Here is a 144179-nt window from a genome sequence, read left to right on the forward strand (position 1 = left end):
TTTATTAATCGTTTTCAAATAAACGCTAGATTATCGATAGTATGTGTCCTTATGCACGATACAAAAGCGGGCTGAAAAATCGCTTATCCATGCCTTGCTCAGCGCAAACGGCACGCACACACAGACACATCGCGATCGCTATGAAAAAAACATCTGATTAACCCAAGATTGGTAACATAGAGTCCTTACCTCACATCAGATGTTCTGCAAAAAGATTAATCCAATTCCTGATCGCCATTCCAAATATCGAGCGCGTCCATTGATCCAACGTTATAGTCCAAAACACATAATCCACGCTGCTCCCAGTCCCCCCAGTCAACGTGGTATAACGATACTGCATGCCCCAGAAGCAAAACCCGGACCGGACTTTTTTTTTTGATGCACAGTCCCAGCCAATCCAATCCAATGATGTGCAATACCATGACTTAAAATCCTCTTACCTTGACGATTAAAAGCCTCCCCAATTTAGAAAACAGTAATCCAATGGCTGGTATTGTTATACCGGACGCTCTGAGCTAACCGGAGCTAACACAGAACAGGATGGTAAAGCATATATAATGACTTCCTTTCTGGGGTTTTCAAAATAAAAGTGTGACGTTTATAGCAGTGGAAAACGTTTATTTTGTACATTATCTAACGTTAACACGAACCTAAACTAACGTTACAACTAACCTAAAATTAGTTTAGGTTCGTGTTAACGTTCGATAATGTACAAAATAAACGTTTTCCGCTGCTATAAACGTTGCACTTTTATTTTGAAAACCCCAGAAAGGAAGTCATTATATATGCTTTACCATCCTGTTCTGTGTTAGCTCCGGTTAGCTCAGAGCGTCCAGTAGTTAGTAGTATATTATCAATACCAGCCATTGGATTACTGTTTTCTAAATTGGGGAGGCTTTTAATCGTCAAGGTAAGAGGATTTTAAGTCATGGTATCCATAAACTTCAATCGGTTCGGATCCTTTGAATGAATGAGAATGTCAACAATCACGACGACACGTTGAAATCACTGACTGCGCTCAGAGAGGAGTGGTTAGGCAAAAAAAATGTCAGAGTATATTTGCTTATAAAACGTAATTGTCTAATTCAATTATTTTTTATTTCTCCACGTGGTGAATACACAGGTCACAACATGTTTACATGAACGTTTTGGAGTTGTATTTTGAGTGTATTTCGTGACTGTATACAGTGTAAGGGAACGTCAGGCTCCGGATCTCCCCCACTTCCAGTGATGAAGCTCCGGATCTCCCCCACTTCCAGTGATGAAGCTAAGCTACGCTAACGGAGCGACTGTTCCCAAAGCTAAATGCACGCACGGAGACAAAAAAGGTATGTATCTTCTTGTCTAACTCCAGGGAAGATGTTAAATAAGCAAATTTTTTTTAAATGTTGGAGTTTTCCTTTAACAGGAGAAAAGTCTTCTGAAAGGAAGGCCACATTTTCACACTTCAGAGAGAGTGAGCTGGGCGTAGGGCTGGGCGATATTGGCTCTAAATGATATCGCAATATTTTTTGGCCATATCACGATACACAATATATATCGTGATATTTTGACATTTCCTCTAAAGCACTTAAAAATGCTTGATTTAACCCTTTGATGCTTACAGTCACGCCAATATGATGATTATAATAAGTCCCTGCAACATATGTTTGCATTATTAAACCATGAAGATGCTTTAAAAAATAATTAAATGAAAATGTACTAAGACACACTAATAACAAAAATGTATTTACATCTAAGACAATTTATATAAAAACTCTTGGGTGCCTAAGACTTTTGCACAGTACTGTGTTTTCTATCCACTTTAGCCAAACACACACACACACACACACACACACACATATATGTACACATATATATACACACTACTGTGAGAAAATAATAATCACACACAAAGGGATAATGGCTTATAGCAGACTTAATGATTTTAGAATATTTCAGATAATGAAATTAAATGTTTATATCATCAACTATCCAGTTAGTATTTATACTGTAACGTTTGGCTACTTTAAATCATTGAATGTAGAGAGAGAGCGAGAGAGAGAGAGAGAGCGAGAGAGGGCGAGAACGCGCAAGAGAGCCAGCCCCCCCCCCCCTCAGTTATTTTTTTAGGTTCGCGTTTTGAGCATCTAAGCTGCCGTAGGTGATGATGTCACACTCGAATGTCAACAGGAAGAGTTTAACACACAGAGATGGAAACTGGATAATATATATATAAAGAAACGAATAACCAATAAATATGAAGTTATGTTTAAACTTCTGTTGTCAAGCGTCGTCAATATAACCCACCCCCTTTCCTCACGAATGGAACTAGTGTCGTGGAGTCTGCTTTGAGCGGTTTCCAGGGCTAGCAGCTAACGCTAGTTAGCTTAGCCTAGTCATGTGGGATAACTTAGTTAGCAGCTAACGTTAGCCCATTGCTTGTGTCAATTAAATTGCATGTCATTAAAGGTCCGCGCTGATCTGTCTAATGAAATTACAATTGCATGTAATTTAAGGTCCACGTCATATGTCTATAATGAAATGAGAGGACAGCTCTGCGCTAAAGCAAGTCTCATCTCAGTTTCAGATATGAATTGAAGTTAGTTTGGCTCGTCTTCTGCCAGCTTGGCGCTGTGTGAGTGTGTGTGTGTGTGTGTGTAATAACAACAAGTATACTGGTGAGAGCACTAACTATAATCATAGTTATATAGTGATGAGAGCACTAACTATAATCATAGTGAGGTACTGGTGAGAGCACTAACTTACACAGTCCTCATATCCCTCCTAGTTATACAGTCCTCATATCCCTCCTAGTTACACACAGTCCTCATATCCCTCCTAGTTACACTGTCCTCATATCCCTGCTAGTTACACACAGTCCTCATATCCCTCCTAGTTACACACAGTCCTCATATCCCTCCTAGTTACACAGTCTTCATATCCCTCCTAGTTACAGTCCTCATATCCCTCCTAGTTACACAGTCCTCATATCCCTCCTAGTTACACATACACAGTCCTCATATCCCTCCTAGTTAGTCCTCATATCCCTCCTAGTTACATACAGTCCTCATATCTCTCCTAGTTACATACAGTCCTCATATCCCTCCTAGTTACACAGTCCTCATATCCCTTCTAGTTACACAGTCCTCATATCCATAGGTGGCGGGTGAGCTTCACATTAGGGAAGGCTATTATTAGAATGGACCTGCACAGAGCTTTTTTTTTTTGGTTGCACGCAAATGATGCTGTCCAGGTTCTGATTTCATATACACACACACACTACTAGTGTAACGGAGTTAGAAATGATATTTGTTTGCATGTGAATTTTATCTAAATTGAGAAACATCATACCATATTGTTTTGGGAGCCACCTGGTGACGTGTTGAGGTCATTGTATATCGCGCTGCATGTCCCTGTGGGGACACCGTATCTATCCAGCAGTGTTGTACCGGTCTACTTGAGGTAGGTTCCTCATTGAAGTGTAGCTCTGCTAATTCACTAATTTCTCTGGTTAGAATTTGTCTAAACATTAAACTGCAGTAACCTAGTGCATAATGCTCACTGTATTACATAACGTAATGATAGCTGTGTTGGTTTGACCGCTGGTATTGGTTCTGTATGTGTGTTGCGTTTGCAAATGTTGTAACTGGAGGAACGTGTTATGGCGCGAATACTTTCTTTGTACAATAATCTTGAGAAGGAAGTCTAATGTACCGTTTTATGTTACACATGCAGGTCTACCAGATGTACAGTGACCAAGAAAACACTACAGCTGTTTCTATTTCATGTCTTTTTATAGGTATGTGGCTTCATACGTAATGCAAACATGTTATATTCGACGTCATTATATGTTGGGGATATACTGATGCACTTCCTGCTATGTCCAGCAGGTCGTGCAAGTTTACCAATTTGGTTAATAGACTTAATGGTATTATACTGTGTGTTGGGTAGTGGGTTTGTTATTTTAATTGTTATGAGAATGTAAAATACATGTACTTTTATAAATACTGTGTCATTGAGACATTATAAAAGAGCAGTGTTGTACCGGTCTACTTGAGGTCTACCAGATGTACAGTGACCAAGAAAACACTACAGCTGTTTCTATTTCATGTCTTTTTATAGGCAATAAACAGTCGAAAGCAGTTCCGTCTCTTCATTCTCTGACCAGATGACAACCGTTACACTGGTGCCGTGACCTTCTGGATCTTCAAGATCAGCTCGACGCCGATCGCCGTGGATGCTGTGTGGCTGTCCAGTGTACAAGATCAGTGTGTGGTCAGATCTGTAACTAGTATATTGGTCAGAGCGAAGTGTTTTCACTCCCATACATAGAGTGACGATTAGTTTTGTTTTGTTTTGTTAAAAAGAAAGAAAAAATATATATATAATTATTATTTTGATTATAATTTTCTTTTTCTTTATTTTTCTTTATTTTCTTTCTTTTCATTTGATATTCCGTAGTTTAACACAACGCGAGTACTTGCAATGTCTGAGGGGGGAGTTGATGACGATAGGGTGGATACTTTTGCCAGCCCAGTCCTATCGATGGGAAGAGGTTTGGCGTTGAGTGGCTATGCTGAAGGCAGCGATGTCACCAGGAAGTTTGATGGGGGGGTGCGGCATTCCCGGTCCATGGCTGACAGCGGTAGGGGTACAGGGTTGAGTCAGAGCCCAGGTTGTGCCCCTGTTGGGCAGGTCATGGGGGAGGGTCCTCACACTTCTACACCTAGTAGTGATGCTGATGCTATGAACAACCTCACAGACATGGTAGGGCAGTTAGGTGCCCAGATTGGCGAGTCTATAGTCGCAAAGTTGATGTCATCTGGTGTAATAAACATGAGTGGCGATCTCCAGAATACTTCACGTCAGGATACGCACAGGGAAGCTACCAGGCAGGAAGCCCCACATGTGACAGTTCAGGTTAGGCCAGACAGAGAACCCCAGACATTCAGAGGTGACGGTTCTGATAAGTGTTCAGTTCAGGAGTGGATTGACATGACTAAGTCTCATCTCAGGAAACAGGCGATACCTATGCTTGAGCAGGCTGAGGAAATTCTGAGTCGGTTAAGGGGTAAAGCTAGAGATGTTGTGAGGATCGGCCTACGTAGTGATCCATCACTTGATGCCAATAGAGACCCTGGGCTGATTTACAATATCCTCCTTCAGTACTTCAGTGATGCATCCTCATGTCTCCCTCTTTCAGACTTCTATGCCACCCTGCCCAAACCCAGAGAAAACCCAGTCGATTACTGGATTAGATTGAACAAGGCAGCAGACCTAGCTATTGAGGGTCTGGACAGACAGGGCAAGCAAGCAGGGAACATGAGTGATGAGGTGGCGCTCATGTTTGTGAAACATTGTCCTGACCCAGAGTTATCCTACACTCTGAAATGTAAGCCAATCCATGAATGGACCTCACGAGATGTGCAGATGAGGATTGATGATTACCAAAGGGAGTTGAGGGCTAGCAGCAGAGTTAGTGGGGCTGTGCAGTTAAAGAGTCACACCACCACTGTCCTCCATGAGCAGTCTAGCTCATCACCAGCCAGTTTGTCAGTACCTGAGCAGTGCCACACCCAGAGTCCTATCTCTCTCTCTCTTCAAGCCCAACACCAGGAGTGTCATACTCCTTACCCCTCTCCTGTTTCTGTCCCAGTTCAAGGAGAGTTCTGCCATGTCCCACGCCCCACCTCTACGGCAGTTGTCGGTCAGAATCTCCAGCAGTCGGAGGAGAGGCTTCTTAGCCGTATGGTGGACATGTTTCAGGGGATGATGGAGAAAATGCAGCAGCGCAATGTCGCTACGCCAATGCGTGGTGGGAGGTTCCCGCGTACCCCTGGAGGGGGACGTCCCAGGGAGCAAGCTTGTCGGGTCTGTGATGACTCTAGTCATAGCACCATTTCACACTGCATGAATGAGAGGCTGTGTTTCGCCTGTCTGGCCCCTGGGCATACAAAGAGGGACTGTCAGGCCAATAAGTCCTCCCAACCTCAGTTTGGGGGAAACTAACTGACCTGTATGTGAAGGGAGGCAGTACAGGTCCCGTCGTGAACTCCCAAACTAGTTATATATCTGATGCTGAGACGGTTTATACGTCTGTGAAGGATTCAAGTGATGACTCAGAAGTTGTTGTGTATCAGAACATACACAGGATTAGCAGCAGTGACAGTCTTTTTTATACACCTGTGGGTGTGGGTGGTACAACAACGCTGGGTGGCATGCTGGACAGCGGGTCCATGGCTTGTAGCATCAGCGAGGCAGCAGAGATGAAGCTGAGGGAGGCTGGAGTGATAACTGAGCACAACCAGATCAATGTGAACGTGGTCCTTGTTGGATGTGGTGGACGTCGTGTCACGCCAAAGTCTGCCTTCGATGTGGAGATGGAAGTGTATGGCTGTAAGATGTCGGTCCCCACGCTCGTTGTTCAGGGACAGCATGATGAGTTGATACTGGGGACTAATGTTATTAAGCATGTCCTTCGTCAGTCTAAGCTGTGCGATTCCTACTGGAAAGCTGTATCCGACCCCTGCACTGCCAAAGATCAAGAATCTGAACAGTTCCTATCTATGCTCTCTGGTCTGAGTCCGTGGAGAGGTCAGGACGTGCCGGACAAAGTTGGCACTGTGAGGTGCAATTCAGCTGTTTGCCTTGAACCTGGCCGTGAATATCTCGTATGGGGAAAACTACCTAAAGACACTGTTGTATCTCCGGGCAGCACCGTAATGACAGAGCCCACATCTGCTCGTTCGGCCCCGAGGGGAGTTTTGGTAGCAAGGATTGTTACTCCATTGTGGGGAGACAGATGGGTCCCACTGAAGCTCATCAATACTTCTGACAGGCCCGTGTTGGTGAGGCGTAATGCAAAGCTGGCCGACGTCTTCTCCTGCATGGCGCTTGAGGACATGGATGTCGCTGACCCTCCAAAGGTCCCCCTGGTCAGTTGCACTCAAGTGGAGATGCCCGCCTCTGCCGAGGTACGTTCCACTGATGACAAACTTGAGTCAGTTGGGTTGAGCAGTCTCGACGTCCAGTCTTGTGATGTATCAGAGAGCTGGAAACAGGAGATGGCTGACCTGATTGTGCGGTATGAGGACATCTTCTCACGCCACCATCTTGACTGTGGAGAAGCGAAGGACTTCGTACACCGCATTCACCTCTCTGACCACAGACCATTCCGGCTCCCATTCAGGCGGGTTCCCCCCGGCCAGTATCAGATATTACGCCGGGTACTGAGTGAGATGGAGGAGAAGGAGATCATCCGAAAGTCCACCAGTGAATACGCGTCTCCTCTGGTACTTGTGTGGAAAAAGAATGGCGATCTCCGTGTGTGTACGGATTTCCGTTGGCTGAACAAGAGGACCCTAAAGGACGCTCATCCTCTCCCTCACCAGGCGGATTGCCTGGCTGCGCTTGGTGGCAACTGTTTCTTCAGTACAATGAACTTGACCTCCGGGTTCTATAACATGCCATTACATGAGGACGACAGAAAGTACTCAGCCTTCACCACGCCCATGGGCTTGTATGAGTACAACCGCCTTCCGCAGGGCCTCTGCAATAGCCCCGGGAGCTTTATGCGCATGATGACCAGTATCTTCGGGGACCAGAACTACTTGAGTTTACTGTGCTACTTGGATGACTTGTTGGTGTTTGCTCCAGATGAGGAGACTGCCTTGGGGCGCCTTAAAATGGTGTTCGACAGACTGCGTGGTCATAACCTGAAGTTGGCCCCAAAGAAATGCTTCTTCCTTAGAAGGTCTGTGAAATTTCTCGGTCACATAATAGACGAGAAGGGCGTGTCAACAGACCGCAGCAAGGTTGAGAGCATTGCAAAAATGACGAGTGCTGACCTCATGGAGCCCAATGGGGTGAACCCATCACAGAAGCGGATAAGATCGTTTTTGGGGATGATCAACTATTACCAGCACTTCATTCCCAGATACTCCGCTGTCGCCAAGCCTCTCTTCTCTCTGTTAAAGGGCGAGAGAAGAAAAGGGAAGGAGGGGAAGTACAGACTGTCGAACAAGAAGTTGAGAGCCTCTGACTGGACCTCAGACCAGGAACAGGCTTTTGAGAAGCTGAAGACATCCCTTGTTAACACGGTGGTCCTGGCTCACCCTGACTTCAGCCGCCCCTTCATGCTGTCGACGGATGCATCCCTGGATGGTATTGGTGCTGTCCTGTCACAAGTCCAGGAAGGCGAAACCAGAGCCAGGCCTATTGCGTTCGCCAGCAAGTCCTTGTCTCAGTCTCAAAAGAACTATCCAGCTCATCGTTTGGAGTTTCTGGCCTTGAAGTGGTCAGTCTGTGACAAGTTTAGTCACTGGCTGAAGGGCCACAAGTTTACAATTTGGACTGACAACAACCCGCTGACTCACATAATGACAAAGCCGAAGCTGGACTGTTGTGAACAGCGCTGGGTAGCTAAATTGGCAAGCTACGACTTTGACATCAAGTATGTGCCAGGCCGGCTGAACGTTGTGGCTGATGCCCTGAGCCGTGTGCCGTTTGTTAAGGACAGTGTTGGTCATAGGTTGCTGGAAGAGCCCTACCTGAGTCTCCTGTCCCAAGTCAGGGATATGTCGAGTGGCTCTGTTCAAGATGCCTTTCGGGTTTCCAGTGGTCACAGGGAACACCCCCCGATGAGTGTCGATGCTCAGGCCTCATGCAGTCCCATTCACATGCATACTCAATCCATTGAGATGGAAGATGTGTCTGCTGTTGTACAATCACATGTGGAATGGGAGGCTGGTTCAAGGGCTCGTGCTGTGGCAGTGCTGCAGTATTTGCCTCAGTTGGTTCCGCCTGGACAAGACTCTTTGCCTGCCCACACAGAGAGGGACCTCCGTGATAGGCAGTTGGAAGACAGAACCGTTTCCCGTGTCTTGTATTACGTGGAGAGATGTCGGAGACCTTCCAGGAGAGAAAGAGTGAAAGAGTCTGTCACAGTCATGAGATACTTGAAGCACTGGGAGAAGCTCGCTGTGAGCAATGGTGTGCTGTACAGAGTTTCAAGAGACCAGATCACCAAGGCAAGGCGGTCTCAGTATGTCGTGCCTGATTCACTCAAGGTTGAGGTTCTGAAGGGTGTTCATGATGATGCAGGACATCAGGGCCAGTTCAGGAGTCTCAGTTTAACCAGACAAAGGTTCTTCTGGCTAAACCTTGACAGGGATGTGAGAGACCATGTGCGCCACTGTCAGCGATGCATCGTCAGCAAGACAGTCGAACCTGAGGGGAGAGCTCCCTTAGAGAGTATAACATCAACCAGACCGCTGCAGCTTGTCTGTATCGACTTTTGGTCGGCTGAAGATTCCAGAAACAAGTCAGTCGATGTCTTGGTGGTGACCGATCACTTTACGAGGATGGCTCAGGCGTTTTCCTGTAGAAACCAGTCAGCCAAGCAGGTGGCGAGAGTCCTCTGGGACAGATATTTCTGTGTCTTCGGGTTCCCAGAGCGGATCCACAGCGACCAAGGGGCCAACTTTGAGAGTCAGCTAATCAGTGAGCTTCTCAGAGTTTCAGGTGTCAGGAAGTCGCACACAACACCCTACCATCCAATGGGAAATGGTAGTGTGGAACGATTCAACAGGACCCTGGGTGGGATGATCCGTGCATTGACACCTGAAGCAAAGGCTGACTGGCCACGGCGTTTGCAGACGTTGACATTCATGTACAACTGTACGGTCCATGAGACGACGGGATACGCCCCCTTTTATCTCATGTTTGGCCGCATTCCCCGTCTACCTGTAGATGTCCTCTTCCGAACCGTCTTGAATGACTCATGTGTGACGAGTTATGACAAGTATGTAGAATCTCTCACTAAAGATCTGAGGGAGGCCATGGCCATTGCCCAGGAACATGCCACGAAGGAGCAGAACAGGCATGCTCGGCTCTACAACAGGAAAGTGAAGGGGTCTGACATTGAGGTCGGCGACAGGGTGCTCTTGGCGAACAGGAGGGAAAGGGGGAAGAGGAAAGTCGCTGATCGATGGGAATCAACCATCTACACTGTGGTGGGCATGAATGCTGAGACACATACGTACAGGATCTGTGACACAGTTGCTGGACGTGAGAAGGTGGTCCATAGGAACCTGCTGATGCTTGTCAATTTTATCCCTGTGGATGACATGAGTGAAGTGTCCGACCTTGCCTCATCCATGCCTGAGACCCAATCGTCCATTCCAAGTGTCGACGGTGTGGGGGAGAACACAGAGAACATCTCTGAGGAAGGGAGTGGGGATCTCTTGACTGGCCCAGCATCTGTGGACTCTGAAGGAAGGACCCGAGACTGGATTACGCAATTGTCCGTTCCTAGTCTTTCGCAGGCCGACATTACAGACATAAGCAGTGCAGCCTCTGTGTCTCGAGACATCTCAGAGGGACCTGAGGGCCAGATGGAGGTTCGGTCTGTGAGCTGTGACTATGGACCAGTGAACGTCACTGTTGATGCTGACAGTTCTGTACACAGAGTGCAGGCGGATCCTTCACTTGACACTGTGACACGGACTGATAGGGCGAGAAATGTGCAGTGCAATGACATACAGAGTCCACCCGTGCACACTGATCAGGCTCGGTCTAGATTTGGCCGCCTTATCAAACCAGTTAGCAGGTTAATACAGACCATGTCAAGGCAGGATGTTGTTCGCGACACAGGGTCCTTGTTCTAGGTTTTGACAGTCCAGGGTAATTTATCTTACATAATTTTTTTTTTATGTTGGGATGATTTATTTTCATGGGCTTATACTACACAGTGTATGAGGGTCTTGTGGGGTGTACAAGGCACCCTACCGCCAGTAGCTGGATTGAGAGCGTTGTTCTCATACCACTTCATCCTTATGGGATACTTTGAGTTGGTTTTGTTATTTTGAAGACCCAGTGTGTGTGTGATTGTGTTGTACTGTGCCTTTAGTAGGTAGTACGTGGTTGGTGCTCAATGTCGCCAAAATTCAGTGGGGGTGGGTGTAACGGAGTTAGAAATGATATTTGTTTGCATGTGAATTTTATCTAAATTGAGAAACATCATACCATATTGTTTTGGGAGCCACCTGGTGACGTGTTGAGGTCATTGTATATCGCGCTGCATGTCCCTGTGGGGACACCGTATCTATCCAGCAGTGTTGTACCGGTCTACTTGAGGTAGGTTCCTCATTGAAGTGTAGCTCTGCTAATTCACTAATTTCTCTGGTTAGAATTTGTCTAAACATTAAACTGCAGTAACCTAGTGCATAATGCTCACTGTATTACATAACGTAATGATAGCTGTGTTGGTTTGACCGCTGGTATTGGTTCTGTATGTGTGTTGCGTTTGCAAATGTTGTAACTGGAGGAACGTGTTATGGCGCGAATACTTTCTTTGTACAATAATCTTGAGAAGGAAGTCTAATGTACCGTTTTATGTTACACATGCAGGTCTACCAGATGTACAGTGACCAAGAAAACACTACAGCTGTTTCTATTTCATGTCTTTTTATAGGTATGTGGCTTCATACGTAATGCAAACATGTTATATTCGACGTCATTATATGTTGGGGATATACTGATGCACTTCCTGCTATGTCCAGCAGGTCGTGCAAGTTTACCAATTTGGTTAATAGACTTAATGGTATTATACTGTGTGTTGGGTAGTGGGTTTGTTATTTTAATTGTTATGAGAATGTAAAATACATGTACTTTTATAAATACTGTGTCATTGAGACATTATAAAAGAGCAGTGTTGTACCGGTCTACTTGAGGTCTACCAGATGTACAGTGACCAAGAAAACACTACAGCTGTTTCTATTTCATGTCTTTTTATAGGCAATAAACAGTCGAAAGCAGTTCCGTCTCTTCATTCTCTGACCAGATGACAACCGTTACGCTACTACGGCGAGCCCCACTCATTTCATATAGTGCAAATTAAGTGTTCAAATGAAGGCATCCAATAATATATTAACCATTGTCTTACCTTAATGCAGATAAATGCGACGTTTCGTCTTGGTGAGAAAGACCGTTCACAACTTGAATCACAAGTTGCAATGAAAGGAACGTTTTTCGTAATTTAGATCTCATCATGCTTTGAAAACAATGTACATACAGTAGCTCTAAAAAGTTTCCACGATTTGATGAACTCATCATGTCCTCATGTCTTGTTTGCCAAGATAAAACAACATACAGCCTCAGGTGATCGGTAGTTATGCCCAGGGCCAGCCCGGTGCAGCTTCTAAATTACTTTGTTTATGCCTTGGAAAAATACCGTATATCCATTTTGCTTTTTGAAATTTGACTCAAATAGTGCGCTGGTGTTCGCTACAAAGCGATCGGCGGGCGGAGATTCGGAACGCAGATGTTTGCTTTACTCGGCCTGCGGGATCAGGATGATCATGTGAATGATGTGATTGGCTACATTATTTAACCTGAGCCTCTGTGTGATTGGTTACTGCCTGTACCTGGAATGTTAAACGCTGCCACCGATTGACACCTTCGTCGTTGACACCTCGGCCAGCCGGCTGCAGCACAAGACACACACAATAGCAGCCTGCGCACATATTATATACATTTCAAGATTCCCAGCATAACGATTTGGGTAAGGCATAGCCTCGCCTAGCCTTATATACCCGCCGCCTATGCTCATATCCCTCCTAGTTACATACAGTCCTCATATCCCTCCTAGTTACACAGTCCTCATATCCCTCCTAGTTACACAGTCCTCATATCCCTCCTAGTTACACACAGTCCTCATATCCCTCCTAGTTACACACAGTCCTCATATCCCTCCTAGTTACACACAGTCCTCATATCCCTCCTAGTTACACACAGTCCTCATATCCCTCCTAGTTACACACAGTCCTCATATACCTCCTAGTTACACAGCACTGTATCTCTCTCAACCAAAGCTCTACTAGTAGTCAACTTCACCAGCTGATATAGATGATGTCTGCTCTACAGTAACTAACTCAAGAATCAAGAGGTTTATTCGTCACATACATACCGGGGCATACAGTGAAATGCGGGACACATACACACAGTTGCGAGAGTGAGAGTGAGAGCAGCACATCACCAGTTATCAAGTGTATACTTCATAGACAGTCACGTTAGCTACCGGTTGTGCGGCTAGCTAACGTTAGCTCTCGATGAGAGACTTATTTTGCACTTACCTATAAACGCATGACACAGCCCCTCCACGAAATCCACTTGAGAACAGCTGTGTAACAAAGTCCAATAGGCCCTCGTTCATTAGATCCAAAGCATCAATTAGAATCTATAATAAATTTTTTATTTTTAAAATACAAATCTTTTTTTTTTATGTTTTTTGTTGTTGTTGTGTGTATTGTTTTTTTTTTACCTATAGTCCATTCATGCTGAGTGAATCAGTTCCCCCAGCCACATTTGTGTATTCAACATTTTTGGGGGAATTAACTGATAGAAAATGTATCGAATCGAATCGTGGTCAAATGAAGAGATTTCATGATGCATTGAATCGTTGCCTGAAGAATCGTAATCGAATGAGGTCGCATCGTTACACCCCAATTGTCGAGACTTGTACAAAAAGGTTACTAAAGAAGTTAAATTATATCAAGTCTGCTAATTGTCTCCATCTGCTGGATGCTGTTTATCATGGCGCACTGAGATTTATTACTGGCTGTAAACTCCTTACACATCACTGTTTGCTGTATTCCTTAGTTAATTGGTCATCTCTCTCCATGCGCAGAACCTTGGCATACTTTCATTTACAAATCCATCCTAGGTCTGCTTCCCACTTATTTATCTGTCTATCTACTTCGCAAACAGACCCGTTATAGCTTACTCATTCAGAATATCATCACTTATTCCATCCCCTCAGTCCGTACTGAGCGTGGTAAGAAGGCGTTCTCCTACTCTGCCCCCTCCACCTGGAATACGCTAAAGCAGAGTCTGAAGCTGGCCAGCTTAGTCCCCCTAGCGAGTTTTAAATTGATGTTGGGTGTCTCGGAGAGAGCTTCTATTCTCTGCTCTTGTTTTTAAGGCAGAATTGTTTTCTCCGCCCCCTCTTTGGCACTTTATGTTTTGTGTTGTTGTAATTTATTGTGTGTTGACTGGTGAGTGTACTGTTGCTGTTTACATGTGTAACTGTCGTATGGGCTGCTGTCTGAACAGGTCGCACTTGTAAATGAGACATCGGTCTCAATGTGATTTTACCCGTTTAAATAAAGGCAAAGAAAAAGAAAGTGGGCTAGGATGAAGATTAAGCCTAGTAAATCGAGAAGCATTTCATTGACCAGAGGGATGGTAGTAGAGCGAAGGTTTTATGTAGATGAGGAGTAAATTCCATCTATAGGGGACAAGCCAGTGAAATGTTTGGGTAGGTGGTATAATGAGGAGTTGAATGATAGTGAACAGATAGAGCAGCTTAGCAAAGATGTTGATAGGAAGGATAGAGAAGTCAGGGCTTCCAGGCAAGGTGAAGTTATGGTGTTTACACTTTGGTTTATTCCCTAAATTGATGTGGCCATTGTCAATATATGAAGAGCCAATATCAAAAGATAGAAGGGCTTGAGAGATTAGTTAATTCGTACATTAGGAAATGGCTAGGAGTTCCTCGTGTATTAGTTGTGTGGCCGAACGCACAATTAGAGGGGGGCTTCCCACCCTCCAGAACATTTACAACAAGCGGTGCAAGGGGAAGGCTAAGAGAATTATTAAGGACTTGAGCCACCCGAACAACTGCCTCTTTGAACTGCTGCAGTCAGGCAAGCGATACCGGAGTCTTATGGCGAGCACAGAAAGACTCAGAAGGAGCTTCTATCCCCAGGCCATCAGGCTGCTAAACGAACAATAATCGCTAAACGAACAATAATCACTATGCAACAACCATCAAATGCACACAGCACACACACCCACACGCACACACTCACTCAAACAAACAACACACTGCAGCACCCACTCTCCACACTTTAGATCACACAAACACACTTACACTTTATATTTATTGATAAAGGATTTGCACTACAACTCGTACACCTACTGTGAATTGTACCTAAACTGCACCTCGTCCATTTATGCCTTGCACTATATAGTATTGTATATTAGTACACTGCACAGTATTGTATATTGTATGGTAACTACGTCTACGAACATTGTACATATGTCTAAACTGAACACTGTGACCTCTTTTTTTACTTCTAATTTTTACTATGTTTTTATTTCATACTTATCTTGTCATGCACAGTCTCTGGAGCGCAACAGTAAGAAGCATTTTGTACAAAAGTATTCTGTACTTCTGTATGACAACTATTAAAGAAACTTGAAACTTGAAACTTGGCATTGTATGGGAAAGGCATTCTCCAGCTACCAGTAAAAGAGGGTGGAAAGATTGTAGTCAGTTAGGTCCAGACGGCAGAAAGAAATAGAGAAATGAGTGAAGGAGAGGAGACAGCTAAAAAAGCAGTGGAGAAAGGCGTCAGTAGATGAGAAAAGAGGAATTATTGTTTTGCAAGAAAAGCTAAGAAATCGGTTAGCAGTACTCAGTCAGGAGGGCAGAACAACTTATACAACCATATTATGTCAGGCTGTAAGACTAGTCTTTCTCAAGGTGTACATGGCGACATAACCAGGTTTTGAAGAGCTTAGCGGCAGGAATTGAAAGTAGAAGAGTACAACTGAATTCAGAATGTAATCGGATGGAGGGTGCAGCCATTCAATTTGTCCGGGAGGAAGAGAAATGTAGAGGACGTAGGTTTTTAGGCAGGCATGAGTCAGGCCACCTAAATGGAGCTACTGATTGGGAGATGCAGGTAGATTTGAGAGGACGATTTGTTGTTCCAGGAGAGATAGTTAGCAGTAACTTGAGGCCTGACCTAGTATTATGGTCTCGTAGTCAGTTTATTTTATAGAATTGACCGTGCCTTGGGAGGATTCAGTGGAGGAGGCGTACAAAAGGAAAACACTTAGATATGCAGACCTGGCAGCCAACGTAAACAAAGGGTAAGAGTATTCCTTTTCTTCTCTATTGTTGCCTTTTCATGTGTGATATTGGTATGATATGGACATTTTATTTTTGACATAGGATAACATAGGGAGGTTCGGCTTGTGGATATCAGAGCATGGGGGGGGGGGGGGGGGTTGGGACACTGGAACTAACTGTTGAGTCTCCCTGAGGTGTCGTGGGCCTAACTTGACGAAACACCAGTGAGGGGAGGTGCCCACTTGGCGAGAGCCAGGGAGGTTCTGGCTCTCACTGCCTATCTATTCACACAGTACATTGTGGTGGCCATTGGGGGCCATGTGGTATGGTATGTAGCATTGGCATTGTCAATACCTGGAGCTCTCATTCTAACCATTTCCTCCTGCACCCACACCCCTTACCCTAAACCGGGTTTATATCCTACTCCCTAATCAACATTATCTGGCCATCCTCAGTAAATACTATCAAACTCCTCTGATCTCATCCGCACACACACACACATTTCATCTAATGAAGTTAAATGTTTTTTTATCATCAACTATCCAGCAGTGTTAATTTCGTCAGCTATTTTTTATTTTCGTTTTAGTCTTAGTCATATCTCAAATGCTCTTCTTCGTTTATCATATTTAGTCACCTTTATCTATATTTCGTTTAGTCAACTACAGGTCTGAGCATTTTTGTTTTTTGTTTAGTTTCGATTTAGACTTTTTTGTTTAGTCTCGCCACTCAGTTACAGCCTTGGTGTAACTGAGGGGTACAATTCCCTGACTGTATTAATCAAGTATTAGTATCATTAACTACTACCGTCTTATGTACATTACTGGCCAATACCGTACACAGGTATATGATGAGAACTTTTCCACAATAACACGGTTTCCACTCAAATACTTGTTTAGAATATTTATTACATCAAAAGGTATTATTACATTTATCATTTGAATGCACTTGTAAGGCAAAGAATGTGCGTAGGCAAGTCAATACTGAATATTAGGAATTCTCTATTGTACTCTGGGAAGGGGTGTACTACCGGTTGTAAGCCAGCAGGGGGAGGCAATGCTCTATGAAAGTCAATGGTTCCACAGAGGCGATATCACCCCTGTGTCAGCGGGGAAAGGCAGCCTGGTCCCAGGGTGCGCGCCGCGCTGATGAAGCCGTGGAGTCTCTGCTCCGACAGAGACGGGCTCGAGTGATGTCCTTACGGGCATATGTAGATCCCACAGCAGTGGGTGTAGACGGTTGTCTGCTCCAGCAGCTTGGTGAAGAATGAAGAATAGTAATCCTGCCAGAAGGTGGCTCTGCTGGCGCCGATGTAGATATCCTCCGTGGTGCGCAGTGGTCCACGGTTGAACGTGACGTTACTATCCTATTAACACGCGGCAATAAGTGCTCTATGTAGACGCACAATTACTCACTCCACGTGGTCTTTGACTCGTAATGAAGGCTTTTACTAGTAAGTAGCGAACGATACGTTAAACAAACGTAGTAGGATAAACACGACTCTATTTGAGGCAATACGAGCCCTGCTGTACCGCACGTTGCGTAGTGGGTAAGGCTTTACTTGGTAACTGAACCAGACTGAACTGAAGGCGAACTGAAAAGGAAGTTCTGTATTCGCTGGTCATATTTATACGTACGGTGGACAAATAGTGCCGCTCTGCTTTCGGTAGCCGTATTCATGGGCAGAAGCGGGCATGTTAAGACAAGTCATGTCGGTAGCTTTCAAGTCAGCTCTAGGGGGTAAGTCACTGGCGCCTAGGGGATCGCTTCCAATAGGAGAACGAATATTATGGTCTGTCCTGTACCAGGTAAAAGGGATATTCTGTGTATATGTACAAAGAATATACAAGGGATATCAAACGATATACAAATATTATACATGGGATCTCAGGCAATAAATATATATATTCGGTTTAATCTGACCCTTTGTAACAGCCGCCCCCTAATTAGTCCCACCTAATTAGCTAAGCAGAGACAGATTAACCGCACTGTCCACTACTCAATGTCCGTTGTGAGGGGTCGGTCAGTTCACAAAGTCATGGGTCATGGTCGTCATTAAGCGAGTCGGGGAGCCTTGGCGACTCTATCAGCCTCGCCACGGGTCGGTTGTAGGTCCTCCCTTGGCCGAGCACTTCTGCCACTCTGACCTTTCCGTCGGCACCAGTGGTCACTTTGCTTACGCGGCCGGCCACGCAGCTCGGGGTAGTGACTGGTCTATGGTCATGACGACTGGACGGGATGAAGGGGGGCTTAGGAGGGAGCGGGCCTGAGACTGCTTTGATCTGTGCTTGGCTGTGCTTTATCCTCCTCCGTCTGTTTCTCTTGTTTGCTCTGTACCCCATCTGAGGAGGGGCCGGTCCCGGCCGCCCCGTCAAGGAGTCGCTTGGGGTGCTGGGTTCGATGTCAGCTACGTCTGGAGCGCAGCTGAGGGGGGTGGGGTTCCGAACTCCCTCTGGTACCCACGGTTCTCTCACGGGCCTCTCGCTTAATGTCAATAGCCTCTGCTGTACGGGGGAGAGGCCGGTGTCGCTCGCCTCTGTGTGTAGGCAGCGTGTAGACGTGGGTTGACTGTCAAGTCTGTAGAGGGGGCCCTGGAGCGTCCATCCCAGTCGGGTCTGAACCGCGACTGGGCATCCTTTAGGTCCGACGTGGGCCGCCTCAATTGGGAGAATGAGGTCCGCGTGGTCGGAGCCGATGAGCAGGGTCGGTGTGGCGCCGTCGATAAGCGGTATAGGTAGTTGACGTAGGTGCACATACTTAGCCATCAGCTGTGGGATGGGGTAGGTGTACTGAGACAGGCCTATGTCGTGGCTGGTGAAGACGTTAGTTATACTATACTGCTTCTCGGGCTGGTCCACCGCTGCTATCTGGAAGGAGACCCTTTCACCCGTTATGGTCTTCTGGTCCCTTCTGATAGTGCGTATGGTCATTGTATCTTTGACACCCCGCAGGCCCAACTGGGCTGCTGCGGAAGCGAGGAGGAGAGTCTTTTCAGACCCATCGTCCAGGACGGCGTAAGTGTCCAGGACCTTGTCCTCGTAGCTCAGGAGCACTCTGACCACTTTGAGGAGCACACGGGGGGTCCCGCTATGCTGGTCAATGTGGAGCACTCCTGTGGGTGGTGACGTAGAATCTATATGGTGCGAGTCGCACCGTGGCTCCCAGTGTCTGCCGTAGCAGTCGGGACACCAGGGAGCGGTCTGGTGGAACTTTGGTGCTGGTGCCACCGCCTCGGCATGGTACATTACCGCGACGGGCCCACTCTGTTGTCCTGGCTGACGCCTGTTGATGTCATGCAGGACCTCCAGGTGGGTGCCACCGCACCTGCTGCACTTCTTTTTCAGGCGGCACTCAGCTGCTAGGTGGCTGCGCGCGCAGCGGAAGCAGCGGCGGTGGTCCTTGGTCCATTGACTCACATCATCCGTGGTCAGCTTCTTGAAATCTTCGCACTGATACAGCCGATGTTCTCCCTCACAGTACTGGCACTCAATCTTCCACTGGTCCTCTTTCGTCGAGGGGGTGTTGTGGTTCTTGTGTGGTACTGATTCGGCTTGGTGCATAACGGTCACCAACCGGCGGTTATCCGTTTGTCCCCGAGGTCCGAGTCTTGGGCTTGGTCCACTCCATACGAACGTGTCGAGTCGTAGGCTACTGACCTCCCTGGCGAGGAACTCAGATAGGTCTAGGAGGGATGCCTCTGGACCGTTGGGATCGCGGTAGTCTCTCTGCCGCCTGAAGCGCTCTTGTCGGGCGGGAGGGAGCTTCTCTAATATCCTCTCTACGTTGGAGTTAGCGTACAGTTCGTAGATACCCTTTTCCTTTTGGGACCCCAGCATCCCTACCAGGGACTGTACCTTGATAGACAGGTCATCTAGCGCTCTGTTGTCTCTGGCTGGGGGGAGACGGTCAATGTCTCTTATCTCCTGTATCACGTAGTCCCATACGCATCCATACCGTTGGTCGAGTGCTGCTAGAGCCGCTGTGTATGGGGTAGTAGAGTTGGCATAGGCCAGCGCTATATTGTGCGCTCGGGGCACCTTGAGGTGCTTCAATAGGGTAGCATACTTGTGGCGTTCATCAGCTACATCAACCATCATTGTCTCTAAGCACATCCGTAGCTCCGTGTACTGTGCTCGGTTCTCATGGGTGAAGTCTGGAAACGTCGGTGCGCCAAGGTACGATGTCATGGATGACTGGCACATCGGTGAGCGTTGGGGAAGAGGCCTCCTAGGCGGGTCTCCCCGTGCGTGTCGTCTTGGGCTGGTACTTGGTGGGTACCGAAGGTCGGGTACCCAGGTGCTGTCCCTCGGGGCTGGCGGTGCGTCAAACTCACCCGTGAGTTGAGTCGGGGGTTTGTAGCGCAGGGCCTCGGGGCGGACTTCTGGGCTGTACTGGACCTCCTGGTCCAGAGTACGTTGCTGCTGGTCGGGGCTGTACTGGGCCTCCTGGGCCAGAGTACGTTGCTGCTGGTCGGCTTGACATTCCTCCTCTTCCTCCTCCTCTTCCTCTGCTAGGACCTGGAGTCTTCTGTTCAGTCTCTCGGCGTGGTCCGATTCTTCCCGGTTGCTGGGTCTCGTATGGACCGGCCGGGAAGGGGGTTCGGAGACGTGGACAGGATCCTCCTGTTGGCGGGGTCCCGGGTCGCTTCGTCGGGTAGGGGAATGTGTCCTAGACCCGTGTCTTGACGATCTCTGAGAGCTCCGTGTGGAGTGAGGGGGTGTCGCCATGGCAACCAGTTTGTCCATCAGCTCCGCCTGCAGCCGGTCGCGCTCTGCCTCGCGCTGGGCATGGGCTGCGTCGCGCGCTGCTTCGCGCTGGGCATTTGGCGACGTCGCGCTGCGCATTGGCGCTGGCCTGGGCAGCGTTGCGCTGTGCGTTGGCGGCGTCGCGCTGGGCATTTGCGACGTCGCGCTGTGCATTGGCGGCGGCGTGCTGTGCATTGGCGGCGGCGTGCTGTGCATCGGCGCGGCTTCTCTCAATGTTCTCTTCTGTCTGGAGGCGTCTGGTCTCCAGTCTTATGCGGTCGTCTTCACTCCTTTGTTGCGCCTGGAAGCGCTCTCGCTCGACTGCAAAATGTTCGCGCTCGCGCGTCTGTTGCGCTTGAAGTCGATCGCGTTCGGTGGAGGCTGCCAGGGTGGCGATGAGTGCTTGCGCCAGCATCTTGTCCGCCGCGCTGGGGGAAGACACCGTTCGGGGCGATCGGCTCCCGGCAGTACTTGTTGGAGACCCGTTCTCCTGTTGCGTACCGAGGAGACCCATCTCCTGGGTGCGCGTCTCTTCTTGTGGTGGGTCGGGTTCCATCCCGGGAGGGCTTTCTTTATCCTGGAGCTCTCCGGGGACTACCTTGTCGGCGTTGTCGGGGGATAAAGTCGTGTCAGTTCCCTCCTGGTCCCCACCGTGAGCTTGGTCAGTTACATTAGAACCCACCAGGGCCTCTGTTGGCGGGGTAGCCTGGTTGGTAGGGTCGGACATAATTTTACTATCCGCTTTAGTTATTTTATCCGTATCTAATTTCCCTTTAAAGCTAGGTATTGGACTGACAGCGTATGCCTCTAGATAGGGAGGTGGCTGCCGTCTGCGCTGCGGGCGATCTAGCTTAGGAGAACCGTTTGTGGAGTGTTCGTCATCGGCCATGTCAATATTAATATTATATTAATATTACGCTAATTATTATCCGGCTCGAAGGACCAATTGTAACTGAGGGGTACAATTCCCTGACTGTATTAATCAAGTATTAGTATCATTAACTACTACCGTCTTATGTACATTACTGGCCAATACCGTACACAGGTATATGATGAGAACTTCTCCACAATAACACGGTTTCCACTCAAATACTCGTTTAGAATATTTATTACATCAAAAGGTATTATTACATTTATCATTTGAATGCACTTGTAAGGCAAAGAATGTGCGTAGGCAAGTCAATACTGAATATTAGGAATTCTCTATTGTACTCTGGGAAGGGGTGTACTACCGGTTGTAAGCCAGCAGGGGGAGGCAATGCTCTATGAAAGTCAATGGTTCCACAGAGGCGATATCACCCCTGTGTCAGCGGGGAAAGGCAGCCTGGTCCCAGGGTGCGCGCCGCGCTGATGAAGCCGTGGAGTCTCTGCTCCGACAGAGACGGGCTCGAGTGATGTCCTTACGGGCATATGTAGATCCCACAGCAGTGGGTGTAGACGGTTGTCTGCTCCAGCAGCTTGGTGAAGAATGAAGAATAGTAATCCTGCCAGAAGGTGGCTCTGCTGGCGCCGATGTAGATATCCTCCGTGGTGCGCGGTGGTCCACGGTTGAACGTGACGTTACTATCCTATTAACACGCGGCAATAAGTGCTCTATGTAGACGCACAATTACTCACTCCACGTGGTCTTTGACTCGTAATGAAGGCTTTTACTAGTAAGTAGCGAACGATACGTTAAACAAACGTAGTAGGATAAACACGACTCTATTTGAGGCAATACGAGCCCTGCTGTACCGCACGTTGCGTAGTGGGTAAGGCTTTACTTGGTAACTGAACCAGACTGAACTGAAGGCGAACTGAAAAGGAAGTTCTGTATTCGCTGGTCATATTTATACGTACAGTGGACAAATAGTGCCGCTCTGCTTTCGGTAGCCGTATTCATGGGCAGAAGCGGGCATGTTAAGACAAGTCATGTCGGTAGCTTTCAAGTCAGCTCTAGGGGGTAAGTCACTGGCGCCTAGGGGATCGCTTCCAATAGGAGAACGAATATTATGGTCTGTCCTGTACCAGGTAAAAGGGATATTCCGTGTATATGTACAAAGAATATACAAGGGATATCAAACGATATACAAATATTATACATGGGATCTCAGGCAATAAATATATATATTCGGTTTAATCTGACCCTTTGTAACACTTGGCGTGAGCTTTTTCGAAACAAAAAAAGCTAACGTTAGTGCTAGCTGGTTAGACTCATGTACTCTATTTAATGTGTTCTATTGTCGTGGATCAACATAATGTAGCGATCCGTCATGCAGTAATGTAGGGAAGAAAGAGTTTCCTTTTCTGTATGGTGCTTTATTTCCAGCTCAATATGGGGTTTTACAGGTTGATACTTCCCTTCTCATACACAACACAGCTACCTGCTAATACGCTAGCTTCACAACAACAACATCCAGTCCGTCCTCCCATATCTCCCGGGTGGAAACAACACCGCCAGCATAACAGTGGTGCCCCTAAGACCATACAACTAGAGCGACGGACAAAACCCCAGAACATTACAATAATTCACCCACAGAACAATGTGTTGGGGATAAGGGTTCCGCACAGACACTTGTGACCACGCATGGCAGTATCTGCCACTACTCGGCCGGCTGTATTTTGCGTGGGATCAAAAGAAAGGTTTTCTTTAATTTTTTTACAATTTGAATGTTTAAGAACATGTTTACTATAAAAGCGAACAGTTATAATATCTATAATAGTAACAATTCTTTGTTTAAAAAAGGCTGTTTCAGTGTGATTTTGTCCATTGCATGGGGGAGTAATTAAATTTGCATGTGAATCAAGACAAGCGCTTTTGTTGGCATTGGGGGAGTGAGAGGGCGACGCCCATACACACACACACACACACACACAGCCTCTGTTGATACACTTTCCATAGATTAATGAACGTGTCTCGAGTCGTCACGATGGATGCACTCAACAAGTTATCTGGATCAGGAAGAGCAATTGATGAATCAGATCTAATGAACGAGTACATATTAGACTTTGTTAATCGAGTCGACCCAGTCTCTGCACCGGTGAGCTCCTCAGATGACGAAGATTCTGATGAAGACTTGGATTTTGGTCCGATACTGACGTGCGCAGCTGAGCCTGAAGTGGATTTCGAGGAGGACGATTCTGTTCACAGCGGGACCGTCACACCGGGCTATTCAATGGAATTAACTATCAGATCAGTCGAAGATAATATGGCTGTTTTAACGGTGGACAGTGACATCAATGAAGAATTGGAAAAAATGCTATCAAGGGCAAAAAGAGAATTCCAAACGGCAGGCATTGTCGTGTACAACGAAACTGTCGGAAGAATTTATATACAAAAACAGGCTGGACATGGCCTCATTGACACCTAAAGAGAGGGACATGTGTCTGCTATCGGTTATAAAAACATGCATCAATGATTCCGAAGTCACGCAAAGCACCAAGAGAGTAAACGCCATTCGCAAAGCTTCACGGACAACATACATATTTCATGACACTGTGGTCTGTCGTGGAACGTTCTGCTTTCTTTATGGGTACGTTGACGTACTTATTTTATGTTTGTGTGTGGTAGTGTGGGTGTATGACTGATCCCTGGCCAGTCTGAGTGTGTATCATCATAGAGAATAACCTGTAGTCTCTCATGCCATTATAGCTCCAGTACAGTAGGCTACAGTGTAACAATAACATTATCATTAGCTCTAGGAGGGATATGAGGACTGTGTGTATGTGTAACTAGGAGGGATAATATGAGGACTGTGTGTATGTGTAACTAGGAGGGATAATATGAGGACTGTGTATGTGTAACTAGGAGGGATAATATGAGGACTGTGTATGTGTAACTAGGAGGGATAATATGAGGACTGTGTATGTGTAACTAGGAGGGATATGAGGACTGTGTGTATTGTTTATTTACCTTCCTGTGATTTAGAAAGTATTCTATATTCATATTTCAAATTGAATAACCAGTATGACTGATCCCTGGCCAGTCTGAGTGTGTATCATCATAGAGAATAACCTGTAGGCTGAACCCAACAGTCTCTCATGCCATTGTAGCTCCAGTACAGTAGGCTACAGTGTAACAATAACATTATCATTAGCTCTAGGAGGGATATGACATATGAGGACTGTGTGTATGTGTAACTAGGAGGGATATGAGGACTGTGTGTGTGTAACTAGGAGGGATATGAGGACTGTCTATGTGTAACTAGGAGGGAGGACTGTGTATGTGTAACTAGGAGGGATATGAGGACTGTGTATGTGTAACTAAGATGGATATGAGGACTGTGTGTATGTGTAACTAGGAGGGATATGTGTAACTAGGAGGGATATGAGGACTGTGTGTATGTGTAACTAGGAGGGATATGAGGACTGTGTGTATGTGTAACTAGGAGGGATATGAGGACTGCGTGTATGTGTAACTAGGAGGGAGGACTGTGTGTATGTGTAACTAGGAGGGATATGACATATGAGGACTGTGTGTATGTGTAACTAGGAGGGATATGAGGACTGTGTGTAACTAGGAGGGATATGAGGACTGTGTGTAACTAGGAGGGATGTGAGGACTGTGTGTAACTAGGAGGGATATGAGGACTGTGTGTAACATGGAACATTGCATATTCTCGACGAGGAGGCAAAATGCGGATGACCCACAATGCCCTCTTGGGAGCTATCAAGCGGGATACATCATAAATTCATACAGGACATGGCTTGCGATATGCTTTTTCCCGTTGGAGATAAACGACGTTGAAGACGTATATCTTCTAATTGTTATGCTGCTCGGCTTGGGCTCCGTCAGCTGTTGGATCTGGTACTGTCTGAATCTAATTCGGAAGAAGTTGAATCCTATGGCCAGGGACATGGCCGGGATCAAAGACAACCAAATGGAACTGTATAAAAGGATCGCTGACCTTAACACCCTGCGGGGTGATGAACAATTGAGCTCCAAGACCATGTTGGAACGGGGCGAAATCTATCATGTAGATGAACAATCGTGCTTGAAGACAATTCTTGAGAGACTTGTTACTAACCACGCAGAGGAACTGTTGCGGTCTCAGGCCATTCTGGACATCACAACGGAAATTAGAGATGTGAAAATAAAGATGCCACCATACCGTGCTAATAGGGGGTATGATGATGGTGATGATGATTAAACTAAATTAACCCAATTTTGACCATATGGCAGCAATTTGCCTTAAGCTGCATGTATCATCCCCCCCCCCCCCCCCCCCCCCTATCCCATTCTGCTGTGAAACCAACCAAGGTCGAGGTCGGTGCGGGGGAGCGATTCCAGGGAAGCGGCCAGACAGAAGGAACGAGCTGTGCTGTCTGGGGGTGATAAGATTGATGAGGCCCCCGCCCCCACCCCTCCCTCCACCACCATTCTCTACCCATTCCTCCCTCCTGCGAGTATGCCTGGCGCCCACGCCTTATCTAGGATGGCTGCCTCCTACGCGCGTTGGAGGGGGGGGGGGGGGGGCGGGGGCCTCATCAATCTTATCACCCCCAGACAGCACAGCTCGTTCCTCCATCCCTCCCTCCCGCCACCTGGCGCGACGATGCCTTGTTTTACTACTTAGTGTTGTTGCTGCCAACTATCGCATACGGCGTCTCAGGCCTTCTGTAGATGACATGTGTCAACAAATGTACATGTCTGTTGAATTTATACTGTGCCATTGTTACTGTAAAAATGTTATGATTGTGATGTGTTATTATTAATGAGACGTTGAGCTGTATGTGTGTGTCATTGGAATTTCCCCAAGGGGATTAATAAAGTAATATCTTATCTTATCTTACTGTATAATGTCATGTAGGGTAGGTTATCTAGCTGCACTGTTGAGCTATATAATGCTGTCTGTATAATGACAATAAAGACTATAAATATTCTATTTTATTTCATTTTAATTAGTGGTGGGACTCGATTACAAATTTTAATCGAATTAATTAGAGACTTTATAGTTAATTAATCGAAATTAATCACATTTTAATTGCATATCAATATTTGATGCGAAAAGCAAAATCTTTCAATTCAAATACATTTTGGTATACGAGTGAATCAATGAATATACATTATGATTATACATACATTTAAGCAGCAAAATCCTGTATTAGCTACTACACAGACCAACAGATCAATGCAATTTTAACAAAGTGCAGCAATTTTAGGAATAATATATATATAGCGCAAAGGACCTTTTGGAAACTGAGGCACTTTCGAGGTAAAAGTAAAACGCAGTACTTTCAAGTACATTCCAGAACAGTTGACAATTCGAAAAAAATAAACTCTTGATTGATCTCAATTTCTCTTATTTAAATTAGGCCTGTCACGATAACACATTTTGCTGGGCGATTAATTGTCCCAGAAATTATTGCGATAAGCGATATTATTGCGGTTTTGAGAGATCTTTTTTTTTTGAGAAATGTATTTCCCAAAAGTTTTCAGTTAACCTTTTTATTTTTTTTTACTAATATAATAATAGCATAATAATGCAAGGAAACCGTTTCAAAGTGCAATAAACCTTTATTTAACATTGGAAGACATTTTAAATATCCTAAATAAAAAAAATTCTCAGTTTGATTGTTTATTATAAAACACTGAAACTGGAAACAAGCCCTCTGTCTGGCTTTTTGTGTCATCCTTTTAACATGTACATGTATTATTAATGTACCTTGCGGTACCATGTACAAAATGTTAATAAAGTATGAGGAAAAAACTGTGGAAACGTAATAAATAAAAAGGCAGTGAAACAATAATCAAATAAACACCAAAATATCTCTATTGGACTTCAGCACAGGATAAACTAGGGATGGGCAAAAATAATCCAGATCGATTGATCACATGATGTACTCGAGTACTCGTGGAGGAAAACGCTGTACAAAATAAACGTCTTTTCCTGTGTTTTAGACTTTTATTTTGAAGCCCACCGCTCCGTCTTTTCCGGTGTTTTAGACTTTTATTTTGAAGCCCACCGACCGGAGCGGAAGTATTGTTGTTATTATCCTAGCAGAACGTATGAGCGGACAATTTGTCTCGTCCGGTTCTGTGTTTTTGAGCTAATGATAAAACAAATGTTGAGATTGTTGGTGAACAACTAACTTTAGGTTAGTTTTAACGTTAGCTACTAACGTTAGATGCAGCTACTACAGGCAATCAACGATGAGGAGGAAGCGTCAAAGCCGTATAGAATAGCCCTGTGGTGTGTAGGCACTACAGCGCAACTACCTCTTATAATAAATTAATTCATGTTTAACTTGTCCCCGTGTCCAGTCCTTTGACTAGCCCCACCCGTTCATTGTAAACAATGATGCATGTAATTGTATTAACGTTATTGTGTGTTGTAGCTGCTATGCTATACATTGTATGGTTCCGCCTCATTAAAACAAACGCGCAAATAGCAATTAATCGCGCCCGTCAAAATCATTGCATTCATTTTAATTACCGCGCCGATAAATCGATTTATTGCTTATCGCGGCAGGCCCAATTTAAATGTTTTCTTTTTAACAAACCAGACTAAGAGAAAAAGTAATTTGCGATTTATTATACTTTATACTTATAGCACATGCATGAGTCTGGTCTCCTTTTTTTATCCACTTTTTCTCCTCCTGTTTTTCTGTGTTTTTCTCTCATCCCAATTTAGTCATGCCAATTCCCGCCTCCCCTTCCTGGTCGTTGCTCGCATGTGCCCCCCACTGGTCGGTCTAGGGAGGGTTGAAGAATCTATCGCATTTCCCCTCCGATACATGCAGAGTCAGCCAGCCACTTCTTTTAACCTGCCAGCGCGGACTCTCATTGGTGAGGTGTAACGTGTGGGAGGCTCACACTACCCTCACCATCTCCCTTCCTCGCTGTGCAGGCGCCCTGACCGACCTGTAGGAGTCGATGTTTACAACGACCAGAATACCACCCACCGGCTTCCCTCCCGCTGACTCTGCCAATTGAGCCAGTATGACAGCCAGCCAAGCTTTTCGCATAAAATATTGATATGTGATTCATTTCGATTAATTAACTATAAAGTCTCGAATTAATTCGATTAAACATTTTTATCGAGTCCCACCACTAATTAAAATTAAATAGAATAGAATATTTAGAGTCTTTATTGTCATTATACAGACAGCATTATATAGCTCAACAGTGCAGCTGATGTCTCCATAGCTATAATATAGAATATAGATATAGCTCTACAAACAAGGTGACGCACTCCTATCTTTAAAGCGTGGCATAGCTACAACAGGACCCGGCTAATGGCTGGCGCTGAGTGAGTTAATACACATTAATATTTGTGGTTGTCTACAGTCTGGTTAAGATGTGGGGACTGACCCTGCTGTTGATCATGGAGGCTTCTCACACAGCTTATAGTGAATATGGAGTCTTTGGTATCAGCCTCCTCCAGGCCTTGAAGCTGCTCTCCCTCCTGACTGCTCCAGGTTTCCTCCTGTTCCTCTTTAATCTGTGAGGGCTCTGGGTCCTCCTGGTCCAGACCGGGGCCCCCCTCCTGCTGCTCAGAGCCCCCACAGATTAAAGAGGAACAGGAGGAAACCCTCCTCCTTACAGACTGACAGCTGTGGGGGCTCTGGCTCCTCTTGGTCCAGACTGAGGCTCCTCTCCTGCTGCTCAGGGGGAACCTCCTTACAGACAGAGAGCTGTGGGGGGTCTGGAGGGATGAACAGAGAATTGAAGAACAGGAAAACGGTCAACCAGAATTATCTTTGCTAGTCCGACGCCACACGCGGAAGTGCGGAATTTCTCTCAACTCATACTATGCACCAACTAGCATGACATCAGTGATTCCCTTTATAAGCGTACATGGTAGAAACATGGGGTTTTGATTAGTGTTTTACTACAGTTCTGCTTTCTTTATGGGTAAGCTGACATACTTATTTTATGTTTGTGTGTGGTAGTGTGGGTGTATGACTGATCCCTGGCCAGAGTGTGTATCATCATAGAGAATAACCTGTAGTCGCTCATGCCATTATAGCTCCAGTAGAGTAGGCTACAGTGTAACAATAACATTATCATTAGCTCTAGGGGGGATATGAGGACTGTGTGTATGTGTAACTAGGAGAGAGGACTGTGTATGTGTAACTAGGAGGGATATGAGGACTGTGTCACATCAGGGAACAAAATAAGTGGCCGCCCATCGCCATTGGCTTGTCGATTTAATGTTTGGCCGCTAGATATTAACGTCTGCCCGCCACCTGACGGCTAACAAAATCCACTGCATGGGTCGGCTGTGCTCCCGCGTCAATGATGCGGGAGTGGTGAGTTGAAACTGAGTGTGTGTGTGTGTGTGTGTCACGTGCAGTGTTGGGACTAACGCGTTACAAAGTAACGCGTTACAGTAACGAAGTTACTTTTTGCCGTTCTAGTACTCTAACGCATTACTTTTTAAATTCAGTAACGTTGTTACCGTTACTAAATGGTTTGTTAGTTCGTTACTGCGTTCTTTTTATGTAGATTCATAGCGAGCGTCCTCCTAACTCCGTTTGATTTCGCCTGAGTTTGTTTTGTTTACAATAGAGAGTGTCTATTTCTTTCCGTAGCCGCATTTCTGGTTTTCGCATTTCTGATTGGCCACTGACTGATGTTCTCTGACGTTCTCTGACCAGAGAGCGTCAGTCAGTGGCCACTGGCCAATCAGAAATGCGCAAACCAGAAATGCGGCTACGGAAAGAAATAGACCCTCTCTATTGTAAACAAAACAAACGCTCGCTATGAATCTACATAAAAAGAACGCAGTAACAAACTAACAAACCATTTAGCAACTACTTGGAGAGATAATTAATATACAACATGGAAACGAGATAAAGAACATGTTTGAGGCGCTGCTGGAGTCAACTGGACTAACGTAACGTTACTACATCTCGACCACCGCAGACTTTGGTGAGTGCAATGTGTTCACTGAAACTCAAGTTGATCAGCGGATTTTGACTGTACGAAATCTGCCAGGGAATCTCATAATACTAATCAAACAATATAAATATAGTCCTTTCATGCACAATTGATATCCTAACTATTCTAACGTTGCAATGCTTTGATTGATATCTTAAACAACGTTGCAACTTGCAAGATGGTGAATGAATGAATGAATGAATGAAAACTTTATTTAACAGATTGCAGAATGGGTACAATACAGTACGGCTCAATACATACAATTGTTAAGGGGATGCAGACCTGAGAAAGACGTTTGTCTTGTTTCCATCAGGGTCCCCCATTTTCAATTCATATATACATTTATGACATACACAACATACATGACATTTATGGCATAGGGACATATAGGTATTTAGTACTGATACATTTGTGACATAAACGGTATTCAAATATACAGTACTGTTACCCCTAGCTTTGGGTAGGGCGTTCCACATTGTTGTGGCATAATTGCGAAACGTGTTTAGTCCCTTGTTTGAGCCGAATCTGGGTTTTACATGATTTGTTGAGCTTCCTCTGGTGTAGTGGTTGTGGTATTCACTGACCTTTTAGGAAGTATTTTGACATGTACATGGGTACCCCGGTCGTATAGTGTATCTTGTAGACCAGGCCCATTGCAAGTTGCTGTACTCTGTCGTCTACTCTAAGCCATCCTAGGTTGTCAAAGTGGGCAGGGGTGAGGTGGGTTCTGGGGTTCAGGTCAAGTAGTAGTCTGACCAGTTTGTTTTGTGATGTTTGTAATTTTGTTTTAAGCGCCTTTGAGGTGCTTTGGTACCATGAGGTGCACGCATAGTCATAGTACCCTTGAATTATAATGGTTATAATGAAACGCTCCGGCGACATCAAGGCTGTTCCTTCAACCGGCGCACTTCTTATTATATCGACTCGGGACAACATTTGTTTGTGTCAGATTTGTGTTTGTATCTAGACCACATTGCTTAGCAGAGTTCGGTGATGTGAATGGAAACTGTCAAGTTGATCAACCGATTTTGAGTATCTGGGGCATGGGACTCTCTTTTTTTTTTCTTTTTTTTTTAAATAACAAAATAGTTACTTTTCACAGTAACTCATTACTTTTGGGTGTAAGTAACTAGTACAGTAACGAAGTTACTTTGAAATGAAGTAACTAGTAAAGTAACTGAGTTACAATTTTTCAGTAACTAGCACAACACTGGTCACGTGTCCGTTCTAATGTTTACAAACAATGAACCTTTAAATGTAAATGAGATGCGCTCTGCTCACGAGGTCAAGTTTGTAACATGAGACGTACATGAGGTCTGTCTTCACCCGTTCTTTAGCCTGCAAGAAAACCCTGCAATCGCGTTTTTGATTGTGCTCTCATATTTTATTATTTTGCATTTTATTTGACCAAATATGTGGAGGCATATTCCCGGAGTAGCTCCCCCGGGTCCCCCCTCAAAATTAAGAAAAACAGGTGACAACATTAACGTTGACGAGTCCGTTGCTAGCACCAGCACCACCGATAACACTGCACCTGCTACTAGCGTCGGTGTAGCTAGGAAATTTAGCCAGAGATGGTACATATCTGATTCCGGGAAACCACGAGAATGGCTTAAATTTGAGGGGGGGGGGTAATGTTTTGTATACCATGTCGTGCCAAAGCAACGGATAAAAGAAAACGAAATTAATTTGTCATCGGGACGTCGGTGATGAAACTGGAAGCCATCAAAAGCCACGAGACGTCACGCTGTCACAGGGACTGCTCTGTTATTTACAAAGCACAGTCTACTCCGCTCCTGGCTGCTCCGACTGTACGACTGTTGACCAAGCTGTCAGAGTCGACTCTGGCTAAAATGCGGATACTATTCCGTAACGCCCACGCTATAGCGAAAAAATCAAGACCATACAGGGACTTCACTTGGATGTGCGAGTAAGTTTATTGTGTTTTTTTTATAACGTTAGTCCAGCATGTTCATATAGGTGTGTCGGCTTTCACTTTCAGCTAATTATGGTTGTAAAGCCTAACCAGTGGAATTGTTTACATAACAATGCATGATCACCAAGACAAAAACATTTCTCAATTAAATGATCAGAGAATTAATTTAGAATGGTAATTCAAACTTGATATGAAAATGTTACAATTAACTATAATTTGAATATTCAATAAAGGCCAATGTACATTTGTATCTTAATATTGTTTTTTATTCTTTGCAGTTTGGATGAGAAGAAAGGGGTGGCTGTGGGACAGACCTACAGGAATGAAATTGAGTGTAGGGCGTTTGTTGGCTTTATTGCCAAAGTTGAGAGGCAGAGGACCAAGGAGCTTTTTGAGGGCTCCAAGTTCCTGTCTATCCTCACTGACGGCTCAACCGACAGTGCAGTGATGGAGGAGGAGCTTGTGTACGTCCAGCTGTGCAAATCAGGAAATGTGAGCATCAGGTTTGTGGGGATAGATGCGGTTGAAAAGGCTGATGCAGCACACATCACAGCCGCCGTCACTGGGCTCATGAACACTGTTTCCCCTGGCTGGGAGGCCAAGCTGGTAGCCTGTGCCACTGACGGAGCAGCCGTGATGACCGGGGCCAGGAACGGAGTGGTCAGCAGGTTGCGGGGGGACAGGGCATATGTGGTCGGCGTTCACTGCATGGCCCACCGACTGGAGCTGGCGTTCCATGATTGCATCAAGACCAACACCAGGGTGCTCCAGTAGCACACCATGTTACCGCGCTGCGTCGCGGGACTCCGTGCTGCGTCACGGATCTGGTTGACTCCGAGTTCGATTCCCGGACTCGCCGTCATTTGCCGAATGTCTCCCCCTGCTCTCTCTCCCGTTTCACCCTACAACTGTCGGTCATGCTTGACCAGAAAAGCGATAAACGCTAAAAAATAAAGTTTAAAAAAAAAGACCAACACCATGTTCCAGAGGGTGGAGGACCTGCTTGCTGGCCTGTACAGCTTTTACCACCAAAGTCCTCTGAACAGGGCCAACTTGCTGGGCAGCTATGAGGCCCTCAATATTTTTTGTTTTGTTTTGTGTATATATTTCAGATTCAATCGCCTGATGCCCAGGGTGTCCGTGGGGTCCAGCAGGCAAAAGCAAAGAAATTCTTCAGCTCTGCCAGGGACAGCTCTCTGATGAAATTCTGTGGGTTCCTGCACGACACGGTTGGCCACTTGAGCAGCCTCTCTGCATCGCTCCAGAAGGCTACAATAACTGTTGCAGAGGCACACAGCTCCCTTGTAGCCACCAAGACTGTGCTTGAGAAGTACAGAACCAGGTAGTCATTATTTTGCTCTCTGTAATTCATAGGCTAAATCTACTGTAGATGGCTAAAACTAAAAGTATTCAGTCATTGGTATACATTATACATAATAAAATAATTATAAAGGTTGAGGAGACTTATTTTTATTTAACATTTTAAAATAATAAAATGTCTACTTTTTATGATTAGAGAAGGACCCATGACGAAGGCCACCGGTGGCCTGACCTATGAGGGAGTGGAGTTAGCCAGAAGTGACAGAGCAGTCAAGTCCTCTCAGGACAGCATGCTGGCTAACCTCATCAGTAGCCTGGATGACAGGTTTAAGGACTTCAGTGCTGGAGTTCTGCATGCCACAAAACTGTCCAGTTTTAAGAATTGGGCAGAGCCAGCAAATGCAGCAGGTTTGTTCAGGATGTCAGTCAGAATCAGAATAAGGTCATATGTTTAGGCCTACATTACACAGAATGAATTAGTAAATACATAAGCTTAAAGCTTCAAATAGAAAGATTTAGGGCCGGCTGGCTAGTTGCAGTTTGATTGATTGCAAATTTTATTAACAGATTGCAGAATGGGTACAAAATAAATACAATACAGTACGGTACGGCTCAATACACACAATTGTTAAGGGGTCAAGTCAAGTCAAGTCAAGAGTTTTAATTGTCACGGCATACAAGTATACAATGAAATGCGGGTGGTCTTGCCCACAACGATGTGCAATACAGTGGTACAACATATAATAGAATCCAATCAAAAAAAAACATTGTGCAATTAACAGGTAACAGGTAAATGTAAGGGGATGCATCATGCAGACCAGAGAAAGACTTTCGTCTTGTTTACATCAGGGTCCCCCATTTTCAATTCACGATAAAGCAGTGGGTGTTCAAATGAGATAATAATATGCCATCATATTACACTAGCAATAGTTAATATGCACTATACCAAGCTTGGAAACAGTCTACAGAGCTATGAAGTTTGATATTAGTTGGGTTGGCTTGGCTAACCGAGGGTCTTTAATGAGATAAAAATACACTCTGACTCATGAAATTTATTCCATGTCATCTTCCAGATTTTGGTGACGGAGAGGTTGAGGCCCTTTGTCATCATTTCAAAGAAGTCCTGAACTCTGCCGGTGTCTGTGAGGTTAAAATACCTGACCAGTGGACCATCCTAAAAACAAAACTATACCAAGAGGGAAATGAGTAATTATGGGGCCAAATTTCCGTTCGCAATGCTTAATTGATAGTTTAGTGTATGCTATGTCCTTCAGTCTATGTGGGGCTACTATATTTTCTTCTAATTTTCTCCAGGATACTAATGCTTGGGGATCAAACCATGTTGTCAATGGTCTTAAAGTGTATGCCTTAAAATAGTGGAAAAAATCGGGAAATGCCATACCACCGTCTGCTTTATTTCTCTGTGCGGTGGATCTTTTTATACGTGGTGGTTTGTTATTCCAAATAAATTTGTATGTGGAGGAGTGTAATTTTTTCCAGTAACCCTAACGGTAACGGTAGCATTGAGCTGAAGAAGTTGATTCTAGGTAGTACGTCCATCTTAACTATTGATATCCGTGCCTGTACTGAGTTTTTATGTTTTGCCCACCTATCAAGGTTGTCTTTGATTTTGTTTTGGAATTTTGTGTAATTGTGCTTCACCGTTTGTCTTATGGTGGGGAATATTTCCACTCCCAAACATCTAAAGTGTTTTACCATAGGTATCTCTTCTGGGAGGGTTATATCTGTTTTTTTGCAGGGGCGTTAAGTGGAAGGAAAGCCGACTTCGGCCAATTTATCTTAAATCCCGATAAATCTCCAAAGTTCTCAATCAACTTGAGCAGATGAGGCAATGTGGTGTTGGGGTTTTGCATGAACAGTATTACGTCGTCCGCATATAAACAAATTTTATGTTGTGTGCCCTTGATTACGATTGGTTCTATGGATTGGGATTGTCTTATATATTGTGCTAAAGGCTCTAATGATAGATCGAATAGTCCGGGACTAAGAGGGCAACCCTGTTGTTAGATCCTGATCAAACTGGCCAGTATCACGTCTTCATCTGTTTTGGCTCTCCATCCAATTCCTCTGCGTTGTGTCATTTTAATGGTCCTGACGTCTCTCCGACACTGGCTGATAAGATCCTTATCTCCCCCGTTAGTGCAATCCATAAACCATACTAATTCTCCACCTCCGTAAGAATTCGACACTTCGACACCGTGAAATACCTTATGAGGAAAAGCGTTGTTTTATTGCTATAAACAGAACCTCATAATCAGATGTTATCAAATTGTATCGTCCTTGAAGAGTCTATTCTAATGATCTTTCGGTGTGTTCGTCTATCGTCCTTTTGTTATTCAGTCCAATAGTGTTCAGGCCTGGTCTTTAGCCTAACCCTCCTCGCGTTAGCCGAAGCTAATGATGATGTGGCATTCTTCCCCCCCCCTCTCCTCTCTGTGATGAGAGGAGAGAGTGTCTTCTGTGTGATCTCAGTCCTACTCGCTCTTGGTCAGATTCTAGTCTGCCCTACACCCGGAAACACCGTTCGACTTATAGATGTTCGTCGTCGCAACGACGGCCCCGCCTTCTGGTTGTCATGCGACGTGTTGTCATGACAACTGCGTTAATAACCTTTACACACATTTCACGTTTCATTAAGATGAACCTCTCTCCCTCCTGCTCTGGGAGACACTCGCTCTTATCTCAGATGTTCTTACAAGGAATGTCAACAAACATTCGGCTGGCTGCTAAACATTCTGCTGGCTACTGCCTCTGAACCGCTTCTTCTATCACCGTCTTCCATGCACATTTCGATCACCGTTTTAGCTGTGATCATCTCCCCCCAATCTATACATCACATACATTGAAAAAGCACCCCAAATCCTTCACTGTCTAGCTGAGCGTGATACCGGAAAGATTCCGGAGGTGATTATACCTGTTGTAATCATGGCCGATGGGTCTTTGTATACTACTTTAATCATGTCAATGAAACCTTTACCTAACCCCATCCTCTCTAATACTGCCCATAGATACGACCATTCCAGCCTGTCAAAAGCTTTCATTGCATCCAGGGACAGCATCGCCTTAGGTATGGTGTCGTCCTTGTCGGCATCTAGTACGTGCAGTAATCGTCTTATGTTATCAGTGATCAAGCGGCCTCTTATGAAGCCAGTTTGGTCCGGATGAACTAAAGACGTCATATGCTTTTGTAATCTGATGGCTAATACCTTAGAGCAGTGTTTCTCAAAGTGGGGGGGGCGCAGAGGCATGACAGGGGGGGCCTTGAAATTTATTTAAAAAAAAACGTTTTTTTTTTTTTTTTTTTTATTATTACAGAAAATTATCACTAAAGTGCTATCTGTTGCAGCTGCACTGTTCTCCATGAAAATACCATTTCTCAAAATCTGAAAATCATTATTTAATAAAACACAGAAAAGGATCACCAAGTTACTCTGGATAAAAAAAACCTTTACAGACAACATTGAGACAAAGCTTCCTGACACATCTCCATCCAAACTCTTGGAAGAACTCTTTGAAATCTCATCTGATACCACCTGGAGAGCTAGTTTCAGAGTGTGGTGCTGAGTACCAAGTATCTCATGATGCAGCAGTTAAGGTGTTGATACCATTCAGCACCACATATCTGTGTGAAGCTGGCTTTTCATCCATGACAGCTCTGAAAACAAAATATAGGGCCAATTTGAAAGGTCACGATATTGGTGTTATTTCAATACATTTAAACATGGCCTGGGGCGCCCCAGTGGCGAACCACATAGCGCGCTCAGCCGCGACACGGGCGACCCGGGTTCGATTCCCGAATCCGTCGTTATTTCCCGAATGTCTTCCCCCCACTCTGTCTCCCATTTATCCTCTGTCTCTCCCTACTGGACTGCCCAGTAGTAATAAAGCGATAAAAAACGCCAAAAAAATAAATCTTTAAACATTTTTTTTTAAAACATGGCCCATTTCATGACTATTTTGTTGGGGCGAGGGGGGGGGGCCCAAATATTTTGGTCCGCCAAAGGGGGGCCTGACAGAAAAAGTTTGAGAAGCACTACTGAGTACAGTTTGATATCGGTTCCGAGGAGGCTTAAGGGTCTGTAACTACCGCACTCGGTGGGGTCTTTGTCTTTTTTAAGGAGGCCTGTTATGAGTGCAATATTGTCGTTCTTATGGAAGTTCCCCTCCTTGACTGAGTATAAAATCATATTTAGTAATAGGGGTCCAATTATGTCCCAACAAGAGAGGTACATTTCTGGTGGGATACCGTCTCTTCCAGGAGCCTTACCACTTTGCATTTAGGATATGGCCTTCTTGAGTTCCTCTAGTGTGATCGGTGTTTCTAACTGTTTAGCGTCATCCTCTGAAAGTTTAGGGAGATTAATTTGATTAAGATATGTGTCCATTTTGTTTTGATCGAAGGTCGTTTCTGATTTATATAAGTTGGAGTAGAATTCTTTGAATGTCGCGTTTATTTTTTTAGGGTCTGTAACAAGTACTTGTTGTGCTCTAATGGTAGTTATATCTGCAAATTTTGCATTAATTCTTAATCGCATGGCTAATAGGTGACTTGGTTTAGAACCTTGAGAGTACTGCTGTTGTCTTGTGCTACGTATTTGTATTTCCGATTGTTGTCTGTATATGGCATTGATCTCTTTTTTTAGTACATTAACTTGATTTTCCAGTCGAATTGAGTTGTTGTATTGTAAAGAATTAAATAATGTTGAGTAAAGCGGTTCCAGTTCAGCCAGTTTTGAGCATCGATTCTTGCACATTTTGGAGGAAAAGCTATCAGTGAAATCCTTGATCGTTCCCTTTACCGACATCTATATTATTCTGGGGTCCTGCACCGAGTTTGCATTCTCCCGTAGGAATACTGTAAGAGCTTCTTTGAGTTGTGTAATGAATTCCTTGTTATTAAGCAGCATCGAGTTAAATCGCCATCTTGGGGCTCGGGAAGATAGTATACCAAATGTTCCTTTTAGGAGTAAATAACAGTGATCTGATAATGCATTGGGTATCATTTCCACTTCATAGTTATCAAATAGTCTCGGGGATGCAAAGACATAATCTATTCTGGATAATGTGTTATGTCTCGCAGATCGACAAGAGTACTTTTGGGTTGTGGGGTTAAGTGATCGCCATAAGTCATTTACACCTGTAATCTTCGACCAATCCTTTAATGCATTAGATGAATTATTTTGTTCGCTGGAAAAGGTGAGGTTAGATTTGTCCATCCTTGGATTCCAAATGGCATTAAAATCTGCACCTATTATAAATGAGTAATCGGGAAGGTCTAACATTGCTTTGGTTAGTGTAGTGAAGAAACCCACTTCGTACAAATTTGGGGCGTATACCGCTACCAACGCTATTTTCCTGTTCTTGTGTACAATCTTAGCTATAGTTATCCGACCATCTACATCAGACCATACTCCCTTTAATTCAATATTCAACTTCCGTCTAACGACTATGGCAACACCCCGAGTTCTCGTTCCAAAGGAAGAGTGACTAATGTTATGATATGTGTTGTCCGCTAACGTATCTATGTCTTTCTCTAGAATGTGCATTTCGCTTAGCAGAGCCACGTCAACCTGTTCTTTTTTCATCAGTGTGAGCACGCTTTTGCGTTTGTGTTGATTATTTATTCCCCCAGTGTTCCAGATCATTATATTCAAACTAGCCATAATCTATACATGTTGTTGTGTCGTTGTTGGTAATGCTTCTGGCGTGCGAGGCTACAATAGATATACATCCAACTATTGAGGTCCCGTTGAGAGCCGAGCTTAAAAACATACATATATACAAATAAAAATCCCCTTTCCCCCCCTCCCACAGAGAGTCGTACAGGACTGTGTTCCATAGACACATCCTACGCGTATGACTCCCTCCCTTAAGCCACCGGATTACCAAAATTGAGCTTTGTAATCCTACTCTTCCTATGCTAATTGCCATAGGATCTAAAACTTTCATTCTAATTCAATAGAATGTCGCTTTTGGTCTTGCGCCTTCCCATTAATGTACTAACAATAGTGTGAAAAATGAAAAATATACCTTCATTGATATATTCATTTGAACCTTCTACTAACTTATGTAGGAAACATTAGAAAAAGGAAAAGGGTGGAGATAAATACTAACACCTTAAAATGAAAAAAAATAACAATGAAAGATTAAAAAAAAGGAGTGAGAACTAAAATAAAGCTCATCAGAGAAAAACAAATAAAATAAAATTGAGTAAAGAGAAAAAAGAAAAACAGAGACTTTTAGAGCTACATTGTGCAAATCTCTAAATCAGTGGAGTAATTATTTAAAATATTAGAATAACCTTGTCGTGCTTATACATTTAGATGTGGCTGATGTTTTTTTTTTTTTTTTTTTTAATTCTTTCTGTAGTTCGAAATTAGTGCGATAAAGTCCCAGCCCTAATTTTAATATGATATGAGAACTGTGTGTATGTGTAACTAGGAGGGTTATGAGGACTGTGTGTATGTGTAACTAGGAGGGTTGTGAGGACTGTGTGTATGTGTAACTAGGAGGGTTATGAGGACTGTGTGTATGTGTAACTAGGAGGGTTATGAGGACTGTGTGTATGTGTTGTAACAAGCTTGAAATAATAAACAAACCTGTTCAGCAATAAAGAATGAGAGTACTGGAACAGTGTTAAATATATATCTTTTTTTATCTACTTTTTCTCCCCATTTTTCTATTTTTCTCCCTTCCCCAATTTCGTATGTGTCCAATTCTACCCTCCCCTGTCTCGAACGCTGTTAGGCCATGCCTCCCACAAGCCGGCTGCAATTCTCGAAGTCAACTTCCTGCCTGTTGTTGCTACGCAACTGCAGCGTGGGGGGAAACTGCCCAGCCTGGTACATTGTGTACGGTTCATTTAGTGCAGAAACGGATGGTTAAAGCGGCAAATTAAAGACAATCAAGCGGAATTTTCTTCAGTCCTTCACAATGCCAAAGAGCTGCTGTGTTACGCGTTGTACTAATGACAAAAACAGAAATCCAAATCGCAAGTTTTATACCAGCACGGAGGAAAAAATGGCTGTGGCTAACTTTCGGCTAACTCGCTCTGCTGTTGTGGTCATGGTAGCTACATGCTAAGCTAACGTTAATCACATCATATCGAACCGATAGGAGCTTATCTTATCTAATCTTACATGGATGTTTGATCGGGTAGTGGCACACGTGGTACCACCATGTAAGATTAGATAAGAAACTCCTATCGGTTCGATATGATTAACGTTAGCTTAGCATGTAGCTACCACGACCACAACACCAGAGCTAGTTAGCCGAACGTTAGCCGCCAGCCACTTTTCCTCCGTGATGGTATAAAACTTGAAATTTGGATTTCTGTGTTTGTTTTGTTATTAGTACAAAACGTAACATAGCAGCTTCAATTTGGGTATTCGAGAGATGGCCATGTCTGTATGTGTTTTGTATCCATTATGTCAAGTCAATCAGGGGGAGCTTCTTTGAATCATATCTCGCCTTAGAATCACCAGAAAGGCTTTCGAAATAGTGAAATGCCATGTTGGCCTCAATATTTTCAAAACAAATCGTATGAAAATGTTATGAAATGAACAAGAATGTGATAAAACATGTAATAAAAACGGATCTCAAGACATGCATTTGATACTAGAAATCCGTATGGCCCCCCTATACCAAGATGGCGGCGGTCTCGTGACATCAGAGTGTCTTCGAGAATGTGGACGAAGCATCACGTGTCCCCTCCGGTACTCGAGGAGGCAGCCGACGAATCTTTTCACCTGCACAGCGCGATCTCTCAGCGGCGAGGGTCTGCGTGGGAGGGACACGCCGCCCTCGTATATATCGTATATATTATCTGTGTATTTGGAAGACACAGCTGATCATGAAATTCTGTATTATAGGTTCCGATACCGATTCCGTATCTGCTGGAGAGGGTGCAGGCACACCGACTTTTTTAGGTAAGGACTAATAATATATAACATACTGCATTCATGTGTGTGTTTACTGTATGTGTAGATATTTGTGTAAATTGTGCGGATGTGACAATAAAACTGACTGAATTCGATATCCCAGATTCTGGAGCAGAGAGTGATGATGCCCCGCTGGTCCGAGCATGCAGCAGGAGCATGTCACCTACTCCTACAGGTGAGTGTCTACATAATAATACATAATGCTATATATATATAATGTAAATAAAAGGACAATACATCTAATATAATGTATTGTAATGTGTTACCTTCCTGTGATTCCAGAACCAGAGGGGAGTCAGGGGACAGATGTTCCAGAACCGGGTGCAGGGAGAACACACCCATCTAAGAGGCGTAAGTTGGCCTCACTCTGCACACCACGTCCAGCTCTGACCTCTGACCCCCACACCACGTCCAGCTCTGACCTCTGATCCCCACAACACGTCCAGCTCTGACCTCTGAACCCCACACACACTCACTCATTCACTCACACACAGTTTGTAACTACGTGTTATATGAATGTTTGTCTACAGTAGGGGTGTTATGATAATTGCATATTTGTATAATTGACAGGTCGTGGGGTGCGACGAGGAGCGAGGAGCAGGTCGGTGGCGCGCCGGTTGAGCCAGGATACCTGGTCTTGTGAGGGCTGGGTGCCTCATAGACTGCCCTTCACAGCCCAACCAGGACAGCTCCAGGACGCCGCGGCACTGGAGTCTGCCCGGCCTGCAGACTTCCTAAATTTGTTCCTAACTGATGACTTCCTCAACATGATCGTTGCCCAGACCAACCTGTACGCGGATCAGTCCATTGCCCTGCTGGATCCCACACTAACTAGTAGCAGGGCACTGGCTTGGAAGCCCCTCTCACTGAAGGAGCTCAAGGAGTTCCTTGGCCTCTTATTTTTAACCGGTGTAATTCCGAAGCCTGTCTTGGCTATGTTTTGGTCCACAGACAAAATTATCTGCACACCGTTTTTCTCTACCACCATGCCAAGGAACCGTTTTGAAATAATATGGCGCTTCCTCCACTTCTCCGACAATACAGCCATAGATGTGAGAGACAAACTGTGCAAGGTACACCCTGTAGTGGGTCATGTGATGTCGCGGTGTAAGGAGCTTTACCAGCCCAGCCTCGACATCACCATCGATGAGGGGATGCTGGCATGGCGAGGACGCCTGGCATTCAGGGTCTACAACCCAAACAAGCCAACAAGATATGGCATAAAGTCATATTTCCTGTGCGAATCACGCACAGGATATTGCTTCGCCTTTCAGCCGTATTGTGGGGAGGGGGGGCACCTGGGGGACACAGTCGTCGGTCTGCTTGGACGTTTGGCCGGATTAGGCTATACGCTGTACATGGATAATTTGTATAACTCTGTGACCCTGTGCGACAGGCTCCGACAGTTGAGGACCGACGTCTGTTGTAACTGACCGCCAAGGGTAAAGATGCCTATCATCTTTACTGTCAGTAAGCTTTGATTTGCGTTGGTCTAGATGATCAATTTCTCTGTATTGGCTCAGAATACTGAGCCCTCTATTTATCTATTTAAGAAAATAATATTTCGGAGCCACTTGTGCATTTTCATTTAGTGTCCACATGGGGGCAGAGCTCGTCTTCCTTTAGTATTGTAAGATTCTGATCAAACTGGCCAGTATCACGTCTTCGTCTGTTTGGCCCTCCATCCAATTCCTCTGCGTTGTGTACTTTTAATGGTCCTGACGTCTCCGATACTGGTAGATAAGATCCTTATCTCCCCCCGTTAGTATGCAATCCATAAACCATAATAATTCCACCTCCGTAAGAATTCGACACTTCGACACCGTGAAATACCTTGTGAGGAAAAGCGTTGTTTTATTGCTATAAACAGAACCTCATGTTATCAGATGTTATCAAATTGTATGTGATGTATAGATTGGGGAGAGATGACAGCTAAAATGGTAGATCGAAATGTGCATGGAAGCAGGAGACGGTGATATTGACGGTGGTGGAACCAGTGGTTTCACAGGCACAGGCCGCGTCAGTGAGGGTTTTGTTATGCATTCCTTGGAAGAACATCTGAGATAAGACGGAGTGTCTCCCAGAGAGGGAGAGCGGTTCACAGTGAATGAAAGTTTATTAGTGTTAAAGGTTATGCAGTTGTCATGACAACACGTCGCATGACAACCAGAAGGCGGGGCCGTCGTTGCGACGACGAACATCTATGAGTCGAACGGTGTTTCCGGGTGGAAGCCAGACCAGAATCTGACCAAGAGCGAGTAGGACTGAGATCACACAGAGGAGAGACTCTTCCTCCTCCACCACGGAGGGGGGGGGGAAGGGAGAATGCCACATCATCATTACAGTAGGTTCGGCTAACACGAGGAGGGTTCGGCTGACGAACAGGCCTGAACACTATTGGACTGAACAGCAAAAGGACGATAATCTGAACACACCGAAAGATCATTAGAATAGACTCTTCAAGGACAATAACATCTGTTAACATCTGAGCTGAGGTTTCTGTTTAGAGAAATAAAACCACGCTTTTCCTTGTAAGGTATTTCACGTTGTCGAAGTGTCGAATTCTTACGGAGGTGGGGAAGTATTATGGTTTATGGATTGCACTAACGGGGGGGAGATAAGGATCTTATCTACCAGTATCGGAGACGTCAGGACCATTAAAAGTACACAACGCAGAGGAATTGGATGGAGGGCCAAACAGACGAAGACGTGATACTGGCCAGTTTGATCAGAATCTTACAGTTGATGCCGTTGGGACCCGGATTTGCAAGAGATTAAAACAACGGGAACAGTTGGTTGTTGATGACAGCCGGATTTGCAAGAGATAAGAACAACGGATAAAGACTTTTTCAATAATGGGGCGACAGTGGACAACAGTCATCAATGTGTGGGAGAATCATGATCGAAGCAAGGCCGGCCAGCCCTGGGAGAGAGCGGCGAGTCGAGCGGTCATGAGGCGAACCAGCGCTGTAGGGGAAACAGCGCTCCGATCAAAAATGTGAGTTCACTGTGCACACGGTTGTTTTGATCTTTTAAGCCAAATAAAAACGAACAGATAGTGAATCCGTAAACGTAAACATTTCTAGTTTGACACAGAGAGAGAATGCCAGCTGTAATAATATGAGCAGAGAGCCATGGTGAAAATCGAGGGTGTTATCTACAGAGAATGAAAAGCAAACGAGGCAGGCTGCACAGTTTTGGTTTAAGGAGGGTAAATGCGAGATGAGGAAAGGGGGGGGGGGGGGGCGCTTGAATCAGATCGAAAAATTGTTATGGCGGGACTGTTTTCATAACAGAAGGAAAGTCGAAAGGAGATTGTACCAGTGTGTATTATGTCCGATCAGGCAAGAGTATTAGTCTGAGAAAGCGTCCCCTGATAATGGATAGGAAAGAGAGGAAAAACAGCGTTTTTTTAGGCCTTGGAAGGAAGGGCAGCGTTCGTTTGTTGAGAGAGTAGCCATTTGCACCGAGTCAAAATGGCCGCAGAGCCACGAGGGGTTTAGAATCAGGAAGTGACACGTCAACTAAACCACCATAGAGGAGGAGTAGGTCGCCACCTAGTGGAGGGGGGGGGTAGTGCTGGGGAGTTTTCATTACCCATAGGGGAATATTTAGATATAGGCCTGTACTACCATCTAGTGGCGGAGTGGGGGAGTGATTCAATAGTCAATCTAATGGGACAAAGAGTGGATTATTATTATAATAATAATATTAGATATAGAGTTTAATTATACAATGGATTAAATAAGAATTGCACAGAAAGATGGTGCAGTTATTAGAATGGGTTAATTATGGAATTAAAGAGGGAGGTTGAATTCCAGTGGGGCCTTCTCACACCTAATAAATAGGCAGAGTCTTGAGGGGACACGTCACCAGAAAGAACTGGCGCGCGCTGGGGGTCACCCGTGGGACAAACGTAGAGCGCCGAGTGGGTATCGTTTAGCTGCTGGTGTCACGCCGGAAGACAACAAAACAGGGAACAGCCCTGTAGGATTAGATATGGGTGTTGAGAAGGTGGGGGACTAATAGAGAACGAGCTGCAGGCCCAAAGCCATGGTAGACTAATAGCAAAACATGGGAAGTCGAATGGACAGACGACTGCCGGTGTTGTGTTTCTGCTTTCAAGGGGGGAATGACACCGACAGCGATGGAGATGACCAGGAGACAGACTGGAGGAGGAGGAAGCCGCAGGGGCCAGGCACCGACGCCTGGTACACAGATCATCCACGACGAGAGAGAGGAGACGGCGGCGGTGGAGGAGCAGATGTGGAGAGGACAGCCAGAGACACTGAGCAGTAGCAGACCAGGGGAGACATTTTTGCCTAGGGGACCGCGCCCTGGGAGGGGGACCAGCTCAGGAAAGGAGCCGTCACTGAAAGGGGCCCTTGCCCTAGAAGACGGGACCGGCCCGAGATGGGAGGTGTACTGTAAGAGAGGGAAGGGAGCGCTCTGATTTGGACGTGGGGTACCGAATAGGGGGGCCGAAGGGTTCAGGTGTGTCGTTTGGAAAGTTGCAATCTGTGTTTTTCTCTGTCTCTCTCTCTCTCTCTCCTCCATGACCGTTGTCTATCCTTTCTGGTTTGGGTGTGATGCGGGTAATGGAAAACAATAAGGCAAAAACAGCAGACGGCCGGGCCCTAATTGTTATGAGTCTATTTTTGTGTATAATTAATTAAAAAACCAAATAATGATTTATGATTCTGAAGGGGTGATAAGAATCAAGGGGGGATTGAGAGAAAATGGTGGTTTTTCAATGTATGTGATGTATAGATTGGGGAGAGATGACAGCTAAAATGGTAGATCGAAATGTGCATGGAAGCAGGAGACGGTGATATTGACGGTGGTGGAACCAGTGGTTTCACAGGCACAGGCCGCGTCAGTGAGGGTTTTGTTATGCATTCCTTGGAAGAACATCTGAGATAAGACGGAGTGTCTCCCAGAGAGGGAGAGCGGTTCACAGTGAATGAAAGTTTATTAGTGTTAAAGGTTATGCAGTTGTCATGACAACACGTCGCATGACAACCAGAAGGCGGGGCCGTCGTTGCGACGACGAACATCTATGAGTCGAACGGTGTTTCCGGGTGGAAGCCAGACCAGAATCTGACCAAGAGCGAGTAGGACTGAGATCACACAGAGGAGAGACTCTTCCTCCTCCACCACGGGGGGGGGGAAGGGAGAATGCCACATCATCATTACAGTAGCTTCGGCTAACACGAGGAGGGTTCGGCTGACGAACAGGCCTGAACACTATTGGACTGAACAGCAAAAGGACGATAATCTGAACACACCGAAAGATCATTAGAATAGACTCTTCAAGGACAATAACATCTGTTAACATCTGAGCTGAGGTTTCTGTTTAGAGAAATAAAACCACGCTTTTCCTTGTAAGGTATTTCACGTTGTCGAAGTGTCGAATTCTTACGGAGGTGGGGAAGTATTATGGTTTATGGATTGCACTAACGGGGGGGAGATAAGGATCTTATCTACCAGTATCGGAGACGTCAGGACCATTAAAAGTACACAACGCAGAGGAATTGGATGGAGGGCCAAACAGACGAAGACGTGATACTGGCCAGTTTGATCAGAATCTTACAGTATAAAAGTCACAGCTTCCTGTGTGACCAAGGCGGAAGTAACTCAGAGATAACGACGGAGCAGGCAGCGAATTATGTATGATAGAAGGACCTTACTCCAGTTAAATTAACTACCCTTGGTAAAGCGGAATAAGGTATGTCGAACACTCAAATGTATTATTATTATTACTGTTGTTGAATATATGTTGTTGTATATTTATGTGTGTAACCGCCAAACATTTATAAACATATAAAGTGGTGCACTCACGAAGTAGCTTCTAATCAAAGGCACCTGCTGCCGGACAAGTAACGTTATTATATATCATTGTTTTTCCCTGAGTGCCTTTGTTATGGAAGACGAGTTCACCTTTAAATATCTTTGAATGCAATTGTTTGTTTGAACACGTTGGTATAATAATGAACAACATGTGAACAATATTGAACTGTGAAATATGTAACTAATTGTATGTTTGTGTTTGACTGTCCTATGCAGTTTTCACGGTGCAAACGGGGTGCAAACGGAGCAAATGAGGCAACCGTCACTACCTGTACAAACGACAAACTACCAAAGAAAAGCTACAGTACTGCTAAGCTGAAATGCAAAAGAGAAAACAAATAAAAGCATCTGTACGAAACATAACCGCATCTTTATTTCAACACCAAGCCGGGGGGCAGTTACAGTGAAAACTTACCGACCAGTGGTGAGCGAAAACTTACCCGACTCTGAAGAGGATCAACAGTGAGTAAAACCCATACTCTGAAGATGATAAACAGTGAGTAAAACCCGTACTCTGAAGATGATCAACAGTGAGTAAAACCCATACTCTGAAGATGATAAACAGTGAGTAAAACCCATACTCTGAAGATGATAAACAGTGAGTAAACCCATACTCTGAAGATGATAAACAGTGAGTAAAACCCATACTCTGAAGAGGATAAATGTATTATGAAACCTCATTCTGAAGTGGATAAATGTGAAGTAGACCTTACTCTGAAGAGGATAGATGTTTTGAAGAGGATGGATGTATTATGAAGACTTTATTCTGAAGTGGATAAATGTACAATGAAGACCACCATCCGAAGAAAATACATGTATGTTGAAGATCTTACTCCAAAGAAAATACATGTATGTTGAAGATCTTACTCCGAAGAAAATACATGTATGTTGAAGATCTTACTCCGAAGAAAATACATGTATGTTGAAGATCTTACTCCAAAGAAAATACATGTATGTTGAAGATCTTACTCCGAAGAAAATACATGTATGTTGAAGATCTTACTCCGAAGAAAATACATGTATGTTGAAGATCTTACTCCAAAGAAAATACATGTATGTTGAAGATCTTACTCCGAAGAAAATACATGTATGTTGAAGATCTTACTCCGAAGAAAATACATGTATGTTGAAGATCTTACTCCGAAGAAAATACATGTATGTTGAAGATCTTACTCCGAAGAAAATACATGTATGTTGAAGATCTTACTCCGAAGAAAATACATGTATGTTGAAGATCTTACTCCGAAGAAAATACATGTATGTTGAAGACCTTACTCCGAAAAGAATACATGTATGTTGAAGATCTTACTCCGAAGAGAATACATGTATGTTGAAGATCTTACTCCGAAGAGAATACATGTATGTTGAGGACCCTACACTAAAGAAAATACATGTATGAAGAGAAGGAAGAATGAACCTACTGAGTTAACCCTATGCTGTCTGGTATCCATCCCAGCAAAACCACGGACGTGTGGCAACTCCTGTATATCTAATTAACCCTATGCTGTCTGGTATCCATCCCAGCAAAACCACGGACGTGTGGCAACTCCTGTATATCTAATTAACCCTATGCTGTCTGGTATCCATCCCAGCAAAACCACGGACGTGTGGCAACTCCTGTATATCTAATTAACCCTATGCTGTCTGGTATCCATCCCAGCAATACCACGGACGTGTGGCAACTTCTGTATATCTAATTACCCTTATGCTGTCTGGTATCCATCCCAGCAATACCACGGACGTGTGGCAACTCCTGTATATTTAATGAATATTATGCTGTCTGATATCCATCCCAGCAAGTGGAACTCTTAAATACCATCTATTTATTTGATATTTTGAGTGTGTGTGATCAAGCACAATGTCGGCCCAAGAAGACGATGCTGGCAACCTCTTGGAGATGGAACGGAACAGGACAGGTGCTCGCAGAGGAACTCTAACAGAGAAAGGAAAGGAGAATCGTGAGGTGGAAAATATGAAAAATGAGAAGGTATTTAACAAGGTTTACCACACCTGGAGGAAGATGGCAAAGGAAATTAGAGGAAAACTGAGAGCCTTCTGTCCGACAGAAGAACTTGGAAAATTAAAACAAGACATTCAAACAAGTTGTGACCTAGTATATAGTGTGTATGAGTCAATTCTATGCAATCATGCCACAACTCCAGAGATAGCAGATAAAATGGACGCCTGTATCCAGCTGACGACAGACACACAGGAACTTGTTTGTAAACGATTGGAAACAAAGGAAGAAGATTGTAATGAACGACATGAAAAGGAGAGAGTGAGGATAGCACTGAATAAAGCGTCAAGCAGAAGGATGGAAGCTGAACTTGCAGCTAAAGAGGAAGAGGTGAAGGCCATCTGGGGAATACAGGCTCTGCAAACAAATCTCCTCAAACTAGAGGAGGAAGAGGCAGCCATGCTAACGGAAATGGAGCAGATGAAGGTGGAGAGTCGACGTAGGCTGGAGACGGAAAGGATGAAGCTACAGCAGCTACAAGCAGAAAATGAAGTTAAGGTAGCAGCAGCCCGAGTGAGGGCATACGGTTCTGGAAGTGATCAAGATAACAAAGAAGAAGAAGAAAACACTGATCATGAAATAAAAACTGCTCACCAAAAACCTGAAGATAGTGCTCTGCTACATCCAACATTCCAACGTCAAGTATCTCCTGGAGCAACTGTGAACCAAGAGGCCTTCAGTCTAGCCCAAGCAAGCGCACTAAGCAGGAACCACCTACCTAACCCTCATCTGGACAGACAAGGGAGTCAGAGCTTCGTACATAGAGTCGCAGTAAAAGAAATACCAGCCCCGTCTACAACAGATGTCCTGAAAGCCCTTGAGTCGGACTTCTCTGAAAGGAACTACGAGGACAAGTACGTGTCTCAAGAAGATGTTCGCTTCATACAATTTCTCAGTAACCACATCAGACAGAAAGAAGATGGACACTACGAGATGCCTTTACCTTTCAAGGGTAGCGGCCCACCATCTCTACCAAACAAGAAACGAGCCACTGTCCGCCTTCAGAAGAAACTAAAGACAAATAAAGAATATCATGAACGCTATAAGATTTTCATGAAGGAAATCATTGAGAAAGGTGATGCAGAACTGGACCATACAACAGCAAAGGGAGAGACTGCCTGGTACCTTCCTCATCACAGCACCTACCATCCCAAAAGGCCCAACAAGCTAAGGGTCGTGTTCGTCAACTGCTCAGCAAAACTATTCGCCACGCCTGAATCCCGAAAGTACCTTAAGTTCCTATGGTGGGAGGAAGGAGATTTGGGAAAAGAACCACCAGAAAACAAGATGACAGTTCACCTATTCGGAGCTGCTTCGTCTCCTGGATGTGCCAACTTAGGCCTAAGGTACATGGCACACCAACACAGAGAAGACTACCCATCAGCCTCAGCCTTCATTGAGAAGAACTTTTACGTTGATGATGGGTTAGCCAGCGTTTCATCAGTCGAAGAGGCCAAGAAACTGATCATCGAGGCACAAAAATTGTGCAAACGAGGAGGCCTACGCCTCCACAAATTCAACTCTAACCACAAAGACGTCCTCGACTGTGTGAAACCCTCAGAAAGAGCAACAATCACTGACCCTCTCGAACTTAAGCTGGAAGCGACCCCAACTGAGCATGCACTTGGCCTTCAGTGGTCTATAGACAACGACACCTTCAGCTTCAATGTCAACATGAAAGACCAGCCTTCAACCCGTCGAGGAATCCTCTCCATCGTCGCCTCTCTTTATGACCCACTCGGGTTTGTTGCCCCATTCACCCTAAGCGGAAAACGCATACTCCAAGAACTATGCCGCAGAGGCATAAGATGGGACGATCCACTGCCAGATGACTTAAAGCCACGGTGGGAGGAATGGAAGATCGGGCTATATAACTTAAAGGAATTCACAATCCCTAGATGCTATCACCCACATGACTTCGGCAACATCATCAAGACGGACCTGCATCACTTTGCCGATGCCAGCAGCATGGGGTATGGCGCTTGTTCCTACCTCAGGTACAAAAATGACAAAAATACAGTACACTCCAGTCTTGTGATGGCCAAAGCAAGAGTAGCACCCACAAAGGTCTCAAGAATCCCACGACTAGAGCTCTCAGCGGCAGTGGTCGCAACCAAATTAAGTGTGTTGCTGAAAAGAGAACTGCAGATGAAGATCGATGAAGAATTCTTCTGGACAGATTCACAAGTAGTTCTGGGCTACATCAATAATGAGGCAAGAAGGTTCCATGTGTTCGTCGCGAACAGAGTCCAACTGATAAGAGAAAACACTGACCCAAGTAAATGGCACTATATCGAAACAGCAGAGAACCCGGCAGATCATGCCTCCAGAGGCCTTCAGGCATCTCACATTCCTTCAACAAACTGGATGTCAGGTCCTACATTTCTCTGGGAGCAAGAAGTACATCCCAAACTGAATCCCTTCGCAGACCTACTCGTAGGCGATCCTGAGGTTGAATGAATGAATGAATGAATGAATGAATGAATGAAAACTTTATTTAACAGATTGCAGAATGGGTACAATACAGTACGGCTCAATACATACAATTGTTAAGGGGATGCAGACCTGAGAAAGACGTTTGTCTTGTTTCCATCAGGGTCCCCCATTTTCAATTCATATAGACATATATGACATACATGACATACAGATAGTCAGTACTGCTACATCTATACATTTATGACATACCAGATTTGCAAATACAGTACTTTTTGTGATACAGAAGGAGTCAAGAAAAGGGAGTATATACATTTGACGTAGAAACTGTACATTGGAGGAGGTTGGGTGGGGGGGGTTGGGTACATTGGGATATTGACAACCATACTGGGTAATTTACATTGGAGGTGGTTGGGGGGGGGGGGGGGGGCGGGGGGCACACTGTATAAACAAGTAACACTGTACATTGAGGGGGGGGGGAGGAGACACTGTACAAACAAACACAATTGTACATTGAACTATTGACAAAACCATACTAGGTAAATGACTGTACATTGGAGGGGGTTGGGTTAGGATATTTACAGGGGCCAGTGTTGAATTGCAGTCTCCCGTAGGTGTCCCTTGAGAGAGGTTTTGAAAGTGGGTAGTGATCCACATTCCTTTACAGCTTTGGGTAGGGCGTTCCACATTGATGTGGCATAATTGCGAAACGTGTTTAGTCCCTTATTTGAGCCGAATCTGGGTTTAACATGATTTGTGGAGCTCCCTCTGGTGTTGTGATCGTGGTATTCACTGACCTTTGGGAAGTATTTTGACATGTACATGGGTACCTTGGTCGTGTAGTGTATCTTGTAGACCAGGCCCATTGCAAGTTGTTGTACTATGTCGTCTACTCTAAGCCATCCTAGGTTGTCAAAGTGGGCAGGGGTGAGGTGGGTTCTAGGAGTAAGGTCAAGCAGTAGTCTGACCAGTTTGTTTTGAGATGTTTGTAATTTTGTTTTTAGCGCCTTTGAGGTGCTTTGGTACCATGAGGTGCAAGCATAGTCGTAGTACCCCCGAATGAGTGCTCCTGCCAGAGTCTTCAGGGTGTTCTTGTTTACCAGAGAGGAGATCCGGTACAAGAATCAAGTTCGTTGGTTGACTTTTTTTATTACATTGGATGCCATTTTGTCACAGGAGAGATTAGCCTCTAGGATGGAACCCAGGTAGGTAATTTCATCTTTCCTTGTGACAATATTGTCACCCACTGTAACTGAGAAGCCGTCGGTCTTGCTGAGTTTGTTATTTGAACCGAAGAGAATGGACTCTGTTTTGCCCATGTGTAATGATAGTTTGTTATCAGCGAGCCATATGCAGATTCTGCCTAGTTCCGAGCTGAGGGTTTTTTCAACCTGTAACTTGTTCTTGTCAGAGACCAGCAGGGCTGAGTCGTCCGCAAACAGGAACAAGTTGCAGTCACAAGCTGACGACATGTCATTTGCATAAATTAGGAACAGTAGCGGTCCTAGTATGCTTCCTTGTGGAACACCACAGCTCACTGTGAGGGGGGGGGATAGAGTACCATTTACCTCCACCATCTGTTCCCTCCCCTCAAGGTAGGATTGCATCCAGCTCACTGATAGACTATCAAAACCAATTGCTTTTAGCTTGTCAATCAGAATGGAGTGATTGACCGTGTCAAAGGCCTTTTGTAGGTCCAGGCTGTCCAAGCTTTCACAACCAAAGTTAACAGTTGTACAGACATTCTAAGTCGCCTAAATCAGATCTCTTCATGGTCAAAGATCCTGAAAGTAGTCGCAAGAATCAAGAGGCTGGGATCGGGAAAAGTACACAACACCGAACTGGTGACAGTCGAAGAACGAGAAAGAGCTGCCAAAATAGTGATCAAGCTTGTCCAGCAGCAAGCCTTCTCTCAGGAAATTAAGAGATGCCAGGAAGGAGATGCTCTTCCAAGTTCAAGTGCTCTTCATTCCCTTGATCCAATTCTGCATCGAGAACTTCTCTGTGTGGGTGGAAGATTGAGACGCTCATCCCTCAGTCAAGAAATGAAACATCCCATAATTTTGCCAAAAGACAGCCCTATCACCAAGCTAATTACGGCTCATCACCACGCTCAAGTTTGTCACCAAGGCCGAAGTCAAACCCAAATGGAACTGAGAGCAAATGGATTCTGGGTCATTGGTGGGAGCAAATTAGTAGCCAAGCTGATTCACAACTGTGTACAATGCAGGAAACTCCGACGACCTACTGAAGAGCAGCAAATGGCTGAACTCCCTAAAGAGCGTGTGGAAGACTCACCGCCTTTCTCATACAGTGGCATGGACTGCTTCGGCCCCTTCCTGATTAAAAAGGCTCGAAAGGAGTACAAAAGGTATGGCCTGATACTAACTTGCCTAGCTTCACGAGCTGTCCACATCGAGATGCTTGAAGACTTATCAACAGACTCATTCATTAACGCCTTGAGATGCTTCATCAGCCTCAGAGGAGCTGTTCGGCAACTTCATTGCGACCACGGTACTAACTTCGTGGGAGCTAGAAACCAGTTTAAAGAAGCACTCAAACAATGTGACGCCAGTTTACTGGAGATCTTTCTAGCAGAGAAACAGTGTGAATTTGTCTTCAACGCTCCATCCGCCAGCCATGCAGGTGGTGTCTGGGAACGTCAAATCAGGACAGTAAGAAATGTGCTGAACGCCACTATCGCTCTGTGTCCAGGCAGACTTGATGACGCCTCCCTTAGAACACTCTTCTATGAAGCTACAGCTATTGTAAACAGCCGACCACTGACAGTAGATGGTATCAACGATCCTATGGCGCTAGAACCCTTAACACCAAACCATCTCGTCATGATGAAGTCTAAAATCGCTCTTCCACCCCCTGGGAGATTTGTTAAAGAGGACATGTATGCAACCAAGAGATGGCGCAGAGTCCAGTACCTAATCGAACAATTCTGGAGCCGCTGGAAGAAGGAATACCTCCTGAACATTTCTACACGCCAGAAGTGGCACGTACCACGGCGTAACCTCAAGGTGAACGACATAGTCATCCTCAAGGACAGTAACCTGCCAAGAAGCCAGTGGCAACTATGTCGGTCGTCGAAGCCACTCAAGAGAGCGACGGTCTAGTACGTCGAGTAAAAATACAGACTGGGGAGCGAAAAGATCACTCTGCCAGACCTTCAGTCCTCGAGCGACCGATCCAGAAATTGGTACTCCTCCTCGAGAGTAATTAGTATAGAAACGCTTGAATTGTATTATTTTGATGCTATGTGAAATCTAAAAGGAAATCCTGTATGACTAAATTAATTGTTTTGTGCTTATCCGTCATAGCAGGATTTGGTGGGAGTGTAACTGACCGCCAAGGGTAAAGATGCCTATCATCTTTACTGTCAGTAAGCTTTGATTTGCGTTGGTCTAGATGATCAATTTCTCTGTATTGGCTCAGAATACTGAGCCCTCTATTTATCTATTTAAGAAAATAATATTTCGGAGCCACTTGTGCATTTTCATTTAGTGTCCACATGGGGGCAGAGCTCGTCTTCCTTTAGTATAAAAGTCACAGCTTCCTGTGTGACCAAGGCGGAAGTAACTCAGAGATAACGACGGAGCAGGCAGCGAATTATGTATGATAGAAGGACCTTACTCCAGTTAAATTAACTACCCTTGGTAAAGCGGAATAAGGTATGTCGAACACTCAAATGTATTATTATTATTACTGTTGTTGAAGATATGTTGTTGTATATTTATGTGTGTAACCGCCAAACATTTATAAACATATAAAGTGGTGCACTCACGAAGTAGCTTCTAATCAAAGGCACCTGCTGCCGGACAAGTAACGTTATTATATATCATTGTTTTTCCCTGAGTGCCTTTGTTATGGAAGACGAGTTCACCTTTAAATATCTTTGAATGCAATTGTTTGTTTGAACACGTTGGTATAATAATGAACAACATGTGAACAATATTGAACTGTGAAATATGTAACTAATTGTATGTTTGTGTTTGACTGTCCTATGCACTTTTCACGGTGCAAACGGGGTGCAAACGGAGCAAATGAGGCAACCGTCACTACCTGTACAAACGACAAACTACCAAAGAAAAGCTACAGTACTGCTAAGCTGAAATGCAAAAGAGAAAACAAATAAAAGCATCTGTACGAAACATAACCGCATCTTTATTTCAACACCAAGCCGGGGGGCAGTTACATCTGTGGTACCCTCAGGAAGCACCGGGGGGAGCCAGACATCATAAAAAACCTGACCATTGCTGACATCAGTGTGGGTCAGACCATTGCCGTGACCAACCAGCAGGTCATGATCGTGGCATGGCGGGACAAGAGGATCGTGAAGATGATCACCAGCTTCCATGAGGACACAATGGAAGTGGCACACGTTTGGCAGAAAGGTCAGGCAGTGAGGGTGGAGATGCTAAAGCCGATATCTATTATAGATTATAATAAATGCATGAATGGAGTTGATAAAATGTACTATCCCTGTACACGCAAGACTGGAAAGTGGACCAAAAAGTTTGTGATGTATCTGATCCAAATATGTTCCAAATATGTTTGTTCAACTCGTTTGTCTTGTACAGAGCCAGGCACCCCAGAGGGCATTATAAGAACCTCCTCCAGTACACCATGGCTGTGGGACGGACCTATACAGGGGCTAAGGAGTTAATTCCTGTGGTGGCAGGGGGTGAGGAGGAGGGAGGTGGGGGTGAGAAGGAGGGGGGTGAGGAGGAGGCAGGGGCTGAGCAGGTGGGGCGTGGCAGGCAGCACGACCCTAGGGCCCCAACGGGGGACCCGCAGAGCAGATTAGTGGGTGGCTTTGGGGCACATGGTATGATGGCCTACGCAGCCACCGCGAAGAAAAAGTCGGGTCTGCAGTAGGCGTGGCCTCAGGAGTGAGACAAGATACTATTGCACATCGTGCAATGTCCCCCTGCATCGTGAGAAATGCTTCGCTCTGTACCACACAAAGAAGGATTATTCTAAATAGTGTCTTTATTAGTTGTCATACAGAAGTACAGAATACTTCTAAATAATCCGTCATACAGAAGTACAGAATACTTCTAAATAATCCATCATTGTGTGATACAGAGAGAAACATGTGGATGCGTACTTGACCATACCATGTGTACCACTCCAGTAGATAGTATAGCTAGCTGAGTGAGTATAGTATAGTATAGTTGTAACTGAGGGGTTACAAACCCTGACTGTATTAAAGATTGTGATAGATTAAACCACTGCTAATTATGTACTTATTATTACTTGCCAGACAGTACAACTAATTATGGCAGACACTCAGAATAATACGGCACGGTGACAAAGAAATATCATTTAGAATATTTATTATTATGCAGCAAATTGTACAGAGATGGGAATTAAGGTCGCGCTTGTATGGCAAAGAATATGAATAAGTCAGTCAGTAGCAAAAGTCAGTTGGAATGAATAATTCCTACGATGGGGTACTAGACTAAATGCCGCCTGGCGTAGGATGGCAATATAGGGGGAAACGCTGGTACCGCTGGAGACAGGGGGGTTATCCTCCCAGAGATGTAAGCTCTGGAGGAAAGAAGAATGTTCGGATACTCAGTCTGTTCAATTGAAGAAGAAGGGGGTTCTCGTACGGAATCCAGTCCTTGTAATCCAAAGGCTCAGCAACAAAGCAATAACTGTAATCCAATTGCCCGATAGCAATGACGATAGCCAGCTAGCTTCGGTCCACGAAGCTAGCCCGAGGTAAATCTTCAAGGTGGTTAAATCCAAACGACAGTGGGTATTAACGAGGCTCTTCTCCAGGTAGTACGTTCCACAATCACTATAATCCAACCAATACTGGTTCTGCAATCGCCGCCGTAGGTTCCAATATGCACATGTCCAGTAGGTTCCACGACTAGGCCCTCCTCGTGTACTGGCACCAATGTATTTAGTCCACGCACACTGGCTAAGGTTCCCCTAGTTACTCAACGAACGAACTGCTGGGTAATGCTACACACGAACGAACTGCTGTTGGCACGATTCACACTGAATAACGACTCTTTACTTCACATTAAGCTAAGTCGAACTTGACGTTACTGCATTAACTCTGACACTTTTTCTATTCACTTCGCACGTGGTTCACAACACTCTGTTTAGACGAACTGCTTGCACTTCACTGTTTTACCGAACGCCGAACTGCTGCTGTTCGCACCTGCCACGATATATATACTTAAGTGGCTTTCTAGTGCCAATCCTCAGCTCTCGTCTCGAATCAATGCGCCGGCTCCAGGCATGTTCCAACATGCCCAGACTCGCCCTTGAACCTGTCTGAGGACGAGACTGCCTGGCGCTGCCGTCAGGGGCATTATCCAATAAGGAAAGTGAATATTACTAGGATTCAAACGCAGGCTTAAAGGGATATAACTTATATAAATAATATACAAGGTATATAAAACAATAAACGTAGATTCTCAGCTTTAATCTGGCCCTTCACAACAGCCGCCTCCTAATTAGTCCGCACCTAATTAGTTAAGGGAGACAGATTAATAGTCCAGTCAACTGCTCAATACTTGTTGTGAGGAGTAGGTCAATCTACAAAGTCAGTGGGTCATGGTCGTCATCAGGGGAGTCAGGGAGCTCCGGCAACTCTATCAGCTTCGCCACGGGTCGGGTGTAAGTCCGCCCTTGGACTATGACTTCTGCCGCTCTGACCTTCCCATCGGCACCAGTAATCACTCTGCTCATGCGGCCGGCCGGCCACGTAGCTCGGGGTAGTGACTGGTCTATGATCATAACGACTGTGTCCACCTTCAGGTTGTCCCTGTCCTTTACCCACTTCTGATGGGCTGGAAGGGATGGTAGGTAGCTTAGGAGGAAGCGGGCCCAAGACTGGTCGATCTGTGCTTGGTTGTGTCTCCACATCCTCCGTCCGTTCCTCTTGTCGTGTCTGTACACCGTCTGAGGAGGGGCCGGTTCCGGCCGCCCCATCAAGAGGTAGTTTGGGGTGCTGGGTTCGAGGTCAGCTACATCGCTTGGAGCGCAGCTGAGGGGGGTGGAGTTCGGAACTCCCTCTTCTTGAGCCCACGATTCTCTCACAGGCATAGCATCTAATGTCCATAGCCTCTCAACGGGCTGTACGAGAGAGTGGCCTGTGTCGCTCACCTTTGTGTACAGGCAGCGTGTAGACATGGGTTGGCTGGCAAGTCCATAGAGGGGGCCCTGGAGCGTCCACGCCAGTCGGGTCTGAACCGCGACTGGGCATCCTTTGGGTCCGATGTGGGCCGCCTCGATTGGGACAATGAGGTCCGCGTGGTCGGAGCCTATGAGCAGGGTCGGTGTGGCGCCGTCGATGAGCGGTATAGGTAGTCTGCGTAGGTGCACGTACTTCGCCATCAGCTGTGGGATGGGGTAGTCGTAGCTCGACAGACCTATGTCATGGCTTGTAAATGCCTTAGTGATGCTGTACCGCTTCTCGGGCTGCTCGACCGCTGCTATTGTGAATGAGACGTTTTCGCCCTTTATGGTCTTTAGGTCTCGCTGAATAGTGCGGATTGTCATTGTTTCTTTGGTACCCCGCAGGCCCAACTGGGCTGCGGCGGAAGCGAGGAGGAGAGTCTTTTCTGACCCATCGTCGAGGACGGCGTAAGTGTCCAGGACCTTGTCCTCGTAGCTCAGGAGCACTCTGACCACTTTGATGAGCACTCGGGGGCTCCCACTATACTTGGGGTCGATGTGGAGCACTCCTGTTGGTGGGTTGCCTTGTAGGGCTAGTTTTCTCCTGTGGACCCTGCGCAGTGTATCGCAGTACGCGGAGTCATGCGCGTAACAATCCTGGCGCTGCTCTGATGGCTGCCTCTCTGATCGCTCCGACGAGACTGTGCTTTATTTTGTTAATTTTTATAGTATTAGGAGTTTTATTTGCACCAACTGTTGGTGCATTATATGTGTATGACCGTCAGTCAATCATTGACATTGGATTAAGAAAAACTTACCGATTGGATTACTCCCTGAATCAGCTTTCCGAACCGCAGCAATGGCCTTTGGAGATTCTCAAAACAATGGGACCAGATCCTGATCCCAGGAACAAAGGAATCACCAGGCGGCGAGGGAAGAGAGCTGGGATCCGTAACAGGCTGAGATCCAGACGACACCGTACACCACTTCCCAGTATATTGCTAGCCAATGTACAATCAATAGACAATAAACTGGATGACATCCGAGCAAGGATTCAATATCAAAGAGACGTTAGGGACTGCAATGTCCTTTGCTTCACCGAAACATGGCTAACACCGGAGGTTCCAGATCACGCGATTCAACCAGCGGATCAGTTCTTTATCCATAGGAAGGATCGGACACAATCAGAGTCCGGTAAACAACGTGGTGGAGGTATTGCCTTCATGTTTAACAAAAATTGGAGTGATCCAACGAATGTGAAGGAATTATCCAATCACTGCTCCCCAGAACTGGAATATATAACCATCAAGTGTCGTCCTTTCTTCCTCCCGAGGGAGTTAACGGCGATCATCCTGGTCGGAGTGTATATTCCACCGCAAGCCAACAACAACGCCGCGCTCTCCAGACTACACGACGAGGTAAACAATATACAAGCGACGAACGTTAACGCCGCCATTTTAGTACTGGGAGATTTCAATAGCGCCAATCTGAGAAAGGTATTGCCTGATTTCTACCAGCATGTGACTTGCAACACCAGAGGCGGTAACATCCTAGATCACTGTTACACGCAATTTAAAGGTGGCTACAAGGCTCATTCTGATAGTGGCTTTGGCAAGTCAGATCACGCATCCATTTTCCTTACACCAAAGTACAGACAAAGAATTAAAAGTACTCCCGTAGTCTCGCGAGAGGTGCAGAAATGGGATGTGACGTCAGAGGATACACTAGTGTCAGTGTTTCACAACACAGACTGGATTGTATTCCGCGACACAGATAACATTAATGCCTACACGGAGACAGTGCTGGACTATGTCTGTACTAGGGTGAAAGAAACAATCCCCACTACCAAAATGAAAGTTTACCCAAATCAAAAACCCTGGGTAGACAAATCCGTCCGTGAAGCTCTGAGAGAGCGCACCAAAGCATACAATGACGGCCTAGTGGCAGGCAACATGAACGACCACAAGGTGGCGCAACACAACGTAAGGAGGACAGTGTCAGAGGCCAAACGGCGCTACAGGGATAAAATTGAACTCCAGTTTGAACAAGCTGACTCTAGAGCTATGTGGCAGGGGCTCAAAACGATGACAGACTACAAAGGCGCCTCCCTCAAACTGAACAGTGACATCTCCTTAGCAAACGACCTCAATACCTTCTATGCGAGGTTTGATGCTGGTAATAACAACACCAGCTCACAAGCCTCGGCAATGGGGGGGGGGGGGTCGGCTGCTGATGGAGGCGCAGTGTTCAGGGTAACAGAGCATGAGGTGAGGCGGACCTTTAAAAAAGTGAATATCAGGAAGGCAGCAGGTCCGGACGGCATCCCCGGCCGCGTCCTAAAAGTCTGTGCCGACCAACTGGCCCCAGTATTCACTGACATATTTAACCTGTCCTTAGAACAGGCTGTCATCCCCACCTGCCTGAAGAAGTCCACTATTATCCCTGTACCCAAAAAATCCAAGCCTGCTTGCCTCAACGACTACCGCCCTGTAGCTCTCACCTCCATAGCCATGAAGTGCTTTGAGAAGCTAGTAAAGGGCTACATCTGCTCCTCCCTCCCCATCAACATGGACCCCCTGCAATTTGCATACCGCCCCAACAGGTCCACGGAGGACGCCATATCCCATGTGCTGCACACAGCAGCATCACACCTGGACAAGAGGCAGGGGAACTATGTGAGAATGCTATTCATCGACTACAGCTCGGCATTCAATACCATAGTCCCCTCCATACTCATAGCCAAGCTCAGGGACCTGGGCTTGGGCTATGACCTCTGCCAGTGGGTCTTGGACTTCCTGACTGGCAGACCCCAGGTGGTGAGAGCAGGCAACTGCACCTCCTCATCCATCACCCTCAACATAGGGGCCCCCCAGGGCTGTGTTCTGAGTCCCCTCCTCTACTCCCTGTACACACACGACTGTGTGGCTCAGCGGAGTAGCAATACAATCGTCAAATTTGCTGACGACACAGTGGTGGTGGGCCTGATCTCTGCCAACGACGAGAGGGCCTACCTGGAAGAGGTCAAGGTCCTGGCGGGATGGTGCCAGGAAAACAGCCTCTCCCTGAACGTCAGCAAAACAAAGGAGATGATTGTGGACTTCAGGAGGTCGGGGGTCAAGGACTACAGCCCCCTCAGCATCGACGGGGCACCGGTTGAGAGAGTCAACAGCTTCAAGTACCTCGGAGCCCACATATCCGAGGACTTGAAATGGACCATACACATTAACAGTGTGGTGAAGAAGGCACGACAACGCCTCTACTTCCTCAGGCGCCTAAGGAAGTTCCAAGTCAGCCAGAAGATCCTTAAGAACTTCTACTCATGTACAATAGAGAGCATCTTGACCGGCAACATCACCTCCTGGTTTGGGAATAGCACTGCAAAAGACCAAAGCAGACTACAAAGAGTGACACGTTCAGCCGAACGCACAATTGGAGGGGGGCTCCCCACCCTCCAGAACATTTACTACAAGCGTTGCAAGGGGAAGGCTAAGAGAATTATTAAGGACTCGAGCCACCCGAACAACTGCCTCTTTGAACTGCTGCCGTCAGGCAAGCGATACAGGAGTCTCAAGGCGAGCACAGAAAGACTCAGAAGTAGCTTCTATCCCCAGGCCATCAGGCTGCTAAACGAACAATGAATGAACACTACACAACAACAACCACCAAACACACATAGCACACACATCCACACGCACACACTCACTTTAAACAAACACACTGTAGCACCCACTACACACACTTTATAGCACACACCCACTTTAAACAAACACACTGTAGCACCCACTCCCCACACTTTATATTTATGGATGAAGGATTGCACTACAACTCGTACACCTTACTGTAAATTGTACCTAAAATTGTACCTCATCCCATTTCTGCTTTGCACTAGATAGTACTGTACATTAGTACACTGCATAGTTGTGTATTGTATATTATATGGTAACTCAGAACATTGTACATATGTCTATACCGAACAACTGTGACCTCATTTTCTTCTTCTAAATTCATGCTATATTATGTTATTATGTTATTTGATACTATCTTGTCTAGCACAGTCTCTGGAGCGTAACAGTAAGAAGCATTTTGTATGAAAGTATTCTGTACTTCTGTATGACAACTATTAAAGAACTTGAACTAGCCTTAAGCCGCTGATCCATTTCAGCGGGGGTCAGTGTCTTGTGGTCGTCGCACTTTGACAGCCAGTGTCCGCCGTGGCAGTAAAAACAGGCGATCTCAAATTCCTCTTCGGCGGGGGGGTTGAGGCTGGCCGGTGGTGACACCGCCTCGGCCTGGTACATCACCGTGATGGGCCGACTTTGGTTTCCTGGTGGGCGCTTGTTGCTCTCATGCAGGACTTCTAGGTGGGCGCCGTCACACTTGCCGCATCTTTTCTTCAGGCGGCACTCGGCTGCCACGTGGCCGCGCGTGCAGCGGAAGCAGCGGCGTTTGTCCTTAAGCCATTGACCTATTTCGGCTGTGGTTAGGTCTTTGAAGGCGTCGCACTGTGACAGCTGGTGTTCACTGTCACAGTACTGACAGACAGCCTTCCACTTCTCCTTGGCGTGGGGGTTGTGGCTCGTCTGCCGTGACACAGCCTCGGCTTGGTGCATCACGGTCACGGACCGGCGGTTGTTGTTGAACCTTCTCGGTCCATCTTTAGGGTCAGAACCACCCCACACGAACGTGTCTAATCGTAGACTGCTGACCTCCCTGGCGAGGAAATCAGCCAGGTCTAGGAGGGATGGTTCTGGGCCGTGGGGGTCACGGTGGTCTCTCTGCCGCCGAAAACGCTCTTGACGGGCTGGAGGGAGCTTCTCCAGTATCCGCTCCACGTTAGAATTTGCATATAGTTCATATCTCCCCTTCTCCTTTTGTGACCCCAGCATCCCCACAAGGGATTGTACCTTGATAGAGAGGTCATCTAGTGCTCTATTGTCTTTGGCTGGGGGGAGGCAGTCGATATCTCGTATTTCTTGGATTACGTAATCCCATATGCGTCCATAGCGCGCGTCGAGGGCCACCAGAGCATCCGAGTAGGGGGTTCTTGAGTTCGAATATGCCAGCGCTATGTTATGCGCTCTGGGCACTTTAAGGTGCTTGAGGAGGATGGCATATTTATAAGACTCGTCGTGTACATCGGACATGATAGTCTCTAAACACATGCGTAGTTCCGTATACTGTGCTCTGTCCTCACGCGTAAAGTCTGGGAACGTGGGTGTTCCAAGGTAAGATGCCATGGATGGCTGGGACACAGATGAGCGTAGGGGGAGAGGCCTCCTGGGCGAGTCTCCCCGTACGGGTGGTCGTGGGTTAGTGCTCGGTGGGTACCAGAGGCCGGGCCCCCAGGTACTGCTCCTCGGTACTGACTGTGTATTAAACTCACCCATGGGTTGGGTCGGGGGTTCGTAACGCAGTGGCTCGGGGCTGAGGTCGGGGCTGTACTGGGCCTCCTGGTCCGAGATGGGTTCGTGCGTGGGGGCTTGATGTCCTCCCTCGTCCTCCGCTAGGTCTTGAAGTCTCTTAGTTAGTTTCTCGGCGACGTAGGCGGGATCTTCCCGTTGGCTGGGTCCCGTATAGACTGGTCGGGGAGGGGGCTCGGCGACGTAAGCAGGTTCTTCCTGCTGGCTGGGTCCCGTGTAGATTTGTCGGGGAGGGGAAGGTGCCCTCGACCCGTGTCGTGATGATCTCCGGGAGCTCCGGGTGGAGGAGTGGGGAGTCGCCCTCTGGAGCAATTGCTCCATCATCTGCACCTGCCACCGGTCTCTTTCCGTCTCGCGCTGTGCATTGGCGACGTCGCGCTGTGCATCGCGTTGCGCGTTGGTGCGGTCTCGCTGAATGTTTTCTTCAACCTGGAGGCGCCTCTCTTCCAGTCTGATGGTCATCGCTGCGTCAGCCTGGAGGCGACTCTCTTCTAGTCGGATGCGTTCTTGCTCGCTTTGTTGTTGCGCCTGGAGACGTTCTCTTTCCACTGCAGAATGTTCGCGCTCACTCTGTTGTTGCGCTTGGAGACGTTCTCTTTCGGTTGAAGCTGTCAGCGTGGCGATCAGGACTTGCGCTAGTCTCTGGTCAGCCTCGCTGGGGGATGACGCTGATGAGGGTGATCTGGCGTTGACAGGACTTGGTGGTGACCTGTTCTCTTTACGCGCTCCGAGGTCCATCTCTTGAGCGCTGCTTCTTACTCTCTCCCGCGCCCCGAGGTCCATCTCTAAGACGCGGTACTCTTCTCTTGGGTGCGCGCCGAGGTCTATCTCGGGTGCGCGCTCTTGGGTCTCTTGAGTTCCGAGGTCCATCTCGGTGGCGCTGTCTTTATCCTTTGGCGCTCCGGGGTCTATCCCGGTGGCGCTGTCTTTGGGTATAGTCACGTCATGTCCCGCTTGTTCCCCCCGTGAGCTAAGTCAGTTTTGTTTGAACCCACTGGGGTCTCTACTGGTGGGGCCGACAAGTCGATAGGATTGGGCATGCTTAAACTATTAGTTTTATCCGTGCTTAGCGTCTTTTTAGATAAGCTAGGAGGTCAAACGAAAGCGTAGTCCTCCATGTGTGGAGGGGGCTGACGTTTGCGCCTAGGGCGCTCTAGTTTGGGAGAGCCGTTTGGAGAGTGTCCGCCGCTGGCCATATCACTATTAATATGATATTAAGATTACTGATACCCTCCGGCTCGAAGGACCAATTGTAACTGAGGGGTTACAAACCCTGACTGTATTAAAGATTGTGATAGATTAAACCACTGCTAATTATGTACTTATTATTACTTGCCAGACAGTACAACTAATTATGGCAGACACTCAGAATAATACGGCACAGTGACAAAGAAATATCATTTAGAATATTTATTATTATGCAGCAAATTGTACAGAGATGGGAATTAAGATTGCGCTTGTATGGGCGAAGAATATGAATAAGTCAGTCAGTAGCAAAAGTCAGTTGGAATGAATAATTCCTACGATGGGGTACTAGACTAAACGCCGCCTGGCGTAGGATGGCAATATAGGGGGAAACGCTGGTACCGCTGGAGACAGGGGGGTTATCCTCCCAGAGATGTAAGCTCTGGAGGAAAGAAGAATGTTCGGATACTCAGTCTGTTCAATTGAAGAAGAAGGGGGTTCTCGTACGGAATCCAGTCCTTGTAATCCAAAGGCTCAGCAACAAAGCAATAACTGTAATCCAATTGCCCGATAGCAATGACGATAGCCAGCTAGCTTCGGTCCACGAAGCTAGCCCGAGGTAAATCTTCAAGGTGGTTAAATCCAAACGACAGTGGGTATTAACGAGGCTCTTCTCCAGGTAGTACGTTCCACAATCACTATAATCCAACCAATACTGGTTCTGCAATCGCCGCCGTAGGTTCCAATATGCACATGTCCAGTAGGTTCCATGACTAGGCCCTCCTCGTGTACTGGCACCAATGTATTTAGTCCACGCACACTGGCTAAGGTTCCCCTAGTTACTCAACGAACGAACTGCTGGGTAATGCTACACACGAACGAACTGCTGTTGGCACGATTCACACTGAATAACGACTCTTTACTTCACATTAAGCTAAGTCGAACTTGACGTTACTGCATTAACTCTGACAATTTTACTATTCACTTCGCACGTGGTTCACAACACTCTGTTTAGACGAACTGCTTGCACTTCACTGTTTTACCGAACGCCGAACTGCTGCTGTTCGCACCTGCCACGATATATATACTTAAGTGGCTTTCTAGTGCCAATCCTCAGCTCTCGTCTCGAATCAATGCGCCGGCTCCAGGCATGTTCCAACATGCCCAGACTCGCCCTTGAACCTGTCTGAGGACGAGACTGCCTGGCGCTGCCGTCAGGGGCATTATCCAATAAGGAAAGTGAATATTACTAGGATTCAAACGAAGGCTTAAAGGGATATAACTTATATATATAAATAATATACAAGGTATATAAAACAATAAACGTAGATTCTCAGATTTAATCTGGCCCTTCACAACAATAGTATAGTATAGTATAGTATAGCATAGCATAGCATAGCATAGTATAGCATAGTGGGTAGTTGTACTGTTTTCTGTATAAGACAAATGCATTGCACAGATATATTTGGGCCACTGTTGTAAATATTGCATAGGCATGTTTGGACCACTTGCAGATGAGACGTTATGTTAGTGATCTAACTTTGTCAACTCCATTCATCATTTGCCCTGTGGAGGCTGGTGATCATATTGTGTATATAGTTTATTGCAGTTAAGATGGTCATGTCACCTATGATCTGTAAATACTAAATAACTGATCGGTACAATATCTACTAACCTGATCAATACAAGATATTCCTACCTGATCGATATAATAGTCTTACTGCATTTCAAGTTTGTTTATTTGTAATAGTAAAATACAGACTAATAATGCAATGTTTTCCATGTGATTCAAAAAATTACCAGTCTAAATTGCTTTATAACACGTTCGGTAACTTCGCGCACCCCCCCCCCCCCCCCTCTCATGTTGATAACGGAACAAGATGGTCATGTCACCTATGATCTGTAAATACTAAATAACTGATCGGTACAATATCTACTAACCTGATCAATACAAGATATTCCTACCTGATCGATATAATAGTCTTACTGCATTTCAAGTTTGTTTATTTGTAATAGTAAAATACAGACTCATAATGCAATGTTTTCCCTGTGATTCAAAAAAGTACCAGTCTAAATTGCTTTATAACACGTTCAGTAACTTTGCGCGGACACGCAGCCTCAACAACATATTAACTGAAATAGCGTTCGCTTAGCAAGTATTATCCATGAGACATTCAGTTATATATTCGTACTTGGCTTATCGCGTCCCGCTCTTAAGCCTATCGAGATACCTCATCTCCTGTACCTATTGTACCTCCATCAACGAATAAAAAACAATACACCCCACCTGCCGGGTCCCGCCCCTATGGAGGCGCAGCCTACAAGAGAGCGGGCCTGGTCACCAAACACTCTTCCTCTAATTTCGTTCCCATCATATCGGATGCAGTGCACCTTATGTTAACTAGTTGTTATGAAAAGATTAGAGAAATTGCGTAATGTTGAAAGCTTACCGGAGGCATGTTTCAGCGACACGACGGGCCTATGTTGATGTTCCTCATCTGTCGGCAGCCAGATCAAGGGGCAGCGTACAAGGTTGGCTATCGAGCCGGGTTGTACAAAGGTAGGCCCTGTGTCATCAGGCACGGGTGTTGGTATTAGTAATGCTGGGTTGTTTTGTTACACAACTGTGTTGTGTGTCGGCGCTGGGGGTGGGATGGTTTGGTGAACGTTCACTGCAGTGAACGGGTTCCAAACGGTCCTGAAAGCGTGCTGTTAAACAACTAATGCTAATGCTACATGCTAATACTAATGCTACATGCTAACACTACTGCTACGCTGTTCTAATGTCTCCGCCGTGAGATGTTGTCACTTCTCCCTCCTCTTGCCCGGTTCATCAATGAAGGTCAGTCGGTAGCTGTTGTGGGGGTTTTGCTGAGTCCTATTTACCTTTTTACGGGTAAATGGGTTGACAACAGGGTAGGCCGTGGCTAGGTAGCCTAGCCAGGTACGTTACCTCTGTGTTCCGGCGGGGTCTGTTGAACGGTGTCCCCATCTGGGAGCCGATGCTTGAGCTCGGCGGTGTAGCAGTAGAGCTATACTACTGCAGGATGGGACTTAACGGCGGCCAGTGTTATGGCTCAGCTGGCTAGTTCCTATCCACATTGACGTCGGGTTGTGGGGCTATGGGTCCAGCCGACATTGTAAATGTTGCGTGTTTGTACGCAGGCGGTTGTTGATCTAGGTCCCACATCGCCTCACGCTAGGCTATAGTAGTGTAGTGGGCTACTGTTTTGTTCTGTCACTCTGCTATGAGAAGGTCTGTCTATGCTACAGCTTTCTCTCCTCTCAACCATTTCATGCTGACGGTCAATCGGTGTCTATTGGGGGAGTATGCGGGGGGGGGCTTTGTTTACCTTTTTTGGTAAATGGGCTAAGCTAGGGCTGGTGTGCTGTTGTGAATATTTTGAATGAATGCGGGACTAGTTCGCTCTGGTCCACCTCCCCTTAACGTTGTGTATTATGGGCTTGCTCATTCTACAGTATTTTGTGGTTTAGTTCTTTTATTCATTTAACCCCTTCATGGTGCACACCACAGTGGAGGTTGCTGTTTGCAACCACCAATGGTGCTCCGTGTTAACATCAGTCCTTTGCTTTTGACATGTTGAAACAGTGCCCCGCCCGGCCGACGCCATGGGTGGGTCGGCCTGGCGAGTGGCTGGTGGTCTGCTAAAGCCTGTACCGCCACGGTATGGAATTGGCTGCGATTAGAACTGTGTTTTGGTCTTCTGCTGGAGCGTGGGCGGTATTGTCCTAGGCCCCACACCGCCTCACACCGCGCAGCCAGAAGAAGAGAGAGCATGGCCTCGTCAGCGGCGATGACGAGGCCCTCGACAGGCGGCCATGATTTTCCCCCACCAGAGGTATCCTGGGCGTTGAGTCGACAGGTGTCCACAAGGCCGACAGCCTTGGCGGCCGAGGGATGGGCCATGTTGGATGGGCTCGGCTTGAACAACAAGCCGCCACCGTCCTGCCGCGAGCAGCCCGCTCTCCGATCACTCCCTCCCCCAACACCAGCGGAAAAAGGGGGCTCTGATTGTTTCCTTTGGCTGCGGGCCGCGTGCCTTCGTTGAAGCGCGGGCGGCCCCACTTTTCGCTTCTCATGGGGACAGGGGCTGACACCCAGTTGATGGCTGAGCCTGGGTCTGTCCGTGAGAATGTTGTGCTGTCAAGCGGCTCCCACACCATGAGCTGTGTTGGTTGAGCCTGGTGTTACGTCTGTCAACTATAAGTGTTGTCAGCAGGGGGGCTCGAAACCTTTTGAGGCACACAGTGCGGGCTTCCCCGACCTCGCCTTCGCCAGGCCAGGTATCATGTTGGTGCCTCCCACTCCTGAAAGATTGGCAGTGGTCTCGCAGGCACGCGTGATTTGGGTGGTAGTAATATCACTGCAGGGCTACGGTGTGTAGGAACCCATGGGGTGTTCAGTGGGGGGGGGCTTTTTTCACCTAGAAAGTCCCCTGTATCAAACCGGCCCTTTCTGTCGGGGTCCCCCCTTGGGTGCGATTGCCTCGTGGGTAGTGTCAGGGTCAGATGTCCCGACACGGAACGCTCTGCTCGCGCGGGTCCAGGGTTGGCTACGCACAGCGGGTGGGACCGGGCCAACTATCTACAGTTCCTGGCGGACCTGCGCCACATGGCGGCGGGTGCGTTGGGAGTGTCATCACATATGTCTACGGCAGTACCATATGTCGAGGTGGATGGAAAGAACGCTGAGGCGGGGACTTGTGTTTACACAACCCCACCCGTTTTCGGGTTTGGTAAAGACCCTATTGTCAGGGTCTCCAGCAGTGACAGCTCTGGTCAACGAGATCCAATCTCTGTGGACGAAGCAAGCCATCATCGTCAGGGGTTACGGAGTGTATTCTGCCCTGACGACGTTCTGGTCCTTCGCGGTCAAGGTGGATCGTCAGGTCTTGTACCAGGCAGGTCCCTACCAGCCTGGGGTTTGCTGTAGACAGGAAGTCTACAGAGGCGACGACGCCTCCCTTGCGGACCAGCTCAACACCTTCTACGCGCGGTTTGGTGCAAACAGTGGCACTGCTAGCCCAACGGCTAGTGACGTCACTGGTGCGCCGGCTGTTGTGGAGGGGGGGGGGGGTGGCATCCGCGGGGGGGCGGGGACGCTCTCTCATTGACGGTACACAGTGTGAGAAGAGCATTTATGCAGGTGAACACCAGGAAGGCTGCTGGCCCAGATGGTATAACAGGACGCATACTTAAGTCCTGTGCCAACCAGCTTGCCCCGGTGTTCACCGCCATATTTAATCAATCCCTGGCGGAGTCAGTGGTCCCTGCCTGCTTCAAGATGTCTACCATCATCCCTGTACCGAAGAAACCCTCCCCAACATGTCCAAATGACTACAGACCGGTGGCACTCACCTCTGTGGTCATGAAATGTTTTGAGAGGCTGGTCAAGGACCACATTTGTGCCTCCCTCCCCAGTGATATGGACCCTATGCAATTTGCATACAGGACAAACAGGTCCACTGACGACGCGGTCTCCCAGGTACTGCACAGCACCCTCTCCCACCTTGACCGTCAGAAGGGGGGCTATGTGAGACTGTTGTTCATTGACTACAGCTCAGCGTTCAACACCATAGTCCCCACCAGACTGGTGGACAAGCTGATCGAGCTGGGTCTGAGCTCCGCCCTGAGCGCCTGGGTACTGGACTTTCTGAGTGAAAGACCCCAGGCGGTCAGGGTGGGGGGTCAGACCTCCAACACCATCACCCTGAGCATCGGGTCCCCCCAGGGCTGTGTTCTAAGCCCCCTGCTGTACTCACTCTACACACACAACTGTGTGGCCAAGTTCAGCTCCAACTCCATAGTGAAGTTCGCAGACGACACGGTGGTGGTGGGGCTGATCTCGGACAACGACGAGAAGGCCTACCGGGAGGAGGTTGAGGTACTGGAACGCTGGTGCCAGGACAACAGCCTGCTCCTGAACATTGGTAAAACCAAGGAGCTGATCGTGGATTATAGGAGAGGACAGCAGGAGACACACACACCACTGATGATTAACGGGGCTACCGTGGACAGGGGTGAGCAGCTTTAAGTACCTGGGGGTCCACATCTCAGAGGATCTGACATGGTCAACACACATAGACACAGTAGTAAAGAAGGCAAAACAGCGCCTCTACCACCTGAGACAGTTAAGGAAGTTCAGAGTATCGGGGAAGATACTCCAGTCCTTCTACTCAGGAGCTGTAGAGAGCATCTTGACCGGAAACATCACTGCCTGGTATGGAAACAGCACGGCACAAGACAAGAAGGCCCTACAGAGAGTGGTGCGCTCAGCCGAGCGTACCACGGGTATTGCACTACCTCCCCTGCAGGTTCTATACAACAAGAGGTGCAAATCCAGAGCCTGCAGGATAATGAAAGACCCTCACCACCCCAATAACAGCCTGTTCCAGCTGCTGAGGTCAGGCAGACGCCTGCGAACCCCAGCTACTAGGACAGAGCGGCTTAGGCTCAGCTTCTTCCCCCAGGCCATCAGAGCCCTGAACAATGAACATTGAGTGCCACAGAACACTGAACTATCCACACACAAGCACACATGAACACACACACGACACGCACGCTGTGCACGCTCACACACTAGCAGCCACTTAACACTTTAACATGAGCGGGCACACACTCATGCCGCACACTTATGGCCAAAAGGAAAGGCCACTTTAAATTAGAATAACAGGAACAGTGTATTGCACTACCAAAGCTACCTAGCATGTCCTATATGCTCTGTAAATAACTATGTACAGATACCGAGATGTCACACCATGTTACCTGTTACCTGTTTATTGCACAATGTTGTTTTTTTATTGGATTATATTATATGTTGTACCACTGTATTGCACATCGTTGCGGGCAAGACCACCCGCATTTCATTGTATACTTGTATGCCGTGACAATTAAAACTCTTGACTTGACTTGACTCTTCCCAGTCAACGGTTGGAGGGCTATGGACATCCCTCTCAGAGCGTGTTGTCAACACGCTCGGGAGGTTCCGTCCTAGGACGGTTACGACTGTCTCACGTCACGTTTTTCACCGATGCCTCCCTCGCTGGTGACGCGTCGGGCCAACGCAGTAGGGGGCAGCTGGCAAACCATGCTGCCCGGTCTGCGCTACGTTCAATGTGTTGGTATTGAAAGCGGTCCTTCTGGTCCTCACACGGTGTTGATCAGGACGGACAATACGACGTCAGTATCGTATATCGACAGACAGGGAGGAGTATGCTCCCCCTGTCTGCACCAGGCGGCGGGCGGCTGGCTATGGGCGTCCTCCATCTGCGCGGCCTGAGGGCTCCCCACATCCCCGGCAGGGTGACTGTGGGTACAGGTGTACTGTCGCAGGGCGGTCCTCATCCTGACGGGTGGGGATTACGTCCGGACATAGCCAGGCAGGTCTGGGACCAATGCCGTGCCGCCTGGGATTCTTCCCCATACATCTGTTAGGTCAGTTGTTGGGACGGGTACGTTGAGGGGCGCAGGTTCTTGATCCTGATGGTGATACCATCCGGAATGCGCATGCTCCCTCCACTGTCGCGCTTTACACAGGCAAATGACGTATGTTCCAAGTGTGGTGTAAGGCGGGGGGCCGGGACCCAGTCTCCTGCCCCCTGGATGCTGTCCTTAGTTACCTCCAGTCTCTCCTTGATAGACTGTCGGCTTCGACGGTGAGGGTATATGCAGCAGCTATATCCTCCTATCATGAGGGATTTGAGGGGATGTCTTGTTCAGCCACCCTCTTGTGAAGCGTTTCCTGCTTGGCGCTCGACGCGTTAAGCCGGTGCAACGCTCCTTGGCTCCGACTTGGGATCTTCAATTGGTCCTCGTCGGTTGTCCTTGGCCCCGTTTGAGCCGCTCGAGCAGGCGCCGTTGGAACAGCTGTCTTTCAAGACCGCGTTCCTGCTGGCTGTCACTTCCGCTAAACTCGTGAGTGAGCTCTGTGCTCTTTCGGTACGTCCAGAGTGCCTGTCTTTTCGGGCCGATTGCGGTGCCACTCTGCGACCTAATCCTGCTTTCATGCCTAAGAATATCCGGAGTTCCTTCCGCTCCCGGGATATTGTGGTTCAGGCGTTTCGTCCTCCTCCTCACGCTAGTGAGTTAGATGCGGGCCTTCACCTGTCATGTCCGGTCCGTGCTTTGGGAATTTACCTCAGCCGTACTCAGGACCTCAGGGTCACCGTTCAGCTTTTGTCTGTCACGGTGGTTCTCGTGCCGGTAAGGCACTGTCGAAACAGCGCCTGTCCCATTGGTTGTGCGAGGGCATTGCCCTCTGCTACACGTTGGCTGGGCAGGATCCCCCTGGGGGCGTCAGGGCGCACTCCACTCGTGGGGTGGTGCCTCTGCCGCTCTCCTGGGTGGGGCCTCGGTGGAGGCCATCTGTGCTGCAGCTTCATGGTCCTCCCCGGGCCCCTGTGTAAGGTTTTACCTCATGGACATGACCGGGGGTTCTGTCTCCCAGGCGGTTCTGGGGTCTGTGGCCTTTCCTGCTTCCCGTCCTTTGGTAGGGTAGCAGGAGTGTGTGGGTAGGGGCCACAGTGTGTTAGGTCACACGTGGTTCCGCCTGTGCTGTGTGTTCAAGGGGTTCTAGTTCCCTCTTGCTCGCACTCAGGTGGAGTTGACTGCGCCCCCCCTTCATTAGGAAGGATGGGGTGACGGGACTCCCCAAACCCCTTGATGTGGGCTTACGGGTCCTCAGGGGGTACATCTGTCAGGCCTCGCGTCCGCTCTAACCCATATCTCGATAGGCTTAAGAGCGGGACGCGATAAGTCAAGTACGAATATATAACGATAGGTTATGTATATAATCTAGTTATATGAGTACTGGCTGAGCGTCCCGCTCTTAAGCGGCCCTGAGTTCCCTTTGAGGGATCTTTTACTGGGAACGGGATTTTTGGCGAGGAAGAGTGTTTGGTGACCAGGCCCGCTGTCTTGTAGGCTGCGCCTCCATAGGGGCGGGACCCGGCAGGTGGGGTGTATTGTTTTTTATTCGTTGATGGAGGTACAATAGGTACAGGAGATGAGGTATCTCGATAGGTTTAAGAGCGGGACGCTCAGCCAGTACTCATATAACTAGGTTATATACATAACCTATCGTTTTCCATAAGAACAAAGCGGGGCTTGCAACTCACTTGTAGTTCCAAGGTGATTTTAATTTAAAAAAAAGGCAGTAGATGCAACGTTTCGACCTTACCGGTCTTCCTCAAGCATGCATACAACACAAAATGACATATTTCTATACAGGAAGTGAAAAATCAGCCCCACCTGGTGATCAGAACGGTCCCAAGACTTGCATGATTAATACATATTATACATGATTAAGTAACAATTTTATCTTTTCATTAGACATTGTTTTTAGGAGATTTTCTATGAAAAATATCTATACTACACACAGTATTAAAACATAATTTACAGATAGGAACCAGGCAAGGTACAAATCCTAGCCACTGAAAACAAAAACAACAATGAAAAAACAAAAACAAAGTCTATTGACTGTCTCCCTCTATAGGTTAAATTTATAAATAAGGTCTAATGTCAAAGTCTTCATTGAGTCCTGTTGGTGCCATAGTTTTAAGATAATGGATCCACCATACTTCTCTCCTCATGCACTCTCTCTATTCCAAGGTATCTTAGTGATGAGACATTGTGGTGTGCCTTTTTAAAATGTAAAGCTACTGGGCTTTTTTCATCCTCATTCCGTATCTTACTCCTGTGTTCAGCAATACGTGTTTTTAAAGCATGTGTTGTCTTACCGACATATGCCTTACCACATGGGCACTTAAGCATATAGATTACATGTTATTTTGCCTCTTATTTTTATCTCTTTCCCAGTTGTTGGGTGATAGAAAACAGTGCATTTTTCTGTAAAGTGACATTGAGCACACGAACCACAACGTCTGTTGCCATCTGGCAGGTCATCTATAAATTTATTTTTGTTTTTTAGGAGGCAGATCTGATTTAACCACAATGTCTGATGTTATGTGCTCTCCTGTAGACTAATCTAGGGGGGATCTGAAAAGATTTATCCAATGTTGGATCAGAACTGAGAAGATGCCAATGTTTTTTAATAGTTTGTTTAAAAAGGTTGCCTAGAGGCGAGTATTGTGTAACACACTGTATAGGTTGTACAGAGGTAGTTTTGTTTCTTGTAGATTGTAAGCAGTCTTCTTGGGTTTTATGACCTACTTTCAAAGCTGCTTTTTCTACAATGTCCTGTGTGTATCCTCTGGTTTTAAACATCGTTTTTAAAGTATCTGTCTGTTCCTGAAAACATTGATCTGTACTACAGATTCTGCAAGTCTTGGGACCGCCCCTGATCACCAGGTGGGGCTGATTTTTCACTTCCTGTATAAAAATATGTCATTTTGTGTTGTATGCATGCTTGAGGAAGACCGGTAAGGTCGAAACGTTGCATCTACTGCCTTTTTTGTTTATTAAAATCACCTTGGAACTACAAGTGAGTTGCGAGCCCCGCTTTGTTCTTATGTATTACTGTTTTTACAGTTTGGCTCAGCAAAAAAAGGATGTGCGTTGTTTATTTTTTCTGAACATTCTGTTTTCCAACATGAAAGCTAAAACTTACCCATGATCCGAGTAGCTGTCATCACGGTTCCAGGGTGCTTGCTCGTGCATCACTGCTTTCTTCTTCTTTGTCGTTAGTACACAGAATGCAGTCATGGCAGACAAGGGAAATGATACTGCCCCAGCACTTCCTGTAGTGCATTTGTGCAGTTTTGAATGAACGTTACCGGCTCTCTGTTTACTTTTTATACGACGCATCGACACAAAAATTCCGCATTGACGAATTTTTATGATCGACGTCGTCGATTATGTCGACTAATCGTTGCAGCCCTAGCGTCGGCCCACCGGGAAAATGTCCAGATTACCAGTCCAGCCCACGGGGCAGGCTTGTCACTGCTGTTCTGTCACAAGCGCACGCATGCTTCCCAAAGGCGCGTTCGCCCACCGGGAAAGCGTTCATGCTTTGAACAAGTAACATTAGTTTAAAGCAAAGCCACCTGTAGTCCCCTGTGCAGAAGCGACCAAGTAGTGCTGTAGCGATACAGGGGGGAGTACCTTTGCCAAACATCAGACATTACCGGACATTTTCAACTCCCGACTGTACATTTATATTGTGATATTTCTATAAAAAATTCAAATAAAAATATTTTTTATAATTAATTATTATTATAGTCATTACAAATAGTTACCGAGGTCCAGACCTCGGTGACCTCATAGCTGGCTACAGCCATGGATATGAAGACTGTGTGTATGTGTAACTAGAAGGGATATGAGGACTGTGTGTGACTAGGAGGGATATGAGGACTGTGTGTAACTAGGAGGGATATGAGGACTGTGTGATTATAGTTAGTGCTCTCACCACTATGTAAGTATGATTATAGTGAGTGCTCTCACCAGTATATCACTATGATTATAGTTAGGGATGCACCGATCCGATATTGGTATCGGCCGCCAATATCAGTAAAATAACTGGATCGGGTATCGGTAAAAAAAAGAAATATCAGATTTTTATTTTATTTTTTTTAAATAATAAATAAAATAAGAAATAACCATTCAGTACATTTATATATATATATGTGTTAATTTGTTACATTTAGTTTCACTAAGTTAGGAAAGTAATGTTTTAAGTCAAGCCTGATGTTGCCTTGCATGATCCCAGTCTCTTCCAGGCATAATTTATTAATTGAATGAATGAAGTTTATTTTCCGTCTTTGTTTACAACAAATCAAAAACACACTTGTGACACTTTACAATTCTTAAAAACAAAATATATTTTAATATAAAAAAAAAGTGGATAATTATTTATTTTTTTGTACTTTTTTGTAAAAGAAAATTGGACAATGGGTATCGTTATTGGCCGATACCCAAACCCAGGTATCGGTATCGGGACTGAAAAAGTTGGATCGGTGCATCCCTAATTATAGTGATCTACTGTATAATGTCATGTAGGGTAGGTTATCAGCTGCACTGTTGAGCTATATAATGCTGTCTGTATAATGACAATAAAGACTCTAAATATTCGATTCTATTTCATTTTAATTAGTGGTGGGATTCAATTTATCGAATTAATTCAATACTTTATAGTTAATGAATCAAAATTAATCACATTTTAATCGCATATCAATATTTGATGCAACATTTTTCAATTCAAATAAATGTTGGTATACGAGTGAATCAATGAATATACATTATACATACATTTAAGCAGCAAAATCCTGTATTAGCTACTACACAGACCAACAGATCAATGCAATTTTTAACAAAGTGCAGCAATTTTATAGGAATAATATATATATATATATAGCGCAAAGGACCTTTTGTAAACTCAAGCACTTTCGAGGTAAAAGTAAAACGCAGTACTTTCAAGTACATTCCAGAACAGTTGACCATTCGAAGAAAAAAAACTCTTGATTGATCTCAATTTCTCTTAGTTGATTTTCTTCTTTTTAACAAACCAGACTAAGAAAAAAAGTAATTTGCGATTTATTATACTTTATACTTATAGCACATGCATGAGTCTGGTCTCCTTTGAAAGGTAACATTCTTACACAATAAAGAAAAATCATCATGCGATTAAATGAATCCATTTTTTTTTTACTTTGAATTATTTCTGTAGTTCGAAATTAGTGCGATAAAGTCCCAGCCCTAATTTTAATATGATATGAGGACTGTGTGTATGTGTAACTAGGAGGGTTATGAGGACTGTGTATGTGTAACTAGGAAGGTTATGAGGACTGTGTGTATGTGTAACTAGAGGGATATGAGGACTGTGTATGTGTGTGTAACTAGGAGGGATATGAGGACTGTGTGTAACTAGGAGGGATATGAGGACTGTGTGTAACTAGGAGGGATATGAGGACTGTGTGTAACTAGGAGGGATATGAAGACTGTGTGTAACTAGGAGGGATATGAAGACTGTGTGTAACTAGGAGGGATATGAGGACTGTGTGTATGTGTAACTAGGAGGGATATGAGGACTGTATGTGTAACTAGGAGGGATATGAAGACTGTGTGTAACTATGGGATATGAGGACTGTGTGTAACTAGGAGGGATATGAGGACTGGGTGTAACTAGGAGGGATATGTGGACTGTGTGATTATAGTTAGTGCTCTCACCACTATGTAACTATGATTATCTGCTGTATAATGTCATGTAGACTTTTCACAGTCATGACAGCATTACTGTGACAGCACTTAATTGTGTTAATGGTATTCAGGTGAGGGGCGTTGCTGGGGGGGGGGTATTGTTGACGCCCAGCCCAAACTGGCTGAAGTGTGAAAATCTTTGAGAGGCAATTTCTCTCCTTAACACATTCAGCGCCAGACCCGAGATATCCCGGGTTAACTCGCCATGCGTTGGGCGCCAGACTCGAGACCTCTCGGGTTTTGGTCGTTTATTCGATATTTGTATTCATTATTCATCCACGGATCTCTGTTACCATAGGGAATGAGTCTGAGGTCGCCAAAGTGCAATACCGGCCACATCCCGCTAGACGGCGGTATTGAGCACCCTTTGTAACCTTGTATCTTGGCCTGTCTAATGGCCAAACATCTCCGGTTTCATGTTTCCTTGTCGGGCGAGGGCAGCCGTTCTCCCGGTTGAAGCGCGTCAAATATCCCCGATCCATATGTTGTGGTGGATTATGCCGTGGACCAAATGGACATTGGATGTACCAGATGGCGATCAAACAATTTGAATATTATTTTTGGAATACTCCCGATCACAGGTAAGAACGATCTGATGTAAATTTTTGTTAGATCCTGCAATGCTTTTATACCGATCGGGCTGATAAGCGTTTTTAGTGTTCAATACGAATGCCGTTACTAATCAAATAATCAGAAATGACCCCCCCCCCCCCCCCCCCTTTCATGCATTCATGATGGAACATAATACCTATTATATAGATTTTATTTCGGAATAATAGCATGTACAGGTAAGAAACGGCACCGTCTATTAGGGCTGGGCGATATGACGATATTATATAAATATTGGGTACAGTTCATTAACGATACACTTTTTAAACGTATCGTGGATATCGTGATGTTTTGCCCTCGCGTTAGAGGCCGCCGCGGCTGAGATGAGACTTACAAGCGCAGTGCTAAATGCTTTCCTCTCCCTCTCGCAGAAAAAAAAGTCAGTCACACACACACTTGCCCAAATTACGTCATCTACACGCACATACACGCACGCAAGCGCATTCACCTAGCCAGAGAGGCGGTGGCTCGGTGCTAGGGATGCCCCCTGAAACCCAGGAGTATTGATAAACTCCGACGTTAACGGTACTGCTATTGGTAAGTTAGTCTATGAGCGGATTAGCTACGGAGCTAACAGACTAGTGTACCATCCATCTGCGACGCAACAGTGGACACGGAGTAATGTTAACGTTATGTCGAGTTCATACTACACTACACGTATGAACTCAACATAACGTTAACGTTACTCCGTTTCCATGAAGTGTTTTAGGGCTGACCCCTATTAATCGATTAGTCGACTAATCGGTCGAAAGGAGCCGTAGTCGACTGGCCAACCTCTTAGTCGAATTAAATTTTTTATTTATTTTTTTTATCATTTTTTCCAAAAGAAAAGAGGCCTAGAAGCGTGGCTAACGCTAATGGCACGCATACCAGAGGCTAACTGCCTACGAAAACAGGCACAGAGGCACTGAAAGAGGATTTCACCCATCTAATGAACACACTAGACTAGACAAATATCAAGATGTATCCATCAGTGGACCAATTGCATGCTTTTGCAGAGGACAAGAAGCCTTCAGTCGACTCCTTCAGACATTAAGCACCCCCACAGCCCAAATGGAATGATACAAAATAAAAATAAAAGTTTAAAAATATTATACTTTTTTTTTTTTGTCGACCAAAAACTAACTAACGGCAAATTTGGGCCAATCCTAGTCGACCATCCAAATCCTTAGTCGGGGACAGCCCTAAAGTGTTTAATTAGCAGCAATCTGTTGTTGAAAATTTAACGTTAACCGGAAAACCGGAAATGGAATGCGAGGACAGGAAGCCGTCATTAAATCGTTGTAGTCATATTGTAGTCTTTTAGTCTTATTAACTAAAAGATTTTAACAAAATAAAAAGCAGCAGGACTATTGGATAACTGAGTCATGTTTGCTATGTATTTCTTTCTTTAGGGGAGTAGGACATTTGTTTCACAGTTTTTAGCATGATGTTTTATAGATGGCTAGGTTAAACACAGGTTTTTGTTTTTAAGAGGGGGGGTTTGATTTGATTGGATTGAAGTTTATTTAAAGTATGCAACACAACAAACAAACATCAAGTACAGATATAGCCTTAAGCCGTTCAAATAATAAATGTATACATAAATAAATAGTTACAATATATAATCTAAATCTAATATATGATCTAAAAAAATTTAAAGCTAAAATGCTAAATATATAATCTAAGAATCCAATAATCTAAATCTAATATATAATATAAAAATGCTAAAGGCATGAGTCTTTTGTCTTTAATGTTAGCTTGCAAACTCAAATACTGTCTTGGTAAACCTCATAATGAATTGTTTGGGGAAAAAAGGAAAAACATTGTGATGTGTATCGCCGAAAGGTCAGAAAATATCATGATAACATATTTAGGCCATATCGCCCAGCCCTACCGTCTATAGTGGAATTGATGTATAGGGCTATAACTCAGCATTTCATGAATTACCCTAGACCGCTCTAAAACGTAAGGTTATGTATATAACCAAGTTCTATGAGTTATGGTGACGCTCAGCACCAGTTGCATAATATCTCGCTTCAGTGCATATGCACTGAATAAATTTCAAAATGTACCTTTACATACCAACATCCGTCTGACCACACCCCCATCTGCTGCCTACATAAGCAGGGGTGTGGCCACACACTCATCTCCTTCCCAACAAATTTCACCACAATGAAAAATCAAGGGCCGCAGCAGCGTCCTGGTGCTGAGCGTCACCATAACTCATAGAACTTGGTTATATACATAACCTTACGTTCTATTTCATTAGGGCTTACGCTCAGCACCAGTTGCATAACAGGAGCTGAGCGGGAGCCATAGCTCGACAAATGTAACCCGCTGAGGCCCCCCACAACCATCAGACCGGGGAGGACCGAGCCCCCCGACCATCCCTAATGGAGGATACCCCCCCTATTGGAGGCTTACAGGAGGGAGACGGATCCGACTGTGCGAAGAGGAAATCAAGCAACCCAACGCACAGGGTGAGCAGACCGTGGCTTGACCCCACGACTACACACACGCACAACCCGCATGCCACCCGGGAACGAACGGAAGGAACAAACCTCGTTACTGCCCCCAAAATCACGGGGTCAAGAGCAACCCAACCCTGTGGCAAGGCTGTAGCAGCGGAGCGCGAAGGAAGACCCAGACCCACCGAAGGGACTGGATCCCCTGGAAAAAGGGGGCCCGGAGAGGTCAATGGCGCCAGGCAGGGCCGCCTCAGGGGGTGTGCGAGCAGTGCGGTCGCACAGGGCCTCGCGGGAAGGGGGGCCTCGCAAAATAAAAAATAAAAAAAAATAAAAAATAAATATTTTTTATTTATTATTATTATTATTATTATTTTTATTTATTTTTGCGAGGCCCCCCTTCCCGCGAGGCCCTTTTTCATCACATACCTAAAATCTAGTTTTGCTTATATGCTTATATATTTCACATTAGACACGTTTGTAGAATGTGTCTGACTTGTTCCTGGGTCTGCACCTGGGTCACTATTGGAGCTCTGGTGCTCTGCAGCAGACATACTATTGGTTTCAACGAAGGGAGTGGTTACTTACATCATGTGTAGTACGCCGCCGGAAACAAGAAGAAGAAGAAGAGTCAGCTGCGTTTGACTATTTCGCGCGTGCAGCTTTTGACTATTATGCTTAGTTATGCCAGCCAAGGTCGGTCATTATCAGTCGGTCAGTCACCAAGGAACGTTGACGAAAGGCCTCTCGCTGGCGGGACAAATGGCCGGAGCCTTGTCATGATGCAGTCGGGATATAGCCATGATGATGTCGGCTAGTAGCTAGCTTAGCTAAAGGCTAACTAGCGTTAGCTAACCTAGAGATGCAGCCAAGATGAAGAGGATGGTCGTTTGGCAGATGAACTTCGTCAACTCCACGCGGTTGTCTCCATCCTCTTGGACGTTTGGTGAGTTTTTAACCTATTCTATTAACTCTATTATATTCCCGCCGTGGACATCTCTCTCTCTCTCTCTCTCTCTCTCTCTCTCTCTCTCTCTCTCTCTCTCTCTCTCTCTCTCTGGAGCTAAACTGGCCGACTAGCTGTTGTAGTACTTGTATGTAGCCGCATAGCTTGCTTCTGCGTTAGCTAATGGTTAGCGATAGCCTGGTTGACATTAGCCGTGAGAATAGCAGGGGGTTCTGGCACTCTGACTACGACATCATCTTTGACAGAAGATGTAGTCGGGCCTGCACCATGACAAGGCTCTGGCCATAGCTTATTTTTGTCCCGACAGCGAGAGGCCTTTCGTCAACGTGGAGACCTGTGTTGCGGCCTTTTGCCCTGCGTTCCTTGGTGCAGGTAAGATTAATGAAAATGTCATGACATTACCCCACTCTTCCTTCCTTCCCCTCCCGAATGTTTTGTTAATAACGATGTTTTTTTCCAGGCAAAATATATGTTACTTCACAACATTTGGAGATACGACATGTGCTGTGTGTGAATTCATTGTCTTGGTCGTTTGTGTAGCTTGGGTAGCGTTGGGCCGTTGGCCAAAGCTGTGTGTGGCCTGGTGTCAGTAGCCTACCTGGCTAGCCTTTAGCTGTCGGCCATTGGCTCCTTGCTGCTTTGATTTCTCTGGTATAGACCCTCTTCTCTTTGGATTTAAGTGTTGATCTTTGTCCTTTTGGATCTATGTATATTCATGTTGCCTTTGTGAAGTTATCTTTTCCTTCTGTTTTGTTCTTTCATTAAAAGTTGAATATCCTTTAGGGGGTCATCTTTGCTTATCTCTCTCATACATGCTCTCTCTCTAACACACATGCTCTCTCTCTCTCTCTCTCTCTTTCTAACACACACAGTCTGCCTATGGCGGCCTTTCTCGATGGCTAGGCTGTGCTCGCTGAGTCTGTACCTAGTCAAGGATCTTCAGTCACAGTGCTCAGGTATTCTGCCACTGTGTACTCTCTGTTTAGGGCCAAATAGCATTTCAATTTCTTTCCAATGTGTCTCTCTCTCTGTACACTGTATATTGACTGTAGAACGGGAGCTCTCTCTCGCTCTCTCTCTTGCTATATGTTGACTGTATCATGCCCAGCCTCGGGCAGCGCTATTATTTACGAATATGTTGACTGTATAAAAAAAAAAAAAAAAAATACAGGGCTCGCGTTTAAATCTCGCACAGGGCCTCGCATTTCTCCCAGGCGGCCCTGGCGCCAGGCATCAAGACCCCACCAGGCGGTCACTTAGTGACACCGCCCCCCACATCGCCAGCATATTCGGATAAGGCCCCTCCAAGAGCGGGCCCTTTCCCCCCAATAGCACACCGCCTGGCACACTGACTCTGAAACACAGGCAGTCAGCATGGCCGTAAGCACTCAAAAAGGTTAACCAACGGAAGCAGGCAGCGCACCGGGGAAACCAGGCAGCAGGCTGTAACCTGAGCCTGGAGCACTGCGGACGAGACAGGCGCCAAAGAAGTCAGCTGAAAACAGCCCCCCCGGCGGAAGGGGCGTATGCTGGCGTTGTTGATCACCATGACAAAGCCTCCATTAAAAAAAAACCCACCCAGAGGGGTCGAGGCAGAGAAGGCTGACATGATTGGTAGACGTCATGAACGTGCAGGGGCACACTCAACCGGGTAACCCGGGAGTTGACTCTGCTCCAACATACCAGGGAATCAACTACCCTCTCGGTACAGACGGTGGTTGTTCCTATAACCCCTCAAGAAAAAACTCAAACACACCTGCAGGTATACACTGGCTATACTGCAGTACAAGTGTTTCAGTTTTCAAAAAAGGGTTATCCCAGGCCTACGGTATCAACAAAACTTTACTTCGGACCGGGCCCGGCGGCTCTGGAAGCACACAGGGTTACCAGAGGAGGTCCAGAAGACCACCCCATCAGCCCCCTCTTCGCCATGCGTGAGAGAGGAGCGAAGAAAGGAGAACCAGCCCCTTATGATAGTGCCAGGTACAAAAGAGTACCCAACAAAGGGTCTCCAAAACGCCTAACCCTGTGACACCCGGGCCGACCCGGCATTTTTCCCACCGAAAAAAGCACAAGTCCCTCAGGGTACCAGAACAGCAGATCTGCATCCCCGGCGGACAACAGGGTTTAACTGACCTGGACCAGCGCGACCAGACCAGTCCCGTGTCCTAACCACGCTGACATGCCCACTCCAGAAGAGGGGGTAGGTATGCGTGTCGATCTAAAACATGAAAAGAGGGCGCCACCCAGACGGTCCCATTTGGACCATGCTCAGTGGCCCACCCCAAGGGCGTGAGACCCCTCTACCTATGTTCTGATCTATTCCGTTAACATCCCCCAGATATGAATGAGAATTCATCGAGACAACCTAGTAAACTGGCGCTCGGAAGAGACAAAACTCCATCCCAGTTGCCCTATAAAAACGCTGTTTTAATAACAAGCAACCAAGGCGCACTTAGCCCCTGCGTGATTCTTAACAGAAACACACCGAGCCAGCACTATGTATTCGTCGAGACCCAAACACATCAATGGATAGTCTAGCAAGACACCAAACGTTGTTCCTCCAAGTCGCCTGGGAGAACGACACGGAGCCGTCGTGCTTCATGTTCCTTCCTCTTTTTATTTAAAAAAGAAAGAAACACAGACTGACATGAATCCCATGTGACGCAGCTGAGGGTAAAAATTGTTTAAATTTTTACATCCCACCACCCTCGCCATAGGGAGGAGACGGAAATCCCCAGAGAGACTTCCCACGCGAGCTGTATAGATTGAAAAGAATATATTGCAAAATTGAGCTATGTAATACTTGGGTTAGGGCTCTCCGAGGAGGAGGCACTGAACCAATACACACTCAATAATCGAATTGAATCGAATACACACACAATAGAGCAGAACTCCCTTTTGAAATTCTACTCACCTTGACAATCTGAGGAGGAGGCTCTGAACTCTGAGGAGGCTCCCTCACAGGGAAGGAGAGTCCGAACTCACAGAAGGCCCGAGGAGGAGCTTTGTGAGGAGGAGCTCTGACAACTCCCTGAAACAGATCCATAACATGGACCTGAACAACTCACGGAAGTCTTACCAACAGAGACGCGCTCAGTGACGTACTCTATGGCGGGGGAATTTCCGCGGTGCACACGCCCAATCTTCCAGGGCGTGGGACCAGGAAACCCCCCCCCCCCCCCCCTCTTACCCTGTAACGTGCCGAACAGCAACGTAACAGGAACCTTGAAGGACAGGAGGTTTTAACCCCTGACCAATCAGAAAAGGGGAGGAAAGGATTACCAGTTCACCCCTTTAAAATTACGACCCCACACCCATGATACGATGTAATGACAAATAAAGCATGACACAGTCATAGTCTGCTACATGAAGTATCTAATAGCTTCACATAGCTCATGTGCTAACCTGCTATCTGATTTTTACTAAGGAAAAAACACAGAATAGAGAGGGCCCCCTTAAAGAGCCCCGGTACCAGACTTACACATGTGCTTCTGTGGCCAAACCTAACCCAGTTGTAGATCACAAGACACACACAACCCTTCATCACAATAAAAAATGGCAAAAGTACACTCTTGCTACAGAGGAATGCCGTTTTTCATAACGAGAGAATACAGAATCCTCGATTATGTATTGGCCACAGGCCTTGCTAAGCACACATGATAAGTGACCAAACAATCTTTTCTTTAGGAAAATATAGTTTCTCAAGCGGAAAGCACAACCCCAGCAATTAAGCTGAGGGTTACATCGTATCCCCACAAACACAGTGACACAATATATTGTAAACAACATGTCTGAGAGGAGGGTGGGGAAGCCCCAGGGAAACCGGGGGGATCACCCCTCCTTCCTTACCCTTGATACGACCAAGTTGAACAGGTAACCCTGTTAATATGTGAACACACTGTTCATTGTCATTACAGGCTGAGAAAAGAATTCATTCCTCAATCACATGTCACTAAGCATAGCTTTATAGGTTAATTAACCCCCTTAGTTGTGAGTTCACGTTATATGAACACACATGTTCTCATCTCAACTAACCAGATAATTTTTACACATGTAAACAACAACCCGATTTCTATGGAGAGAGAAGCTATACCAGTGACAAGACAATTCACACACAACACGCGTCATATCCTCAATGTATTGCAGCAACACACGATTTGGAAAACATCGTTATTACAAAACATTTAGAAGGGAAGGAAAGAAGAAGTGTTTAAAGTCCGGTCAGGACCTTCCTACCCTGAGCGCAGGCCAAGAGAACTGCAATCTGGCTAACGGGACACCGAAGATGAACACAGCATCTCCTATGTCGGCGACGAGGGTAGCGTCGCTGCGCCACCCAGCCGCTACGTTTCTCCATGTTGACGCAGTCCTCGCTGGCAGGGCTCCCGGTGTAGGTTAGACTAACATCCTCTGTCAAAGATGACGTCGTAGTCAGAGTGTTTAAGGCATGTTATAGTCATAGAAAACGTTCAACAGTGTAGCATTAAGCTAATAGCCGTCCGACTGATAGCAACAAGCTAACGTTTACTAGCCTGGTAAACACAGCGAGCTAACGCCGCAGCTAACAGCTGACTGGCTAACACAGTAGGCCACAACTAGCACGCCAGCTAAGCAGCTATCCGACTGATAGCAACAAGCTAACGTTTACTAGCCTGGTAACACAGCGGGCTAGCGCCGCAGCTAACAGCTGAATGGCTAACACAGTAGGCCACAACTAGCACGCCAGCTAAGCAGCTATCACCTGAACTGTACACAACGACATAACAAGCCACACTTCAGACAGGCCGCTGTCCAAGTCCCTCCCATAAGAGGGAAAAGAAAAAGAATGTCAAAACACAGTTTACAACGGTGATCCAGACATACAGCGGGGCCAGCACAGTTCCCATTTCGGGCTGCAGCCGACTTTGAGCATGGAACTCCCGATAAAGAAGATCCTATGCCCACATTTCCTCGTTTAGGGTGTACTTTCATTTTTATATGAAATATGGGGCCTGCACGGGACAGAGAAGCATCCGCTCGAGAATCCTGGGATCACCAGGTCCTGGTCGCGGCCCACTAGATTGACCATCATGAGCGTCAGACCAAGATCCTCCGACCGCCGTTTAAGCCGAGCAGAGGACCCCAATCTGGAGTCGGCCTTTCGTAAAATTGTCAGTTAACCCCCACAGCATCAACAACAACCAGAGCTCGCAAGCAAAACAGTACTTACCCCACCCTGGAATACAACCGCTTCCCACAACAGTTGGTGTTTCCCACAGTCCAGCTGTATGGCCGGAGGGCCAAACCCATCCAGCCGTAGCAAGGAGGACTGTAGATGGGGAGCATGTCAGCGGCGTGAGCCCCTAATACGAAAAGCCGGTGGAGGTCACACAGAATGATCATCATCTTCCAGACACTCCAGCGACGAAGACAATATCGCCGTATTTTCTCAAAATAGTGAGAGAGAAAATAAAGATATAATGTCAACGTACCTCCTTGTTTTTCTGTTTTCCTTTCCTCAGACTAATATTTTTCTCCACGTCAAGTGGTGTATACAGGCACTTCCTTGTGGATGAAATTTGAGAAGGAGATGAGTGTGTGGCCCCACCCCTGCTTATGTAGGCAGCAGATGGGGGTGTGGTCAGACGGATGTTGGTATGTAAAGGTACATTTTGAAATGTATTCAGTGCATATCCACTGAAGCGAGATATTATGCAACTGGTGCTGAGCGTAAGCCCTAACGAAATAGAACCATACTTATATTCACCACGGTATAACACAGGAACGTATGGATGGGAAAATATATTCTTTTTTACATATTGATAGATAGGTGATGTCAAATGGGCCATTGTATTGTATCCATAGCTATAATATAGAATATAGTTATAGCTCTACAAACAAGGTGACGCAGTCCTATCGTTTAAAGCGCGGCCTAGCTACAGCGGGCCCCGACTAATAGCTGGCGCCGAATGAGTTAAGTGTTCTAGAAAACAGACTGCTTTACAAGATTTAAATGATCAAAATCATCTTCAAAACATTCTCAGATTTCAACATATAACGCATCATTTGAAAGCTTACATTCTGTACTTTCGCAATCAGGAATAATCTGGAAAATGAAAATGTAGACATGTGGCACGAATCGCTGTGCATAGACACAATTTGTTGTTTGTTACATTCCCTTTGAGCAAACGAGTTCTTGTTAGCTAGCAAGTAGCAAGTAAACAGTGTTAAGTTGATGTTGAATAAACGTTTAGCAAGATTTTATTTTGCAAACTACATTTTGTATCGTCGTTTTTAGTCAACATTGCATGAAAAATGTCATCACGTTAATGTCACATGATCTCCATTAACGTGACGTCTCATCTCGTTTTCGTCAGGGGAAAAAGCTTTGTTGACGACGATATTTAGTCATCATTTTCGTTAACTAAATGAACACTGCTATCCAGTTAGTTTTTATAGTGTAACGTTTGGCTACTTAAAATCATTAAACGTAGAGAGAGAGAGAGAGAGAGAGAGAGAGAGAGAGAGAGAGAGAGAGAGAGAGAGAGAGAGAGAGGCAGCTCCTCCCTTTCCTCACTAGAACTCTGCTAAACTAAACTGACTGCTTGCTCAGCTGTGCTTGTGAGCGTTTTCCAGGGTTAGTTTAGCTAAGCTTAGCTAGCAGCTAACGTTATTTAAGGTTTTTACCATGATGTGGGCATACAGGAATAGCAAGGATGCAAAGCATGTTAGACGCATTTTCACTGCACATACTGTAGAAACAGCGTGACTCGTGAGAGGAGTTGTCACAGGGCTGTTGCATGCAGGGCTGAATAGCTAGATGTCATAGCTTGTAAATTGAAGGTCTGCACTGGTCTGTGTCCATGACAATTGTGTGTCATTGGAATTCTGTTTATTTTCGAACTGGGTGGGTCTTAATCTATCAGCTCTCAAGGTACCGAAATGTGGCATCAATTGATCTAACGTGAAATGGTACCCTTGTACTGTAAGTACCGAGTTCGGTACCCAACCCTAATCCTACACCCCCCCTCACACACACACATACATATGTAACGGTTGTGACAACTCACTTCAAACTTCGATGCCCCGAGGGAGTTTCGAACACGGGTCTCCCACGCCGCGTGCAACAGCACAGACCGCTATACCAAGAAGTTAACTCACTGCTGTGTCTTTTGAGGATGAGAGTGAGTTTAACCCATAGCACCGCTACTCACCCCAGCCCTTTGTGACTGCGCTTCATGCTACCATCCGTTACACATATATATATTAAGGCTGTCAAAGTTAACGCGGTATTAACGCGTTATCGCCCGATTCTAAACGATCCGTTGACGCCACAATTTTTTTTAACTCACGATTAACACTTTAATCGCCGGAGACGCCGAAACTCGTCTTTCCCCGCCATGCTCATTCTGCCGAAGATGCCGTAACACGTCTTTGATATCAATATTTCAAAAATCTGTGATCGAAATCATATTTCTCCCCCGGGGACCTGAGATATACTGCTGAGCTCCACTCAACTCTCTAACGGTTCAAGAGCGCCATCTGGTGGCCGATCGGGGGATCGCCCAGGGGAGAAACAGGATGTAGAAGCTGGTGCTCATTTCAATTCGGTCCGATCACTCGCTATAGGTCCCGGGACTCGAGCTCGACACAATACATAGCGATCCGTTGCCAATAACTTGACAAACAACATGATTTGGACGTATATACTATTATACAACCTGGAAATGGATCGGGTATTTCTCCATCCCATAATAGAAAAAATTCTGTTCCACGCTCATCTGCCAACGCCGCGAGGAAGCTACGGTGAGTTTCAGCGTTATTTTCTAATGTCCTCTATACTAACTGCTCTAATGATCATATCACCCACACTAGATGAATGATATAACGTTGCCCACGGAATTATAAACGACCCCCCGCCCATCCGGTCAACATCAGATCATACGGAGTAGCTTCTAGAACTACGTGCAGTTGAAATTTTTTATCTGGCACCGATCGCTATCAAACTGTATTTGATCATCAATATAATGCATTTAGGGCTATAAATCAAGTTCTGGAGAAAGCTGCAGAAAACGATAAAAACATACTTATACTTTAGACCGTATTTTAGTATGAATATGTGAATGAAAAAGTATAACGTTGCTACACCCTGAACAATAGATATAGGACATTGAATGGGCCATAATAATGTCAATTTAGCAATACAATTTAAAAAGTTATAGCCCTGCAAAGAAGGGGAACTTCTCCATAGACAAATAGAGCTGGCTAGGGATGGTAAATTATGAATTTAACCATGGCGATCAAAGTGTTAACTTTTAAGAAATTTTATTTTTATTTGTTTGGGACTTTTTTTTAACTAGACTTCACTCAGGTGTATTATTGATGCTCTCATTGATACTATGTTTGTTTCTGAAGTGTGTGTGTGTGTGAGATATATATAGAGAGAGAGGGGGGTGAGAGAGATGAGGAAGGGGCAAGAGAGAAAGAGAGCTAGGAGAGTGTGTGAGAGAGAGGGGGGGGGGTATGTGATTACTCCTTGTGTAGGTGAATGTAACAAGTTCCTAACGTTTTCTTTCCCCTATTATTTCATGCACACTTTATTCATTGTTTTAAATTATTATTTTCTTTTAAGTTATTTTGTGCATCACTGTTTTGAATTTGATGCAAATTTGCAATGCATGAGGGTCATCCTTTTGTGTGAAATGGCTGCATAAAGCAAGCATTTGTTGACTCTCATGTTGATAAGAGTATTAAAACTTGGAACTTAAAAAAGATCCGTTTAAGGTAGATAAAAAAAAAATTGTAATCGCGAGTTAACTATGGACAATCATGCGATTAATCGCGATTAAATATTTTATCGATTGACAGCACTAATATATATATATATATATATATATATATATATATATATATATATATATATATATATATGTAGCATATATGTTTGGTAAGGGGATTGGGTTTCTTCATTTAGTGCTAATCCTTATCTTTAGGGCACAAGTATCTTGTGTTTTATTACAAATTCAGATCTAATTACTAGCTCCTACTCAAACCCAGGAATAAACAAATACTAGCCAAACATGTTCATTTTGATACCTGTTTGATATCTGAAATTTGCCTAGCATTTAACTCTTTAATTGCCAGACCCGAGATATCTCGGATTAACTCGCTATGCATTGGACGCCAGAACCCGAGATATCTCGGGTTTTGGTAGTTTTTTCTTTTATTCGCTATTTTCATTCATTATTCATCCATTAACCTTGGTGTTGCCATATGAAAGGATTTTGAGATCGCCAAAGTGCAATACCGGCCGTATCCTGCCAGATGGCAGTGTCGCCCACCCTTTGAAACCTTATATCTAACTCTGTGTTACACTCAAATGTCACCGGGCGCTATATATAGACAGAGCAGAGTAAGTCGCTTCATCCGAGCCCTTCCAAACGCATCTGGCACACTCGATCCATAAGTTGTGCCGAATTATGTCTGGGACCAGATGGACACCAATACTCGAAATCGCGATCAGACAATTGGAATATTCTTTTTGGAATACCACCGACCACAGGTAAGGACTATCTGACATCAATTTCAGCTTGATCCAACAATGTTTTGATACCGATCAAGCTGATCAGGGTTTTTAGTGTTCAATACAAATGCCGTTACTGGCAATCAAAGCATCAGAAACTACTAGTTTCTAGTCTCCATAGCTATAATATAGAATATAGATATAGCTCTACAAACAAGGTGACGCACTCCTATCTTTAAAGCGTGGCATAGCTACAACAGGACCCGGCTAATGGCTGGCGCTGTATGAGTTAATAAACATTAATATTTGTGGTTGTCTACAGTCTGGTTAAGATGTGGGGACTGACCCTGCTGTTGATCATGGAGGCTTCTCACACAGCTTATAGTGAATATGGAGTCTTTGGTGTCAGCCTCCTCCAGGCCTTGAAGCTGCTCTCCCTCCTGACTGCTCCAGGTTTCCTCCTGTTCCTCTTTAATCTGTAGGGGCTCTGGGTCCTCCTGGTCCAGACCGGGGCCCCCCTCCTGCTGCTCAGGGGGAACCTCCTTACAGACTGACAGCTGTGGGGGGTCTGGAGGGAAGGACAGATAATTGAAGAACAGGAAAACTGTCAACCAGAATTATCTTTGCTAGTCCGACGCCACACGCGGAAGTGTGGTATTTCTCTCAACTCATACTATGCACCAACTAGCATACATCAGTGACTATCACAACCATTATTAATGGTAAAGCTATCACAAATGCTCCACATAGATTCCCTTTATAACTTTATAATCGTACATGGTAGAAACATGGGGTTTTTATTAGTGTTTTACTACAGTTCTAATGTATCCAGTAAACCCTCCAATTGTTTGCGCGGCATTCTACTCTACATAAACGCCCAAAACATTTCACTCGATCTGTGCGGTTTTGTAGTAGGAGTGGTAGTTGTTTTTGAGAGTTGTTATTGAGAGTTGCTATTGAGAGTTGTTTTTTGATCATCATGGAGCCAGCTAAGAAGAGAAGCCGTTCTCAAATGTGGGAACACTTTGATCTGATCAGTCCTAGTAAGGTATGTGTGCATTGTACTCCTTAATAATGTGTAATTCTGAGAGTGTACAAATAAGAGTAGCATTCGATTTCTATATGATTAGATATGTGTTGTGTAGCCTATTTATTATGCTTTGTAGGGACCATCAAATAATTAGTTTGGATGCAATTTGATTTGTCTACAGGTCAAGTGCTTGCTGTGTCATCACCAATTGGCCTATAATAACAATACGTCCTCAATGTTGAGGCACTTCAGAGCCAATCATGAGAAGGAGAACCAGCAGGACTCGGATCAAGGTAGGTTTTATTTATTGTACAAACATTATTACACACTCATTAACTAATTTCATTCATTAAACACACTATACAAATGCAATATGATATAATAGTATCGTTCATCATGCCTTTAAATTTTGTTTTCATTTGTTTGTCTGTCTTAGTGGACCGGTAGCAAGAGCTGGATGAGGCCCTTGTCAACATGGTGGTGAAAGACTCCCAGCCTTTTTCCATCGTGGATGATCAGGGCTTCAAAGAGTTTGTGGGAAAGCTTGATCCCACATACATTCTGCCCTCTAGACAGGTAGCTTACACTGTATCACAGGACCTTAGCATGTCTTTTACCATGATTTTGTAAACTTGTAAAGTAGCAAGACTGACAGGTGAATGTGCAGCACTGATGAAGCACACAGACCCATCAGCTCAACCACAACACACTGCACCAAATGTAGAAAATCCACCCTCCACATGTCATATTATAACTAGATTATTATTGATGTACTGTACAGGACTAAATAAGTAAAAATGTGATACTGAAACCTTTAAGTACTAAATAAATACTGTTGTGTTTCTCTTTCAATGACTTTCAGCCTTTAACCTGAGGAAAACTATGGACCAAGAGATGCTGCGACTGCGAGAAGGTCACGAAATGCCACAGCAGATGCCACTGTAGAGGTCCAGAGATACAACACTGATCCTCCCCTGGAAAGATCTGAAGATCCACTTTTGTACTGGAGCAACCACAAGCATGTGTACCCTCATTTGTTCAGACTGGCAAAACGCTATCTTTGTATTCCAGCCTCATATGTTCCATGTGAACAGGTTTTCTCAAAAGCTGGAGAAGTGGTCAGCAAGAAAAGAAACCGTCTCAGTCCAAAAACTGTTGAAAAAATTCTATTCCTCAATAAAAATCTTTGAGTCCCATAATCACACCCTGCCCTAGTTACACAAGCACAGCCATCATCATTATCCTGCACATCCCGTTTCCAAAGCACACCCTCTCCGTCCCAACTACATACATTTACACTATCAATCAGAAGGAAATAATTCAAAGTAAAAACCTGTGTGTGTGAACCTGTGTAGGGAAGAGAAAGGTGTTGCATGCCAGCCTCTTTATACTCTGGGGGTGAGGGGGACTGATTTGTCCAGATCAATTAAGTGTGAGCACGTAAAAATATATATATACATATATATATTACAAAACAAACAATTCTAAACATTGCTTTACATCCACACAAAACAGGGTTGTTTTGCAGTCTCCTATTTCGCCAGCAGAGGGCACTGAAACGAACATTAGAATGAATGAATCCATGTTCAATACATTTGGTGAAGTGGTTCAATACTGGTTCAGTGCTTAATTTGGCCATCACTACCTCCAATGTACAGTTACCCACCCCCCAACCACCTCCAATATACAGTTTATTCTCCCCCCCCCCACCCCACATACCCAACCACCTCCAATGTAGTTCCCCCCCCCCCAACCACCTCCAATGTACAGTCCCCCCCCCAACCACCTCCAATGTAGTTACCCACCCCCCCACCCCACATACCCAACCTCCTCCAATGTACAGTTTCTTCCCCCTCAAATGTATTTATTTTTGTATCATAAACAGTACTGTATATTTGTAGATCTGGTAGGTCATAAATGTCTAGATGTAACAGTACTGTCTATCTGTATGGCATGTATGTCATATGTTATGATGAATTGAAAATGGGGGACCCTGATGTAAACAAGATGAAAGTCTTTCTCTGGTCTGCATCCCCTTAACAATTGTGTGTATTGAGCTGTACTGTATTGTACCCATTCTGCAATCTGTTAATACAATTTTCAATCAATCAATCAAACTTATTTTATTGATATTTGGCGAAAGGATACATATGTGAGTAAAAACACCCGCTGCTAGTTTCTGATATTTAACGGTGCTGTGCGTTACCTGCTTCGTTCAGCCATAACCTGTCAAATCATCTGCAAAACAGATTGAAAACACAAACCTGCTCTTTGTAACTTTATATCTTGGCTTTCAGAAGGATGTCCAGCAGCTTGTTTTGACGCTCGATCTGCCATTTTGACCGGGAATCCTTCTCCTAATAAACGTTAATCATATTTTCAATTATATCCTCAACAGCTGTTTTAGTCGATCTTTAACAAGAGCCTCTATCTGTTCTATTTGAGACATTTCTAAATGTGAAATTAAAACTGAATTCCTTCCTGATGCTCTACCTCGCCTCTTCTTCTTCTTCGTGTGAATTTCCGGCAGACTAGACACCTTTCGGCGTATTGCTGCCTAACTGTTCAATCTTCTCACAAGTTCACTTCTCCTTCTACTCTACCGCCATCTACTGGAATCCTTCATCCCCCACATTGTCCAATGGCGTGCAGCTAACGCTGCTTCCTCCTGACTGAATCCCCCTCTGCGAGACATGCTTCGCCTCCCGTGGCCTGACCCTGGACTACTCGATCACTCACACCCCCCTTCTCTAACTCTACTTGATCAGCCACCCTCTTTAACTCCCTTATAACATCCTCCACTGTCAACCCCTTCATACCCAAGTGTCCCACTGCTGCTTGAACTATCAACCTGGTCCTATCTGTCCTACCGCTAACCGTCGCTGTTGTAATCACTACTCCTGCCACAAAGGCCACTATATCCAACTTCTCCCCCCACACCCTATCTTTCTCCTCCTGAACTTCCTCCACTGACAGATGCCCTTTCCTAAAACCCTGTTCCCTATCTTGCCTTCCCTGATCCTCCTGCACTATCCTTACTGCCAACTGCCCTTCTCTAAACCCCTGTCCTACCTTCCTAGCTGCCTCTGCATATGAAATCCTACCTTCCCTTCTCACCTGCTGGACCACTACCTCTAGTTTCATCGCCTCACAACCCCAATACGCTACACTATGCTTCCCACCACAACTACAACACCTCGGCTCCACCCCCTGGTCACAATCCCCATACTCATGCTCCCCACTACATCTAGCACAGCTCTGCCCCTTCCTACACAACCTAGCTATATGTCCAAACTCCTGGCACCTGTAACACCTCAACGGTTTCGGCACAAACTCCCTAACCCTATATGCCATATACCCTAAAAATACCTCTTTCGGACTAACCTCACCCTCAAACTGAATAACTATCGTCCCTGTCTCCTCCTTCTCTGCACCCAGGGCCGGACTGGGGAAATAATTCATACCGGGAGATATAGCGCGAAATATAGCCCCAATCAGGCCACTTTTTAAGCGGGGGTCTGGGGGTCCCCCACCAGGATTTTTTTTGTTACAAAGACTTAATTTTCTGCATTCTGGTGAATTTTAGTGCATGTGAATCACAAACTAATGAGCCAACAATTGCTTAGTACAATGTACTGTTATGAACCTCAAATAAAACTGTTGTTGCACTTGCAATGCTACTCTCTCCACATTCAAAAAGAAAAAAGCAAGAGCACAACATATTTTTCTATTTACTATTATAATACAGTTAACCACTCTCTCCACCTATTCAAACAGAGCAAGAGCACAATACCATATTCACTTTACTGATGCACTACCCATCAACAGTTAAAATAGCCCTTTACACAAACATTAAATAACAGACCTTTCATTACAATACTATAATAACAGTAGCCACTGCCAGAATAGTGACACATGTATCGCGTGTGGTGAGCACACGCATGCATGCACAACGAAAACAGAAGATTGCGTTGTCTCAATTATTTTAACTATAAAATGAGCTCAAAGTATGAGCTCACTGACTGAAATTTCCAACAAAAAGCATCAATTGTCAAATAATATTGATCACATTAACTAGACTAGATGTTTTTGAGGAAATTAGAAGGGGAACAACAACTTAACCCTTGTGTCTGATCAGATTCTTATTTTTTTGATAACTTTGCAGTGATTATGTTTGTAGCCAATATATGTGGCAAAGGTGTGTAATCTTTGAATTATCTTGGAATTATTTTGACTTTCTCTTTCATAAATTGTTTATTCAACTTCAGCCCCAATCATAACCACCACATATTGTTTTTTGTAATGTCAGATTTAACAACTTTCAGAAAAGTGGGAGTATTTCATTTTTAATCTGAAGTTGAATAAAATATTTATGGAAAAGAAAGTGTGGAATTATTTCAACATATAATCTTTTTATGGCGTTTTTCAATTTAGTCCCCTAATATGGTAAGAGTATAACACTTTAGTTTTCAGATACAAGGGTTAAATTATTATTTGTTTCTTGGCAGATTTAACATTGGGCTTTTGACAGGGTAGATGATGCATTGCATGGTAATGTTAGCTAGCTAACATCCACATGTTTATTTTTATCACTGACTAACCTGCTGGTTCCTTGACCTTGGTGCAAGAAAACATTTGATAAATGTTGCAGGATTTAGCAGCATCTCCTTTATTTTTCTTTGTTTTATCCCTCTCTCGGCTCCACCCTTTATCTTTCTTCCACTGTCCATCGTGACATCAACGTTAATTGACTTTCGCTCTACTGTATCTCTCCTGAGTCCCTCACTACCTGGCTCATTACCTGGCTGCTATTCTGCATCTGAGCCATTCCATTCGCCGCCTCCGCTGTCAATCAGTTGTATCGCCTGGTCCCGCCTCCACCAATCAAAAGCGGCAGCACGGCTCCATTGTGTGTGTGTGAGATCCACGTGAGGGAGAGAGAGTCAGATAGTTCTCCAACTCTGTCGCAGACAGTGAAATCCTGGTTGTTCCCCACCCACTAAGGTTATCTAACTATCGCACCGCGCCGCCGCCGCCACAACTAGAAACAATGGCCTGGCAAAAAAATAAAAAAAATTATTATAATAAAAAAATATATATATATATTTTTTTTTTAATATAATTTTTGTATCTGTGCAGGCTAGGCCACCGGGAAAACTCCCGGTGTTCCCGATGGCCAGTCCGGGCCTGTCTGCACCTCTCTTCATCCTTTCTACACTCGAAACTTTCCCATTACGTTCGTTACTCCTCAAATCTCTTCACTAACCTTAATTGGAATTCCACTAATCACCCCCTTGCAACCACCATCCCTTTTCTCCCCTACTATCACTACTCTACAGATATTCACTTTGCCAATGCTCTTCATTTCCCTTGCCCTCTCTACCTGCACTACACTTACACACCCTATAAACAAGTTCCCATCCCCCAACACCTTTCCGTACCTTACCTCTCCTAACTGCTCTTTAATGAGCTTTGACAGCTGTCTCGGCTCTATATCCCTAACTCCGTCTTCTCCCTCAAATCGCACCACTACATTCAACCCTACAAAACCCTTTCCTCTACCCTCATCCTCTGACCCACTCAAGCTATCCCCCCTCTCTTTCTTCCTCTTACTCCCCTTCCCCTCACTTTCCCTACTCTTCTTCCCCACCTCTTTCCACCCTTCTCCCCCACTCTCTTCCCCACTACACTCCATACTGTCCCCACCCGGCCCCTTCCCTTTGTCATGGCCATTCTTATCCCTATCGCCATCTTCCTCGCCCATCTCATGTAGCCGGTGTGATCTTGTCTGCGTTGTGTTTTTAGTCGATTCGACCCCCGTTAAGGGATCGCCCTGAGTGGGAGTTGAACCCCGGGCGCCCGCATCGCGGGCGGCATCACAGCTTCCGGGTCTGGATGCCTCTGGGGAGTGAGTTTATTTGCAGTACTGCTTACCATCCACAGCCACGTCACTACTTGTACCCGTGACTGTGGATATACTGCGGTACCTCCGTTACACTCACGACTCACCCCCCTAAACTCACTCCACCCAGGGCATCCGGGTCTAACGGCACCACGTGTAGCCGGTGTGATCTTGTCTGCGTTGTGTTTTTAGTCGATTCGACCCCTGTTAAGGGATCGCCCTGAGTGGGAGTTGAACCCCGGGCGCCCGCGTTGCGGGCGGCATCACAGACCACTAAGCAAGAAGTGAATTCACTTCTTGCTTCCGGGTCTGGATGCCTCTGGGGAGTGAGTTTACTTGCAGTACCGCTTACCATCCACAGCCACGTCACCACTTGTACCCGTGACTGTGGATATACTGCGGTACCTCCGTTACAATCACACCATTTACTTCCATCACGATCCTCCCAATACCCTGGACAGCCCCTCACAGGCCGGGGCCACCAATTGCGAGTTTTCCCCTGTTCCTGCTCTCTCAAAACTACACTTTCCGCCTTACCCCACCGACCACTACTCCCACACCTGTCTTCGCTGCACAGTTCCGACGGACGCAGACGCCGCCACTCGGCGCACAACTCCAAATCCATCCTCCCACATGAACAATCCAAACTTCCGTCTTCGTACTCGTCTCCCCACAACAGCTGCCCCCCAGAAATCCACGGCATGGCCTGCTCCGTCTCTAAGCCCTCTACCTCGCCTCGGTCTGTCTCACTTCCTTTATTTTGTCACGTGAGCAATACACGGTGCGTCATTGGCGGGTTTACTCCTCCTATCCACCACAGGCAAGGAAACTATAAAATAAGGAAGGGTGTAGAAACGGCCAGTCTGCCTGGTGGCGTCTATTCTTTCCCCAATACATTTCCAGTTCTGCGTTCGCGTTCTGCGATCTGATTGGCCACGGACGTTTCTGGTGCGATCTGATTGGCCACTGACGTTTCTGGTCATGTGACATGTGCGCCCAATCGTGTGACGAGCTGTGTCAGCCTGAAAACTACCTAACGCCTAGTTTATCACTGGTTAAGCTTAGGCGACTCTTTCGAAGTTGGTTAAGGTTAGAGTTTGGAATCAGGGCTGGTGTACTATCGCCCTGTTCTAAGACAAACTCTAACCTTAACCAACTTCGAAAGAGTGCCTAAGCTTAACCAGCGAAAGAACTTGCCGTCACACGATTGGCGCGACCAGAAACGTCAGTGGCCAATCAGAGCGCAGAAGGCGAACGTCCATCAAACAAGAGGTGGACGCGGGCAAATACTGCGGCATGGTCATGCTGGACCTACAAAAGGCCTTCGACACTGTCAATCACACCATTCTGATTGACAAGCTAAAAGCAAATGGTTTTGATAGTCTATCAGTGAGCTGGATGCAATCCTACCTGGAGGGGAGAGAACAGATGGTGGAAGTAAACGGTACCCAATCCCCCCCCCTCCCAGTGAGCTGTGGTGTTCCACAAGGAAGCATACTAGGACCGCTACTGTTCCTAATTTATGCAAATGACATGTCATCAGCTTGTGACTGCAACTTGTTCCTGTTTGCGGACGACTCAGCCCTGCTGGTCTCTGACAAGAACAAGTTACAGGTTGAAAAAACCCTCAGCTCAGAACTAGGCAAAATCTGCATATGGCTCGCTGATAACAAACTATCATTACACATGGGCAAAACAGAGTCCATTCTCTTTGGTTCAAATAACAAACTCAGCAAGACCGACGGCTTCTCAGTTACAGTGGGTGACAATATTGTCACAAGGAAAGAAGAAATTACCTACCTGGGTTCCATCCTAGAGGCAAATCTTTCCTGTGACAAAATGGCATCCAATGTAATAAAAAAAGTCAACCAACGAACTCGATTCTTGTACCGGATCTCCTCACTGGTAAACAAGAATACCCTGAAGACTCTGGCAGGAGCACTCATTCAAGTGTACTACGACTATGCTTGCACCTCATGGTACCAAAGCACCTCAAAGACGCTAAAAACAACAACAACAAAAACATCTCAAAACAAACTGGTCAGACTAATGCTTGACCTTACTCCTAGAACCCACCTCACCCCTGCCCACTTTGACAACCTAGGATGGCTTAGAGTAGACGACAGAGTACAGCAACTTGCAATGGGCCTGGTCTACAAGATACACTACATGACCAAGGTACCCATGTACATGTCAAAATACTTCCCAAAGGTCAGTGAATACCACGATCACAACACCAGAGGGAGCTCCACAAATCATGTTAAACCCAGATTCGGCTCAAACAAGGGACTAAACACGTTTCGCAATTATGCCACATCAATGTGGAACGCCCTACCTAAAGCTGTAAAGGAATGTGAATCACTACCCACTTTCAAAACCACTCTCAAAGAACACCTACGGAAGACTGCAATTCGAAACTGGCCCCTGTAAATGTCCTAACACAACCCCCTCCAATGTACAGTAAATGACCAAGTATGGTTTTGTCAATATTCCAATGTACAGTTTTGCTTGTACAGTTGTACAGTGTGTCCCCCACCCCCCCACCTACCCAACCCCCCCCCCCCCCCCACCAACCACCTCCAATGTACAGTCCCCCCCCCCCCCACCTACCCAACCTCCTCCAATGTACAGTTTCTACGTCAAATCTTTGAACTGCTGCAGTCAGGCAAGCGATACCGGAGTCTCAAGGTGAGCACAGAAAGACTCAGAAGAAGCTTCTATCCCCAGGCCATCAGGCTGCTCAACGAACAATAAACACTATACAACAACCATCAAATGCACACAGCACACACATCCACACTCACTTTAAACAAACAACACACTGCAGCACCCACTCTCCACACTAAACACACTTTATATTTATTGATAAAGGATTTGCACTACAACTCGTACACCTTACTGTAAATTGTACCTAAATTGTACCCCATCCCATTTCTGCTTTGCACTATAAAGTATTGTATATTAGTACACTGACACTGCATAGTATATTGTATATTATATGGTAACTCAGTTACTCCTATTCTGCATCGAACATTGTACATATGTCTATACTGAACACTGTGACCTCTTTTTTTACTTCTAATTTACATGCTATACTATTTTATTTCATACTTATCTTGTCTAGCACAGTCTCTGGAGCGTAACAGTAAGAAGCATTTTGTATAAAAGTATTCTGTACTTCTGTATGACAACTATTAAAGAAACTTGAAATGTATATACTCTCTTTTCTGGACTCTTTTTGTATCACAAACAGTACTGTATTGTCTGGTATGTCATAAATGTATAGATGTAGCAGTACTGTCTATCTGTATGTCGTGTATGTCATATATGTTATGATGAATTGAAAATGGGGGACCCTGATGTAAACAAGACGAAAGTCTTTCTCTGGTCTGCATCCCCTTAACAATTGTATGTATTGAGCTGTACTGTACTTTACCTACTCTGTAATCTGTTAATAAAGTTTTCAATCAATCAATCAATCAAACGCGGAACTGGAAATGTATTGGGGAAAGAATTCAGGCTGCCTGGTGTTCTGACGCGATGACTCTTCCATTTTGTAAAGTTTCCTTGCCTGTGGATAGGAGGAGTAAACCCGCCAATGACGCACCTTGTGTTGCTCACGTGACAAAATACAGGAAGTGAGACAGACCTCGAGGCGCGTTTTCTTTTCGTAGCCGCAGTTTGCGGAGACGCTCTCTGATTGGCCACTGACGTTTCTGGTCATGTGACATGTGCGCCCAAGCAATCGTGTGACGCCTGTTTCTTTCACGGTTAAGCTTAGGCACTCTTTCGAAGTTGGTTAAGGTTAGAGTTTGTCTTAGAGCAGGGCGATAGAACACCAGCCCTGATTCCAAACTCTAACCATAACCAACTTCGAAAGAGTCGCCTAAGCTTAACCAGTGATAAACTAGGCGTTAGGTAGTTTGCATCATAGATATATATAGAACTATAGTGTTCTATAGATATCTATGGTTTGCATGCTGTTCGAGGCGGAAATGGGCAAAGACACAGCTCGTCACGCGATTGGGCGCACATGTCACATGACCAGAAACGTCAGTGGCCAATCAGAGAGCGTCTCCGCAATCTGCGGCTACGAAAAGAAAATCACGCAAGCGAGGTAGAGCATCAGGAAGGAATTCATTGTGGTCGCGATCCGCCATTAAAGTTTAAACCCATTGAAGAAGAAGGAAGGAATTCAGTTTTAATTTCACATTTAGAAATGTCTCAAATAGAACAGATGGAGGCTCTTGTTAAAGAGCGACTAAAACAGCTGTTGAGGATATAATTTAAAATATGATTAACGTTTATTAGGATAAGGATTCCCGGTCAAAATGGCAGATCGAGCGTCAAAACAAGCTGCTGGACATCCTTCTGAAAGCCAAGATATAAAGTTACAAAGAGCAGGTTTGTGTTTTCAATCTGTTTTGCAGATGATTTGACAGGTTATGGCTGAACGAAGCAGGTAACGCACAGCACCGTTGAATATCAGAAACTAGCAGCGGGTGTTTTACTCACATATGTATCCTTTCGCCACGGAACTGTAGTAGTGTACGTACTGTAGTAAAACAATAATCCAAACCACATGTTTCCACCATGTATGCTTATAAAGTTATGAAGGGAATCTATGTGCAGAATTTGTGAAAGCTTTACCTTTACCAATAATAATGGTCCTGGAAGTCACTGATGTAGGCTAGTTGGTGCATACTGCATAGTACCCCCTCCCAATGTACAGTGTCTTCCCCCTCGAATGTATATATTTTCTTTTAGGATCTCTGTTAAACAGTAGGGGTGGGAATCACCAGTTTCATCATGATACGATACGATATCGATTCTTTGGACAACGATACGATATTTGCCGATATCACAAAGTCTCTCACGATACAATACGATACGATTAGATTCAGGTGCCTGCGATCGATATGAGATGATATCATATGCCCATTTAACACAATCAGTAACATTTAGATCAACAAAAAAAAGGTAATGAAAATATCATTTGACATTTGTATTTTTGAGCTCTTCCAGACATTTAAAGGAAAATCAATCTATTGTTTTTAATACAAATAGACCTCCTGTTCACTGTAAAGTGCCACGTTTTTATATATTGAGCTTTAAACTTTAAGCTAAATTTTTTGGAACTCAAAACTCACAACCTCCCTCTCCCAAACCGTTCCTACAACAATTTGTTGATGTTGCATGATCATGTATAGGCCTACATTTATTATGTATTATATTGTTTATGTTTAAATAACATTTAAACATCAAACTCCTCTGACCTCATCTGGTCTTTCCAAAGACGCGCGCACACACACACACAGAAAGGGAGAATGCTATGCTGTAACGTCTACACACACGGAGCTACTGCTGTTGTTCTTGGGCGGATATGAGACTCGCCACAGGATTTTCAAAATAAGAGTATCGATATGAATCGATCTTATTACATCGCATCGATCCGATTCGATTGTTGATAATTACATCGATGTATCGATCTGGATCGATGTATCGTCCCACCCCTATTAAACAGTACTGTATATTTGTATGATCTTTTGAATGAAGAATGGAAGGGGGTCAATGTAGAAGACGTTAATGCTGCTTACAATACTTTTTTTTAATATCTATCGGACACTCTACGATAAACACTGCCCAATGGTTCAATATAAACGAAAAAGTAATGACAATAGAAAACCATGGATAACAAAGGGATTAGAGAATGCATGTAAAAAGAAAAACAAACTTTATTGAGATTTTATCAAATGTAGAACGAAGGCTGCTGAAACTAAATACAAAGTGTATAAGAATAAGTTCGTATTAATTATGAGACGGGCTAAGAAAGATTATTACAATAAATTGTTAGGCGAAAATAAAAATAATATTAAGGGCACATGGGACATTCTAAATAAGGTAATGGGTAAAAAATCAGCATCCACAAAACTGCCTAGCCATTTCCTTAGTAATAGTAAAACTATAAAAAAAAAAATATATATATATATATATATAAATGAGGTGGTTAACACATTGGTCGCCAAAATCGATTTACAGCGTTATTGCCCGCCATGCGAATTCTGCCAATAACGCTGTCCAGCGATTTTTAGATCAATATTTCATTTTTTCGCCATAGCATTCATAATTCATATATACACCCGCGACGCTGCAGCTGGACCCTACAGGTGAAGGCAACGACGGCTCAATACCGCCGCTTGGTGGATGGTCGGGCGAGTTACACTCGTCAACAGGATATGGGGGCTGTGCGTCGATTAAATTCATCCGGCCGTCAGATATAGTTGCATGACTCCCGACAGACACAATGTACATAATGGATCGCTTTCTAAACTTAATAATCTATATGATTTCGGCGTTTATTGCGACATACAAACCGGAAATGGACCTAGGCGATCGACGCCGTATACTTGGGATCTTTCACCGCCAGTCTCTTTGACCCACGGTAAGAGGACACTAATGTTATTTTCAACCCAATTGTGATTTTCCTTGTTTGCAATGCAAACCATCGGATCAATATATCCACCCATACTACATAAAGCAGTTACTGATGATCGGGGAATTATAAACGACCCCCCCCCCCCCTTTCCTCCATGCATGATGAAGCATAACGTATACCGATCATATACAGTTAAATTTTTTAATATAGCGTGTATAGGGGGGAAACGGCAATCGATAATCTATTATGCGTTTAGGCCTATAACTCACGCTCTAGGAATTACTGCAGAAAACGATAAAAACATACTTATATTCTAGAAGGTATTTTTGTATGAATGTATGAATAAAAGAGTGTAACGTTCCCACATCCTGAACGATAGATAATCGATGTTGAATGGGCCATAGTAATATTAATAAAACAATAAAATAAAACTCTGAATCTAATCTAAATCTGAATCTATATCTTGTATGTCATAAATGTAACAGTACTGTACATTAGCAGGGCTGTACGCTAAGCTTTTTCACTAGGGGCACACTTGCCCCTAAATGAGAAATTTGGGGTCAAAAAAATTTTTTTAGGGGCACATTTTTTAATAACAATTTTACCATTTATAGTGCAAAAAATATGTTCCTCCTGCCTCATTACTGTGGTCCTTTTATTTAACATTTAAGTGCTTTTGTTGTCAGGTTTGTATCTTTTATAATGAACCAACTGAACTTTGTATTACCACAGCTGCAAACATTTCTTCTTTCATTGATAACGGTGTATTAACAGTGTTCATAGTCAGTATCTGCTGCACACTGCAACACAGCTCTAGAGACGTACACTAAACCCACAGGCCTGCACACTGCAACACAGCTCTAGAGACATACACTAAACCCACAGGCCTGCACACTGCAACACAGCTCTAAGACATACACTAAACCCACAGGCCTGCACACTGCTACACAGCTCTAAGACATACACTAAACCCACAGGCCTGCACACTGCAACACAGCTCTAGAGACACTAAACCCACAGGCCTGCACATTGCAACACAGCTCTAGAGACACTAAACCCACAGGCCTGCACACTGCAACACAGCTCTAGAGACACTAAACCCACAGGCCTGCACACTGCAACACAGCTCTAGAGACATACACTAAACCCACAGGCCTGCACACTGCAACACAGCTCTAAGACATACACTAAACCTAGAGCCATATGAAATCCGTTTTATTATTTTCCAAATTCCATTTTATTTTTTCCCAAATTCAATTTTTTCCGTTTTAATATTTCAGAATTCTGTATTTTGCCTTTTATGCTCATTTTACCATCAGAAATAGTGTCTAATAAGTGGGAATGAATAAATGTCCACAATTGAATAAGATATAACAGTCCATTTAATGTTTTTAAGTGCTTCAACTCAGAAATACAGTTCAATTTTACACAATATTTTTCAATTAATATTGTGACAAAATAAAAATACATATTTCAAGTGTAAACAATAGATACAGCTAGCTACTACTGACATTATCACAATGACAATGTCAGTAACCTAGCTATATCTATTATATTGTGATGAAATATAGTAATGCATAATTTAGGCACCTTTAGTTTAGTTTATTTCGTTTATAAAGGACAGTGTATAATGGCAAACGTTTGCATTAAACAAATGGATGAGTGCACCAGATTTAGCAAGAAGCTATCATTTCCATCTATAGTCCTATGTACTGTAACGTTTCATAGCTATTTAAGTTTATTTAGATTATAAAGGGCAGTGTATAATGACAATAGTTTGCATTAAACAAATGGATGGGTGCACTAGATTTAGCAAGAAGCTATCATTTCCATCTATAGTCCTATGTAATGTAACGTTTCATAGCTATTTAAGTTTATTTAGATTATAAAGGGCAGTGTATAATGACAATCGTTTGCATTAAACAAATTGATGGGTGCACCAGATTTAGCTAGAACTTCTAGAAGCTATCATTTCCATAGATAGTCCTATAACGTTACATAGCTATTTAAGTGTATTTAGTTTATAAAGGGCAGTCGTTTGCATTAAACAAATGGATGGGTGCACTAGATTTAGCTAGAAGCTAAACGTCCTAACGTTTTTGCGGGTCCAGTCCACGGAACGTTGACAGAATTAGCAAAACACCTTATCACCGAAGGCATAAAAGTCATTAGGATACTGTTCTGCTCTGAATTGAGGGCTTATTGTGGAATAGTTTAGCTTCTTGACGATGTTAACACAAGCAGCCAGACGCTTGAGCACCGCGGCTGTGTTGTGTGTAACACGCTGTAGCGTCCCCGCCTCCCCGGTCGCGTGTACACCAAACGTTCCACCCAAAAACGAAATTTCCGTCCAGATTAGGCCAAATTCTGCAATATTCCACGTTTTGCAGTTGATTCCATTTTTATTGGTTAATTCCGCGATTCCGTCCGCGATTCCGTGAACGCGGATTTCATATGGCTCTAACTAAACCCACAGGCCTGCACACTGAAACACAGCTCTAGAGACACTAAGGCTGAGGTTACACCTTTCGTATCATTTCGTATTGTTTTCTTATACGTATCGCCGCGTATCGCCGCGACGTCATGCGCCTCGAGTCACACTTTCGTTTTTTTTCCGTTTTTGTCAGCCGAGCACACTGATGTAGTACACTGCCAAAGCAGTAGGTGGCAGTAGGTGGCAAACATGAAGGCAATTTCAACCAATCAGAACGAATGTGCCAATACACTTCCTGGTGGAAGCTCCAGCAAAGAAAATGTCAATAAGGCAGGCGCCTATGCCGCGCCACCATCTTGCAATGCAAGATGCACTCAATGCAGCAATAATTTTTCAGCAAAGCCTAATAAAAGTGCAATAAACAAAACGGATACATTCACTGTGTGTTCTGCCTGTCATTTGTTGATGAAACAAAACTAACATCAACACAAGTGACCACCAAGAGCGGATAGTTTAGTCTAAAAAACGATCGGTAGCATTGTTAGCTGCATGCTAACGTCAATGGAGTATGCCATTATAACAATATAGCATTGTGGCTAGAAGCTAACGTTAGCTCATGCTACTTAGCCAGCACGAAACTGATGATATCGCGAGCTATCAGTAGTTAGATAACATTAGAGACAACGCTGTGTGTATTAAACAAAGGTGAATAGATGACTGGGCCATTTTGTTTAATGCTTGTTAAGTTGAAAGAGGAACTCTGAGCTAACAGGGTCTGAATCCTGATAGCTCACGTTAGCCAGCTGCTCATGCAATCGGTAATGCTAGCAGAATGAATGGATGTAAACTTTATTTAACATATTGCATATGGGTACAATACAATACGGCTCAATACAAACAATTGTTAAGGGAATGCAGACTGTTGTAGCTTGGACTGGGGTCCTTATAACAATAACTTGACAACACATGGTAGCTGAAGCTATTTGGGACACGGAGCTCTGTCCCAAACACACACACTGTTGTCACCGGAAGGGCACGCAGATGGTATCTACTGCGCATGGGCGTTTTCGCAACAACTGCTCCGTGCTGACTACACGCTGTTGTCGAAGCGTTTTTTTTGCGTATCTCCAAACGCAAACACAATTTTGCGTTTCAGCCGTATCCACAAAAAAACGCATTTCTGTGTAGATAGGACATCAAACGTCGTCAAAAACGTATAAAAAAACGCCAGGAATACACTAGTCTAACCATAGTCTGAACCCACAGGCCTGCACACTGAAACACAGCTCTAGAGACACTAAACCCACAGGCCTGCACACTGCAACACAGCCGCCTGCTCTAAGACATACACTAAATCATGCTCTGTTTCTCTCTCTCCCTCTCTCTTCCACACACACACACACACACACACACACACACACACACACACACACACACACACACACACACAGAGCTCCCTCCCCGGGCCCCTGTCCTGTAAGCTATGGGCTCGTGTTGCTACACGGACCTGTTTGTATGTTGCACGGTCCCTAGGATTCCCTACTAGTAAACAGTCAACCCTCCGTCTCTTATTATATGTGAACTAAAGAGTACAAGGTTTACACGACAGCCCCCACCCCTTGTTTTATTGTATTTGTGTACCTGTACTACCTGCTGTCAGCTGTTTATCTCTCTCTGTGAGCTTGATTAGCTAGAGTTAGCTCACGTTAGCTAGCGTTAGCTCCGCGGCTAACCCTGAACTAAATCAATGACTAGGTTCTAAAGCATTTCGAGTAGTTTTCACTGCACATAGAAGTAGCCAAACAGCGGGAGCATATAACCAAAACCCAGGCAATTTCGAGCCCTTGGCTTAAGGAATCAAATAGTCTGCCATTAGCTACATGCTAACGCTAACATGCTAACGTTATAACGGTCGGGAAAACCTGGCAGCGATAAGGGAATCGAAAGTCACAGGCACGCGATTCCAGGCATCGGACAATTAGGAACCATCGATTCCCATCCCTACTACTAACTTTACTTTTCTTCATAGCTAAATCAGACAGTCAGCCAGTCTATCAGAGTGAGTGCTCAGCCTTGGATAATTTAGGAGTGAAATGCGAATGCAAGGCTTGAAATCACTACTTGCAAGCCCGCCCCCAAATATTATTTACCAATCGCAACGGCCAATTAAAGGGGCAATTTGCGATCATCTCGTCGCAGTGTACAGCCCTGATTAGGGATGCCCCGATCACGTTTTTTGTCACCGATCGTCGTGAGCCATATCGGCCGATACCGATCCGATACCGATTGTTTTTGATAAAAAAAAAATAAAAATTATTTTATATAAATCTTTTTTAAATTTTTTTTATAAAATATATCTATTATATAATTAGACTTGTACTTGTATTATCTGCGAGACATCGCCACCACGCAACAAGCTCCACTGTCTGTGTGTACTCGAGTAGCCTCCAGCTACGGCCAGGATTCTCCGGAGCTGCAGCTGGACCCTATACTCGAGTAGCCTGCAGCTACGGCCAGGATTCTCCGGAGCTGCAGCTGGACCCTATTGATCACATTCAACAACATGCCCTCAGCTCGAATACGCATCGAATGAGTGTTATAAAACATTGATATCAGGAGCTATCTGTCGCTACTGCTCGCCGGCTATATAACGTTGATACAGCGCCTCAGTGAACTATTTAGTTCAGTGGGACATTTCGTTTTGAACAGTGAGCTGGCGTCAGCTAACGTGAGTGAGCTAGCGGAGGTATCATACACGTCTCTACTAGACTTGCTGGAGCGTTTGTTGATGTCAGGAGCTATCAGTAGCTGGCCGGCTAGATACCATTCGGTTAGACAATGCCTCATCATGTATTGGACTGGAAGTGAATGGTTGACTGGGTCATTTTGTAACGGTAGCTAACGTTAGCTTAGGGAGGTCCCGTCCCACTAGACTAGACCCGTGTTTACATGCGTGCGGGAGGGGCTGGATGGAGAAGCAGACGCCGCACCACTGTGTGCAGCTCCCGGTGTCTGAGACGGAACTCAGCGAGTGAGATCGGTTTTGACGATCTGCGAAAATAAAGCATGATCACCGATCGCATATTTATACTGATTATCGGCCGATAACGATCGGTGGCCGATCGATCGGGGCATCCCTTCGGGGCATCCCTACTGTACATCTGTATGTCGTGTATGTCATAAATGTCATGATATCTATGTCGTGTATGTCATAAATGTCATTATGAATTGGAAATGGGGGACCCTGATGTAAACAAGACGAAAGTCTTTCTCTGGTCTGCATCCCCTTAACAATTGTGTGTATTGAGCCGTACTGTATTGTACACATTCTGCAATCTGTTAATAAAATCTTCAATCAATCAATCAGTATGAGTTGAGATAAATACTGCACTTCCGCATGTGGTGTCAGACCAGTTTAAATTCTGCACTGTCAAGTTTTCAGAAACTAGCAAAGATAATTCTGGTTCTTCAATTCTCTGTCCTTCCCTCCAGACCCCCCACAGCTGTCAGTCTGTAAGGAGGTTCACCCTGAGCAGCAGGAGAGGAGCCCCAGTCTGGACCAGGAGGACCCAGAGCCCTCACAGATTAAAGAGGAACAGGAGGAAACCTGGAGCAGTCAGGAGGGAGAGCAGCTTCAAGGCCTGGAGGAGGCTGATACCAAAGACTCCATATTCACTATAAGCAGTGTGAGAAGCCTCCATGATCAACAGCAGGGTCAGTCCCCACATGATGATGATGATGATGATGATGAATAGTTTTATTTTCGGTCTTTGTTTACAGATAAATCAAAAACACACGTGGACTTTCAAAAGGAAAAGAAAGTAAGCTCACACACAAAATCCAAACTCAATTACCGAAAAAAGGAATAGGCACACACATGCTATTTTTGGATAAAAGCGTCAGCTAAATTACTAAATGTAAATGTTAACCAAACTGTAGAAAACCACAAATATTAATGTTTATTAAAGGCTAGGCACATTTTATTTGGATTCAAAATTATGTGTGGGTAGTAGTTGTTTATTGCTGGGTTTGAGTAGGAGCTAGTAATTAGGTCTGAATTTGAAGTAAAACACAAGATACTTGTGCCCTAAAGATAAGGATAAGCACTCAATGAAGAAACCCAATCCCGGTGCCAAACATCTATGCTACATATTAGGGCTGCACGATTAATCGTTTTTTAATCGAAATCGCGATTTGGAATGATGCAATGATCAAATCGCCAAGCCTGCAATTAAAAAAAAAAAAAAAAAAAAAAAACATTTTTTTTTTTTTTTTTTTATTATTTAACCAGGAAGTCCCATTGAGATACAAGATCTCCTTTGCAAGGTAGACCTGGCCAAGATGACAGCAATAACATTTGCAATACATCACACAGCAATAAAATGTGCGATACATCACACAAGAACATAATAAATGTGCATGTATACAATGTAAACACAAAGCAGAATAGTCTACATGATAGTAAAAGTGTATAATACAGGGTAATACAGTAATTTTGCAGTTGGGACCCGACTACAGAAAGCAGCAACATTCTTCTTGTAAATTTTTTTTTAAATATGTTATAATCGCATCGCAAATCGCAATCGCAATATCTGTCAGAATAATCGCAATTAGATTATTTCCCAAAATCGTGCAGCCCTACTACATATATATATATGTGTGTGTGTGAGGGGGGGTATGATTAGGGTTGGGTACCGAACTCGGTACTTACAGTATAAGGGTACCGATTCACGTTGGATCAATCAATGCCACATTTCAGTACCTTGAGAGCTGATTAACCCTTTGGGTGCTGTTGACGTAGAATTACGTTTCTGTCGCTCGACGGTTGAGTGCCGGAAACGTAGATTATGTTTTTCTCACAGTATTTATTTTTATTCGCTATTGCCATTCATAATTCAGCGGGGCACCTTGTGCATGCTGTACTGAATGTGTCTGAGCTGGCAGACGGTCTTATACCGCCCTCTAACGCCTCAAAAAAATCTAAACCCAAGTGCCCAAGAATAAGTTAACATTCCAAGAAATTGCATGTTTTACTCACTGAATGTTGCCGCAGCCCTTATGGGTTTCCCTTTGCCTTGGGAAAATTTAACTTGAAGGCAGGCTCTCCGGTGGAACTTGTAGCTTGTGGGCGTTTGGCATTTTCATTGAAATGCATTGCAGATAGGTAGAGTCTGAAAGAACAAAAATATATATAAGCAATATATTTTTAATAGATCTAGTAGGTAATCTATTTTCTACATAATGAGTGATTACACATCAGGTGTTCATAATTAGTCATCTGTACACAATCTAAATTACCTGCAAAGCATTCCTAGAAATGGAAACACAACGTTCTTTGGTGCGAACCGTAAGATGACACTGTGATAGGACTCCAATGGAGACGTTTGGTGGTGTGGACTGAGTTTAGCGACATCCTTCAGGATTCTCTTGTTTAGAAGCACTTTTTCAAGTCTGAAGGCAGCCTTTGATTCTAAAGGTAAAAAGAAATTGCATTCAGAAAAAAATATGTTAAATATATACTCATCATGAAAGATGGACAGACATACATAGGTCTTTTGACAATATCAACTTCTGACACATAACCATAGTGTGTACATACGAGGCTTCAACCACTTGCTCTTATCTCTTGAGAGATGGTCCGCATGAAGACACTTTTTAAACAGTGGGTCTTTATGTGTATGGACATCATGCATGTGGTTGAACAGTGACGTCCACTTTGCCACTTTCTCAGGGCCTGTCTGCGATGAAGATGCAGTCCAGTAGAGGTGGTTTGTTATGGCTTGCCTCCACTTCTTCACCACCAGACAGTCCTTGTCCTTGGCCACTTGGTCCACCTTCTTAGACAACCCTTGTAATAGGATTTTGCAGAACATAAGTCATCATCCAGTCTATTACATAATTGATTTACTTACCAAGCTATACATTGTTTACACAGCTTAATTTTAGACCTTTGATATCATGCATATTTAAACAGAACAGGATAACAACAGCATAAGAGATTGAATGTGTCATACCCTTTGCTAGATGCCAGACATCATAGAAGTGATTGATGCCCTGATCTCTCAGGAACTTCTGAATCTGGGGGTGACGGTCTGTGACAATGCAATCCAATGTCACACCACTGTCCTTCAGAAGAGCTAGGCTTCGCTGCAATCCTTCTTTTTCCATATGGTAACTGCCACCAACCTCATTGCTCTGTTGAACAGAACAGAGGCAGAACAGTATTTTTTTTTTTCTAGATTTTTTTTTGTATTTTTTTTTTGTATTTTTTTAAACAGACATAAACAAACATGACAACACACGATAAGATATACAAGCATTAATTCACAGTGCATATCCAATGAAATTACCATTTAGTCATGTCTTATACAGGATATACCCCTAATACCCATTATGTGATTATGCCATTTATATAATAATAATAATAATTTAGGATCGCATTGCTTAATTGGTAATTTGGTGTATACTATGCCCTTCAGCCTATGTGGAGCTACTATATTTTCTTCTAAACTTCTCCTTGGATACTAATGCTTGGGGATCAAACCATGTTGTTAGTGGTCTTAAAGTGTACGCCTTAAAGTAGTGGTAGAAATCTGGAAATGCCATACCTCCGTCTGCTTTGTTTCTCTGTGCGGTGGATCTTTTTATACGTGGTGGTTTGTTATTCCAAATAAATTTGTATGTGGAGGAGTGTAATTCTTTCCAGTAACCGTTTGGAGGGGGTAACGGTAGAACAGTATTTATGTTTGGACACTAGGGGGCACACCAGCTCTATTATAAGAGGCTCTGTATTCAGAGCTAGTACATGCACCTGCGAGGATTCACTCTCAAACCTGGAACTGCTTATCTGCAACAAACAATTGACAACTGCTCTGTTCAACTTCATCATCATTCATCTTTTCCTTTGGACAATAAAACCCTGCAAACTACATCGGCTGCATCTTGGACATTCAAGTCATTCAATGAGACAAGCGGCCACTACAAGTAGTATACCGGTATTCACCTGCACTAGCTGGATGTCTATGACAGTGTTGGAGTCTAGTTCCATGACGGAGTAGCTGCCGTACTTTGCGCAGTGGCCTGTGGACATACAGGAGTAGAATAACAATTTCATCAATGTAGTGCAATACTCTGAATTAAATCATAAAGTAGAAATCTGACATTGGGAAATGCTTCTAACCTGGGGAGTCTGCACGCATGTCGCCTCCAACGATGACCTTATTCTTCTGGCTCAAAGTTGCAAGAGTCACCTGAATGAATGAATGAAAACTTTATTAACAGATTGCAGAATGGGTACAATACAGTACGGCTCAATACACACAATATCGCCATACTACTACTGTTACAAAGGGTCAGATTAAACCGAATATATATATTTATTGCTTGAGATCCCTTGTATAATATTTGTATATCGTTTGATATCCCTTGTATATTCTTTGTATATATACACGGAATATCCCTTTACCTGGGTACAAACCAGACCATAATACTCGCTCTCCTATTGGACAGCGACCCCTAGGCGCCAACGACCATACACCCAATGCAGGGCTGTACGTTAACTTTTTTTGCACATAGCACTGGTGCTACAGAGGTTGATAGTTTTGTAGCACAGGCCAAAATCTTGTAGCACAAGTATAAAACGTGTTATATTTGTAACAGTCACAAATGTGCCTATTGTATTTGTGTTATTTAGTTGCAGTGCCATGTTTGGCTGTCATTTAGTATATCGCCATGTGTTATTATTACTATGATACTCTCATATGCTATTTTCAGTTAATATCATAAACAACATAAGGAATATTAGCATAATTTTGAGTGGACTGAAGGAATGAGTCAGCGTTAATAGTTTTAAATGCAAATAATTTATTGAAACATAGAAGTGGGGTCGGTTGGGACACACACACACAATGGGGGACCCTGATGTAAACAAGACAAACGTCTTTCTCAGGTCTGCATCCCCTTAACAATTGTGTGTATTGAGCCGTACTGTACTGTACCCATTCTGCAATCTGTTAAATAAAGTTTTCATTCATTCATTCACACACACTGTTTCAACTCACCACCCCCGCATCATATTGTAGTCTAGTCTGTCTTCAAACTTCCACTCCTCTCGAAACTTGTTTATTTGAATATCAACATTATCTGTCCATCCTCAGTTTACTATAATATACTCCTGTCCTGACTAGTGACTTCATCATCTTTCCAAACGCACGCACGCACACACACAGGGAAGGGGAGAGAGTGCCCCCCCCATTTCCCTTTCCACACTGTGTCTGCTGGCTCTGCCTCTGATCAGGATTAGCTTGTTAGCTTGCTAACGTTGTAGTGATTGTAATGGTACATAAACGTTAATTTCGGGCGATGTGCGCATAAAGGAATGGCGACGGTGCAAAGCATGTAGATGCATTTGACCCGTTGCGAGAAAAAAAAACCACCACGGACTTATTTCGGGACGTGTAGGCGCAATGCTGTGTTAACGCAGCAACCGACCAACGCGCTGCTCTGCTTGCAGAAGGCGCACGGATAGGGCGGATATGACTCGTCGAGTTGTCACAAGAGTTTTTTCAAAATAAGATTATCATATGCACCTGAACGTTGCTAGCTTTCGGAGCCTAGCTGGAGCTGCGCGTGGTCAGAAATGAGACCCGCTACAGGATTTTCAAAATAAGAGTATCTATATGAACCGAATCCCTATCGCACCAGTGCTACTGAAGTAAATCCATCCATCGCACAGACCGCTGTTGCTGTAGCATGTGCGATATATATCTCGCACTGTACAGGCCTGACCCAATGGCAAGTTCAAAGGCAACGCCAAGGCATGTCTCAACATGTCCAAGTCTGCGCAGTAATACGAGACAGAACTGAGGTTGGCACTAGATTATTCACCTTACGTATAAATACGGCGCAGGTGGAAACGGCAGCAATTCGTTCATTACTAGTAAAGCCTTCACCACGAGACAACGTGTAGTGAAGGGGGCAACTTTGCCTCTGAATAGAGCCTTGAGAACCGCGTGCGAATAGATAGCTAAAGTGTCAGAGTTTAACGCAGTACCGTTGAGTTCGACTTATTCTAATGTGAAGTAATAGTCTATCATTTATAGTGTATCGTGCGGCTACCGTTCTTCAGTGACCAGCATTACCACCGGTTCGTCGTGTATATAGCTAGTGCACTTATCCAGGCTGGGCGGCCTAAACTCGTGCCCCCACCCGAGGAGTCCTAGACGAGAACCGTTGGATATGTACACCAGAGAACCTACACCGGCGAATGCAGAACCTTTTCTGGTTGGATTATATTGCTTCACAGGCTGCCGACATGTCATTTGCATAAATTAGGAAGAGTAGCGGTCCTAGTATGCTTCCTTGTGGAAACCATACAGCTCACTGTGAGGGGGGGGGGGGGGGGTAGAGTACCGTTTACCTCCTGTTGTGTCTTCCATTTGTTAATAATGGCAGGTTCCAAGTACATCCTGGCGTGTCTCCGAAACGCGCTGTACTTCATCGTCTTGACGCGGAATGCATTGAGAACCTAATATTTTTTAAGACAAGAAAATAATAAATTAATAACGCTAAACACAAACAAAATGGAAACATAATGGATACATGACTTATGCAATCAATACCTTCTCCATTTGGTTGAAAGATGCCCCTGTGAAGTAGACAGCAGCAGAAAGTTGTAGGTTCCCTGCAGGTGTGGTTCCAATCAATGGCTGACTCGCCCACTTTCTGCTAAACTGGCAATGGGGGCACCGTTGATTGACAGCCAAGAAGGTTCCTCGCGTTGTCTTCTGGACATCACATGCAGCACTGCACACCGGACACTTTTGGAATAACTGGAGGAGACAGTCTTCGTATACGATGTATTTAGGTACATCGTATATGGGTGGTGAGGCTTGCCTGCTCAAGGGATATGAGCGTAAGAATAAAGAAAAAAGGAAAAGAGAAACACAATGACGTAAATAAATGACGTCATCTACATCAGAACTGGCACATTACTATTAGAACAGCATTACTATTTACTAGCTAAGAACTTACGCTAGAATGGAGGACTCGGTCGTCGCTGAGTCAGGGGTGTAGGTGGAGTCATGAGGCTCTTGGTCCTCAAAGGGGGAGCTGAAGAACACATCATCGTCATCCAAATCCAGCCGTGGTCGTTTACCGGATCGAACCGTCTTCACTGGTGTTGAGGTGGAGGGAGCAGGTTCATTGAACCAGCAGCCTGGGGTTCCAACTCCAACCTCTACAGACGCCACTTTTGCCTGAACAGCTATTTAGAAAACATACAGTAGTTTAGTCAAAGAAGGCAGACTTTAGTTCAATGTGTACAGATTGCTAGGCATTCACAAGTCTGATGGCCTGTTCAGTTTGTCTGTGGATGATATTACAGTAGATAGATTGATATCTAAAGGCTATTATAGCTACCAAAACTACATGTGTGCATTACATGTGCAATAGCTACAGAATTGATATTCTAAGCAACACATCACAGCACTAACTGGAATACATAATTTGCTAATTGATCAGAAATGTTACAAACCTTGACTTTTGACATGCGTCTGTAAAGTTCTTATAGAGAGCTGAGTGCCAATAGATATTCTATTTGGGGGGTCGGTCTGGCAACATATGTCCCGGGAGCGTGTTGCGTCCCGCGTAGCTGGGCGCTGCAAAGGCCTGCTTACATTTACATTGCCCTAAGGATAAAAACAATTACATATATAATACAATACAATGCATAATCTGTCTGTAACATATTTTGATTCACTACTTGGAATAAAACCATTGAAGGTAGGGTAAGAATAGTGCAGGTAAAGTTTAGATATTGAATATAGTCAGGCCCGACTGGATTATCTGATCATTTATTTCACAATTAGGATGGAATACCTTACACTCCGTCTAACACACACACACACAGCGTGTACTAACGTTAGATTTCCTTGGCGCAATAAACAGCTGAGATAAACCTAGCTATTCCCCCCCAAACACACACAAGGAACACAATCATTCATTCGCAATACACACAACTAGGTCTACATATATATAATGAAGCACAGAGCTAAAATAACGTTAGCTAAGCTAGCAACAATTATTTAGTTAGCTGACTAATTACATTTGTACTTACGGATTCGTTCGGGTCCCGAATACACGGTACAGCACCCTTCTTTAGTGTAATCCTGGAACTCATCCCAGCATCATAAAGTCCTTTGTTATCAATGTCATCCTTGCAAAAATGTGCGGTACAGACGCGACTACGATGAGTTGGAAAACCATTCGGCGGTTCGCCGAAAATAAACTTTGTCCATTGATGACAGGTCACGCTATCGTCAGGGAATAAATGCAAGGTCACATTCGTTGCACGGCAGCTAGGAACAGCACAACGTAGCCCCGATCTGTTCATAACGATAATCCAATGCTAAGTAACTCACTTCAATTCAATTTGCTTGCGGTTGCGTCCTGCAATAAATACTGTTCAACTGTGTTTACCTGCGCTGGCTCGTGGCTGCCTGGCAGATAGAGGGGGGCGGGTGTTATTATGCAAATGCACCATATGACGTCCCATATAGGCAAATTTTCAGATGACTCACTTGAGGGAGGGACATTATTGTGAGGGGAGAATTGGAAGAATGCGCCAAATCGAGAATTAGAGACATAGATTCTATTACTATAAGTCCACATAGCTAGAAAATAACCCTAAACACTGGAAAAGGTCATTTATAAGATAGTTCCCCTTTAAGACCCGCCCAGTTAGAAAATAAACAGAATTCCAGGAGTTTGATAGTATTTACTGAGGATGGCCAGATAATGTTGATTAGGGAGTAGGATATAAACCCGGTTTAGGGTAAGGGGTGTGGGTGCAGGAGGAAATGGTTAGAATGAGAGCTCCAGGTAGGTATTGATAATGCCAATGCTACATACATGCCCTACCACATGGCCCCCAATGGCCACCGCAATCTAACATGTAGATATATAGCCAGCATCTCCCTGGCTCTCGCCAAATGGGCAAATCCCTTCACTGGTGTTTCGTCAAGTTAGGCCCACGAAACCTCAACAGGCTGCGGTTACATTAAAGGCAAAACGATTTCGTTTAAAAACAACAGGCACTTATTTCGGGCAAAATAGGCGGACTCTGAAGCAATGCTGTCTAACATCAACACACGCTGAGCTACTGTTGTTGTTGCAGCCAGCCGGGCGGATATGCTCACGAGGGGATTTTCAAAATAAGAGTATCGCAATATGAATCGATCTTTTTACGTTGCATCGATCCATTTGATAATTGATAATAGATCGATATATCGGCCCACCTCTACTGCTCACTAACGTATTTTACATCTTGAGCAATAAATATTTGCGTCTTGTTCTAGCAGAGTTCTGTGATATCATCATCTGTCATATCAAGGGGACGCGGACGTCGGTGTCTACTGCGCATGGGCGTTGGGCGTGAACGGCTCCGTATCTGGCTCGTGCATATTACATGGCACTGTTGCAGGGGAGTTTTGAAAATGAAAACCCCCTTTGAGCGTTGCCGCTAGGAAAACGAAATTGCCTGCCAAAACGGCATTGCTTTTTAACTTGGACATGCAAACGAAATAATTCGAAAATGAAACGCAAGTGTAACCATGGCCCCAGTGTCCCAGAACTGCCCCCCCCCCATGCTATGATATCCACAAACTGAAACTCCCTATGTTATCCTACGGCAACAATAGATAAGAAAAGGAATACTCTTACCCTTTGTTTACTTTGGCCCCAAGCTGACATTATTTCTCTTCAACGAAATCCACTACCTGCCTTTCAATGCTTTCCAACATCTCATTTACAGCTTTTCGCAAATTCCCACCCACGAATCCCCAACTCTCCCAATAATGATCAATCGTGCTATAAATCCTCTGCATCCTACTTCCACCAGACGAACCCTAGCTTTCCATCCTCACTGTTCAGTTTCTGCTGCCAAATCTGCATATCTAAACTTTTTCCTTTTGTACGCCTCCTTCACTGAATCCTCCCAAGGTACGGTCAATTCTATAAAATAAACTAACCTCTGACTACGAGACCATAATACTATGTCAGGCCTCAAGTTTGTGCTAACTATCTCTCCTGGAACAACAAATCGTCCTCCCATATCTACCTGCATCTCCCAATCGGTAGCTCCATTTAGGTGGCCTGACTCATGCCTGCGTAAAAACCTACGTCCTCTACATTTCTCTTCCTCCCAGACAAATTGAATGGCTGCACCCTCCATCCGATTACATCCTGAATTCAGTTGTACTCTTCTACTTTCAATTCCTGCTGCTAAGCTCTTCAAAACCTGGTTATGTCGCCATGTATACCTTGAGAAAGACTAGTCTTACAGCCTGACATAATATGGTTGTATAAGTTGTTCTGCCCTCCTGAGGACTGCTAACTAGGGGTGTAACGATTCAACCTCACAACGATTAGATTCAATTACGATTATTCAGGCAACGATTCAATGCATCATGAAATCTCTTCATTTGACCACGATTCGATTAATTTTCTATCCATTAATTCCCCCAAAAAAATTTGAATACACAAATGTGGCTGGGGGAACTGATTCACTCAGCATGAATGGACTATAGGTCAATAAAAACAATACACACAAAAAGAAAAAACATTAAAAATAAATATATATATAATTATGTTCACACAATATTGTTGACCATTAACACATTCCTGGCCAACCCCAAGATATCTACTTTTTCTTTTATTTTTCTGTATTTTCCTCTCCTCCCAATTTAGTCGTTATGCCAATTCCCCCCTCCCCTTCCTGGTCGTTGCGTGCATTTGCCCCCCACTTGCCGGTCTAGGGAGCCCTGAAGTCTATCACATGCTTCCTCCGATACATGTGGAGACAGCCAGCAGCCTCTTTTCACCTGACAGCGAGGACTCTCACTGGGGAAGTGTAACGCGTGGGAGGATCACACTACCTCCCCCAGTTCCCTCCCTCGCTGTGCAGGCGCCCTGACCGACCTGTAGGAGTCGCTGTTTACAACGACCAGGACCCACCCCATCGGCTTTCCACCCACTGACACTGCCAATTGTGTCAGTATGGACGACCGACCAAGCCGGCGGTACCGTGGCAGCCGGATTCGATCCCACTGTCTCTGCGGTGGTAGACAGACGCTTAGTCCACCGCGCTACCCGGCCGCGCCAACCCCGAGATATCTCGGGTTAACTCGCCATGCGCTGGGTGCCAAGACCCGAGATATCTCGGGTTTTAATCGATATTTCTTTTATTAGCTATATCCATTCATTTTTCATCCATCCAGCCTGACGCTATCAATGGGAATGGGTCTGAGCTCGCAAATACCGCCGCCTAGCGTCTCCCGTATTGCACATCATTGGAATCCCTCTGGCTGGGGCTGTGCATCGATCTAAGAAGTCCGGTCCAGGTTTTCCTTCTCGGGCATGCATTATCGTTATAACGGATGGACTGGGGACACTCGGAGCAGCGTGGATTATGTGTTTTGGACATATAACGTTGGATCAATAAACGCGATCAATATTTGGAAAGGCGATCAGGAATTAGATTCATCTTTTTGCACTACACCAGATGTGAGGTAAGGACTGTATGTTACGAATCTTGGGTTAATCCGATGTTTCTTTCACCGCCATCGGAGTGTGTGTGTGTGTGTGTGTTCGCGCCGACCAACGTACAGAGAAACGATTTTTCAGACCCCACTTCTGTTCGCGCATGATGACACATATAATATCGATAATCTAGCGTTTATTTGAAAACTATTCATAAATCAAGCGACAAATGGCACAATCTCTAAGGAAATACATTTAAGCTCGATTTGCTGGAGTTTATTGAGATTAGACGGAACGCTCTAGAAATATATTCATATTCATCACGGTATAAAACGGAAATGTATGTATGAAAAAATTATCTGTTTCGTGCATGTTGACTGGAAGCAACTAACTGACGATCAACGTGTTATTTAGATCTATTGCTATTATATTTAATATATGTTAAGCACTCGCAAGTAAGTCCTATCCTACATTGGCTAAAGCACTGGCGCTGAAGGGCCATCAGCGCCCTCTGCTGTTGGCCCCCAATGAGTTAATGTAGGGTCAGCAGTAATTACTCCACTTAGTGCTGAAGAGCTTCTCAGTAAATTAAGTGAAACTTCGAGCTTAGAAGCTGCAAAGCTAGTGGTGAGAACCATGCATTAATTAATACAATGTAAACACACAGTGGGTATTAATTGCAACACTGTCACCACTATAATGGTTTCACCAGTATTATCAATACATTATAAAACAATAATGATAATTCTAAGCTTGTGTTGTTAAGAAGTCTGTGTTCTCTGTTCATCCCTCCAGACCCCCCACAACCTTCTGTCTGTAAAGAGGAGGTTCCCCCTGAGCAGCAGGAGGAGGGCCCCGGTCTGGGCCAGGAGGACCCAGAGCCCTCACAGATTAAAGAGGAACAGGAGGAATCCTGGATCAGTCAGGAGGGAGAGCATCTTAAACGCAGCTACAAGATGGAGTACTTTGGCTTTGAGGACCTGAGTGAGAGAGATGAGACCTTCCAGGCTAAAGAGAGGAAGAAAGCTAAGAAGACGGCAGCAGCGTTGGCTTCTTTGGGCTCCAGTGTGGACAGCAGTTCTCAGCCCACCAGTGACTCTCACGACAACAGCAACGCAGGTTAGACTATATTGCACCATAATGACCTAACGTCAGGTCCTCTGGCATACTATGGTGCAGCTTCCTAGAACAGATGTTCTAATTGAGATGCCATGCACTCTTGACCTTTTTCAACATGTTTCCTATGGCTTGACTTGGACCTTGTGGTAAAGAAAGTTTGTAAAATGGCGGCTAAGTGGCGCAGTGGGCAAGGCTAACGCTCCACTAACGCAGGAGATGCTGGGTTCGAGCCCAGCTCTCGGCGTTGCTTCCGGCTTGGCTGGTCGTTCATACTAATACAATTGGCAGTATTAGGGGGTGGGAAAGCCGGTGGGTGGGGATCGGACGTTGTGGACAGCGACTCCTACAGGTCGGTTGGTGTGCCTCCCACACGTTACTCCTCGCCACTGAGAGATCGCGCTGTGCAGGTGAAAAGATGCGACGGCTGCTTCCTCGAGTACCAGAGGGGACACGTGATGTAAGGCTTCGTCCACATTGCAGCCGGCTTGTGGGAGTCATGGCCTAACAGCGTTCGAGACAGGGGAGGGTAGAATTTGATGATACGAAATTGGGATGGGAGAAAAATAGAAAATGGGAGAAAAAAATTAATTGTTTGTTGTCCAGCTCTGCGTTTTCGTCGTTTCACCAGGTGTAGGGCATTACTTTTTTTAGTGCATGTGCGCCAAGTTGAGTAGAAGCGCGTGGTCACAAAAATGCAGAGCCGGTGAACAAATAATTCATCACGGCCAAAAAAGTGGACTATTTGGGGGAAAAGGAGGACTGGACTGTTTGGGCTGTCCGTGGTGAGGTTTTAGAGAACATTGGAATAGAGTTAAGTTAAGGCTGTCACGATAATCGTAATATTGTAATACCACTCTATTGACAAGCAACCACCACAACCGCAATGTTCACCTTTTTTCTTAGGCCCTAGGCCCTTCTCGTTTTACACTTCAAGGCACGTGTATTGAATGTTAAATAAATTCCTAATGAAAACAAGAGTTAAGAGCGCTAAAGCAGCTCACAAGCCCTAACATTGAGCATTAGACCTAATTCAATCACAGGGTCTTCATAATATGCTTGTTGAGCTGCCATGTGACCACATGAGTCGAAAATAACTTGACCTGGACCGTTTCTCTGTGTCTCCGACTAGATTACTTTAGCTGATCAAGACATGGATTCTTTTTTATTTGCTTTACCGAAAGGAAAATTGTGTGAAGGCATGAGGTTAGGGCTGGGCGATATGACGATATTATATAAATATCGGGTACAGTTCATTAACGATACACTTTTTAAACGTATCGTGGATATCGTGATGTTTTGACCAAGAGGATTGTGTCGCGTCAATCTGGTCCACACGTTCAAACTTTTGAACAACGCCGTCCCCACACACACACTACTGCATCAAAGTTACTACTTATGATTAACAAAAGCATTCGTTTTTTGGCATTAACGTTATATAGTTACACGTTCAATAACATCAGCGTATGACATAGCAACGTCCGAGGACGACATAGATAGATAGCAAGCATTACTCGTTCATATCTCAGCCTGTGAGGTTCTGTAGTCTGTTAATAAAGTTTTCAATCAGACAGATGTATGGAAAGGCTTTTATTATAACATTCGTTGCAGTAAAATCATTATGCCTCGTTTAGTACTCCTGCGGAGCGCTGGTAGCCTACTCTGTGGGCCGCGGGGAGCTAACGTTATTAGCCACGGTAGGTTTGTTGTGGTTTTTTGTCCGTGTAGATCAGGGTTTCCGTTAGAAAAAATTGTTGCCGGTCTCCGTGACCTGCAAGATTTCAATCTACCGGACAAATGAGATTAATTCCGGTCATAGTTTATTGAGCCTAAAACAATTGATAGGCAGGCTATATAAAGAATGTCATCCTCAAGGCATGTAGATTTATAATATTATTATTTAAAACTAGGCTACTTTTGCGTATACAGTCATTAATATATTCCAAATAAAATAAGTCCCTCGATACTCCGTGCTGCTGCTGACTTGAAATAAAATAGATATGTGGGCAGTCGGTCCGACACTAAACAGCAGTCTGTTATAATCACATTTTTATGAGCTAACGAATTCCGTTATATTGGACATTTGTATTAATTATATCAAGCGAAGAACTGAGAAATTTTGCAGAGAGAGACGGCAACATTATCGTGGCCGGGTTTGCGTGATGTATATCTCCACCTCCCAACGACTTGGTGCTGGTCATAATGTCCGGTGAAAACAACTCCCTCCAAGCACAACTTGACCACCCGAACCGTACCAAAACAGGCCAAAATTAAATAGCCCATGCGACGAACGATTCATTACATTCGTTTCATCGTTGCTCCACCAAGCAGCCGGTCCAACAATGAAAGCTGTTATCAGCGCGAGCCGGCCGCAGTTAGTTTGCAAGAAGCATCCAGCTGCAGACCCGCAGAGCAGCTTTCCAGATCTGGGGACCGCACTGTGCCAGCAAAGCTGGTGGGTTCTGTGGGTCTGCAGCTGCATGCCTTCCGCAAATCCAGCAGCAAGCTCTCGCTGAGCGAAGCAACGACAACAAACGCAATGATTGTTTCGTTCATCGCATAGGCCACCCAACTCCAGCCCATCCAAATACAATTCAAATAATCAAACTGTGCCCAGAGGGAACTATTTTCACCGGACACTATGACCGGAGAGATTAAATATGTCGGACTTCAACAGATTTTGCCGGTCAAATACAGGTAATTACCGGCTAACGGAAACGCTGGTGTAGATCAATGGCGGATTTACCGGAAGTTAAAAACTAATAAGCGCTTGCCGATTGGTGCTAAGAACAGCAGGGCGGGTGCAAGCGGTGTGATGTAATTGGCAGACTCGACTGTCAATCAAAATTATTCTGTTTGCCGTCAGAATGAATGAATGAATGAAAACTTTATTAACAGATTGCAGAATGGGTACAATACAGTACAGCTGAATAGAACAGTGGACTGGAGGATGAAGACCAGAAAAAGACTTTCGGCTTTTTTACATTTTCAATTCATCAAAACATTTAGAGACATACAAATATACAGTAGTTTCATAAAAATGCTAAAATGCTATTGATTGATTGATTGATTTAAAACTTTATTAACATATTGCAGAATGGGTACAGTACAGCTCAATACATACAATTGTTAAGGGGATGCAGACCAGAGAAAGACTTTCGTCTTGTTTACATCAGGGTCCCCCATTTTCAATTCATATTTCATATCTAAATCATATAATATCTCATTGCTAAATATATGCAATATATAATCTAATAATCTAAATCTAATATATAATATAAAAATGCTAAATGCATGGGTATTTTATTTTGTCTTTAATGTTAGCTTGCAAACTCAAATACTGTCTTGGTAAGCCTCATAATGAATTGTTTGGGGAAAAAAAGAAAAACATTGTGATGTGTATCGTGTATCGCCGAAAGTAGGGCTGGGCGATATGACCAAAAACGTTATCGCGATAAAATTACAAAATTATTTTCATATAATTCGATATCGATAATTATCGTCGATATAATGTCTGTCAAGTTTAATTAACTTCTAATATGCTACTGCGAATGTCTCAAGTCGAGTTGATGTCGTCATCAGTCCTCGCACGTTAGCAGTTAGCCGACAAGCGGAGTATCTCATGACAATAAATATGACACTAAAATACTCTCTTCCGCCACAATATATTGAAACGACGTCCACTCCCACACTACTATAAACGTGGCCTCAGAATTCAAAACACACACATACTCGGCACGTAAATATATAAAACAGTGCCGTGCAAGCTAGTTAACCTAGCCAGCCTGTTGCTTCTACGCGGTGTATTCCATGACAATGTGCTAAATATCACACTAAAATACTCTCTTCCGCCACAATATATTGAAACGACTTCCACTGTATACCCCCACTACTATAAACGTGGCCTCAGAATTCACCACACACACATACTCGGCACGTAAATATATAAAACAACGCAGTGCAAGCTAATTAGCCTAGCAAGCCTTGTTGTTGAGTGAGTCCTACCGCTCTGGGTCTCCTTCCGGGTCTCCGTCGCTCTCGGCCATCTCCTTCACTGATTGGTTGTTAGCTGTTGTGCGTAGCACGTCATCACGTAAGGTTGGTTGTTGTTAGTGAGTGAGCTGAGCCGAGGCTGAACGGAGCCAAGCTTGGAAAATCGATATATCGAAACTTTGCGACCACGTTTCATGTTTATTTCGAGGAAATAATTTATCGCGATAGTTATCGTTATCGTTTTATCGCCCAGCCCTAGCCGAAAGGTCAGAAAATATCGTGATATCATATTTAGGCCATATCGCCCAGCCCTACATGAGGTAGGCTGACAAGTTAATATATGATGAATGATTCAAGGCGGCTGATTTTGGTGTCAGTCAGATGTGGTACATAACATGTAACGTTATGTTACGTAACTTACGGTATGTGCACAACACCTCAGGTAACTTAGGCTGGCTTGTTGCTGCCAAGGATGTGGCTCGCTTGGGCTTTACTTTTTTGTGTAGTTGTAATGTAGCTTTTGCTGGATTTGAGATACTATGAAATGGGATTCAGTAATGAAGACGGGCACTTTTACTTTGATGTCAATATCAACTATGTTTACTTTACACTTGATTGGGGTGGAATCAGCTGTTGAGCGGTTAAATGAACTCAATCACTAAAATCTGAAGAATTCCTTGACCGCGACAGTCCTAGATTGTGTGGGTTGTGTGATCGATTTCTTTTTAAATACACCCTTTCACAACTCTGTATATACCGTCTAGGGATGCGCATGAATCCAAATATACGCTTTGGAAAGCACAGATAATGAGATGGACACAGAATAATTAATTATTATTATTATTTGGTGGGGAAATAAATTACGTCATGAGCTCCATTGACGCAGCCACTGCCTAGGCATCACCGTCTGTTCACCGTCAAACTACCTGGAGGACTGCCCTGTGTCTTCATTTTGGACCCACAGAACCCAAATATTAGTTATCATATTTGGAAAGTTGTGCGTCAAGACAAAGAGGAGGAAAGGAGAAAAAAGGTGTTTTGTCAAGTCTTCTCATCTGACATTTTGAAAAGCCTAGAGAAAGCTTGTCTTAACCCTTTCACTACCGCACTACCAAATGGTTAACCCTTTCACTGCGACAATACAGAAGGTTAACCGTTTCACTGCCACGCGACGAAGGGTTACCCCTTTCACTACTACACTACAGAAGGTTAACCCTTTACTATCACACTACAGACGGTTAGCCTTTGGAGACCTATTCAGAACCAACCCAAGACGCACAGCACGCTCACATACACTAACACACACACACAAATTCCAGGAATAAGATTTATAAGTATCATGTGTTCAAATGTTGTCATTGTCACAAATGCAGTTTGCAGTTTGTATAAAAAAACTAGTGCTGTCAGGCGATTAATTTTTTTTATCTAATTAATTACAGGATTTGTAATTAATTAATCGCATTTTAACCGCATAACCTTTTTATGCCTGATATTCTATATTCTATAATCATATTTCAAATTGCATGTGTCCGGATGGCAAAATTCAGTACTGTATCTACAAAACCTTCTGTTTAATCATCTTCCATCTATTAATTTGCTTCGATTTTTCAGGTCTGGTCAATTTGAGCATGGTGTTATTCACAGTCAAAGATAAAAAAAAATTTATTGATATTCTCATTTGGTTCATTAGGCCTACAATTTACTCAAAACAAAATTTTTATTCAATCAATCACCACGCAGATTGATTGATTGAATGAAAATGTATTAACAGATTGCAGAATGGGTACAATACAGTATGGCTCAATACACACAATTGTTAAGGGGATGCAGACCAGAGAAAGACTTTTGTCTTGTTTACATCAGGGTCCCCCATTTTCAATTCATAATGAATTGTAACTAAGGGTGCAACTTGCACCGTGCAATCCATTCTTTGTGGATCTAGCCCACAGTATTTCTGACACTGGGAATACATTCCCTGAGATCCATAGATGTCCCTAGAATCAGATACCAAGAACATGCAAATGGGCCATATTAAAAAAAAATTCTGTAAATGTGTATTCTACGTTCTTATGGAATGAATGAGATACAAAAAAAATATTATTAAAATAAATTGAGTTTTTTTTGCTGTGTAATTAATTAATCTAATTAACGCGATAAACTGACAGCCCTAAAAAAACTAATACAAATTCAAATGTGCAAATCCAAATCAAGAAGAAAACAAACGACTAAGTGTATTTTGAAGGTGGACACGATGGTCATGTCAGTTTAACCTCTTAAGCCCTAGCCATATTTTCAGAAAATTTGCCTAAAAATACATACCTAAGTAAATGGAAGATTGCTCCACTTCTACAAGGTCCATTTGCATGTTCTTGGTATCTAGGGACATCTATGGACCTCAGTGAATGTATTCCCAGTGTCAGAAATATTGTGTCTATTACTAGGCTTGAGTAAATTGTAATGAACCAAATTAGAATATAAATCTTATTATTATTATTTTTTGACAGTGAATAACACCATGCTAAAAATGACCAGACATGAGAAACTGCCACTGAGCTCAATCAGCACCTTCTTGAGATCACGTGTACAAGAAATCTAAGCAAATGAATAAAGGGCAGATTATTAACAGGGGTTTTTGTAGATACAGTACTGAATTCTGCCATCCGGACACATGCCATTTGAAATATGATTATAGAATATAGAATATCAGGCCTATAAATGACCTTATTATAGCTCAGGCCAAATATCCCCTTAGTCAGGCATTAAAGCGTTCCGTCTTGGGACGGATATCCGTCCATTTGATTTGGAGATTCCGTCATTTGATTCGGAGTCGTGACGGATTTTAACCTGAGCCAATCAGAGGCGTCAAATATCCTTTTTTCCCCTACCGCGGCCGCACCAAACAGTCATTTGCGAGCAATCGGCAAATTCTCAGGCAGATGCAACCAACCAGAAGGCGAGATTGTTCTGAGTTTACAGCCCTTTCACCCGCCTCCGCTGTGCTCAGCACCAATGGGAAGCGCCCATTTTGAGACTCTCTAGCGTCTAGCTCTACTCGCGAGTAAACTTGACTCATCAACAACATGCGGCAACTTTTACGAGACCGTAAGTTCATTTGACTTATTCTAGTCTAAAGAAACATATATATTACTATTGCTATTGATACATCTAGGTAGGGGTGGACGGTATAAACGGTATACGGTATAAACGGTATGAATTTGCTCTACGGTATGGATTTTGAGTATACCGTGTAACCGGTAGTGCAGCTCTAAAATAGCAATGACGTCATGTAACCACAGCGCGACTATTTCACTCGCATTTGCCCCTAAAAATAGATAGAATTAGTCATAGATAATAGATATGTGCGAACTGGAAAAAGTTATTTAGGAGGCTTCGCGCAGTGGGCGTGCCAGCCCCTACCGCACGCATGTAAACACGGATCTAGTAGTCTAGTGGGACGGGACACGGGAGCTGTCGGCGTCTCCCTGAGCTAACGTTAGCTTAGCTACCGTTACAAAATGACCCAGTCAACTATTCACTTTTAGTTTAATACATGATGGGGCATTGTCTAACCGAACGGTATCTAGTCGGCCAGCTACCGATAGCTCCTGACATCAACAAACGCTCCACAAAGTCTAGTACTAGAGACGTGTATGCTACCTGTTAGCTCACGTTAACGCAAGTTTGTTCACCGTTCAAAACGAAATGTCCCATTGAACTAAATAATTCACTGAGGCGTTGTATTAACGTTATATATGCAGTAGCTACAGATGGCTCATGATATCAATGTCTTATAACACTGATTCGATGCGTATTCGAGCTGAGGGCTTGCTAACGTTATAATACCAATACAATAGGGTCCAGGTGTAGCGCCGGAGAATCCTGGCCGTAGCTCTGCTCGAGGCTACTAGAGTATAGGTCCAGGTGCAGCTCTGGAGAATCCTGGCCGTAGCTGGAGGCTACTAGAGTACACACAGACAGTGGAGCTTGTTGCGTGGTGGCGATGTCTCGCAGATAATACCAGTACAAGTCTAATTATATAATATATATATTTTATAAAAAAATAAAAAAATTATATAAAATAAAAAAAAAATTTTTTATCAAAAACGATGATACCGTGATATATACCGTTACCGTCTATGCTTCAAATTATACCGTGATATACATTTTAGACCATACCGTCCACCCCTACATCTAGGTAACGTGAATGCCACAAAACGAATGCCTTTTGTTAATCAGAACGTTATTTACGCGACAAGCAGTGTGTTGTTGTCGTTGTTGTTGTTGTTGGTGGTGTTTCGTGTGTGTGCTTGCGCCGCACGCTTTCTGATAAATGTATGAATGTTGATAAATCTAGATAACGTTAATGCCACAAAACGAATGACTTTGTTAATCAGAACGTTATTTGCGTTATCAATTGTTTTTAAGCTCAATAAACGTCTTTCTCCCATTTGTCCGGGAGATCTCTGGGTAACAGTACTGTATATTTGCATATCATATATGTCACATATATGTTCACTCTGGATCTTGTAAATCCAGTAGCAATACACACAATTGTTAAGGGGATGTAGACCAGAGAAAGGCGTTTGTCTTGTTTACATCATCAGGGTCCCCCATTTTCAATTCATAGTGACATTTATGACATACACAACATACATGACATTTATGACATAGGGACATGCATGCCTTACAGGTATATAGTAATAGTACTGTTACATTTGTCACATATACGATATGCAAATATACAGTACTGTTACCCAGAGATCCTAACAGTAAATATATACATATGATGAGGAGGAGACTGTACATTAGGAGGGGGTGAGTGAGTGGGTGGTAAATAAATATATACAAACGGTGGGGAGGAGACTGTCCATTGTTGTTGTGGCATAATTGCGAAACGTGTTTAGTCCCTTGTTTGTATGATAACAAGCCGTTTAGTTCATGGTTCAAAGTGGGGAGGGGTGCTAGCTCGCCATCAATCAGAAGCTAGCCACAAGACTTGCATTCACGCTCTCCAGCACACAACAGTAGGGTCTATAGTCACAGTCAGGACAGTAGGCTCGCTCTACAAGTAGGCTCCCTTAAAACGCTAACACTATTAAAAAAAAATACAGTAGAGGTTAAAATAAGAATATGACTTGGCCAGAAAAAAAGTTCAGTCAGGAGATTTTTTTTTGCTTTAATCCCTGCCCTTAGTATTACCAGGCATGATTCACAAACCGTGAATGAAATCTACTGTAAGTACAGTTACTTTTTTATAATGTGAATTTATCCACCATTGTTCATCAGATTGCAACTGCGTTTTTTGCTAGACGTTCACAGAAAGGTAGAGAAACTAACTGTTCTGTTTTATGGCAATAACATTTAGGTTTGTGGGATATGATCCAGAGAAATAAAAAAGTCAATCTAGAAGTTAGATGATTGACAGGGGCTTGCGTGAGCTAGGAAGTGTAGTTTATTTTTATTCAAAAGCCCATCGAAAGCCCTGGGTCTCTTCTCTCAAAAGACTACACTCAAGTTAGGTTGCACCAAATCCTTGCGTCTATGAGCGGCTTTTTTTCGACTCGATGCCCTGAGCTTTCTATATACTCATATTTCACTAATAACAGTTCAAATCATTAGTAAACAAACGTAGTGCTGAAATCTTACACTGCTGTTTTTTTTTATCCACTTTTTCTCCTTATTTTTCAATTTTTCTCCCATCCCCAATTTCGCCACACGAGGAGGGAGCTGTCACATCTTTTCACCTGAACAGCGCGATCTCTCAGTGGCGAGGAGTAACACGTGGGAGGCTCACGCTGCCCCCGTTACTTCCTGATTCTGCTGTACAGGCGCACCAACCGACCTGTAGGAGTCGCTGTCCACAACGTCCAATCCCCACCCACCAGCTTTCACACCCCTAACACTGCCAATTGTGTTAGTATGAACGACCAGCCAAGCCGGTAGCAACGCCGAGAGCTGGGCTCGAACCCAGCATCTCCTGCGTTAGTTGAGAGTGCCTTGCCCACTGCGCCACTTAGCCGCCCACGTTGACTGCTGTTTTGACTGGGTTAGGGTATTAACTCTTGGCTACATTTGAGGGGGGAAAACGCAAAATGAATTTATACATTCTGTAGAGATGGATTTATCAATCTTAATCAAGCGTGATATCAATCTCGTCCCGGACCGCTCAGGCTTAAGAGGTTCAGGTTGATTTGTCTGCTAATTCTAAGCTTGTGTTAAGAAGTCTGTGTTCTCTGTTCATCCCTCCAGACCCCCCACAGCTCTCTGTCTGTAAAGAGGAGGTTCCCCCTGAGCAGCAGGAGGGGGGCCCCGGTCTGGACCAGGAGGACCCAGAGCCCTCACAGATTAAAGAGGAACAGGAGGAAACCTGGACCAGTCAGGAGGGAGAGCAGCTTCAAGGCCTGGAGGAGGCTGATACCAAAGACTCCATATTCACTATAAGCTGTGTGAGAAGCCTCCATGATCAACAGCAGGGTCAGTCCCCACATCTTAACCAGACTGTAGGAAGCAGAGAGGGGGAGTCTCTACCCAGCACCTCCACTGAACAGATGGAAACAGGAGCTGATGGAGAGGACTGTGGAGCATCAGAACCAAGCAGTGACCGTCAGTCCCTCTCTTCAGACCGCTCTGTAGCCGAGTGTGAAGACACTGACGGGGATGAGGATAGGATGGAGAGTGGAGGTTCATTCTCTCACACTGGAGAGAGACCATACAGTTGCAGTATTTGTAAAAAGAATTTCAGTCTTAAATCACGTCTGACAGTCCACACAAGGATCCACACAGGAGAGAGACCATACAATTGTAGTGTTTGTGGGAAAGGGTTTACTCACTCCTCTACCTTAAAGGTGCACATGAAGACTCATACTGGAGAGAGACCATACAGCTGCAGTGTTTGTGGGAAAGGGTTTACTCAAACCTCAGAATTAAAGGTGCACATGAGGACTCATACTGGAGAGAGACCATACAGCTGCAGTGTTTGTGGGAAAGGGTTTATTCAAGTCTCAAACTTAAAGGTGCACACAAAGACTCATACTGGAGAGAAACCATATTGCTGCAGTGTTTGTGGAAAAGGGTTTATTCAAACCTCAGACTTAAAGGTGCACATGAAGATTCATACTGGAGAGAGACCATACAACTGCAGTGTTTGTGGGAAAGGGTTTACTCGCTCCTCAACCTTAAAGTTGCACATGAAGACTCATACTGGAGAGAGACCATACAGCTGCAGTGTTTGTGGGAAAGGGTTTATTCAAGCCTCAGACTTAAAGGTGCACATGAACACTCATACTGGAGAGAGATCATACAACTGCAGTGTTTGTGGGAAAGGGTTTATTCAAGCCTCAAGCTTAAAGGTGCACATGAAGACTCATACTGGAGAGAGACCATACAACTGCAGTTTTTGTGGGAAAGGGTTTATTCAAGCCTCACGCTTAAAGGTGCACATGAAGATTCATACTGGAGAGAGACCATACAGCTGCAGTGTTTGTGGGAAAGGGTTTACTCAAACCTCAGACTTAAAGGTGCACATGAGGACTCATACTGGAGAGAGACCATACAGCTGCAGTGTTTGTGGGAAAGGGTTTATTCAAGTCTCAAACTTAAAGGTGCACATGAATATTCATACTGGAGAGAGACCATACAGCTGCAGTGTTTGTGGGAAAGGGTTTACTCAAATCTCAGACTTAAAGGTGCACATGAGGACTCATACTGGAGAGAGACCATACAGCTGCAGTGTTTGTGGGAAAGGGTTTACTCGCTCCTCAACCTTAAAGGTGCACATGAAGACTCATACTGGAGAGAAACCATACAGCTGCAGTGTTTGTGGGAAAGGGTTTATTCAAGCCTCAGACTTAAAGCTGCACATGAACACTCATACTGGAGAGAGATCATACAACTGCAGTGTTTGTGGGAAAGGGTTTATTCAAGCCTCAAGCTTAAAGGTGCACATGAAGACTCATACTGGAGAGAGACCATACAACTGCAGTGTTTGTGGGAAAGGGTTTATTCAACCCTCACGCTTAAAGGTGCACATGAGGACTCATACTGGAGAGAGACCATACAGCTGCAGTGTTTGTGGGAAAGGGTTTACTCACTCCTCAAGCTTAAATGTGCACATGAAGACTCATACTGGAGAGAGACCATACAGCTGCAGTTTTTGTGGGAAAGGGTTTATTCAAGCCTCACGCTTAAAGGTGCACATGAGGACTCATACTGGAGAGAGACCATACAGCTGCAGTGTTTGTGGGAAAGGGTTTATTCACTCCTCAAATTTAAAGGTGCACATGAAGACTCATACTGGAAAGAGACCATAGAGTGTTTCATGTCAGCTAAGAATACACAATGAGTTGCATCAGAAGTTACATATGACAGGTCATGAATACGAATATGCTTAAACAGTCACTATATTCACTCAGTGAGTTGACTTGTAGTGAATCAAATAGTAAAATGAAACCCCAGACCCACGTTGAGAACCCACTGGTAGAGTCTACTTGACGCTCATTGTCTCCCATGTTTGATTTATGCTCATTATTATTAGAGGAAGTCACAAGTTCTCTTTAATTTTCTACATCTCTGCAGTTTTAACATGTCTTGCTGTAGAGTTTGTGGGAACAATACAGTATTTGTGTGTATTTGAATTGTCTTTTAACTAGGGGTGCAGGATATTGATTTTTTTTGACCCAGATATCGATACCGATAACTTTCTGCTCCTCAAGGTCGATACCGATAACCGATATATATATATTTATTGTATTATAATCGTTTTTCTTATTATGTATATTCCTGTAGTTTTGACCTAACCAGATTTATCATCATGACATGAGCGTTACTACTATGAACAAAACAAAGCCAAGAGAACAGTTTTGACTCTTCAAATAAAGTGACTATATTTATTTTTCCAAATAAATATAATTTGAGTTAATCACAAAATTCATAATCCGTCAATGTCATTAACACATTGGTGACCGCTGGGACCCGTCTAATATAGTGGTTGAGGACCAGCTTTTGTAAACAGACCGGTGTCTTTTTGTAGAGCTAAATCTATACTTTATAGTATTGCTATCTGTCCATTCTCATTGTCAATTGAGTTCATAAACCGTCCCTTCAAAATGGCTTAAAGAAAAAAAAATGCATCAATAGGTTGTCATTTTATAGCGCCGTGAATATAAGCATTATAGCAGATTTTTTCTCGTATATTTTCTGGAAGGCTAGTTATAGGGCTAATAGCTGCTAACGTTATATTCAACGGCATTTCCGTTTTACATATGCTAAAGAAATAACTCCAACTGCATATCATCGGGACTGTCCTAAAGCTTGTATGCATCAAAGGGGGGGAGCGGGGGACGTCGTTTATTATGATTAATTACTAGGGATGCTCGATATTGACTTTTTTACCGATTCCGATATTGTCCAACTCTTAATTTCCGATACCGATATCAACCGATACCGATATATGCAGGGTTTCCCCCCCAAAAAACTGAATAATTTCAGGTAACTAATAATTTCACTTACTTGCTTGCCTGGGTAAATAAAGGTTAAATAAATGTAAAAAAAATATATATATTGTTATTATTTTTATTTTTTATTTTTCGATATCACATTTTACTGCCGATAATATCGGTCGGCCGATGATACCGGACATCCCTATTAATTACCAATAACAGTGGTCGTGTAACTAGCCACATACGCTGCTCGGCTGGTTGCGTATCATAGCAAGCTCTGATCCGGCTGTAATTTATGTGAAAAAGATCTTACCATGAGCCGGTGAGATACCCCAGAGCATTTCCCCTTTATCGATCGGCATCTGGTAGATCGATTTGTCCATTGGCTGATGATAAATCCCCTTATTCCATGGTGAAATCTGCGATTCGAAACGTAATGCACGGTACAGGATGCTGAATCAGAATCCGGGTACTAAAAATCTCCATTGAAAGGGGGAAAAAAAAGTTATCCATTCGCCCACAGGGCATACTGCAGTGGAGCGATGGCACCCCTAAGAGGATCTGGCCGGTATTGCACATCCTCGAATTCACAGACTAGGGAATATATGCAGTGCCGCTCCGCGACCTTGACTCGGTTATTAGTTGAGCGGAGTCCTACAGCACCAGCCAAGACTCAGTGGGTGACATATGAATACCATGACGAAAATATGAAATATTGATCTCAAAGACAACGCATGGTGGAGAATGACGTGTTAACACGTCACTGGCGGAGAATGGGTTAAAATGATATAAAATCAATAACAACTTGCCACGGCTTTATACATGATTCTGTCCACAACGCATGGATTCAAAACCCGTATTAACTCGTGGTCGGGCGGCAAAGTGTTAACAATGTGTTTCCCTGAACAATGAGTGAACTAAAAACCAACAGGTATTATGCTTTGTCAGTAGGGATGGGTACCGTTCACATTTGAACCGATACGGTACCGGTACCCAACGGTACCTTTTTTTCTGTACTTTAGTCTCTAAAAATGTAATCTACCTACCTCAGTTGTAAACATTTCTTTTTAAATCCAGACTTCAAATAACCACATCTTCGACCGTTTCCGGCTTGCCATTGCCCCGACTGCATTGTTGTTGAATCAAGTCAAATCCTAAGTAAGCATATATTGTGCGTGTGAACGTTGACATGAAAAGAAAAAAGTGTAAAAAAAAAAATTATTATCAGAGCTATCAATACTTTTATCGGGATGACGTCATAATTGCTGATATCGGCCCGATAATTATCGACCCGATAGTTATCGTGCATCCCTACTTTTAACCCCCCTCTGTGATTGTGTTGTTGACATCTTTCTTTCTCTCTTTCCTCACTAGCTGGTATACCCCCAAAATATGGGTGAAAATAACATAGGCCAGTAAACAAATGCTCACCAATTCGGCGCAATGTAATATGAAGATGTAAAATTACCCGTATTGTGCCAAAATAAGATACCTTTTCCTAGAAAGAAATATTAAAAAGTCAGTATCTAGGGCTCTGCCCCGACCGGTCCGGGTCCCCTACAGATTTCCGACTGCAGCCGCCATGCGCTCCGAGGGTAGACTGAGCGGAGGACCGGTCTGGACCTTCTCCCCTCCCAGTGACTCACGCGGGGGTCAGAGCGTCCAGCGGTTACAACCCCGTTTTCCTAACATTGTGTTTGTGAAACTGGCTAACCCAAAAACCAAAGAAAAAAAGAGTACAACTCTAAGGCGTCGGTTACACCTTTCGTATCATTTTCGTATCGTCGTCATATGCGTATCGCCGCGACGTCGTGCGCCTCGAGTCACACTTTCGTTTTTTTTTCGTTTTTGTCACCCGAGCACACTGATGTAGTACACTGCCAAAGCAGTAGGTGGCAGTAGGTGGCAAACATGAAGGCAATTTCAACCAATCAGAACGAATGTGCCAATACACTTCCTGGAAGCTCCAGCAAAGAAAATGTCAATAAGGCAGGCGCCTATGCCGCGCCACCATCTTGCCTATTTACTCAATGCAGCAATTCTTTTTCAGCAAAGCCTAATAAAAGTGCAATAAACAAAACGGATACATTCACTATGTGTTCTTCCTGTCATTTGTTGATGAAACAAAACTAACATCAACACAAGTGACCACCAAGAGCGGATAGTTTAGTCTAAAAAACGATCGGTAGCATTGTTAGCTGCATGCTAACGTCAATGCAGTATGCCATTATAACAATATAGCATTGTGGCTAGAAGCTAACGTTAGCTCACGCTACTTAGCCAGCACCAAAACTGATGATATCGCGAGCTATCAGTAGTTAGATAACATTAGAGACAACGCTGTGTGTATTAAACAAAGGTGAATAGATGACTGGGCCATTTTGTTTAATGCTTGTTAAGTTGAAAGAGGAGCTCTGAGCTAACAGGGTCTGAATCCTGATAGCTCACGTTAGCCAGCTGCTCATGCAATCGGTAATGTTAGCAGAATGAATGGATGTAAACTTTATTCAGCATATTGCATATGGGTACAATACAATACGGCTCAATACAAACAATTGTTAAGGGAATGCAGACTGTTGTAGCTTGGACTGGGGTCCTTATAACAATAACTTGACAACACATGGTAGCTGAAGCTATTTGGGACACGGAGCTATGTCCCAAACACACACACTGTTGTCACCGGAAGGGCACGCAGATGGTATCTACTGCGCATGGGCGTTTTCGCAACAACGGCTCCGTGCTGACTACACGCTGTTGTCGATTCGTTTTTTTTGCGTATCTCCAAACGCAAACACAATTTTGCGTTTCAGCCGTATCCACAAAAAAACGCCAAAAAACGCATTTCTGTGTAATAGGGACATCAAACGTCGTCAAAAACGTATAAAAAAACGCCAGGAATACACTAGTCTAACCATGGCCTTAGAGGTGTATCATTCGGCTTGTGCGTCGATGAAGAACACAGCTATAGCTGAGAGAACTAATGTGAATTGCAGGACGCATTGATCATTGACAATTCCAACGTATCTTGTGGCCCTGGGTTCGAAAACAGCCTACATTCTTTATTCAATGTATTTTTTTTATGAAACATCTACCAACAGCCTATTGTTTTAATGTGGGTTTTTTTTAGTACAAAAAAATATATATAATATATATATAATTATAAAAATCCTTTTTTTAATACACTAAATTTGAGAATTGGAAAACTACCAAAATGAAATAAATATTCAAGCCAGTTCTAAGCCCCTTTTCACAGCATAATGTTGGCAGATATCGGATTCATAATTATGTCCAATAAAAGGCTGACCTGTGTGATCACATGGCTTTGTTTAGAAAGTTTGGTGCGCTTGACAAAGTGCTGTGTGAAAGCTGCAACAACCTTGAATCGAATCTACTGAACTATAGGTGTGAAAGTTACCTTATATTTGGACCAATACAGTACTTTGTTGGCTTTGTTATTACACTATCTGGGTGCAATGTTTATAATCCCAGCACTGTTTGCATTATGGCTTTAAGTTTTCCTCAAACTGAGCTACGCATTCTGGCACGTCACTGCATTTGCAGGTGACTGGCCATGCAAACATCAAGTGACCAGCAGGTGACTTCAATTAGGGAAAACCATAGGAACCCTCATTTTGTCATGACGGGTCACCTGAAGATACAAATGTGTTTGATTGATTGAAACCTTTATTAACAGATTGCAGAATGGGTACAATACAGTATGGCTCAATACAAAACTGCTAAGAGGATGCAGACAGGGCCCTATTCCCCGTACCTTGTTCAACTAAGTCGATCAAAAGTCCCATTAGCCAGATTAAATTACCCGATGTTTGAAACCAGGCTTTCCCTGTTCCTCGAACGCTGATTCACTCTCGTTAATTCAAATCAGACTTGATACTCAGGATAATTGGGCGCGGCCGCCTCACCTGAAAAGACAGCCGGTGTCGATCGCAGAAATCCTGATTTTCTAACGGCATTGATTAGTGATGCACCGATGTGAAAATTGTGGCCGATACCGATAACCGATATTAATATTGCTGTTCTGGCCGATACCGATATTTACCGATGTCAATATCTGTATAGAAAACACTTTTTTATCAAATAAAGAGCTATTTTCCAAAACGCATAATTTTTTTACTTTTGTAACTTATTTCAGAAATGACTGATATTTTGAAACTATTTAAGGCCAAAACATGTAAAAAGAAAAAAAAATATTAAAAAAATAAAAAAATAAATTAATATCGGCCCTATCTTGATATCGGACCGATACCGATGTGTAAAAAAAATTGCCATATCGGCCGATATTATATCGGCGGCCGATATATCGTGCATCACTAGCATTGATTGATTGATTGAAAACTTTATCAACAGATTGCAGAATGGGTACAATACAGTACGGCTCAATAGCCTCGCCGACAAGTTAAATGCATAATCTATAGGCTATAAGTCTAATAAATCCCTCATTACCCCAATCAATCCGATTATATTTCTTTAAATGTGCCTGCTGGCAGTAGGCTTAATGGAATGAATAATAAAATGAGATCTTGCTAGCGAAAATAATTAGTTCAACTCTTTCAGAATAAGTAGATAAAAACAAGCCCAAAGAGTATCTAATTGATACGAATTAATAGATACTTATGAGGATATCTGTACTGTATGCGCTTAGGTATCATGTACTATATAAATACATGGTTCCCTGCAAAGTTTTCAAGGCGCGACCCCCGAAATAACGTGTCAGAGAGGCTTGGAGGCTATACAGTTTCACTATTAATCAGGTTTTAATCTGTTTTGGACATCATCCATACATGCATTGAATTGATTAACCTTTGGTTTATACCAGTGACACCAGTCATGTTCATCACCCTCTTGTTCATCATCAGATAACAGTGCTTGAACAGATGCATTTTCTCAAATTCATTCATCAAAACGTCAATGGCTTGCAATTGCTCATTCACTTTTCTCAAGTCATGTCCACGTCATCAAATCCGTCAAACAGCGCATCTCCTCAGACATTTTAATCCCAGTTACATTATCAAAATAATGTGTGAGTGACTGATACAATTCAACAATCCACAGATTCAGATTTGTCGTAATTCACATCCACAATCCACGCATAAAAACGCTTCAATTTATGCTTGAATGAAACACAATCCGGGCGCTCCTCTAAGCAAATACATCCACAGCGGAGAATATGAAACTAATCAGAGCCAAACGCCTGATAGGTTTAATTCATTAAAAATATCCCTGCAGGATTCACATTTGCAATCCTCTGCGTTATTAAAATAACCACATAGTGTGTGTCGCAACTCGCAAGCGCCGTATAGCTATGACGTGCATTATTTAGGACAAAGTAAATCCATAGGCTGAATATGATTTATTATCAACATTTTAGGTCTATTATTTTACATTTCAAAAGCCCCCTCTAGAAAAACAAAGCACAAAAACATAATTCAGAATCTGTGAGGAAGGGAGCTCGCATTTCTTTGCGAGGGTGTGGCCAGTTTATCCAGCTAACTGAACTAAACTCTGCACTGCCAACAATCTGTTGCCATAGTGATTTAGACAAACGCGCGTCGGGGAACCGAAAAGTCTAGCTTATGTCGAGTTATCCTGAAAATGATCCGGCTAACTCAGTTAGCCACGTATGAGGAACAGGGCCCAGACAAAGCCTTTCATCTTGTTTACCTAAGGGTCCTCCATTTTCAATTCATCAAGACATTTATGACATACAAGACATACAAATATACGATACTGTGTAAGAAAAAGATCATAAACAAATATACAGTCGAAGGGGAAGAAACTGTACATTGGAGGGGGTTGGGTGATCAGATTGTTTAGCTCAGTTTGAGGAAATGATAATAAACATAATATTTTCCGGCGGCTAAGTGGCGCAGTGGGCAAGGCGCTCGCCACCAACGCAGGAGATGCTGGGTTCGAGCCCATCTCTTGGCGTTGCTACCGGCTTGGCTGGTTGTTCATACTAATACAATTGGCAGTATTAGGGGGTGGGAAAGCCGGTGGGTGGGGATCGGACGCTGTGGACAGCGACTCCTACAGGTCGGTTTGTGCGCCTGTACAGCAGAATCAGGAAGCAATGGGGGCAGCGTGAGCTTCCCACGCGTTACTCCTCGCCACTGAGAGATTCCGCTGCTGCGGTGAAAAGATGCGACGGCTGCCTCCTCGTGTACCGGAGGGGACACGTGATGCAAGGCTTCGTCCACATTGCAGCCGGCCAGTGGGAGGCATGGTCTAACAACGTTCGAGACAGGGGAGGGTATAATTGGATAATACGAAATTGGGATGGGAGAAAAATGGGGAGAAAAAGTAGATAAAAAAAAAAAAACGGCTTGACCAAGGTAGTTTAATAACAAAGCCAACAAAGTAATTTCACGTCTTTACATTACGTCACGCCCAATTGGTGAGCATTTGTTTTCTGGCCCATGGTATTTTCACCCAACCTCATACTATGCGGTTGAGCACATTAGAGTTTGGGTATAGCAGCTAGCTTCCCCCTAGCTCCTGTGTGTCTCTCCTCTGCACTTCCAACCAGCCTACAAGTCAGCATGTTTTTGTTAGCCAGGAGTTTAGGGTCTTTCTTTCTGTTTCTTTTGTTTGTGTAGTTCATCTTAGCTTGTTTAGCTTTAGTTTTTTTTATTGTTAATTATTTTGCTGTTTGCTCACCCTGAAATCCTAAATAAACCTTCTGAAGGGCTTCAACACCCTTGTTTGTGGTTCTTGGGAGCTGGGCAAAGGGGAGTCACATTTTCATGTTGCCTAAGCCAGTTCGTAACTGTTGAATGTCGGCTATTGCGT

The 144179-nt window shown here is 44.5% G+C and overlaps 1 protein-coding gene across 1 annotated transcript; it reads right to left on the reverse strand.

The window, feature by feature from the left end:
• Positions 1-50317: 50317 nt before the first annotated feature.
• Positions 50318-115484, reverse strand: LOC311230732 (uncharacterized protein; the record flags this gene model as incomplete). The annotated part of the gene is made up of 6 exons (XM_084317091.1): positions 50318-50321; positions 113632-113755; positions 113885-114133; positions 114300-114480; positions 115289-115365; positions 115466-115484. 6 exons carry the CDS (start codon positions 115482-115484, stop codon positions 50318-50320), a joined length of 654 nt encoding a protein of 217 aa, XP_084173217.1.
• Between the last annotated feature and the right edge of the window lie 28695 nt (positions 115485-144179).

The sequence above is a fragment of the Notolepis coatsorum genome (assembly GCF_963971535.1).
Source record: "Notolepis coatsorum genome assembly, chromosome: 6".
Classification (NCBI taxonomy): domain Eukaryota; kingdom Metazoa; phylum Chordata; class Actinopteri; order Aulopiformes; family Paralepididae; genus Notolepis; species Notolepis coatsorum.